At 42.3% G+C, this 133,650-nt stretch overlaps 1 protein-coding gene across 5 annotated transcripts; it reads left to right on the top strand.

Annotated features, from left to right (window-relative positions):
• Positions 1-23,229: 23,229 nt before the first annotated feature.
• Positions 23,230-133,357, top strand: Enpp2 (ectonucleotide pyrophosphatase/phosphodiesterase 2). Of its 5 annotated transcripts, none has more exons than XM_057791587.1 (26): positions 55,201-55,406; positions 55,638-55,737; positions 64,693-64,848; positions 68,210-68,335; positions 71,724-71,784; positions 73,821-73,918; positions 74,361-74,440; positions 76,165-76,284; positions 83,471-83,526; positions 88,404-88,469; positions 89,262-89,334; positions 93,856-94,011; positions 96,022-96,130; positions 102,116-102,241; positions 105,734-105,765; positions 106,476-106,603; positions 108,376-108,463; positions 108,611-108,698; positions 109,777-109,949; positions 111,901-111,952; positions 121,413-121,549; positions 123,560-123,695; positions 124,557-124,634; positions 126,000-126,132; positions 127,392-127,548; positions 132,021-133,357. In XM_057791587.1, exons 1-26 carry the CDS (start codon positions 55,374-55,376, stop codon positions 132,189-132,191), a joined length of 2,733 nt encoding a protein of 910 aa, XP_057647570.1. In that variant the 5' UTR covers positions 55,201-55,373; the 3' UTR covers positions 132,192-133,357. The 5 variants fall into 5 exon arrangements, with proteins under 5 accessions (XP_057647567.1, XP_057647570.1, XP_057647569.1 ...); XM_057791586.1 differs by having other exon boundaries at positions 109,777-109,961; XM_057791584.1 differs by lacking the exons at positions 55,201-55,406; positions 93,856-94,011 and adding an exon at positions 23,230-23,407 and having other exon boundaries at positions 109,777-109,961.
• Positions 133,358-133,650: the final 293 nt, after the last annotated feature.

Raw genomic sequence — 133,650 nt, 5'->3', positions numbered from 1 at the left:
GAGGGACGAATTCTCACTCTGTTTTTCAGGCGTGCAGTTTCAACAAGTCCTCTCAATATTTCCAAATCTGCTCAATGGTTGTGATCACTGGCTCGTCAGCTTCAAAGACCTCAATGTCTGGATTCAACAAGTGTTCGCAACAACTCCTGTTCTACGCTCTCTAATGCTACAATAAACAAGAGTAACAAACCACACTTGTGAACACTGCTCAGCAATGCAGGAGTTTGGTTCGGAAGGCACAATCTTCATGGATGTTTCTATAATACTGGAAGAGCTGGGATAAAACCTAGCAGGCAGCAGAGGATGTTACCTTTCTAACCACTGAGGGGTTTCCAGGCACCAGTATGACTCTCTGTTGAAAGAATGCAGAATGGGAACATACTGGAAAGGAATTGCTAACTGGTGATGCCAGAAAAGTCAGCCTTGGTCCACAGTGCTGCAAGGGAGAGTCAGGTGGGAGACAGCAGCAGCGGGGCTGAAATCCCTTAGGGAAATTATGTTGAGGATTAAGAAACAGGAGCTTAAGATATGCAGACATGCACCAGGGCCAGGGTAGCTGGGTAGGTTCTTCCCTAACTCCTGAGTTCAGGCTTGTGCTGGCCTCCTTTACCTGCTGAAAGTCATAATTGCCTCATCAACCACCTTCTCCGTGTGTGGGGGTTTTTCTAACCAAGCCACTTCTTTCCCCTTGGTTAAGATAAAGGCATTTCTGGTGGGGATGCAGGTTCTCTAGTTACTGCCTCCTTTATCTCATTTCTGCTTTCTGCTTCCTAGTAGAGGGTGACTTTTGAGTAGAGGACTGGTAAGCTCTGAAGGAAGAGGGGGCTGGCCCTTGACCTATTTCTCATGGGAAGTCTTTACATAAGTGTCATCCAAGCTGAGAGAGTGGTTCATCATAGGGCGCCTGCTTAGTATGCCCTTCCATCCATCTCATGCCCAGGGCCTCTGAAGCAAGAAGATCAGGGCACCTACAACACAATCCTAGCTGGGTCAGTCACTAGATATTCACGTTCCTGAGTATTACCCTTGCCTTGCCTAGCCAGTTCTTCAAAGATGCGAGGATGTCTGGGCATTTGCTCTTCTATTGATCATATGGGAGTAATCTTGAGATCTTTAGTGTGGGGGCTCAGGGGTGAGCTGTGGGTAGTTCAAGCCTTGGGCATATGATGCATGTGTTTGCATACTGGCTGCCTCTGAAGGCAAAGCGCATCGCTTCTACTTCCTTATTTCATCAGAGACATCCTGGTACCCCTTGCCACCACCTGGTAAGGAGCACCTGCACCTGCTACCTGAGAGGGAGAGGCAGAGCAAAGCTGGGGCGCCCTTTGCTAGTCCCTTTCCACTTCCTTTTCTACCCTCACAAAGGCAAGGACCGACAGAAACATGCATCTCCTTTAATCCCAGGAGTGTTCAGATCTCCACCGTGCACGCCTCCACACAGTTTCTTTGGCCTTCAAGGAGGAGCCAGGGAAGGCCGGGCGGTGGTGGCGCACGCCTTTAATCCCAGCACTTGGGAGGCAGAGGCAGGCGGATCTCTGTGAGTTCGAGACCAGCCTGGTCTATAAGAGCTAGTTCCAGGACAGGCTCCAAAATCACAGAGAAACCCTGTCTCGAAAAAAGCAAAAAAAAAAAAAAAAAAAAAGGAGGAGCCAGTAGAGGGCAATGGGACCTCCAGCTCAAGCATTGACACAAACACTCACTTAAACCTCCTTCCAGTTTTGGTTTCAGCCTTAAAGAACTAAGCCATCTCTCCAGCCCTCTTTCCAATTTTGTAAGCATGGTTTATGATTCTCTTAGTTCTGTAGCAACCTCCTGTTTTGTTTTGTTCTGCGTCGTTTGGGCAGAGCTGAAGGAAGCTACAATGGACGTAGTCTTTGGTACTTTTACCATGAAGTTTTAATTGCCCACCAGGAAAGAAAAAGAGCAGTACATTGAATGTTCTCTTCTGAGCAATAGATCCTACAGGAAGGGAATTCTCAAGTTCCTTGATGATGTTACTGGCCAAGGTCCTTAAATCAGGGATCACAAGAGTGCGGGATAGCTAGGAGAAACGGTGAGAGCAAAGGTTTGCAGAGGAATCCCAGCCCCGGAACAGAGGTGTTTTTATGTTTTGCTATGTTTCTATTTAGGATTTTATGCAAATCATGTACAAAGTCACACCCTCACCATCCATTTATCGCCTTTCCTTTGATGTGAGGCTCCTGGTCAAGATTTACACTTTCATATTTAACAGTATGCCCGCACTGATGGTGTACTTGATAGACAGTTGGTTGAATATACTTACTATAGTTTGAAACTGCTTGAATTGTTCATGAGAGAGAATACAGGGCATCTCTAGTTGAGTTCTTTGTAGATCAGGTACACATACAAAGATTAAAGTGATGTTGCTCGGTCTTTCCCTTACATTGCTGACTTGGTCCATTTACAAATATCTTAAATACAAAAGAAGAAGGATGCTTCGAGAAAAGTTTTAAACTGAGGCTCTGTCAAGCTGGAAGGGACTGGAAAAGAGTTCAAATAACCTTTCAACTCCATGGAAGGAAAATACAATGGACAAGTATAGTCTCCACGTGTCATGAGGGGTTGTTTAGGTGTTTATTTGGCACCACGTCTCCAGGCTCTTAGTGTGGATCAGTTTCCTTGAGCCTTAGATGTCTCTTAGTCTTCCCCATTGTTATAGTTTCCCATAAGGCTGTCTGAAATGAAATAAAATAAAATTTATGCCCTGGCAATGCTGAAGCATTCATGGATGTGCCATATATGGCAGTTCTGTTGAACTTCTCCAAAATCATTTCTTGACTTACGGGGGTAAAAGTTTGTCTAAGTTTGTGAGGTTGGAGAAATTAGTTCACAGCACAGATCTGACAACAGCTGCCTGAGATGGAAGTGGAAGAAAACTGCCCAGTGCTTTTTATTCCTGTTTATTACTTCACAGAGGACTAAGCATGGTAAAGTTTAGGTGTGATGGTTCCGATTTTAAGCTAGTGGATTTTCTCTCTCTCTCTCTTTCTCTCTCTACCTTCCTTCTTTCCCTTGTTTCTTTCTTTCTGGTTGACAAATATCAGTGAGGATCTTACAATATCTGATACACTATGCTGAGTTCTCAGATGCCTCAGAGACTCATTATTTATGTAAATCTAAGCAAGAATATGCGAAGTGTGCAAGTTTACTAGAGCCACCATAACTAAGTACCACCGACTGCACAGTTTAAACATGAGTGGCATATTCTTCACCATTCTTGCCACCTGCCTTCAGTATGCCACAGAGCTGTTTGCTTTTGAGACTTCTCTCTCTGGCTTGTTGCTTCACCTTCTCTGACTTTGATTTGTTGTTCAAGACAGGGTTTCTCTGTATATCCCTGGTTGTCCTGGAACTCTCTCTTTAGATGAGGCTGGCCTAGAACTTAGAGATCCACCTGCCCCTGTCTCTGGGAATTCTGGTATTAAAGATGTGTGCCATTACTACGGTTATGCCTTTGCATACATTTTCTCTGTCCTGATCTCTCTCTCTCTTGTGTGCATTGGTGTGTGCCTGTGTGAGGGTATCAGATCCTCTGGAGCTGGAGTTACAGAGAGTTGTGAGCTGCCGTGTGAGTACTAGGAACTGAACCCAGGTCCTCCAGAAGAGCAGTCAGTGCTCTCAACCGCTGAGCCATCTCTCCAGCCCCCGATCTCTTCTTGCACTTAAACTAGACCACATTCTTATGACCTTACTTCATCTTTGTTGCCTTTCCTTTTTTGAGATTTATTTTTATTTTATGTATGTAAGTGTTTTGTCTGCTTTTATGTAAGTGTACTACATGCCCGGTGCCTGCAGAAGCCAGAAGAGGGCGCTGGATCCCACTGCAGTTCTGGGGAGTTGTAAATCATCATTTGGGTGTAGGGACAAATCTGAGTCCTCTGCCAGAGCAGCAAGTTCTCTTATAGCACTGATCACTCTCTCAGTCCCCCTGATGGAGACAGGAGGATTCCCAGAGCTTGAAGGTAGTCCAGCGAATCAGAGCCCTGGGTTTAGTGAGAGAGCCTGTCTCAAAAAATCATGGGGAAGGTGGTAGAGCAAAGACATTCAGCATCAACCTGAGGCTTCCACACACATGCGCCTACATCTCATCCACAGTCCCAAAGAAATTCAGTATCTAAATCCTGTGAAGTGAGGAGGTGGATTTAGTCCATAATGGAAACCTTCATTCCCAAATAGGAGGTGCTTACAGGCACTTTCTAAAGCTATTCCCTCCTCCTCCATCTCGGTCTAATAGGTAAAGAAATGTGACAAATTGAAAATCAACTAAAAATCCAAAGCATTAATTTTTTAATTTTTTTTTATTCATTCAGGGTTTTGTTGTTTGATAAAGATGGTGACTTATTTTTTTTGGTTTTTTTGGCACGTTTATATGCTAACCAGTCTTGACTGTTTTGGTTACTAAACCCTTAGTTACAGCCTGCAGCTGACGTAGGATGTCTTGCTTTGGAAATGTGCACACATTGTACAAGCTCTTAAAGAAGAAAAAAACACAATATTTTACTGACCTTAGGCTGAGATTTATTATAGGGAGGATTTCAAGAGTATTAAAAAAGGGATGGATAATGCCGACCAATTTTCTTGTAATGAACATAGATGAATTGCTTGGACTTGAATAAAAGGAACCAGTGTAATTTGGGGTCAAGGGGAACCACATGACCTTAAAGGTTATTGACTGTGTTTATCAACAGGAAATGACAAGACTTTTAAAGACATTTAATATTTCCATAGAGGACATTTTCATTTCTGAAATGAAATATAAACCCTCGTGAAATGATGAAAGAGAATGCTATCTCCCGTGTATTTGCCAATTTTAGCGTTACCATGAAATGGTCTTTTTTTTTCCTTTTTTTTTTTTTTTTTGTTAAACAGCCTTGGTTGAAAGGGTTAGGGATGTAGCTCAGTGGTAAAGTACTTACCTCTTGTGCATGAAGCCCTGGGTAAGATTCCTGCACTGCAAAATAGTAATGATGACAGTGGTGGTGATAGCATATCTTTGGTTTGCCTGTGCAATACTGGATTGGGGTTATTTTAAGTGGCAAAACTCATATTTTAAATCTAATAATACTAACTCAATCTTTTCCACCCAAAATAATTTTTCATTGGACATTGTTGTGGTTTGAGTAAAAACAGCCCCCATAGGCTCATATATTTGGATGCTTACTTGACAGGGAGTGGCACTATTTGAGAAGGGATAGGAGGTGTGACCTTATTGGTGTAGGTGTGGCTTTGTGGCTTTGTTAGAGGAAGTGTACCACTGGAGGTAGTCTTTGAGGTTTCAGAAGCCCGTGCCAGCCCCCACCCCCCATCTCTCTTCTCTCTCACTCACTCCTCTCTCTTTCAGCCTATGGATCAGAATGTAGCTTACCTACTTCTCCACTGCACCTGCCTGTCACCATGGTCCCTGTCATGATGATAATGGGCTAAAACACTGAAGCTGTAAGCAAGCCCCCAATTAAATTCTTTTATTTATAATATTTTTCGTAGTCATACTGTCTCTTCACAGCAGTAGAACAGTGACTAAGACAGACATTGGTACCAGGAGTTGGGTGTTGCTGGGACAGGTGTGACCATGCTGCTTGTTGGTAGAATGTAAACTTTGGGACTTTGGATCAGGAAAGCATTTGGATGTAGACCATAGTAGTAGGAGCTTAGAAATGTGATGAGGGCAATAGGAACTGTGGGGGGAAGGGGTCCAAATCACAACGTTTCAGAGTAGAAGAATATTAGTAAGTGACCTAGAAACCATTCTGTGATATTTTGGCAAAGAAGGTAACTATGTTTTGCCTCTTTCCCAAAAATCTACCTGAGGGTAAATTGAAGAGTTTTGGATCAGTGGCATTGGCTGAGAGATTTCAAGATAGTCTAGTATTGACTCTGTCACGTGATTATTGCTTGTCACTCATATGCAGAGATAAAATGAAAAGGAACAAGCTGAACAAGGACAAACACAAAACAAGCTTTCTCATGCTTTTTTTTTTTTTAAAACAGAATTTCCCTTTGTAGCTTTGAAGCCTGTCTGGAACTCACTCTGTAGACCAGACTGGCCTTGAACTCACAGAGATCCACCTGCTTCTGCTTCCTGAGTGCTGGGATTAAAGGCATGCATCACCACTACCTGGCTCCTTTTCTCATTCTTAACTTCCCTATTGGAAAGTTTTTCTTTTCTTTTCTCTCTTTCTTACTTTCTCTCTCTCTCTCTCTCCCTCCCTCCCTCCCTCCATCCATCCCTCCCTCCCTCTTTTCTTTCTTTCCTGTACATTTTTTTTTGTACATTAGTGTGAGGGTTTCAGATCCCCAGAACTGAAGTTACAGACAATCATGAACTGCCATGTGGGTGCTGGGAATTGAACCTCAGGTATTCTGGAAGAGCAACCGATGCTCTCAACTGCTGAGCCATCTCTCCAGCACCCTGTTGGAAAGTTTTATGCCCACAAAATCATATCTGTGGAAAGATGAATTGTGCTGCAGGGCACATGCTTACAGGTTGCAGTCACTATGGAGCCCAAAGACTTAACTCTTTTCTTCTGGTCAAGCTGGTAGCCCTGATATTCCTTTTAACCAACATCGCTGAGTTGCAATCAGTTGCCCTGGTCTTGGTGTGATTTGGCAAATTACTTAGGAGCCACCTGCAGTGACTTTAGTCTGGAATAAACAAATACTTGCTGTACATCTGTGGTGGGCAAGCACCGAGCACAGGGGCGCACTGATAATTTGTGGGAAAGGGAAACACAGAAGAGTAATCCGAGGCTAGTATGTTGGCGCATGTCATCCCGGCATTCCAGAGGCAGGAGGTGCATAAGCCCAGGCCAGCCCAAGAAGCGTATATATTTATATCGCACCCACATAGTTCCAGATGAATAGGCAACGTAGCATGGGAATTTTCTACTAAACAACATACATTATGGGTCATAATGGAGCCCACTGTTATGTGTAATGAATGTGTGCTAATAAAAAAGCATCCAAAAAATAACATGCAAGGGAATTCTAAAATGATCTGCATGATTATTCCTTTGCCACTGACACTGTGATTTCTGTTAATTTAGTTGAGTGGTACATTTACTGAATGTCCCAGGAACATCAGCATACTGAGAAAGTTAGCTCTTTTCCTCTTTTGCTACAGAAAAAAAAAAATAAATAAAACAAACAAACCAACCAACCAACCAAAAAAGCAACCACTCAGTTAATGAATAGCGGTCTCTCAAGTTACTGCCTTCTTTTTTCTTTCAGTATCATCTTTTCAAATCAGCCACGAAGTTCACATTGCCATCTGGCTTTCCGCCATCTCCAAGCTTACTGTCATGAGGTTCCTTCCTGTCTGCCTTACCCTTGGTGCCAGTCAGGCCTCTTAGGACTGTTCTGCCTCCATCTTTCTCTTCTTCAGGCCTTTAGTCAAAGTCCTAGTTAATCAGTCCATTCTCGCCCGTTTAACTCCCTTAGATGGAGAAATTCTAGAAGAAATTCATTTCTACTTCAACTTTATTTTCCAAAACCTACAAAAAAAAGAAAATATATCTTTAAAAAGTTTAGAACTCATAGTGTCCCCAATCACTGAAGAATGTTTGCTAGTGTGGTAATACGTGGATCTAATTGGAGGAAAATACTGAGAGCAAATCTACACATTTCTAGAAGTCTCCAGTAGGAGGGAAAGCATCAGAGAAAATGGTGCTCATGCCAGCCAGCAATGGGCAAGGTGATCATCCATGGTCCTTGTCCACACTTCCCATGGGCATCATGAGAAGTGCAGTGGAAAGGTAACCCTGAACACCTGTGCTCTGTCTAGGAGTCGTCATTGTCCGCCAGGGTGAGGGGAGCCCATCAGAGTCTGCTGAGAAATGCGTGCTGGCGCTGCACATAAATGCTCAGCCATGAGCCTCCTGTGCCTCAGGTAGGCCTTTGCCTTTCACCTCACAGATCTCAATGAAAGAAACAGAGCAAGCAGACATATGGAAGGATATAAAAACTGATTATAAACCAGACAGTGGTGGTGCATGCCTTTAATTCCAGCACTTGGGAGGCAGAGAAAGGTGGATCTCTGAGTTTAGGTCAGCCTGGTTTGTAGAGTAAGGTCCAGGACTGCCAGGACTCAAAAACAAACAAATAAACAAACAAATAAAAACCAACACCAGCTAATCTGAAAAATGAGAAAATAAAGGAAGTTTTAAGGAAAATAAAAGTAGAAGAGAATTGAAGCAAACATTTTATCATGTTAGCAAATTTAAATGGGAATAAAATAATATGTCAAAAGAAAAAAGTAATCATAAATTAAAGTCTACATTGCATACATTACAGAAAAGGAAATTTTCTTTTAAAAATTCTCTTAAAAGCATGATAACAAAATGACGTGAAGGGTCTGTGGAAATGCATGCAGTCATGCTGGAGCTGGAATCCAAATAGACACCTTTTTAATGGGAAAACTGAAGATAACACTCGGGTCTTAAAAGCACATAGTCTTTGATCCGGCAAGTCTCAGTTTAGTAGTTTCTCCTACAGGGACACTTCAAAGTCAAAATAATAAACAAAAGAGAACAACCCCCAAAAATCTACCAGCCAGGGACTAGTAAAGCAGAAGATGAACAGTCTAATCTGTGAGAGGCCTTCAAACTATTTAAAACAGTGGGGTGGAATTATATCTAGAGAGATGGGAATATTTAATTAAGCATTGTAATGTGAGAAAGACATACAGCAAAGGGTATAAATGTATCCCATCATAGAAAGACAAAATTTATACTTGAGAAATCTGTGGAAGAGGAAAGAATTTATACTCATTACCTTTATAGGAAAACCACAGTCTGGGGATAAAGGGGGATTTTGCTGGGCTGTAGTGCACACACCTTTCATCCCAGCACTTGGGAGACAAAGGCAGGCAGATCTCTTAGTTTGAGACTAGTCTCATCTACAGAGTGAGTTCCAAGACAGCCAGGACTAAACAGAGAAACACTGCCTTCAAAAAAACAGAAAAAAGGGGGCTTTTAATTTTATTACACCCTCTTTTGTTGTCTGAGTGTTTTTTCTATTGTGTGTCTGCTTTCCATAATACAGGTAGGAAATACAGCAATCTCAGGTCCCTGGTCCATTGTATATTGCCACCCTTTGGGCACTCCTGGCATGGAGTCCTATGTTCAGGGACAGTTTGGCCTTCAATATACTGAGAGTGAGAATATCCCCATTCACAAGGAAGACAGAAAAGCTGCAAACACTTGTTACCACCCTTGACTTGTGCACGTTTCACATAACTGATCCGCTTAGTCAGTAACCGCTCTTCAAAGGAGGCCTTGAAACCTCATTGTGTTAATGAAGAAAACTGAAAGCTATGTGAATTCCTCATAATAAATGGTGGTTTGGTCTCCACTTTGTGACTTCCTGGTTCCAAAGCCTGGGTCTGTTCCATCTCTGGAAAGGAAGGAGGTTCAAGATGAAGCAAGAGATGAAGCGTTCTCTTTCCTTCTAATAATAGAGCTGGTGGGTACCGGTCTGCAGGTGGGGACATCCTGAAAGCAGGGAAGGAAGCCAAGGACAGCCATGAGGGGGCCATCCCCATTCGCCACGGAATTTGCATGTTCATTCTCTCTCTACAGAAGTCCTGGACTGGCACAGTGATTTCCTGAGCCTATCTCTGTCCCTCCAAGGGCCAGCTGGGGTGACTCTGTCTTCTGGAATATCACAGGGCAGACGATGATTAGTTTTTGGCACACATGGAAGTCAAATGTGAAACACGTGCCTGAGAGCCGTTCCTCACATGTTTCTAATCAACCAACCAGATTTCACTTGAATCTTTTATGGTTTCTCTGAATTATTAGTGAAATCGAAAGCCAAATGTAGCTTTGGACCACTCTGCAGTTGCTATAGTAGCCATCCCTTTTCCTAAGTCCCTTCATCCGCTCGGTGAAAATTATTATTGTAGTAAAACCTCTTAGTCATACTTTCCAGGGGGTTGGATTTCTTAGTTTGTCACATGGATAAATGCTATGTTAGAGCCGTATATTTGGGTGTGGCTGTGCCTTGGACTGTATAAATGAGAAATCACTAACTTTATAGGCCTGGGGAGAGTCTGGAGGTACCTACGGGAATTTCCAGGTTCTTGTGCAGGTATGCATGGGGAGTGATAGACATAATGACAATGTATTAGAAAAGAGAAAGGGGATCTGGGTTATGGCTCAGCCAGTAACATACCTGCCACATGTATGCATCGAGAGCCAAGAGAAAGAGAATTCCTTACTCTCCCTGGAGCATAAACATGAGGACCTGAGTTTGGGCTCCCAGCACCCAGGTAGAAAGCCAGGTGCAGGAGTGTGTTGTAACAAGAGCGGCAGGCCGGCCGCCCGCCCGCATGGCTAGCTTATGCCCCGAAATAATTACACGGAAACTGTATTCTTTTAAACACTGCCTGGCCCATTAGTTCCGGCCTCTTATTAGCTAGCTCTTACATATTGATCTAACCCATTTCTAATATTCTGTGTAGTCCCACGAGCTGGCTTACCAGGGAGAATCTTAACCTGCGTCTGTCTGGAGTGGGAGAATCATGGCGACTCCCTGATTCGGCTTCTTTCCCCCAGCATTCTGTTCTGTTTACTCCGCCTACCTAATTTTTGTCCTATTAAAGGGGCCAAGGCAGTTTCTTTATTACTTAACCAATGAAACAACAGATAGAAAGATGACCCACCTCCATCATTTCCCCTTTTTCTGTTTAAACAAAAAAGAAAGGCGTTCACTTTGACATAGTAAAATTACATATAACAGTTATCAAGCAAGAATTACAGTTACAATATTTATATCTATTTTATCTTTTATCATAACTAAGGAAAACTATAACTAACCATTCTTCAACTCCATCAAAGACTCCAGAAGGATATAATATTACCTAAGTAAACAAGAACTAAGAAACTCTAGAAATGACAGAGACATCTCACTGCTTGGACAGTCACCCAAAGTTCTTCTGCACTGTTGGGGCATCCATCTTCAGCCTTCAGGCCCATAGTATCCAGCAGACATTTTCATCAAGCAGGAAATTCCAAAGACAGTTCAGTCACTTTTTGCTGTGTCCTGCAGAATGTCTCGCAGACTCCTTTATGAATCAGGAACCCCGAAAAACCATCTCACCTTTAGGCAAGTTCAGCAGTCCTCTCTCTGTAGGTTCTTTGTGTCCAGTTTATGCAACAGTCCAGGCAAGAACAGTTTCCTGCCCAAATGGCTATCAAACTCCACAAGGAGCCTCTTCGATGCCCATCATCCTCTTGAAGTAGATTGGTGCTGCCAGGAGCAGACGTGTCTCATTGTCATGAAAAGCCCCAAATTATCAAAACATTAAATGCCATATTCTGCAGTCTTTGAAAGATATGAAGAATGCCTATCTACCTGAAATATATTTCTATATATCTAGAAAATCTAACTAACATGACTACAAGCTTGACTGTTATTGATGATTGTCCATTAACAACCTATATACATTACATTTTTAAATGAACTATACAATCACAATACCTTAATCAAGATTAGAAATATGCATATACGTATAACAAAATTGACCTTAAAATCCACACCAGTGCAAATATTTATATCTATATCATATCCCCCTTTAAATGTAAAAGAACATTTATAAACAATATTTGGGAATATGGGCGCAGTTTTTCTCTCCAAACTGCTTCCTGCTGAATGGGGGCGCTGTTATTCAGGTCTTTCACGGTATAACCTGTGTGCCAGGTTCATCTCAGTGGGCAGTTGAGTGAAGCAATTTTTTGAGGGTGTTCACAGCAACCTTTCAGGAGGGCGTGGTCTATCATACCATATTGGGATAGAAGCAATTAACAGGGTCTCGTCCTCTGTGAAAACAAAAGAAGACCCTCTCCAAAGCATCATATCCTTAGACCCATATTCTGCAATCATAATACCCTTATATCCATTGTGGTTTAGCTTGGCAGCCCATATAATGAAATATCTCTCTACACTTAGCTCCTTTACAGTCAAAAATTTTAAAGAAAACACAATAATACAAAGAATCCAGACTCTCTGTGAATTTTCCATTTTTACGTGGCTTATTTTTCTTTATTTCTTTTAATCTACAACTATCTGTACTCTGTCTCTTTAAAGACTTTACCCTTTTTTTAAGACATTAACTTTGTTCTTTATATATATATTTTTCTCTCTCTCAAGCCTACGTATATTCATCCAACAGTGTCTGAATCAGTTCTATTGTGAATCTGTAATTTTTTTAGTATCCAGGAGCACTTTGTTTTGTGCTTTTAAATCGCTAAGCGCTTAAGAATCTAAGCTGTGACATTCCTAGGTCAAAAACAGGTACTGCCTGCTTGCCCCGCCCAGTCCAACATGGCGGAGCCGCTCGTGCCTCTGATCCTTGCACATTGCACCAGTAGCGTGGTGGAGTTGCTTGTGCCTCTGAGCCACAGCATAAAATGACTTCCTTTTAGGCACACAGTGAGTCTAGTTGCCATCAAACAAATCGTAGCACTTTACTCCAAATGCTCCATTCAAAAGCTCTGTCTCCCGCAGGAGCCAGACAGAGATCGCAATGGCGGCACAGCCCAGAAAGCCGGCATTTTAAAACAGCCAGTTTTTTCCTGTTGCTGAGTCAGGACAATTTCTTTGCGGCACGCAACCCACAAACAGCAAAAAGCTGTCTTAAATTCTCTCTCTCTCCTTTTTAAGCCCTCTCAGGTTTTACGTGGAGTTAATTAGCACGTTGGGTGCCACTCTGTTGTAATAAGAGCGGCAGAGCTGCGTCCCCAGCACCCAGCCGCCCACATGGCTAGCTTATGCCCCGAAATAATTACACGGAAACTGTATTCTTTTAAACACTGCCTGGCCCATTAGTTCCGGCCTCTTATTAGCTAGCTCTTACATATTGATCTAACCCATTTCTAATATTCTGTGTAGTCCCACGAGCTGGCTTACCAGGGAGAATCTTAACCTGCGTCTGTCTGGAGTGGGAGAATCATGGCGACTCCCTGATTCGGCTTCTTTCCCCCAGCATTCTGTTCTGTTTACTCCGCCTACCTAATTTTTGTCCTATTAAAGGGGCCAAGGCAGTTTCTTTATTACTTAACCAATGAAACAACAGATAGAAAGATGACCCACCTCCATCAGGAGTGTACCTCTCTAACCTAGGTATGGGCTTGGGGGAGGGGTGTAGTAGTGAGAGGGGCAGATCCTGGAACTCATCAGCTGGACAGACTAATTGAAGTTAGGCTCCAGCTTCAGTGAAAGACCTTATCTCAAAGCTAAGGGGAAGCGCCAGGAAGAGGACTCAGTGGGTGTAGGGGCTTGCTGTATAACCCTAGCAGCTTGAGTTCAATCCCCAGAATCCATGTAGACGTGGAAGAAGAGAATGTTGTCTTTTGACCTCTACATACATACAATAGCTTGTGTACCTACATTATACGTCACGTGTACACAAATGATAGTAAATAAAATTCTTTAGGCTATTTCCATTGACTGATTGATTGATTTGAGACAGGGTTTCTCTGTGTTGCCCTGGCTGCCCTGGGACTCGCTCAGTAGACCAGGCTGGCCTCAAACTCAGAGATCCACCTGCCTCTGCCTCCCATGTGCTGGGATTGAAGTCATGTACAACCACTACTTGGCTAAACTATTTTTTCTTTCTTTCCTTTTTCTCTTTCAAGCCAGGGTGTCTCTATAACTAAACTATTTTTAAAAGGTGGAGAATTGAGCAAGACAGCTGATGTCATCCTCTACAAACATAGATTCACACAACCACAGAAGTGCACAGACCCCTGCATATTCTAATGATAATCAATAACAATAAAATAAAGATAGAAATAAAAAAGAAACAGAATGGTACTCTTGAGAATAGAAGTGGTCCAAAGATCTGGGAAACGCCAGAAGTTCAACTGTATTGGGTTATGAGAGTTGGTAAATCTTTATGGGTCATTTACATAACACTTTCTCCCATGTGTGTATATGATAAACTTTTCTCCTTACTTGTTGCCCTGGGAAGTATGGGTGTCGGAATGTACTATGCCAGAAACATATAAACATGTTTGTATCTTTTCATAGCCAGAATTTATAAAATAACAATAAATGCAATAAATTCACAAGGTTCAGTTGTTTCTATCACAGCAATTTGTCAGATAAACAGGCCTGCTTGGTGATGTGACTGAGGAAAATCTAGGTTTCTTTTTACAATCTTAGTTATTCATACTGGTTCTTCTACCACACATCCCACAGCAAATCTCTCTATGTGGGCATTTATGCGAATACAAAATAAATACAAGATAGAGGCTATGACAGAGTTCAAGAGGTCTCAGAAGTGGTCTCATAGAAGTGTGATAAAGTCTGTGTTGGTAAGAAAATAAACCCCAAACAGCTAACAAGAAAGAGACAATTTTGTTTGTTTGTTTGTTTTTGTCATGACAAATGGCCAGTTCCTAGAAATCTTTCTCTCCACCCCCGCCCCTCCACTTTTTTCGAGACAGGGTTTCTCTGTGTTACAGCCCTAGCAGTCCTGGAACTAGCTCTTGTAGACCAGGTTGGCCTCAAACTCAGAGATCTGCTTGCCTCTGCCTCCTGAGTGCTAGGATTAAAGGTGTGCGCCACCACCACCTGACTTTTTTTCCCCCTTTTTAAAACCTCTTTTAAATTTCATTTCACATCCCAACCACAGTCTCCTTCCCACTCCTCCTCCCATCCCTCCTCGCCTCCCCCCTCCCTCAGTCTACCCCACATCTACTCCTTCCATGGGTAAGGGTTCCCATGAGGAGTCAAAGTCTGGCACATTAAGTTGGGGCAGGACCATGCCCCTCCATACTGCATTGAGGCAGCACATGGTGTTCCGCCATAGGGAATGGGCTCCGCCAAGCTAGCTCATGCACCAGGGATAGATGCTGGTCTTACTGCTGAAATCTGGTTTTCAGTATATCTTAGGAAGGCAGATAAAATCTCCCTAAGAGAAGCACACAGCAGTAGGCAATCAAAAACATGGGTTTTACTTTTTTTTAAAAAGATATTTATTTGTCCCTCCATTTATTTCTTTTGTTCTTTGATCACCGGGTTATCTATTAAATATCTCGACAAAACGTTTACAAAGTAACTCAGTACCAGCCCTATTCTCAAAGAGCAGGCAGATAAGAGGCTACAATAAGACTCCAGAAGAGGAGTTCTGCTCTCAACAGCACTCCTTGGTTTTTGAACAAGTACTGGGAGGGCCTGAGACAACGGAAGAAGGTAAGGAAGGCCATGTTTGAGAAGAGTATAGACCTTACCTTCTAACTTACTTTGGCGAAAGGAAAGCAGAAGGAAGTGTGGGCAGCGCATCAGAATAGAGAAAGGAATTCTGTTAGGATAACATGGCAGATTGTGAGGCTGACTTTAATACCAGCCGTGGATAGGGTCACTAGATAGGAAATTCAGCAAGAGTTTGTGTTGGACGCTTGTGTTGGATGAGTCTAGCCCTCGCAGGGTCTTCTACAAAAGTGAGTGATGCCCTGAGCTTCCGGTTAGGCCCTTGAGCTACAGGCCCTTGTCTGTGCAGTCGTCTTGAGCAGGGTACTGCTAATCTCTTCTGAGAAACTGAGGCCTTATCTTCAGGACAATGAGACACCCTGCAGGGCAGGAAGCAGTAAACTGGGTGATGGGTTAGGATTTTGGGGAAGGTCTCTCTGAATCCAGCAAGGAAGGCTTGTCCAAGACTCAGAGGAGAGTGATTAGGAGACCTACTCAGTGGTTCAGATGAGAGAGAAAGTGGCCTGAGAAGAGGAGTTAGTGGATGCCCTGATGGATAATTGAGGGAAACTCATCAACAACCATTGAATTGCAAAGGAAGAGTTACAGTCTAGCTAAAAGTCTGCTTCCTGAGAGGCACTCAGCAGTGTGTTTAGCCGGTTGGGGTTGATTCAGTGAGGAAATAGCTGCTCTCTTATCCTGCTGGTTTACTGGTTTCACTGAGGTAAAAACCATCAGACAGAATCACACATAGTTCATGTACAGTTTGATGTCTCTGGAGATACGCAAATACCTGTGAAGCTACCGCTGCAGTCAAGAAGTCAAATGTCCCATCACCTCCAAAAGGGAAGCAAGGCTTTGAAGAACATAAATTTCACAAAGGACACCAGACACATAAGGAGATGTCTGTCCTGAAGCTGGCAAGGGTTAAGTGTCTCTTACTTCTTTGACTTCTGCAAACCTCACCTGAACCTGATGAGGACATTCCTGTTTGTGACAGCTTGTCCCACCTCCCTCCCTCCCACTGGAAACATCTTCATGAGGGGATTGAAGGCTTTCATTCATGACACCAAAGAGCAATTCAAACTTTCAAAGTTGTGCAATCCTATTGAGTTAATTTTTTACAAGCCCTTGGTCAGCCTGGCGTGGGTGAGACATGAGCAGGTCGGGTCGGGGGAGCGGTGTCGGGAGGGAGACACGTGGCGTTAGTCACTTTGCGAATGTGGATGGTGTGAGCATCTTCAACCACTAACTTGTGGGTGCTTCGTGGTTCGTCTTTGAGTTGATAAAACCCAAAATGAACACAACAATCATTTAGATTTTCTCTGATTTCATAGCCAAGTTTAAATTACTGTGGGTGATTTTTATTTGGTATTTCTTGTTTGCTTTTGAAAGAGGATCTCATGAAGACCAGGCTTTCCTTGAATCCACAGAGATCCACCTACCAGTCTACCTCCCCTACTGCTGGGCTGAAAGGTGTGTGACATCATACCCAGCTAAATCCATGTTATTTTTAGCTGGAAGAAATATCCTTGTCATAGTGAAACAAGATCTGTTACCAGAATGTTCCTTAGCCAGGCGCTGGGACTCTTGGTACACCTTTTTCCTTCTCTGAGACCCATTTTATTCTCTCAAAATTCCTTTCAGAGTTCAAATCCTAAGTCTTGGTGAAATGTTTGAATTTTAAAGTGTTGGTATACACTAGTGTCTTGATAAATACCTGTCACACAGACTAATGGGCAGTTCAATCCTGAATGCAGGCAAGAAGAGAAATGAGATAGGTTCATTTTCTGTAGTCGTTTGTGTTGCAGGATCAGAGATGACCATACGTGGGGCTGCTAACCAGAGCCCCTGCTTAGTGTTCCTCTCTGGGGGCTGCTGGTGAGGGGAAGACAAGAGGGGAAGGTAGCTGAACCTGGACAGTTACTTGCCATGCATAGAAAAGATGATCCAGCAGAAGCTAGGTGAAGGCCCACTAACTTAAATTACCTTCTGTAACTTGAAGCAGAAACCGAGGCTTACATGCAACAGTAGACACCAGCTACCCCCGCCCCAGATTTCTGGGTAATTGGCTGGTTCACTGGTGATAAAATCCATACGTCTTTGGCCTCTTGCCGTTGTGCTGGATGCGGAGAGATGGCTTTATCCTAACTTTGGGTTGCCTGGAGAGGGCTAGCCATACAAACATTGCTTTCTGACTTATTTAGCAGATGTTCCAGGAAGGCTAAGTAGAGGATGCTGTATTCAGGTCTGCTGCCTAGGAAGCGTAGCAGGAAAATAAAGAACTTGTGGGAGAGGGATGTGGGTGAACAGGTAAAAGTCCAGGAAGCTAATGTGCTCTTTCTGCTCATGGGATGGAGAAACACGGGGAGATTCAGCTCCCTCCATCGCATTTAGTACTGGAAACAGAGCGAACACATCTTGACTCCCACTTTCCATTAAGTTTGCTTGTTTGGTTTGCTTTGGTTTGGTGTTGAGACAAGGTCTCACTGTGTAGCCCTGCTTGGCCTGGAGCTGGTCTCAAATGGCTCTTTCTCCTGAGGGCTAGAATTAAAGGTATACATCACCTCACCCAGCTCGCAAGGCAATTTTAGGCTTTAGATAAATCAACTCAAGATTTATAGCATCTATTAAAATGTAGTGAAACCTTCTCAATAATAAAAATTGGCAATGCTGTTTTTAAATGCATCACTATCCCCTTTTCATATTGTTGGATTATACATAGGGCAATATGTAAAGAGCTGTGACCAATCAACAAGAAACACAAGTCCCCATACTAAGTGTTTGCAATGTTCCAGGTCTGAACTGTGCACTTCTCTGTGCAGCCTCTTATTTCATATAATGACTGTTCTTGGGTGGGGTGCCTAGAATGTAGGGATTATTTTTATTCTCTTTGTAGAGAGGGAGAGGCGACACAGGATGCGCATCAGCTACCACCTGGTGAAGTTCGAGTTTGACTCAGAAACTTTGTTTTCAGAGTGCGTCCTGGTGACCTAAGAGATCCTGCTCAAGAGCCCACCTACCACAGAGTGAGGCAGTGTACCTGAATTGGGTTCCACCCCTTCCTCCTCTTCTTCTGGCGTGACAGATACGGCTGACCCTCTCTCCTGCCCCATTTTCTCTGTCTTACCAGGGCTTGGGAATTTGGACAATTTCCCCGGCTGCAGTACATTATGTCTAAGGTGATCCTGCCTGCATTTGCCTTCCAGTATCTCTACCGGGGTCCATATTCTCTCATACGCATCCCATATTAAATGGAAGCCTGTGATCAAATGCATTGTCCCAGAAGATGAGCTATTGGATGACTGCATTTCATAGAAAATGGCAGAAGTAGGGAAATTCACAGAGATAGAGCAGTCTCTGTCAGTGGTCACCCAGGACTAGGAAGCGGGGTGACATGGGGAATGACAGCTAAGGTATGTGGGGTTCCTTTTCGGTGTGGTGAAATGGTTCCATCATCGATCATGATGTTGGTTGTGCACCTCTTTGAACACTCCCAAGACACTGGGTTGACAATTTAGATCAGTGACTTACACATCATGACTAACACCTGTTAACAGTACAGCTGTTAAAACAAGCAAATTAAAAACTCAAAAAATAAAGCACACCATCCCTCTGAGAATTCAGGTAGCATTTTGATTTATTAATTTATGAATTCCATTTTTGGCTAGGCAGTCTGCTAGCCATGAGATACGATGGGGAGAAAGCTGACCCAGGAACCATCACGACCTAGCAGGGAAAAAAGAAGCCAGCACTGTGCGCTGCATGCCCTAGGTGAGAAGAAGAGGCTGTTTGGAGCCCAAACTCATAAGGGAGTTGAGTGGGGAAAGGCCCTAGACCAGCATGGTTCTCAACCTGTGGATCACACAACCCCCGAACTGCCAGAAAACACAGATATTTATATTTACAATAGGATTCCTAACAGTAGCAAAATTACAGTTATAAAGTAGCAAAAAAAAAAAAACAAAAACAAAAACAAAAAAAAACTTTACGGTTGAGAGTCACCACAACAGCAGGAACTGTATTAGAGTTTGCAGAGCTGGGAAGTTTGAGAACCACTCCCTAGACAGTTGAGTCGGATATGAGTGTTGGCAGTGGGGATGACAGCCCATGAAAGCCTGGAAGAATGAGAAAGCAGGCCTCTGTTTGCAAGCTGGGAAGGTCGGTCATGTGTGGAAGAAGCAAGAAGAAAATAACGGATAGCCAAGCAGAGGTTAATGTCTCCATTCGCTCCTCTCTGGGCCTTACTCTGTGCCATGAAGAGGCGAGGTGAGTAGCTCCCAATGACGGCTTTTAGAAGCACCTGGACTTACCCCAGCGATAACTGTACTCAGTGCTTTGGGCATCGGGATTTATTTTTCTTTTCCTTTTTTAGAGTTACAGATGGTTGTTTTCAAATCTGAACTGCCAGGTTAGTGTTTCTTCCGATTCAGGGAGCAGAGACCTTCACAAGGTCTTGCTCAGATGCTGCCTTGGTGCGGGCTTCAGCAGCAGCCATTGCTTACCTTAGTTTCCTTTACTGGCAGCCATGTTAGCTTGGTCTCACTGCCCTCTTCTAAGTTACAGCTTGATTCCTCTTGACTATTCTCTTGGCAAGAGATGCTCCAGTGGAATTTGACTGCCTTTCTTTCAGATTTCTTCCCTCTGTCCTTGTGTGTCCGTCCCTGTAGAGGACAGTCCTGTTTATTGCTGAGGTGTCCTCTCAGAAAAAAGCAAAGGCTTCCATTTTCCACTTAGGAACAGATATGAAAGGATAAAGATGGTTCTAGACTCTCTGGGTACGCAATCAACAATGCTTTCCACACCAGCATGGCGCTGCACTCCTGTGAGCCCAGCAGCCAGGAGGTGGAGGTTAGAACTAGAAGCTCAAGAACATCCTTGACAACAGACTACGTTTGAGGTTAGCCTGGTTTACATGTGACCCGGACTCCAAGAAGCCTACCAGGACTATCCTGGGTACTGAAGATATGATACAGTACCAGCAAGGATGAGAGTTTCAGGGTTCATTAGGTTCAGACTAGAGAAAACAACAGAAAATGGGCAAGGACCAAGAAGAGTGAGATACTCATTATGGCACAGACCAGATGATCTGAAAGAAACAATAAAAGTGAACTAATATCCATCCAGTCCTGAAGCTCCTTAGACTGGCTGTGTACTCAAAGTCTCTTTGAGAAGGTGACAAGCCCTGAAGCTTGAATAAGAACTGGCCTTGGGAAGTCTATGAGAAGAATGTTGTGTGTGTGTGTGTGTACACATATATGCATATACACATGCATTGTTGTTGTTTCAAGGAAGAGATAGTGTAAACAATAGAAGAGAAATAAGAAGTCCCTTAGTAAGAATTGGAATCAATCTTATTATTGACACATTAAGAAAATGAGTTCATTATATAGGAAGTACTTTTTTTAAAAGATTTATTTATTTATTATGTATACAGTGTTCTGTTTGTCTGTATGCTTGCAGGCCAGAAGAAGGCACCAGATCTCATTACAGATGGCTGTGAGCCACCATGTGGTTGCTGGGAATTGAACTCAGGACCTCTGGAAGAGCAGTCAATGCTCTTAACCTCTGAGTCATCTATCTCTCCAGCCCCTATATAGGAAGTACTTGAAGGAGTTTTTGTGCAGTGATAATTTTATTTATCCTTGTATGTTCAGGACCAGGGATGCCGATTGGCATTTAGCACTTGTGTTATGAATAAATCAATAGAAGAGAGAGTGGAAGGAAGGGGTAGCTGAATGTTTCCAAGAAAATGAATAGCCAGGGAATCAGAATCCGCAGCACACAGAAGGAGAGGCACCACTGAGGTACAGAGAGTAGCTGGAAGAAGAGCCAAGTCTTCCTGAACAGGGACAAGAAGTAGAGTCCCCTCCTCATAGCTGGGGACTCTGCTGGGGAAGAGGAGGCCGTTTGATGAAAGAAGGTCAGGTGCACGTGGCTCAAGCTTGCAAGGACTGCCTGAGGTTTGAACACCCAGGCAAGATTGCATACCATGTAACCGTGGCAGTGCCAATAGCCACGCCTAGCGGGTTACATCCCACGTGGGTAGTTCATAGGTGATACATAATGGGGAGCCCAAGAAGCAAACTGATATGGAAGTTAAGAAGGAGCTTAGACAAGAAGACAAGGGAACAAGGCCACGAATCTCCAAAGAGCCTGGAGCCAGAAGACTGGGAAGCAGGGGAGAGAATGACAAGTGGGGGAGGGAGGATTTTCTAGTTCCCCTGTAGTTATGCACTTGTGCAAACCAGAGTACTTTACAATTTAACGGTAGCTACCTTTTATATTGTAGACACTCCTTGAAGCGACGCTAAGGGTTTTATTTACTCTGTTTCAACTAATGCTCGTGGCATCCCTGTCTTATTGATGAGAAACTTGAGGCTGACTGAGGTTAAACACACTGCTTACATTTCTTTCTAATTAGGAAAAAGAAACTGCATCTGGCCAATAAAGCTTAAGCCCCACACTGATATAAATATTATTCTGGTTGTACAACAACATTTGACTCCTGCATCCTTTTCTTGTGGGCTGATAACCCGGGGCTAGTTCTGTCAACTCATTGGGCATTGCAGGATGAAGTCCAAGTTTCCTATGGTGACTCACGAGGCGGGTCAGAGTCCAAAGCCACACTCGCCTCTGTGGACACAGGCTCCCACACCATGTGTTCCTGCTGGCCTCCACTGTTTTCGTTCTCTGAATGCAGCTGGCCAGCTTTTGTGCACCAGGCCGTCTGGGGGTGGCATGCCCTTTGACCCGACTCCTTCAAGTCCTTCAAAGCGGAGGGTCACTATCACCTGAGCCCTTCTCCGAGCCGAAGAAAATAAGAACGTGCGGACTCTCATCTTTGCGGACCTCTATGGTGTTTTATTGCACTGAACGTCAGGGAGCTGGGGACTGCTTGACCAGGGTTCCTTCTCCAAGCCTTGGTCACTTTGGTTCAGTGTTTCGCCACTTGGTTTCTTGTTTGTTTTTGAAACAAGGTCTCACTCTGTAACCCAGACTGGCCTCAAACTTGTGGCAATCTTCCATACCTAGCTAAATGAGGAATTGGGCTTTTTTTATTATTATTATTTTTATTTTTTTCTATTACTGGGAATTGAACCTTCTCAGTGTGATGCAAGTGAGCCTTCATTGAGCTACATCTCCAGCCCTTACCATCTGGAGGGATCTAGAAAAAAAAGAAAGAAAATGGTTTTGACTTTTGATAGTGTTGATGATGGAAATTGGTTTTACCCTGGCTTATATCTCTGAAGCCAGATCTTGTTCTCAGAGCATCTTTCCAGTCTCTGGTTAAGGGCAAAATGTCCACAAAGTTTTAAATGTGGTCAATAAATTCAAGATATCTGTGGCTAGCCGTGATGCAACTGCCATTCTATTAAAACGAATTCTATTGCTTTATAACTACCAAATTGAAGCAATTACACAGGTGCTTTATATTAGTTTTATCATTAAGCTAAGGTGAATCATTCAGAACAGAGGCCAAGATTTCACTCCTCTCGTTAGAAGACTGCGTGCATTTCTTCTGTTTCTTTGTAAAATAGCAGCAAGAGTCAGGCGCCCATACACTCCAGGAGGCCAAGTGACAGACGATTGTGAAAATCCCTTTAAAATTATGAAATGTTGAAGGGGTAGAAATATGGTGCTCATATTCCCCAGAGTGCTGCAGGAACTTTCTAGAATGCGTACCCCGCTGGGTTCACCCGGAAAGACTGGTTTAGGGATCTACCAACATCCCAGCAGGAAAGTCCTGCCTCAAGATCTTCAGGAAACAGGAACGAATCCTAGAGAATGAAGGGGAAATGCACACCAAACTTCACAGACTATGCTCGAAAGATGAAAAATTAACCCGGCGCCGTTGGGGGTGGAAGAGTGAATGGCGGTGCTGGACGCCGGGTCTTCAACGTCCGGACACTTTTCCTTCCCTAAAGCCATTTTAGTCAAAGGTCATGTGTGTGTCCTGTCAAAGGCCAGCTTCCAATGGAATCACTGTCCCCCGGGATAGCGGCCCCCTGACTCCATCTGCCTTGGAGACATCCCAAAAGCAAACGGCCCAGCGCAAACAAGCGCAGTCAGGAGCCGCGGTCCCGGGCTCAGCTCCCAGGTCCCCGGACCGCAGCCGAGGCCGTGTCCGCAGAGCCCTGGCTGGAGCGAGGCACCCGGACGCCGCAGCATGAGCCGCCACGCCACCGATCGGGTAGGGTAGGCGCCCCTGTCTGCGCGTGCTCCATGGCTGGGGCTCCCGGGTCACCGCGGCAGCACGGTGGCTGCACCGTGCAGCGAGGGCAAACCTTGCAAAGGGGCCTCCGCAGCAGCCGGAAAAATGTCCCGGGTTGGGCTGCCTTCCCGTGCCCTCAGCTGGACCGAGTTCCAGGCTCACAAACGCGGAGCTAATTTTGAGTTGTCGTTGCCAGAGTCTGTTTGGCTTTGCATATGCGTATCTCGTTTCTGGAAAACAAGCCAGTGGAAGTTGCAAAGAGGGGCTAGGGAACGAGTCTCAGCTCACCACGGCTCGCGCCTGTGGCAAGGCAGCGAGCCCCCTTTGGCCGGAGCCAGCCGCAGGGGGCTGTGAGCTCTGCCCTTCTGAGACAGCCAGCCTCCTGGCCTTCTTGTTTATGACTTGTTGGACAAGCGTTTGGCAACGTTGGGGAACATTAAAGCCGTCTATTTCAGTACCGTTCTCTGTGCGCCTTCCTACAATTGCCGCAAGGAGACAGACCATTTTCCGAGTGGGAAAGCCCCTTCCCTGAAGCCAGATCCCAGCATCCATACTGCCCTTTTGTACTTTTTTATTTAAACAAGCCCTTCGGATGGATCTGGCTGCTTTGGGTTAAGAATAGAGGGCCGGGTTCTCAACTGATTACGGGTGCTTTTGGTCTGGACTTGTATCCCAGGGCAGACAGAGCAGGTGGTTAAAGGGTTTAGAGATGGCTGTTTCGCTCTGGTTTCATCTCACCTGGTTAAGGAGGGAGCCTTTTCTCAATGACAAAGGAGATGAAAACAAAATGCTCAGCGCGGGACTCAGAAAGAGCCCTCTTCTGGGATTTGTTTATGTATTTAGCACACGCCCAAGCCCACCGATTTAGGAGGTTTTCTGCTCTTCTTTAGGTATTTTCTGAATTTATGGTCCTTTCCAGAGGTCACCTTCAGCGCTACCCAATTTTCTTCTTGAAAGAGTGGGCGACAAGACCTCACTGTCCTTAATTCTTACCTGTCCCTTCATACCTACTCAGGGACTTTGGTCCTCCACTCTGAAGACTGCCTTTTGTTGAGGTCACCAAAGGTCTATGTGCACCAAAGACTGTAGAGAATTTTAAAGTCCCTTCTCCAGGCTCTTGGGACTATTTTGAGTAGTCGGCCATTCGCTCTCTTATGTTTGGACTCTTAGATTCTGTAATACCCAACCGCCCTTGTTCTCTTCTGCCCTCTTGAAAGTCACTACTTCGTGCCTTAAAGGGCCGGTCTCACTTTAGATGCTTTAGTGTGTGCTCCTCTGGTCTCTTCTTGACTGTCTTCCGGTGCCATCCAGTAGGCTATGTCATCTCACCCACTGCAACAGCATCAACCACTGCAGACATGGATGACGGCAGTAGCAAGGCCTTTCTCCTAAGACTTCTTCCCTTAGATGGTCCACAAAGCATCTTGAAATCAACACGTTGAAAACTGAATCCGTCTTCTCGGTTCTTTCTCCCAGCTCATGCTAATGATGTCCCCCTCGTGCTCCACATAGAAGAATCACCTTAAGTGACTCGCTGTCTTCCCTGCCTTCCCTTCCTTTCTTCCCATTGGATGAAGATCCTACACGCACCTCTCTGTTCATCTATGCGCCATCATCTCTCCTTTCGTTGTTTTAGCTCAAGCATTCTGGTCACGGTTTTAGTCTTATTTAGGACCAGCATCACTCAATCTGTGTCTTTCCCTGCACTGGTACCTTTCCTCGCTGCTGACACAAAATACCTGGCAGCTTAAGAATGGAGGATTGATTTTGGCTCACCTGTTGAGGGGATAATGTCCATTATAATGGGAAGGCTGGTGATGGGTGGGTGGTCGCGTTGCATATTGTAGTTAGGAAGCCCGGTGGGGGTGGAGGTCCTGCTAAAGCTAAATACTAGCACTCAGCTAGATTTTTCTTCCCCCTCTTCAGTCTGGGATCACAGCCCATGGGCTAGTGCCACTCATATTCAGGGTGGGTGGTGGGTTTTCCTTCCTCTCTGGAGACACACTCGTAGACATCCATAGCTGTGTCGTTTAGATGATCCTAAACTCATCAACTTAATAGTACTGCCTTATCTCCATACTGTGTCAGGAAGTGTTCCTAAAATGCAATATGGTCATAGGCATACTTTTTGAGATGTCTGTAGTGAAGTTTTGTATTTGCCTTCTAAGAACAATTTTGGAATGTACCGGTTCTCCACAACTTCCTTTCACCTTCCTCCCTGCTCTCCTTCCTTATCACTCACACCCTATCCATATTTCACAAGCCATTTTGCACACAGTGTACACAAAATGGGCTTATTAGACTATCCTCTCCCAGGTCAGTATCTAGTTCAATTTTTTAAAAAAATGATTCATCTGATAGCCACCTTTTCTTGGAAATTTCCCAGACCATCTAACTGCTCCTCTTCCAGAATGGGTTAAGCAACCTTGCCATGTTCTCCCGACACTTCCTCTTCTCCCATTACTAACCTTTATCATTCTTTATTGCCGAGTTCTAGCCATCTGCCCCTCTGTAGGCAGTAAACACCTACAGGATACAGAACATCTGCCTCAGTCTCAGTACTACTTTTGTCCTAGGATCTTTAGAGCCTGGTGCCCAGTGTCTCAGTTGGGATTCTTCATGAATTCTTGTGATTGAATTTTCTTTCCTGCATGTCCTTTCTTTTCCCCTCCCCTCTCTTCTTCTCTCCTTCCTTCCCCCTCTCCTTTCCTCTCCTCTCTTCTTTTCCTTCCCTTCCCCCCTCCCTTCTCCTCTCCTTTTCTCCTTCTCCCCTCTCCTCCCCTCCTCTTCTACCCCTTTCTCCCCCTTTCTTCCCACTCCTCCTCTCCCCTATCCTGTCTTCTTCCCCTCTCCTTTCCTCCCCTTCCTTCTCCCTCCCCTCCCCTTCCTTTTCTCCCTTTACCCCTCTCTGGGTCTCTTGTATCCAAGACTGACTTCAAACTTGCAGTAAAGATGATGAACTTCTCATCGCCCAGTCTCTATGTCCTGACTGCTGGGGTCGCATATGTGCATGCATCATCACAGTTTTCTGTAATACTGGAGATGGAACCCAGGGCTTCATGCTTGCTAGGTAAGGACTTTGCCAGCTGAGCTGTATTCACTAGCCCCAGAATTCTTGTGATTTTCTTCTAGAAAAGAAAAAAGTAAAAGAAGTGTCTGTGTGTATGTGTGTCTGTGTCACACATGCCATGGTGTCTGTCTGTCTGTGTACATAGGTGGAGTCAGTTCTCTCCTTCCATTTTCACTTGGGTCCTGGGCCTTGAACTCCCAGCGTCAGGCTTGCATAGTAAGTGCCGTTATTCATGGATCCATCTTGCCAGCAGCTATTTTGGGAATTCTTATGCAGTGCTTAGGAATGGTATTCTGGTCAGGCACTGGATTAGGTGACAGAGATACAGCAGCTTATGCGAAGCTTTTCTAAGATACCATAGGGTAAAGAATAAAGACTCACAGCCCATTATTTTAACAAGAAGGGTTTAGAATTTCTGGACATCCAAGGTCTCTACTGTGTGATCCACATCTGAATTGGGAGGCTTTTCCTATCCAAATTCTATACTATCCATCTCTAGGCATGAAAGACTTTGGTAGTTTTGCCTCTGTTGACCGTGAAAGCAAAGACATTCTCCTTGGGCTGTAATCCAGCCGGTGACAAGGACATTGAAAGAGATGGTCCAGGCTCAGAATGGCCAGGGAGGAAGAATTCCAAGAGCGCTCTAGAGAGTGATGGAGACTTCGGGAGGCTGCAAGAGAGGAAATGTGGTTCTGATTTTCCAAAGAGAGAACTATGCATTTGGAAACTCTGAGAGGTGAGCGGTGATTGCATTCTATAGGGAGTTATTTAGACTTTAAGCTGTTCTTAAGCTCTCCGGGGCCATGGTTCTTTTGAGGTTTGGATGCACATTAGTCTTCTTAGAAAATAAATGCACAAAAGACTACACACAGCATTTTGCATAAACTTTTAGGGGGTTCATCCAAGTCTGTCCTTCAATACCCTTGAGTTGTTAAGGACTTCTGACTAGAATATATTTAATCAAAGGGCTAATTAATTCAGTGGATATTTGGGAGAAGGGAGGAGGTGGTGGTTAGGAGCCAGCATAATCAAATTATGCATGTTTTCTGTTTAGAGAGGATCCTGTGTAATGTGTGCTAATGACCATGAATTTGGAATCACAGGACCTGGGCTCACGTCTCTACTCTGGCAATCACTAGTTGTGTAACTTTCTGTCTGAATGGTCATTTCATTTAAAAGGATAGCTAGAATTTTAGCTAAAATGGAGCATTTGAAAACCATGTGGACTGTGCTCTACATAAAACTAAGACAGGGTGGTTGGAAGAAGAGGAGGATTAAGGAGGGAGGAAGATGAAGGGGTGCATATGTACAAGTGACAAGATGGAGAAAGGAACAGACATGAATAGTTCAGGAGAGAAGTGGTGCCTTCGTGTAGTTAGTGTTTAGGGATTTAATCTGGCTGCGAAATCAATAGCAAGGTGTTGCTTCTAAAATTAAAGTTAGGTTGTATGAAAAGAAGGCCAGAGTATCAAACATAGAAGATGAGAGTCATTGTTCTCTGTATCCTTCAACCTTTAGAACATTGCACCTCGATTTGAATGCTACCCATTAAGTTATTAGCGATTACTGTTTGAACACCCACCATGTATCATTCGCTGTGTTGTAAAAGCAGACCAGATCACATGGAGTTTGCAAAGTAAAGACGTTCTGGGCAAGGAACAAGTGGCTTTAATTTGATGTTATACTTTGACAGAGGAAACTGAAGTTTCCATGGAACTATATAAGAAGGAGATTTAATCCAGACTTAATGGGATAGGGTAAACTATAGAATTGATTGATATCTGTCTACAGATATCTGAGACTGAAAGGCTGAGTAGGACAAGCAAGGCGAAGGTGACAGAGGAAAGTCAGTTTCAAGCCAACGTACCCTCAACAGGCTGAGAGCCAGGGAGCAGTCAAGAAACAAAAAGAAAGGATTCAAAGAGGTAGAGGATGAGGACACTGGGCTAGGGGGGCAGCGTGGGGTGAAATGAATGGTTAGGAAAATGGGAGTCAGTGAAGGTTGTAAGCAAGGCAGCACCATGATCTGCTTTATGTCTTGGGAAGTCAGGAGAATGGACAATAGGCTGAAGGAAATAAGAGGAAGATGAGGGAGATGACGGTGATTATGGATGGCAGGGGCGGGCACATTGGAGGAGGAACAGTAGTATGTAATCAAGGAGAGATGTTGGCCCCAACCAAGAGGTGGGTCATTGAAAAGCTCATCTGGAGACAAAGTGAGGGAATGCAGACTGCAGAGATTCTGTCAGAAGCATGGATGAGGTCCAGTTAATGTGTTGAAAAGAAGATATAGAAGGTCACCACACCTGCTGTCTTTGTAGCTTTCATTTTGGTGAGGAAGGGAGATTAGCATTGCCTGCCTTTGGAACGACAGGACTGGGTCGCATGGTGGGAGATACAGGACACTAAAGTCAAAATATTTGGTAAATAATTTTCTGACAGGCTTTCTGAGGCAACAAGTTCTTTGCTGCTCAACTATTTGAGAAAAAGCGAGAGAATCAGGGGTAAGGCTAGGTAGACTGGAGGGCACTGATGCGTCTCTTCTTACTCAAGATTCCAAAATTATGTATGGAGTTCAAATGGCTGAGCTTGGCACTCACAGTCTGTTGTGATTCAGCCTGAGCTGGGCGCCCGCCGAGTGCGCTGGTTTCCTGCTGCAGTTCTAGAACGTGACCGACTGTTTCTACCTGGCAGCTGGCACGTACAAAAGAGTCCTCATGTCAACCATACATTCTGTGATCATCCATCTCCTTGACATGATGTGCAGGCTTAATTTCCTGATATATATTTTTAGAAAGCCCATGAGTTACTCCATGTTTACTATTTGTTACTCCCAGAGTAGACTGGCATTTCAGTGTCACTGTGTTTACCCACGTCACTTCCCAGACCAGGAATAAATAGCCTTCCTTCCTGAATCCTATGTCCTCACTGAAAACACACCATTTCCTCAAATCCTAACCTGGTTCACTCCACGCTCTCTATCAAGAAGCTCCTCTTCCCCCACCCCTTTACCCTCCCCCACTCCCGCTACTTCTCTTCTTCCTCCTCCTTCATCTCCTTGTCCTTCTCCTCTTCCTCCTCCTTCTTAAGCCTATTGAAACACGGTCAGTCACGTTATATTGCTGACAATTATTTTTATATTTACTTAAGCTACTTTTCTAATTATTCTCTTCTAGAGGTCCAGTACTACAATCTGAGATCAGTTTCACAACCCAGTGGAGTGCATAGTGATTTGTCTAAGGCAAGCCTTTTGCTGGGAAAGTTTGGCTTATTAAAAATTGCTATGTTCGGTTGGAGAGATGGCTCAGCAGTTAAGAGGACTGACTGTTCTTGTGGAGGACCTGAGTTGGGTTCCTAGCATCTGTATGGCAGATTTTGATCATCAGTAACTCAGGTTCCGGCATATTCAGTGCCCTTTTCTGACCTCCACAGACACCAGGCACACATGTGGTGCATGCGTGTGCGCGCGCACACACACACATATGTATACACACAAGAAAAAACACATACACATAAAATACAATAAGTGCATCTAAAAATAGTCATATTTTATTATCTAGGCAATACATGCATTGTCTAGAAAGAGCCGAGTGAAAGAAAATATAAAGAAGAAGCCAAGAAAACAGTCTAAAGTCATATTACCCAGAGATAAGCATCAGGATGCATGGGTGAATAGCCCATTCTTTACTGTCTCGTGCACCTTCTATCTTAAAGTTAGAGTCAGGCTTATCATGCTGTAACCTGTTTGGCCCTTAAGAACAAACCTGGGCCATTACGAGTTCCTCACAAATGTGATCTTTGACGAGTGAGATTGCCCCTCATTCTGTAGTTAGCTCACGATTTCCTTAGTGAATTTCCACAGCTGGGCATTAGACGCTGTGCAGGTTTTGTGTGTTTTCGATGGCCAGCTCCCGAAAACATGCTCTTCTGTAGCCATTCTGCATGAAACACCGACGGTCTCTAAGATGACAGAGCTAGCTAACGGCTGAAGAGGGCATGCTGAGTCGTTAAGGGAACACGAGGTTTTAAAAAAAGCCCCTCTAACTTATTTTTCTCATTTTTATTTTGGAAACTTTTTAAGCTTATTTATTTTGCTATATATTGTTACCTATAAGAGTTTCTGCACCTATATTTTTATACCCATGGCTTAATGAAGGCATCTAATCTGGAAATAGGTCAACAATCTGTGGGCTTTGGAAGGAAGGGATTGACAACTAATAAATTGTATGAGCAAATAATTGAATCTGAAGCCTAGACACTTTGGTGACCGAATAATGTGAGGTGAATTACTGCTTATGAGCTGAATATAAGAGGAAATGAAGACAGAGAGATGCAGCAGAACGAAGGTAATTCTCTGGAAAGTGGACACTGGCCAGTGTTTTGGTGTTTGGAAAAGGTGGAGAGCCATGAACTTGGATCCTTATTCTAAAGTAAATAATCAATCATTTTGGACACTCAATAAGCAAGAACATTTCTATCATGGAGGAGAAGGCTTTCATCAGAAAAGAAACAGGCCTTGTTTGGAAAGTACTGGGAATCTGTGTGGTCACTTCAACAGACTTAATGAAAGGCGTTATTACGGATTGAATTGTATCCCATTCTCCAAGTTTACGTGTTGGGTCATAAACCCTTAGAAAGGGAGGAAGACGATCTGAAGAGGCTCATGGGAAGGGAGGCTTGGTAAGGTGAGGGTGACCTCAGAAGAAACCAATCTTCTGATTGATACTTGGTTCTTACGCTGCCAGTTTTCAGGATGTCTGTCAACACAAATGCGTTGTTTCAGCCACTTTCTATTTAATTAATTAATAAGTAAGTAAAAAGGTATGATTTTTTAAAGGTCATTTTCATTCCCACTAGCCTTTTCCAGTTCTCCTTCTCTCTTACTCAGACTCTTCTTCTTCCTAACAAATACCCTCCTACCTTCAACTCCTCCCCACTTTTCTTGATGCACAGAGTTCAACTGTTATTGCTTGCATGAGCACAAATGGGACTTATTTCCTGGAGCAAGGACAACTTAGCAGTGGCTGTTCCACCAAAGAAAAATGACACGCTACCCCAGCACCCATTAACTGCTCCTTGTCCCTCAGTGAGGGGTGGCCGTCTGGAGACCCTCCCCCATGCACCATGAAGTAGTGGTGGGCACGGTCTGTGCAGGTTAGCACAGCTGCCGTGAGTTCAAGACTGTGACGTGTGTCATGTCTACCAGACACCTTTTTACAGCCCTCTTCCCCAACCTCTGGTTCCTGCACTTTCCACTCCCCCCTTTCCAGACATTATCCGAGCCTTGGGGGAGTGATAGAGATGCCCTGTTAGAGTCAGGCACTCGGAAGTTGCTGTCTTCTCAAGCTTGGTGTGATCTCTCTCTGTAGTAGTTTGCTATGGCACCTGTGGATGATCAATGCACACTTTATGATATCATCCCACCCTGAGTGTGTTTCATCTGCTAATACTCAACAACATTTGTGTTCGGTCCCCAGAGATCTTCCTGTTGCAAATGGGACCGTGTGATGACAGGGTTTTGTGGCTGGCAACCCCTAAAGATGCTTTATCTCCACAGTTGCTTTTGAACTTGACAGTGTTTGCAACGAGGCTTCTTTCTTCTCCACTCAAAGGCTTTGCTGCCTGACAGAATAGGGCTCTCTCAGTATACAGTTTGAGTACTGACAAAGCTAACTGTATAACTTTGGCTATATTGGATATAATCGAGTTTTTCCATCATTAATACTGTTTGCATATTAATTCAACTCAGTGACATGAGGTGCCTAACATTTTCCTGGAAGCTGTCTGACTTTAATCAACAGGAACAAATGCAAGATTATTGCCCTTTTTCCTTGGGTGACCTAAGCTTGTTCTTGGCACCCATGAGTGTGAAACGCTGGGTTGTCTCACAGTGTTTCAGTGGCTTCTACCCAGGGGAGTTATTAGTTCTGAACCTTGGGGTTAAGTCCGTAAGAATGCAATTCCTTTCCCTCCTGCGAGAGCAAAATGTTGTTCCTGTTGATTATCTCCATTGTGGGATAAAAACCAGAGTTTCCAAAGTGGTGTGCCATAGTGTGCTAGAGATAGCATATCAGATTTAGTGAAAACAAAATCTCAAAATGCTCCAGTTAATTTCAATATAAATCATGACTACTTTTATGTGATATTTTTCTAGTATTAAAAATACTAAAAACAAATAATGGCATCTTGAAATTTGCAGGCAAATGGATGGAGCTAGAAAACATCATTTTGAGCGAGGTAACCCAGACCCGGAAAGACAATTATCACATGTACTCACTCATAAGTGGTTTTTAAACATAAAGCAAAGAAAACCAGCCTACAAATCACAATTCCAGAGAACCTAGACAACAATGAGGACCGTAAGAGAGACATACATGAATCTAATCTATATGGGAAGTAGAAAAAGACAAGATCTCCTGAGCAAATTGGGAGCATGGGGACCTTGAGAAAGGGTTGAAGTGGGGAGGGGAGAGGCAGTGAGGGGAGCAGAGAAAAATATAGAGCTCAATAAAAATCAATAAAAAATATAAAATAATACTAAAAATATCTAGAAACTGTATCTGAAAGGAACTAGAGAGAATAGACATGTTTCAATATGTCAATATTTCATAAGTTTATACAAAAGTTATACATTTATTTTAATAACACTTCAGAGGCTATTGACAAGATTGAATGTCTTTGGTATTGGTCTGAGCTTTAATTTGCTATTTTTAAAACCCAGTTTGGAAGCACGAGAACTACACTTGAGATAGCTAATTTTGATGACTTGTCTTCTAGGGGTCATGCAAAACCCTTAGATCAGTTATCATATATGGCCTTCAAAGCCAAGGCTTGGCAGGGCTGGAGAGATGGGCTAATAGTGAGGAGGACTTGCCGCTCTTGCAGTCATTCAGGGTTCCATTTCTAGAACCCACACGGTGGTCCACACCTGTAGTCCTGAGCAGCGGGCAGGCCTGCTTTTCATCCCACCCGGCTCCCGCATGATTAGCTTTACACCTGAAATAACAACACACAAATTGTATTCATTTCAACACTGTTTGGTCCATTAGTTCTAGCCTCTTATTGGCTAGTTCTAACATCTTGATTAACTCATTTCTAATAATCTGTGTAGCACCACAAGGTGGTGGCTTACAGGGAAAGATTCAGCATGTCTGACCTGGTGGCTGGCTCCATCGCGTCTGACCTCACTTCCCTTCTTTCTGGCATTCTGTTCTGTCTACTCCACCCACCTATGTTCTGACCTATCAGGCCAAGCAGTTTCTTTATTAATTAATCAATGAAAGCAACAGATAGACAAATGACCTTCCCACATCACACACCCTCTTGTGATGCCAGATGCGAGTTCCAGGGGATCCTGTGCTTTCTTCTGATCTCCATTTACTTTCTAAATTGCCACTAATATATATTACACATAATACATAATAATATAATATATATTATGCATGCACACATGCATCTGTGCATGCATACACATAATACATACATATATATGTATTATGTGTATAATACATATACAAATCTAGTTTTACTTATTGACTTGTTTGCTTTTTTTTTTTAAGCACTGAATCAAAGTTTATTACACATATGAAAGACAGAAAATAAGAAAAAGAAGAAGCTCTCTCACAAAGTCAAGGGACTAGAGATGGGCAGTGTAGAATGGTCAGCCAGGAGCTAGGCAGTGATGGCGCACACCTTTAATCCCAGCACTCAGGAGGCAGAGGCAGGTGGATATCTGTGAATTTAAGGCCAGCCTGGTCTACAAGAGCTAGTACCAGGACAGGCTCCAAACCTACATAGAAACCTTGTCTTGAAAAACCAAAAAAAAAAAAAAAAAAAAAAAACCAAAAAAAACACCACCACCACCACCAACAAAAAAATGATGACCAGGAGTTCAAGATCATCCTCAGCAACATGAAGAGCTCAAGGCCAGCTTTGGACCCACCCTGTTTAGTTGGGAGGAGGAAAGAGATTATCAGAGATTATCGGAATATCCAGGAGACAAGAGAGGATAATGGGGTATAAATATGATTGAAATACATTATATATAGGTATGAGGATGCTGTTATGAAATATTATGAATAATTAACGTGCCAATAAAGACATTTAATGAAGTAATGTCAGTTATCATTCACAACTGTAATTCCATCTCTTGGAAGACTGAGGCCGTGGATTGTTATAGTCAGTCCGAGTTACAGAGAGAGACTCCTTCTCAAACAAGCAAACAAAAATACAAACGAGAAAACAAGGGGGCTGGGAAGGTGAGTCAACGGTTAAGAGCAATGGCTGCTCATCCCGAGGACCCAGGACCAATTCTGAGCACTTACATAACTGCTTATGCCCCAGTTTCGTGAGAACCCATGCCCTTTTCTGGCTTCCAGGCATCAGGCAAATACATAGCGCCCAGACATGCAAGCTGCCTTACAATAAAACACTAAAAATTTAAAATTTAGTGACAGTAACATCTAGAATGGTGAATCTAACGTATTGGCTGTGCCAGAGTTTCTGATTTAGAAATTCTGCTGCAGGGTTGAGTCTATATTTCTAGTTAATTCCTGCATAATAACTCCCATGCTGCTGATTCGGGGATCTAAACAAAGTTGTCTACCTGTCTATGTACCTATTTGTGTACGTTCTATTTTATGTGACAATATTGCTTTCCTTTAAAAATATTTTATTACATTTATTGAAGGTGTTGTTGTTGTTATTCTGATGTATAGATTGAACGAAATGGACACCTAAGAGGTTAGGTAACTTCGGAAAGATTCTCAGTAAACCTTAAAACCCACAGTGAAGTACACTGAATTCCAAAGTGTCTGCTCAGACTATATCATCCAGTAGAGTGTGCATTTAATTTGTCCTTCTTGGACTAAGCAATGAGGAAACTGATTCGTGATTTCTGATTAAACCTGCATCCATCCCAAGAATAAATCTGATGGAATGGAATAGTGGCTAAGTACTCAGGCTGTACAGCCACACTGCTTAATCATAGCTCTGTCACTGCATTTTTTCTGTATCTGCTTCCTTCCCCCCATAATTAGAGATGATGATAGTAGTACCTGTTTGCATGATTAAATGAGATCATATCTCAAAAGAAGTTCATGAGTACTGGACATAAAATACAGAAAACATGTGCTAAATTTATTTCAAATCACTGTTATTTTTAATTATCGTTTTAACTTTTTATATTTTTAATTTTATTTTATGTGCATGAATGTTTTGCGTGCATGTATGTATATGTATCACATGATCACATGTGGGCCTGGTGCCCATGGTGTTCAGGAGAGGGCAGCAGAATTCCCGGAACTACAGTTACAGATTGTAGCCAAAGCCACGAGACTAGGAATAGCCATCGGCTTGTTTTAATATTCCTCGCCCTCCTCTGCGCTGGGAATGGTAGTGGTTGTATGTTGTGTGTGCCACTCTTCTACCTTCCTTTCTGTGGCTGTGATGAAATATCCTGAATATCCTGACATAAAACAGCTTAGGGGAAGAAGGTGGTTTTTTTTTTTTTTTTTTTTTTTTTTTTTTTTTTTTTTTTTTGCTTACAATTTCAGATTGCAGTCCATTGTTATGGGGGAGTCATAGAGGCGGGAGCTTGGGACCTCTGGTCCCAACACAGGGAGAAATGAATGCACACATGTTGCCTGTTTGCTTACAGTCAGCTAGCTTTCTTCATTTAAAAAAAGATTTAGTTTGTTATATATGTGTGTGTGTGTTTATATGTATGCATATATGCTTATATATATATGAATATTTCTTCTGCACGTATTTGTGTGTCCCATGTGTGTGCCCACCCACAGAGGTCAGAAAAGAAGATCAAATCCCCTGGCTCTGGAGTTACTGATGGTTGTAAACGACCATGTGACTTACATGTGGGGGCCGGGAACTAACTCCAGTCTTCTGCTCCTACAGCAGGGCTCTTAAACATTAAATGTCGGATTATCTCTTAAGCTCCAGCTTCCTTATCTTTTATATGGATCAGGGCTCATCCTAAGGAATGGTGCCGCTCACAGTGGACTGAGTCAATTAACAAGCAGCATGATCCTGCCCACCCCAACCCCAGACTTGCCCACAGGCCAATATGATTTAGTTAATTCCTCGGTTGTGACTCTTTCCCCAGATGTTTCTAGGTTGTGCAAATTGACATGTAAAGCCAAAATCACGAAAGGAACATATTGGTTTTCTGAGATGATTGGGAGACATGGTTGTTCCCAAAGAAGGATGGGCACGGAAGCCTTGGGACATTGTGTAGGAACTGTCACAAGGATAATTAATAGAAAGTGACTTAAGTCCCAGTTGTGATGACTGGAGGTACTGCTGAAATGAAGCAGAAGCAGTGCGTTTGCATGGTTCAGATTCCTCAGAACAGGAATAAGAAAATAGCAGTATTTTCTGGGATTAGGCTCAGCATTCCTCTTGGATCTAGAAAATTCTTAAAAGCTGTGGGCTTAGTGCAGGGGTGAATAGGCTAGAGATGGGGGAGCAGTCTGTAGTGAGGCACAAGGACTATATTAGTGCAGGGGTGAATGGGTTAGAGACGGGGGAGCGGTCTGAAGTGAGGCACACAGGACTATATTAGTGCAGGGGTGAATGGGCTAGAGAGATGGGGGAGCAGTCTGCAGTGAGGCACAAGGACTATGTTAATGCAGGGATGAACGGGCTAGAGAGACGGGGGAACAGTCTACAGTGAGGCACAAGGACTATGTTAGTACAGGGCTGAATGGCCTAGAGAGACGGGGGAGCAGTCTGCAGTAAGACACAAGGACTAATGCTAGTTTTTTTGGTGTGATAAACACCAGGACCAAGAGTGACTTAGAGAAGAAAGAGTTCACCTTAGTGTATGGTTGCAGAAGGATGAATCTGTCGTGGTGGAGAGGCACAGCGACAAGTGGGAGACATGGTGTCTAAAACAGAAAGCTGAGGATGTCACATCCTCAACCATATCAGGAAGCAGAGAAAGAGAAAACTGAAGACAGCTCTCAAATCCTGAAGTCCCCAGTGTCACACTTCGTTCAGCAAGGCTGCATCTCCTAAACTTCTCCAAACAGTGCCACCAACTGGGGAGCAAATATTTCAATGCCAGAACCTATGGGAGACATTCTCATTTAAACTGGCACAGGGTGGAGGAGGATGGTTCCCTGATTCCTTTTCTTGTATGCCTCAACTCTCCAGATTACATCACTTTTCAGTCTCCTCCTTCAGCATTCTTTCTTCATTAATTTATTCAACAAATGTTTACTGTATGTCTCTGTGTACCAAGAATTGTGTAAGGGAAGATACAGCCTGACTCTCTCAAGTCCACTGGGGACACCACAATCAAGTCAGGAGGTAGGTAACTGTTGTAAGACAGGAACATGGGGGAGACAGAAGACATCAAAGACAAGATATGAGAGGGACAGGGTGGTTGATGAAGGCTTCTCTTGGCTCAGAACTGAGGCCTTGTCAAAAAGAAAGGTTAAGTAAGCCATGGCTTCAAAACTTAGACAATTAGTAAGCAAAGGTGTTTAAGCTGGGCCAAAGATTTACCTGATTTTTTTTTTATTAATTAACTTTTTGTATTTAATTTTTTTTATTGGGAACTGGAGAGATGACTCAGAGGTTAAGAGCATTGACTACTCTTCCAGAGGTCCTGTGTTCAATTCCCAGCAACCACATGGTGACTCACAACCATTTGTAGTGGGATCTGACATTCTTCTGCCAGGCAGGCATGCATTCAAACAGAATACTGTATACATAACAAACAAATAAATCTAAAAAACCTTTTTCATTCAATATATTTGATCCTAGCCTTTCCTCTCCCCACACTCTTCTCAGATCCTCATCACCTCCTTAACCACCCAGCTTCCAAGCAAACAAAAAACCCAAATGAAAAATCAAAACAAAGCCAGGTGTGGTGGCCCATGCCCTTAATTCCAGCACAGGAAGAAGGGCGGATCTCTATGAGTTTGAGATCAGCCTAGTCTACAAAGTGATTTCCAGGACAGTCAACACACACACACACACACACACACACACACACACACACACACACAGAGAGAGAGAGAGAGGGGGGGGGGGGGGAGAGAGAGAGAGAGAGAGAAGAAAAAAGGAAGAAAAAATCAAAACAAACAGAAAACAAAAACCTGTAAAACACAACCCACAAAAACAAAGCAAAAACCACACAAGAAAACAGGGGGTTTGTTGACCAACTACTCCGGGGCATGGAGTCTACCCTGGCATGTCTTGGTAAACTCAGTGACACTTCATGGGAGAATATTGATTGTTCTCTTTCCCAGTAGATATCAATTGCAAATAGTTTCTTGGTTAGGGGTGGAGCTTGGTTTCCACTTCTCTTCTCCATGCTGGGATTTCGTCTGGTTTTAACCTGTACACTACATCACAGTCTTTGTGTATTTGACCCTTGAGAACTGCCTGCCTGTCCTTACGTCTTTAAACACTTGAATCATCACCCTCCAATGTTTCTATTTAGCCATGCAGCAGCTTGAACAATGGGAAGAAACAGTCTGAGTTACACTCACCCACCCTGATGCCATGCCGTGCATGCAAATGCCCAATGCAAGGCCCTTTTCACAGCTGTGAGCACCAGGGCCCAGCCTCGTTGAGAAAAGCATTGTTAGGCTGGAGGGATAGTGTAAGAGTGGCCAAGGTCATCAAATCCATCACAATGCCCTCTTCACTCCACAGCAGGACAGCTATCAATTGACATGCAGGGCACACACACACCACTTGTTGATTGCTTGCCTTCTTAGACAAACATGAATCTAATAAATTAATTGCTTTTGTTCTTAGACCAATATAAGTCTAACAAACCGACAAATGTGTGCGTTTGCCCAGGTCCCAAGTTTGGTTGGGAGTCGAGGTTAGACTGATGTTAGCAAGTTGCCATTGTATTTGAGAGCAGTATCGGTGGCCAGTTTGCTCCTCTTCCCACTTCCTGAAGAAGATGAGAAGAGCTGAAAGGCAGAATTGGTGGCAATCTTCTTGTCTATTTGAATTTCTTTCTGGGGAATGAGGCCTGGGCAGCTCAGTTCTATCTGGTGCCAGACATTGTAGAACTTTTTGTAAACACTAGAGGTGCAGTCCTTGTCTTGAAGGAGCTTTTCAACATCTCCTTGTGGTGGAGAAAACATGGTGAGGAGGAGGGGTTGTGAACTTTGGAGCAGTCAGTCTGGGATCTGATCCTTACTCCACCACCCTCTAATTCACCAAATGATAGCATCTTTCTGATCATATTCTCACTGATAAAAAAATGTACACGACAATGCATAAAAACAGATAACTTACTGTGTGCATGCCGATATTATTGCCCCTCTTGCTGTATTTCTTACTGTTTTTAACACAACCCTGCAAAGTCCTGTTCTGTCGCTGGCTGGCTGTCTACGGGCAAATTCCTCAATTTTATAATCAGTCTGACTGGCTCGCCAGGGCAGCTCTCGCTCGAGTCCAGGCTGTCATCACTCTCAACGCCATCACTCTGGCTGCCTGTTGCTGTGCTCACTTATACAGCATTCTTTCTCAGTCCGCCAGAGTGTAAGCCCCGTGTTCAGGTATGTGGGTCTTTTGTGACTTGCTGATGTCACTTGAGCCTACAACAGTTCCAGGAACACTCATGTCCTAGGGTCACATTGAGCATGGTGCTGTCATTAAGGTTAAGTTATGAGATATGTCCGAGGTAGAGCCACACTGAGTGGCTGGCTTCTCAGTGTCTTAGCGCTGGCATCTCAACTGTGCTGTAGTTGAATCAAACAACAGGGATCCAATCAACAGTAGGATCATAAGAGATTGATGGCAAAAATTCGTGTGCCAGAGGTGTTTTATTTATTAATTTATTTATACCAATTTTCAGGAAGAAAAGTAAATACCTGTGGAAAAAGAGAGGGAACTAAGGATAGGAGAGAAATGACCTGTCACTTGAGATCATAGTCTGTGACACAGATTTCCCCAAGTCTAAGTCTTAGGAGGCATCCCAAAGTGGCTGTATTAGTCAGGAGACACAAAAAAATAGTGTGCCAAGAGAATGACCCCCCAAACTGCTATGGTGGCTAAATAAAGAATTGCCCTGGTTAGTATCAATTCTGTTTCCGAACTGTCTTTGAGTCCTCTCAAACAATTTCTCATGTTCCCCCCTAATGAAACCTGGGATAGATTCATTAAAGGCAAAACTAACTAATAACTAACTAACTAACTAACTAACTAACTAACTAACTAATTTCTGCAGCACAATATACTGTAGCAGAAACTTCTCAGAAGCTGGACTTGGCTTAGGAGACCTGAATCTTAATGTTGGCTTTGTCCCTTGCTAGTGTGTGAGCTTGGGCAAGGGGCTTAAGTTTCTCTATGCCTTTGAAAATAAACTGAATATGTAATGGATCTATAATGGACTTACAGTTCAACTATAAGTTGAATATATAATGGGATCTATATTATGCAGGGTCATTGAAAGTGTTAGTGAGATCATCCCTGTTCAATGTCTGATCCATTCTAGGGCTTCACTGAGAGTCGCCATTGTTATAAACAATCGACACGACACAGATCATTTGATGCAATCTCTCCACCAAAAGTATAAAGAAGGCATTGTGGCTGCTACCATTTTCACAGGAGGAACTGGAGGTTTAGTGAGGTTTCCCAACTCACCCCAGGCCACATGTCCGGTAAGCATCCAAGTCCTGATTCTGACCAAGGCTGACAGCCCAGGATTTTGGTAATTAGCAAGTTGTATAACATTTCTCCCAAGAGCAGCAGAAGCTTAACTGGAGAGAGTAAGGTCCAGAACTTCTGCACCCTCTTGCATAATACTCTGCTTGGCAACCCGAAGTTACTGGATTTAATAAATATACTGGCTGACTGTTTGCAAAGCATAGTGAAAACGCTATAAGGCTAGGACAGGCAATACTTGTTTTCTAGAGCAGTTCTGAAGGATATCGCTCCATCTTTCAAAGATTCGTGAAGGATGTTTCTTTCTCCTTTTTAAGTAAACCACATCCTTTCACTGACATAGGTAAATAGACCTTACCGGCGATCTAGAGATCCATCCACATTCTATTCTCTGTCTGGATTTCTTCCAGGAGATGGAATGGCAAGAACAAGAAGGTATAGGAGCGTTCCCCTTATTCGCCAAGAAAAAGAAACAGCTCTGTTTAGTGTGCTTTGACGACTCTCTTCTGGTTATTACAGCGACACATGTGGGCTCCTTGAGAGGGTTTTACGGAGAGAGGAAGCAGTAGGCACCTAGGGTTGGAAAGGACCTTAGATGCCTTAGAGTCCTCTCAATTGAGACATTGTGCAGGAATCCTTGAACAGTCACTGAGGCTTTCTGCTAAAAGAGGACTTCTCTCGCCGTTTACCAACTCTGTCTCCCATCACACCCAATGGGAAACGTGAAGCTCACAGTATAGCCTGCAAAGTCCTGCCCGAACCAGAGCCCGTGATGACAGTGGCCCTTACTGTTTCTCCTCTCTACTGTCCCAGCCATACTGGCTGCCCTGAACACACCAGCCTACTCCTACCATGGGGCCTCCGCACTTACCTTCCTCCTGAAGAAATACTTGGACCCTCCTTTATTTTTTTTCCAGGTTTCTGATCAAATGTCATTTTTGGGGAAAGACCTTTATAACTGTCTTATAGATGGTTGCTACTCCTCTGCTCTAGCTTCCTTAACAATTGCCAGCTACCCGATACTGTATTTCTTCTCTTATCAAAATGTGGGAAACTCTCGGCAGAGGCTATGTCCTCAGTACGTAACATATATTAGGCACTCGGTGAAAGTTTGTTGAATGAACACATGAAAGAGGACTTAGTGGAGTGTGCAATAGAGACACCCTTCATTCCATCCCACTGTGCCTCTCTCAGGGCTCCTGGTTTTCTAGTGAGATTGTAACACCTGATAACACCCAGTGGAGCCTGGGCAGCACCTTGTTTAGCAGAAACAAATGCTGCTAGCAGAGCCAGGGAGTGGTCTCCTAGATCAGGCAGGGTCACAGAGACCTATGGACAAACATGGGCACCTATGGGCCTTGCTTTTCACAGAACTCCTAGTTGCCTTTTTACAAAAGTTGTTAATGTTGGCCTCTCTTTGTGTGGATGTAAAAGCGATAATGTGTATATTTCAAGGTTATTCCAGATGGGTTAATCCCTGTCTCTGTCTCATTTTTAATGTCTTAATTTTACCCTGTCAAGATACATTTAAGTTTACCGTCATCATTATTGTTTGAGTCAGGGTGTCACCATGTACCCCTTGCTGGTTTGGAACGACCTATGGAGACCAATCTGCTTTGAAATCATAGAGACCTGCCTGCCTCTGCCTTCCAAGTGCTGTGATTAAAGACATGCGCCACCATACCTGGCTCAGATACATTCAAATTGAATTCAGTCCATGGCAGCTAGTCATTCACTGCCATGTTGGTTTTAAGAACATATTTTAAACTTGTGGTTCAGGAACCAGGAAACTACTACTTCTCCCCTAGAGAAGTTCCCAGATAGACTTATGGTGACAGATTTTTCTCTGGACTGCCAGCTCACAAATCGTGACACAGAAACGTATTATTTTAAAAAAGATTTATTTAATTATTATGTATAAAGTGTTTTGCCTGCACATCAGAAGAGGGCACCAGATCTCATGTCAGATGGTTGTGAGCCACCATGTGGCTGCTGGGAATTGAACTCAGGACCTCTGGAAGAGCAGCCAGTGTTCTTAACCTCTGAGCCATCTCTCCAGCTCCCAGAGACTTATAATTATGAATGCTCAGCCTATATAGCTTAGGTTTGTACCACTAGCTCTTATGACTTAAATTAGCCCATTTCCGTTCATCTGCTTATTGACACATTACTTGTGGCTTTTGCCTCTCCTCCTGTGTTTTTTGCTTCCTCTGAGTCTAGCTGGTGACCCTCCTTTCTTCTTTGCCAAGATTTCTCTGTCCCTAGAGATCCCACCTAACCTCTTCCTGCCTAGCTATTGGCCATTCAGCTCTCTATTAAATCAGTCACAGTAACATGTCTTAACACAGTATAAAGGAATGTTCTATAACAGATTTACTCTTCCTCTTATGTGCAGCCATTGGAAGAAGACACTCTTTTATAGGACCTGGGCTTCCCAGATGCTGTGTACTAGGATATGAATCCTGGACCTTCAGCCTCTTCTGAACAGTAAATTTCTTGTATGCACAGACAAATCCGTTACTGGTGTTTTGTTACTTTGCCCCAAAGAGGCCAGTACATTTCATCTCCCAATTAAAGCATGTGGGTTTTTTTGTTTGTTTGCTTGCTTGCTTTTTATCTTGGTATTCCTAATACTAAGGAATCCTGGTACCAAGTAAGGTTTTATAAGCCCTAGCTAACCTTGTGAAGGTTTCTATGTCTGTGTTGAACCAGTATATTATGACTTTGTCAAACTTTGGTTTTCCCGAGTTTAGGAAATTGCCTAACAATGGCAAGAATTATTTTCTGATGGCATAGGAATTTTGAAATGACACGCCAAGGTCCTTGTCACTCTCTCATGGCTGGTGCTACTGTTTTGGGGTCACAACAAGGCCAGCCTAGATCAGAGGTTTCTCTGTGGTTTCTGTTATGTACACCACCCACTTGTCAGTTCCTCTGCTTTGCGGGGACTGGGGTCCTTCTCCATGTAGCTGAGAGTCACAATTTTATGAGAGTTTGCTAGTTTTCTTCTAATCTTCATTGGGGATCTGAGAGAAAAGATGATTTTCCCACTAAAGAGGGACCGGATCTTAGGAATATTGTCAGGTATATTTGATGTTGTTTTCACACTTGTTAACAATGATAATATCATAAAAGCTTTAAGAACATCAAGTGAGATGATCTGTGTAAATTGTCTGGGAAAGTACAGGCCTTTCTGAAGGCCTGCTACCACATACGAGGTTTTCTGCAAGCCGGTGATAGTACCTTGTCTACTCCTTGTCTGAAATTTCTCATTCTTTGCTTCTGGTTCATTTGCACCCAATGTTTTTCATCTGTTTTTCCACTTAAGAAAACATCCGTCTTTAGCTCACTGTATTAGATCTCTCTCTGCTGCCTGAACTGCCTTCGTCTTGCAGTCAAGGGTGCTTTAGAGCTGAAGGCTGGGCACAACCCACCACTCCATTCATTGCAGAATGTCAGAAAGTGAATAAATTTTCACTGTCTCAGAGGGCTGGGTTTTTTTTTTTTATTTTACTGTTTGTCCTTGAAATGCAAAGTATCATTGCTCTTAAATCCCCACAGCTGCCCCTCATATTATTCATAGTTCGTTGCCACTAAGGTTCAAGTTTTACAGGCAAGACCTGGATTCTCTTATAGGCTGTGTTCCTTGACAGTAACATGGAACATGAAGAGTGATGAAAGGTCTGTATAGGCCGGCAGAGTCTCGGGAAGTCATCTTCTCAGGGATATGGAGAGATTGTTCACAGGCAGAGGTACACACCACAGCTGAAATGCTTTGTCCCTCCTGTGCGGTGTTAGGTACATAGGGGGAGTGGTGTGACCCTGGAGACAACTTGGAACGTGCAACTTTCAGAACTAAGATCAAAGTTAATGCTGTTTTTCTGTGGATTGAGTACTTTGGAATTTTCTTTTCTGAAGCTAGAATCTCGCTAGTTTTCATGTGTGTTTGAGTCACTAGCTTGCATGCGTGTTTGAGTGTATGTGTGTGTGTGTGCCCGTGTGTGTGTCTATCTAATGTACCCTGTGTTGACTTGGTACTTGAGATTCTACTACCTCAGCCTCCCAAATGCTGGGATCATAGGTGCTCACTTCTACACCAGGCTGCTAGCTTTTTTTTTTTTTTTTTTTTGTGTGTGTTTTAAAGGTTTATTTATTTATGCATAAATAATGTTTGCCTGCATGCCAGAAGAGGGGATCTGATCTTATTATAGATGGTTGTAAGCCACGATGAGGTTTACTGGGAACTGAACTCAGGACCTGTGGAAGAGCAGAGCTCTTAACCTTTGAGTCATTTCTCCAGCCCCTTTTCATGTGTTTAAAATATAACTCTTGTCGACCGGGCAGTGGTGGTGGTGCATGCACTTGGGAAGCATGGGCAGGCAGATCTCTGAGAGTTCGAGGCCAGCCTGAACTACAGAGCGAGTTCCAGGACAGGCTCCAAAGCTACACAGAGAAACCCTGTCTCTATAAAACAAAAGACAAAAAACAAGACGAAACAAAAAAGATAACATACTGTGAAGACATCCAGACAACAAATATATCCTTTCTAATGTGAAATAGTCAAATATCACATTACCTAATTTTAGAGAATTTCATCATATGTGAGCTCAAGCTCTTATCAGAGCGGCATCCCTGTCACGTGGTCCGAGAGCCCCGAATCCCCATTCTCTCAGTTCTTTCCCACTGGGGATGTTTCTTCTCAATGAGACAGCACAGAAGGTGGCTTTGTACAAAGCTTCTTTCACTCAGTATAGAAGCATCTGCACTGCTTATATGTTCTGAAGCCCTGAGGTCTTCCTCTCCTTGTCCTGCTCCAGGACCTAGGAGCTCCGTGTGGATCCAGGGGCATCCACACTGGTAGGGGCTTGCTCACTTGTTTTGGCAGCAGAATGACAGTAGACCAGAAATTCTAAGAGAGCAAGCCTATCCATGCTTTGCTCCTAATCTTGGGGAAAAGCTGTCTTTCACCATTAGTTATGGTGGCGCCAGGTCTCTCTCTCTCTCTCTCTCTCTCTCTCTCTCTCTCTCTCTCTCTCTCTCTCCATTCTGCTCTGCTCTGACTTTGCTGAGTCTCAGTAGCTCTTGTTTGCTTGAAGGGGGAAGCAGAGGCACAACAGTTGTGTTTTCTCTCCAGAGAGGCCATTGTTCTGGGAACGCTTGCCTCGACATTCCGGGAACAAGTGCAAACTTCCTTCTAGACTGGAGTTCAAACACAGTTCTTCAGTAGAAACCTAAGTCAGCACTTTCTACGTGGGTGTTAACTATTGTGTTTGGGTGGCATGTCTTCTAAGCCGTGTCTAGAATCACTCCAGCTTTGCCAAACAGCATCTCTTGAGATCCGAGAGAAAGTGGAAATGGGAGGTTTGCAACATTAGACATTGATCTATTGTTTCCCTAAGTTAAATGAGTTTCCTTGAACCTGTATTACTAAGAACAGGCATTGAGACTGTGAGGGCAGGTGATGGAGATCTTACTCTTCTGAACTGAGGAATTGGTAATGTCTGTATAATGTCTGTGTTTGTGTGTGTGTGCTCACATGCACATGCATGGTTTATGTTTCAAGTGCTTGGTTACTTGCTTAACTTATTATATAATTTGTTCTTCCCATTAATCTTGTGTGATAAGAACTATTTCTCTTTATAGAAATGAGTCATTTAGAGAAGCTGAGTTGGGGTGGAGAGCTGGCTCAGTGGTTAAGGGCTGTTCTTCCAGAGGTCCTGAGTTCAAGTCCCAGCTACCACATGGTGGTTCACAACCTTCTATAGTAGAATCTGATGCCCTCTTCTGGCATAAAGGCATACATGCAGATAGAGCACTCATATATATATATATATATATGAGAGAGAGAGAGAGAGAGAGAGAGAGAGAGAGAGAGAGAGAGAGAGAGAGGCTGAGTCTCATCTTGAAGGTTTGCATTCTGTTGGAATCCAGAATCCAAACTCTTAGCCTGTTTACCATGCTGTTTATTTCTCCTTCTCCTGTTCTCTGAGAAGTTATACTTTTACTAACGAAAGAAGAGATAGTAAAACAAGCAAACAGACAGAGAACACAAACAGATAGGACACTCTGAATGGCAGATAGCTTAATCCTGGGTAAATTCTCTGGGTTCTTGACAGTGGCACAACTCCAATTGTGAGATGCGCTTTTGCAGTTGCTGAGGCTTGGAGAAAGTTATGGATCCAGATTTGGAGGAGAGGAAGAAGACCTCAGAGCTACAAAATCATATAAGTAGACATGAACTTGACCTCCTTCTAGAAGCTGTTGTCTGGGGACTGTCTGCCAGTCATCCACAAAAGGTCTGCCATCGAGGGTCAAATTTGGGTTGGGTTTGAGAATCAGAACACCTCAGATAAGGGATTATTGGCAATGACATTTGAATAACGGAGAAAATGTATTGATTTTATTAGTTTGTTTTTATAACTTAAACTCCTCACTTGTTCAGAAATCTGAGGAGGTACCCCAGGGTGAGGGAGCTGGCTGGTGAGATGGTTCCACGTTCCTACCTCAAGTCAGCGTCTCCAAATTTAGTTCTCACAATTTGTTTTAAGGTTCCATTTGGGAAAAAAAAATCTAATTGCTTTTTAAAGGGCTAAAATCCACCACAGTAGTCCATCAACCCTGTTGTACAGTTGAAAAGGTAAGGGCTTAAAGTCACAGAGCAAGAACCGTAATTCAAGGTTCTTGGTGCCCAGTGGTTCATCTGTCAAAGCTTTGTCATTTGAATATGACATCCCAGGCAGGTTGCAGTGCTCTGTGGACTTTGGGATACCTGACCTCTGCATTTGAAGGGTTCCAAGGGCTAGAGTCGTGTAAGAAGTTCCAGAAAAATCTGAGAACAGAGCAAGGGGAGCCCATAGCTTCTCCACTGGATGAACAGGTCAGGGGAGGCCATACTGGACAGTGTCATGTGACTCAAGTTTTCATAAATGTATTGGGATTTGTCAGGGAGATTAAGTGAAGAGGTCGTTCCAGGCCGAAGTAGCACCCTGTACTGAGAAACAGAGGTGCGCAAGAACACAGCTTTAATCAAGAAATAACAAACATTTTTCTGATTAAGAAAACTACCCTTTATGAAGCATTATCCTGGGCCAGGCATTGTGTTTGGTGATTTGCATGGATTACTTCTGGTAATGCTCTGAAGAATCCTGAAATGGATACACATGGGAAAATCAAGTCTTAGGGTAGAGAAATAAGGAGGTCGCGTAAGGTCTCACAGTCAAACAGGGATAGAGCTTGAGACTGAATTCGAAGACCGTAGTTTTGATGGGGTTTGGGGCTCTATGTGCCTGGTGAGCAGTTGGCTTTCAACCTCTAGATCAGTGGTTTCCTCTCTTCCATCAGTGTAGCCAGGTGTGCTTGCCACCACTGGGTTCCCTGATACCCTTGGGTGAGAGGTAGGCTCCAAGGATGTGTAACGCTCAATAGCTTCCAGGCCATTCTGATACAGTTGGTCCAGAGATGGCATTTTAAGTCCAGCTATTGAGGCGAGGCGGTGGACAGCCTTTACATGACAAAGGAAACATCAGATTCATAGCCTACCTTGGGGTTTTAGAGTTTGTAGAGATGAGTCACAGCCTGAGTCCACTAGTCTTCAATGAAACGGTGTGTGGTGGAGGCAGAATGCAAAAGGAGAAGAAGGAATGAAAGGACCTTCCAGGGTATGCTTCAAAGAAGATGAGCGATGCAAAGAAAAGTCTCCACCCAGTAAGAGAACTCAGCTGCCAGCAGCACCCAGAGAGCTCTGAGCAGCAACAGAAATGGCTCTACTTAGTAATTGGAGTTTCTGGATGTGCTATCTGGTCTGGAGCAAGAAAAAGAAGCATCGCAATAGAACACGTGTTTCACCATTTCCAGGAGAGGGAAGCCTACTGTTTAGATAGCTGCACTTTGGCTGTGTTGAGTTGAGGCCCTCATGTGGCGGGGCAGAGAGATGTAGGCTCCAATGGATAGAGGACTAGGATGGTTTGGATGACCTAGTGTTTACCTTGGCTTAGCCACTTGGCCGTTTCAGAGACGTCACGTACTCTTTGTGCCTCTTTATTTTTTTCCCTCTTTTTCATCTTCAGGAAGAGGAGGTAATAGTATTTCTTCCTGTTTACAGACACTGGAAGGAAATAGTCAATCCTATGTCTTAAAAACAATTACTTTGGGCTAACAAGATGGCTCAGTAGTAAAGGAGCTTACTGTTAAGTCTGTCTGATGACCTGAGTTTGATACCCGGGACCCATGTGATACAAGGCAAGAACTGATTTTTTCAAGTTGTCCTGTAACCTCTATATATGTGTTGTGGTGCACGCACACACACACACACACAAACGAAAAAAAAAATGTTCCCTGGCATGGTGGTGGTGGTAGTGCACACCTTTAATCCCAGCACACAGGAGGAGGTAGAGACAGGCAGATCTCTGTGATCCTAGAACTCAGCCCAGCCTGATTTACATAGTGAGTTCTAGGATAGCCAGAGCTGCATGGTGAAACCCTATCTCAAAAAAAGAAAGAAAGAAAGAAAGAAAAAAAGAAAGAGAAAAAATACTAATATTAAAACACATGTAAGAGAGAGAGAGAGAGAGAGAGAGAGAGAGAGAGAATTTTTCATAGTCATCTTCACAGCCACCCATGCATATGTGGTACAAGCATTACAAAGTCACTTCCAAGATAGCAGCTTTTCTGAGGGTCTGCTGATGGATGCAGTTTCTCTGTTTGCTGGACTCTTGAACATACAGTTGAAACTAAACAGTTAAATAATGTTTTTGACTTTTAAAGTGTTTTATTATCAACCAGATTTAGGAACAAAGCCAACTTATTTCCTGGGGGCTAATTCTTTCAAAACCTCTTTTGTTATGAATTTATTATGTCCAAGGTCTCAGGTCATATTGTTCTACATCAACTGCCTTAGATGGTTTTGAAAATTCTAGACAAATGTATTGAAACTACCGTCAGCGTCCTTTATTTTGACCTATCCTAAGGCATGAACAAATAGATACGTGTATCTTTCTTGTGTGTGTGCGCACGTGTTCATGGGTGTGAGTATGGGTAGACATTTGTCAAGGTCTATGTGTGGAGGTCAGAGGACAACCTTAGGTGTTGAGGCAGGGTTTCTTTTTTGTTCCCTGCTGTGTACACAAGGACAGCCCTTGAGTTTCTGGGGAATTTCCTTTCTCTCCTCTTATCCCAGGAGGAACCACTGCAATTGCAGAAACATCGCTAAGTCCAGCTTTTTATGTAGGTTCTGGGGCTCCTGACTCTGTTCCTCACATGTAAGGCACAATATTTCCCACGGAGCCATTTCCTAGACATATGTGTGTATCTATGCGTGTCTGTATGTATCTCATTTAAATATATCTACACATTCAATTAAGATACAAGAAGTGACTTTCCTGAGATTATAGGTGGTCATGGTAATTGAGAAGTATTCATTAGCTCAAAAGTCACACTCCACACCCACTTGCTCTTCAGTTCTTGTACCTGGTTGATTAACAGATCTTTCCCATAACTCTTAGCCTTTTCTTTCTGTCTGTAATAACCTGAGCCTCCCTGGGGCAAGCTGAGCGCCATCCTTTTTAAGCACAACTGTGTCCATTCTTGATTCCTTGCATATTGTAGCCACACTACAAAGAGATTAGCCTTAAAATCTGATTAAACCTCTACTTTCTTAAGCCTTCTAAAGGCTTTCCATTGCTTTAAGGATAAAGATAATGCCATTAAGGTTACCTTTGAAAAAAATCACATGATTGACCTCCCTTAACCTCTGCAGTCTCCCCTCCCTCCCTGCCCACTCTTGTTCTTCCAAACTTAACTCAAGCTGTCTTGATATTTTTGGTCATTGTGAATTTCACTTTATAACTACAGAAAATGTTTGCACATTCTGGTCTCTCTGTTTAGAGTCCTTTCTCCTGTCTGAATCCAGTTATTCTCCCCTACCCTTCAAATCACAGTCCAATGGACTCTACCAAGTCTTCTGCAAGCCCTCCCAATGAGGTCAAACCTGAATTCTGTGTTCTCCAAACACCGCTGACTTCTACATGTCTTCCTGCACTTACCACAGTTTCAACTTTCCCGTTACCTTTGAGTCTCATTGAATGTGGATGCATGGATGATGTCTAGTTCAGCTTCCTATTATCCAGAACAATGCTTAGCTAATGAATATCTGAATCTGTGGTTATTCACAGAATATTTTGGTGTAGGATTCTTGTTGGATTCTATGGGTAGCAAATGTAATACACAGACATAAGTTAAACCCACGGGAAAACATGGCAATATTGATTTCAGCTTTCAATTTTGTGATAATTAAGAGAACAAGCCCTCTTGGCATTTGAACTGCAATTTGTAATTTCTCAACTGGCTAACTCCTGGGAACATACATTACCCATGAAACCTTGCTTTTGTGGGTTAGCATCTTAAGTCCCATCTGCAGTCCAGAATTGTGGAAGCTATGAGCCAGTTTGTTGTCAAAACATTCAAGCCATTAGGTTGGGAAACAAAGACTGTTGTTCATTTTGTAAATGCTGTGTTTTTCAGTAGTCCCCAGCCAAAACAGAACTTAAAGACAAGACAGAATGACTTTTCAACTAGATTAGGAGAAATACACTTGAGTACCATTTTCTAATGTTCATGGTGGTTTTTTTGCGGTTACAATTGAAATAATACTAAGTCAAGTCAAGAATCATGAGAAACAGGATTTAGACAAAGTTTTAGTGAGTTTCTGACGGCTTCAAACTTGGGAGCAAGAATGGCAAGTGTCGGTCACACAGCTTTCAAATCTCATGGGTCACCTCAAGCCTTCTTCTCCTGATCAGGGCTGGAGAACAAGGACCCATAGACTGCTTTCCTGAAAAGACGGACTATGCATGTATATAAATGCAACTGCTATGTTGCAACCAAGCAACACATTGCTGCTTTGTGCAAACAGCAAAGGAAATCGATCACTGCTCTGCAGCTCACAGCATCAAGATGATCCACCCCTTGCCCGAGCACCCCAGCTTGCTCTGCAGCTCACAGCGTCAAGATGATCCACCCCTTGCCCGAGCACCCCAGCTTGCTCTGCAGCTCACAGCATCAAGATGATCCATCCCTTGCCTGAGTGCCCCAGCTTGCTATAAAGAGACTGAAACTTCAAGTCCAATGAACATTAGGCACTATCACTAACAGGTTAAAATTACATTATGAATTAGGCCAAGCCATTCAACATGGGCAGCATTGGTAAATCAAGTCACTGTCAATTATTTTTAATGTTGTTGTTTGCAGTGTGGTCCTTGTGTGACTTGCAACAGAATGACTGATGGTGTCCTTCTTGTCTGTCTCCTAAATCCCCCTTTCTTCTCTGTACCCCCTAGATTCTAGTGGAATAGAATCTCTGGGGGTAAGGTATAAATATCACATTTTAATACCTTCCCCTCAGGGGATCCTTTTGGGCCATAAAGTTGGAGAATCAGAGTGATTTTTGAGACTGAGATGGTTAAAAGATGTTTGCAGTATTAGGTTTATCTTTGCCACGGGGCAGGGGCCTCTGAAATATGGCTGGGTTAATAAACCACACTGAAAGTTGAGTTTAAAAGTCCCCTTTCTGTACTCACTGTGCTGTATCGAGTCAGCTAGCCATGTATGTCTTTCTACCAAAACGTTAAACATCATAGCAGGTGAACTTTCTTTCTTATGAAAGATTTTGTACTGCAGTCCAGTTATTCTAGGTGAATTTTTTGACCTATTGTATACACGACCAGGTGTTTGGGTTTTCTCTGTTTGAGATAATGAAGGGTAATTGCATTTTACTGTTGATTCAATGCCAAAGTAGGGGCTTTGACTCTGCCCCTGACAGCTAATCTATAATGATTACCTTGCAGGAAAAATCTGCTTGCCTTGTGTCTTGCCCTTCAAGCCCTGTTGGGAGTGGAGACATGAGGATTGCTGGATTTCTGGCTGCCAGCCTGGCCCTAGCTTCAATGAGATATCCTATCTCAAGGAAAGAGAAGGCAGAGAAATAGAGCAGGATGCTCAAAACCCTCCTCTGGCCTCCACACGGCTACGCATGAAGAATATATGTACCCTCATAGACATATGAACATATAAAACACATACAATTTGCTTAACTATAGTTACACAATGTGTATATTTGTGTGTGTTTATGCATGTGTGCATGTCCTTATATGTGTACGTATGTGAGCACATGTGTATATGTGTTTGTGTGTGCATGCATGTGTTTGTGTGCGTATATGTGTGTATGTCTGTATCTGTGTATATGCATGTATATGTAGGTATGTGTGGCGTATGTATTAACAAGTCTATGGACACACAATGACCTGGATGCAGAAGATGCAGTTCTTTGGCAGACTGGTTAAAAGATCCTTTTGGATACATGGGTAATCCAGTTCCATACAGAATCACACACGTACGTGGATCAACATGCTAGCACACTTTGTGGCCTCTTTCTCCTGCACAGCTAGTTTGCGTGTTGTAAAATAAAACAATAAAGTAAAAACTGACATTCAGTTTCTGAGCTGCATCCCTCCCCCTCAAGGAGAGCCTGCATTGTCCCAGGGATGGGTTTCTATGATCAAATGTCAGAGAAAGTCTCAAGTTGCTGGGATCTGGGGAGACTAGAAAGAAAAGGAGGCTGTTCTTTAGATCCTTTGTAGCATGCAGATCCCCCCACCCCCCCAAAACCCCAGCAGGTTTGCATCTTGAGACTGAATATAAACGCCGAAAAATCGTACATGGGGTTAACATCTTTTAGAAGCCTTGCTAAATAATCAACTCCAGATCAGTTTAGCTTGGCATACAGACTAAAGCCAGAGGCTTGTAGATAAATCCATAGCCCGCCCCCTCTGCGAGAGCGCAAAGCTGAGAGGATCGGCGAGGAGCAACCGAATGTCTGGCAGTGTCTTTCCTCCTTTTCAATGAGCTGTTTACTGAATTCTGGAGTTTATAATGAAACCCAGGCTTACTCCGCGACCCACGTAAACAAGCTCTTGACTCTTGTGCTATCGGGTTTTATGCGAGCAGAGCCGTGGGGGCTCCTTCAGCGGTTGCTGCTTGGAAGGTTCCTGTTTGTTTACGTATGCACATATGGGCTCTGCAAGGATGAGAGTCACGGGATGGGCCTGGCAGGGGAGAGCCAGAAAACAGCTACCCTGCCCTCCCCTGAATCCTAAAAGCATGTAATATGTAAACGGCTTTCCGATTTAGAGACTTCTAAATTTGGTGTGATTGCCAAGTTACTAAATTACTTAGGATAGAAGCTTCAGGGCGCATAACAGCCTCTCAGGGCACACAGTCTCTTCAAACTGGACGAGCCTTTAACAGGGGTTCTTGCAGGCATTGCCACTTCCAAGAGAAATTCAAGGCTGATCAAGCTCCCCCCTACTGTCTCTTATGCGGGCTTCTTACCCCCACCCCCTCCCTACCCCACAAACAAGTTAACCTTTGTCAGGAATGGGTAGAGAGACTGGGGTGATGTTGTCTTTCCTCACACGAAGAAGGACTTTTATGCAGCTTAGCTGGCAGTCCCAGTATTGTGATAAAAGTTACTTCTGTAAAATTTGACAACATGGAGGGGAATAATGCTATCTCTTGTGTGAGTTGCAATTTTGGAAGATTCCATTGTGAGAAGCTCCCGAGGAATCAGGAGTAGCTGCTGCCAGTGTAGTTATAGACAGGGTCCTTCCAACTGCTGGAAGAATAAACAAACGGGAAAAACAGAAATATTTATCTGGTTTATGAATTACGAGGTTTTTTTTTTATTCTTGTTTAAAAAGAAACTTGTGGGATTGAAGACATGGAATAATTGCATAGCAAAAGCTTCGAGCTGATGGGAAGTTAGAAGCAGTTCTGTTTCATTTTTATCGGATAAAATACATTTGGTTTCTCTTTTGACAAACCATGTATTTGTGAGGGAAGAAAAACGAGCATGCACTGTTACTGGCCACGGCTACATAAGAAATCCCCCTGTTGCCAAAGGATACCACATGAAAGTGTCTGTGTCAGGGGAGGGGCCGGCCGGGGGGTGGGGCCAAGAAGGATGTTGCCTTAAGCTTTCTATGCTCCGGGTTGCAATTTGTGAACCAACTGTGATGAAATCGAGCCCTGGACGAATCAGATGCGCCTGTCAACTTCCCAGGTGGGATTGCTTGGAGTTAATAGACTGAACTCAGAGCCCCAAACGAACGCAGTGCATTCCGGGCACGCAGCGAACACCCTGCAGAGGCTTTCCAAGAATCCCTCGGCATGGCGAGAAAAGGCTCTTTCGGGTCACACCAGGTAGGCGGAGGATGCAGTGACTCGCGAACTGCTCGATCTTCCTAGTCACTTCCATTTGAATTCGATTTTTTTTTCCTTTCTCCTTGCTCAAATCCAGACATCATCTGAGAAAGCCTTTCGGAACTGGCAGGAGTGGGGTTGCTGGACTCATCTGAACTGCTTCCATGAATTTAGAAGTCCATCTAATCTAATCTAGCTGTGTTTGACGATCTGATCTCTTTATTCCCTTAGGTGATATCCTTGTTCACTTTTGCCATCGGTGTCAACATCTGCTTGGGATTCACAGCAAGTCGGATCAAGAGGGCAGAATGGGACGAAGGACCTGTCACAGGTAAGAGTAGCAGTTATTCGCAGATTTGATTCTTGAACAGTATTGTGCGTTTAGGCAATCCACGTCATCGTCTTCTTTCAGAGGACCTCAAAGAGCAATGAATTTAGCCTACGTGTATGGGTATTTTGACTGCATGCCAATGCATAGCCCCTGGAACTGGAGTCGCAGACAGTTGTGAACTGCCATGTGGGTGCTGGGAATTGAACTCCGGTCCTCTAGAGGAACAGCCAGTGCTCTTAACCACTGAGCCGTCTCTCCAGCCTCTAAGAATGCTGTTTTCATCAGAGGACTTTATTGTCACTTCTTAATAACTGACTTTAAATTTTTGCACCCAGAAATTTATGAATATTGAAAAAGGTAAGACCCTTTGTTCATAAATAAAGCCAGACTAACGGCAGTGAAAACCTCTTCTGGTTTAATGATGGGGCGGGATGAGAATGACATTCAGAGGGGTGAGACAGAGGGGTGTTGCCCTCCTCCCTAAAGCAAAGCTATGTCCTGGGAATGAGAAAGAAAGGAAGTTGGTTTTTCTTTCTTTTCTTTAAGAGATAAACTTTTTTTTTAAAAAAATAAAACTTTAGAAATTAAAAACGTTGGGACTAAGATTTACTGAGAATAAGGGAGTCCTCCCAGTGGGCTCTTTAGAGGGCTTCAAGAGTCGATCTGCACTCACTGTGTTCTCTTGGACTAAAGCAAGGTGAGTTTCCCTGAGCCTTCCCGACCTCACTAGCGCAGGAGGAGTGAAAGAGGCTCCTTTGCAGCCCACGGGCAGAGTGGGGCTTCATAAAGGGCTGCTTGTGCAGACAGCCGGGCTCCGCTGACCTGGTCTGAAGCAACGACTTGGTTAATTTCCTGGAAATTGGAGCTGCTGATGGTTTCAGAATTAAAAATTGCATTTGAAATGACAGGCACTCTAGGGGGCAATATTTTCTTCCCTTTCTCTGACATCACAGTACATCCTCTGTCTTCCTGGGAATTTTGGGTTTTCTCTGGATTGGAGCACCGTGAAACACCACCTGTCTCTGCAACACCATAAAATGTGTATTATTAAGCAAGCTCTGATGGGATAGTGAGTCTTCCACACAGAACTTTACTTGGATTAGGCTTGAAAGGTGGGAGGAATAGGTTTGAAACGTTGGGGGAGGGAGCTGAGGTGAGGTGCAGTTTGAAGGAAGAATGAGAAAACAGATCTTAAAAAATTGGGGCCCCAGGGAGCCAAATGGACAAAACTTCATTGTGTTTCGTTGGGGAGGGAAGAGAGGGGTCACTGGGCCAGAAGAGAATGCTGTTTTTATTGGAGGCAAATGCTGTCTTCAAAGCCCTCTTTTTCACTCCTGCTAAGGCTGATTGTGACTAACAGACAGGGCCCTTGGTGTGGGCATGTGGCTCTGACAGCCCACTGCCGGCTCTTTCCAATGAGGCTAAAAGGAGTCTTTCTTCTGTTTCTCTAAGTGTTATTGACAGGAGTCAATGCTGTTTCTCTAATCACTGTGTTATTTTCAAACTTGACTTTTGTGGGGCCTGGATCATGATGCTCCTGGCCTGGTCCCCTGGGTCCATATTAGTAAGTGTTATGGCCACAGGTAGGTCACTTGTAAAGTTTCAGCCCTCAGCAGTGAGGATCAGCCTCTAGGTCTCTAGTTTATATTAAAAAAAAAAAAAAATCCCCAGGTCCCCCCATCCTGTGTCAGTCTCTCTGAAATGTGTGAGATCGCTACCAGAAAACTTGAAAAGTATAGAGTAAATGCATTACCCCTGAAAACATTGCTCATACAAGAAATTATTTCCATATGCCGTGGGAAATAGTTACAAGGACGAAGGTGTCAATATAACTTCTGGGAAACTAGTCTAGTCTGTAGTATAACTCGTCAGTTAGATGACGTTAACTATAGTGAAGCATAGTCTTAGGACGTCATACAATTGGCACTCGAGTTTCAGGGTTTAGATATATACTTCTGTGGTTTTTATTCTTAAACTACTTTTTAATGCAGCTCACCTGCTGTCTACATACTGGGGTTCATTTCTGCTGAAATATGAAAGACCAAAGATGCCTTTTAGAAAGTGGGGGAAAGCGGTGTGTAGCCGGGTTTTATATCTTTTTAAATGCTAACTACACTGGGAAGGGGGAAAGCTCCCAAATAACAAGTGACAGGCTATCCTGGCTATTAGCAAAATGTTTGCATCAGAAAACATTGGCTTCGTTTGTTTTCCCTACATCTATTAAAATAAGAGTTAAGAGAGAAAGCACCCCAATTTTTTTTCCTTTAAACAACACTCTCAGGCTCCCAGGAAATCCTGCAAACTCAGTGGCACCAGGTGTTTCACCAGCAGGAGAGACACAAAGAGGTTTTTTTTTTTCTTTTTCAAAGCATGCAGCTTCTGATTGAGTCCTCAGGGCTCCAGAATAACGACAGAGAATGTTTTGTATGCATGAATACTCTCACTGCTGCCTTGTGAACCGAGGTGTCTGTTCCAAGGCTGTGACCATGCGAAGAAACTTAGCATTGATTAACTAGCACACTTGTTAGCTGGATTTGCTGTTAGGACCTGGTCTTCTGTTAGAAGCAGGGGGACATAAGAGTTCTCCCGGATCCTGAGGTGTGTAGGAGTGCTTTGGCTGCTCCTTCTGCAAAGGAGGTGTAAAATGACCAGAGTGAGTTATAATATTCCGGAAAAGGGACGCTGTGGTAAATGGGCAGCAGAAATCAAATTTCCAAGGAAATCTCAGTGCTGAAAGTTCAGCTGGATTTCTTTGTTTCGAAAGGCGATGTAGGTACTCCATTTATCTTATAAGATGGAGAGAAAGTCTATGTGCAGGCTGCTGTCTGCACACTGGCGTATGTTGTGGATGTAGTCCCTGGAGTCGTGGGGGAGAATGTATTACAGAAGTACCCAGGGGGACAGGGGTCCTCTTTGAACTAGAAGCAATGTGACCTTGGAGAGATCTGTGGCTTGACTAATAAATATCTGATAACCCAGTCCAATTTATCATCATTTTTATTGGTTTAAAAGGAGTGATTAAAAGCACACGAGTGATGGATTTTTTTTTAGTATAAATATTAAATGAAAAACATAACTGAAAATTTTATGAGAAAACAGAAAATCTTACTAGGGATGAGAAGGCTCAGGTTCTTTGATGATTTGAGGAGTCTCACTGTACACTTGAGAGCAGTTTAAATAACAACCTGGGGAATGCAGGAAGATACAAAATGATGGGTATAATGTGCATTGTGCCTTCCGGTTAGACTGAACATAGAAACCAGGGAGCGTGAATCAATGGGATGAAATCAGCCGAGTTAGAATTCAGGGTGTCATAGATCTTGCAGTTCTCTATTGAGTGGGGCTCGGTGCAGTGATTTTCCCATTTACACACACACACACACACACACACACACACACACACACACATATATATATCAAAGAACTCTCTATATCTGACATTTCAGTGTGCTTTGTTCAACATAGATTTTTTTTGTTTTTTCTTCAATTTTTCTTTTATTGAAAATAGATTTTTTTTATACAGTATATTCCAACTATGGTTTCCTCTCCCCTAACTCCTTCCAGATCTCCCAGCATCCCCTCCCATCTGAATCCACACCCTTTCTGTCTCTTCTTAGAAAGCAAACAGACATCTAAAGAATAATAATACAATAAGAGAAAACAAACGATCTAGCATAGAACACTCAAAATTTGGAGCTTGCTTATCAAGTTTGAAAAACTCCTTAGCTAATGAAAAGTGGGGTATGATACTGAATTCTGTAATCCCAGTAGTTGGGAGGCTGAGATAGGAAGGTTCAAGTTTGAGGCTCTTTGGGGGGCTGCAGTAAGAGACCCCGTATGAGTCAATCAAATCAAACAAAATATCTGCCTTTCCTTTGTTCGTCAAATACATCTTGTGGCTGTGCTGTGATAATCTGAGACTTTAGCGGAGCAGCTGCTTGCTGACATGAGAGTCACTGGCTTGATTCTTCAATTAGAAGAAAAGATTTGAAAGCAAAACGGCCTAAGATGGATGTATGCCGGAAAGGGTATATGGCGAAACTTTTACATTCTCTTTAGTTGTAAGGCCAGCCATCACTGTCTACATTTGTAGTTGATGGGATTGGCAGTGTCTAGTTGGAAGTGATGGCAGGTTCTTGTTCGCTGGCAGATTTGCTACTCAGATTTATGCAATTTATTACATTGAGTACCATTTAAGTGGCCTAGAGCAGTGGTTCTCAATCTTCCTGTAGTACAGTTCTTCAGGCTTCCTCTCTGAAGTGAAATAGCATCGTTTGAAGATGCAGATTACAGGCACTTTATAATCTCGGTGTCATAGGAGTACCGGCAAACGCCTCATCACACGTTCTTGTTCTCACTCAGTACTTGTGAATGCTTTTCGTTGACTTGCTTTGGTGTCTTCCATGTTTGGTGATTTTTCTGGCTTCCTCAGTGACGATGGAAATTTTGGGATGGCAGCAGTTCGTTGCCATGCCATTTTTCTCCTCTCAGTGAGTTACAGAACGGAAGCGTTATGCTGCTCTCCTGAATAAAGGAGGGTCTACACTGCAAAACTCTGGCACGTTATTGAGGACAGTTTCCATATTTAGCATCATACAGTTGCAATGAAAAGACAAATCTTCAAAAGGTCTAGGGCTAGTGCGATGCCTCAGAGGGGAAGAGTGCTTGCTACTTAAACCCAAATGACCAACATCCATGGAAACCATGTAAAGGTGCAGGGAAAGAGTTTCGTCTGACTCCCACATGTGGGCTGCAGCGTGTGTGCCGTACACATACACATTGTTTATCCACTTGGACACATACAGCTCCCTCCAGACAAAACAAAACAAAACATCTATTCTTAGATACTGGATGTAAGGAAAAACAAAGACCCTCGGCAAACTTTTTTTTTTTTCTTGCTGATTTTTTTATTAATTAATTAATTTAATTATTAAAGATTTCTGCCTCTTCCCCGCCACCACCTCCCATTCCCTCCCCCTCCCCCAATCAAGTCTTCCTTCCTCCTCAGCCCAAAGAGCAAGCAGGTTTCTCTGCCCTGTGGGAGGTCCAAGGACCACCCACCTCCATCCAGGTCTATTAAGGTGAGCATCCAAACTACCTGGGCTCCCACAAAGCCATTACATGCAATAGGATCAAGAACCCATTGCCATTGTTCTTCAGTTCTCAGTAGTCCTCATTGTCCATTATGTTCAGCGAGACCGGTTTTGTCCCATGCTTTTTCAGTCCCCGGCCAGGTGGCCTTGGTGAGTTCCCGATAGATCATCCCCATTGCCTCAGTGTGTGGGTGCACCCCTCGCCGTCCTGAGTTCCTTGCTCGTGCTCACTCTCCTTCTGCTCCTCCTTTGGATCGTGAGACTTCAGTCTAGTGCTCCAATGTTGGTCTCTGTCTCTGTCTTCTTTCATCGCCTGATGAAGGTTAATATTCAGGGGGATGCTTATATGTTTTTCTTTGGTATTTTTTTTTTTTTAAAGCTGGTGTATAGAGGTGACTTGTAGAATGAACAGGTCCATGCTTGTTCTGGCAGTGGGAGACGGGATGGGATAGTCCTGGAAAGGCCAAGTGGATTTTTAATTCAAGCCCCAGTTTGTTTTTATTTATTGATTTATTTTATTTTTGAGATAGAGTCTTACTATGTTGCTCTGGCTGTCCTAGAATTCTCGATGCCGATCAGATTGGCCTTGAACTCACAGAGATGCCCCTGCCTCTGCTTCCTAAGTGCTGGGATCAAAGGTGTGCACCACCATTTCTCTCTCTCTCTCTCTTGAAGCTGGAACATTTCAAGTTTCTTGGGATCATTGAATTAGAAAGGTTCTTTCATGACTCAGACTAACTTTTCCTTTCTCTTCCTGTCATTGTTGGTTGAATTCGCCATTGTCACCCACGAATGAATGGTGGGGCATTTCCTCTGATTCCCACAGGAGCTCACTCCAAACTGAAGCTGCAGACAGCCTGATCTTGCGCATCTCCACTAAGATGCGCCTCTGCAGTAAAGATGCAGCTTTGACGGCCATCCTCAGTGGCAATCAGCAAACTTGTCCATAGTTGATAAGGCAAGCTGTTGGGTGGGATGCGACCCTCTGCAAAGATGGCAAGGGGAAAGTTGGGAGAATGGCTCTTGTCATAAGAAATATTTACAAAATCACCTTGTTGGACTGGACAAGGAATGATCACAACCCAGCTTAGGATCTGTATAGGTATTTTCAAGTCAAGACAGATGTAGGAATGAGCTTTTGATGATGAATACAAACATGGAGCAGAGACAACATTATTGGCTGGGACCCCACCAAGAAGGCAATAGGTTGAGCAACACCTTCAGACTTCTCATTATCTCGCCTGTTAGAATAGCTGAGCGTGTTTACAGACACAGCTCATGGGGCGATTGCTACTTCGGATTGATCAAACAGCTGCTGGAAGGATTCTATCCACACATTAACCTTAAACAAAGAGCATTCCGTGGCAAGTTTTTTACTCTTTCCCCTTTTGCTATGGGATTTTTTTTTCTCCTCTAGTTTTCCTTCTTGCCTGCCATAGTTTCTTATGGCTCAGTATGCACTGGCCAAAACCAACAGAAAAATGTGGTTTGTGGAGCAGAGGTAAGACACTGCATCGCAAACAGACATGATTTTCTCAGCTGAATTGATGTGGTTTGTCTTTATTTCAACGTCCCATAATCAACTGTGAGAAAGCATTTCCCATCTCATGGTCTAGTGACTCTGGCTTCTTAAGATCAACTGATCTGATGCCATAAAGTCTAGGACTGGGTGCTTCTGCCTCTGAAGTGGACGGATGACTAAGGGATGAGCTAACTCTTCAGATAAATGGCATAGGCGCAACTAGAATGCCATTTAATATCTGTTCTCCTACATCTTGCTTTCTCAGGATTTTAAAAGTGATACATACATTCATACATACATACATACATGTATGTATCTATTACAAAAATGGTAATTTTCTAAATATAGAAATTACAAATAGCATGTCATAAAAATTACATTTGCCAAGACCTGTTATGTTTGTGATATGTATTTCATCCACCTACACACATGGACAATAGGAGACAATGAACAAAAAGGACAATTACTTGTGAATTTGTAAAATGTTGCAAATTTTAAACTAGGAGACTGTTTTTATTTTGAAGTGCTATTTTTAAACAACAGAAACTCTTATGCATTTGGCTTTATTTTGGGCTTCATCCACAATATTGATGAATGTGTTTTCTAGTACCAACCTTAATTATTTACCTTCAGAATATATTTTTCTATCTTGTCACTGAATTGTTTTGATCCTTGAACACTTTATTTATTTATTTATCCATTCATTTATTTGTTTACTCATTTGTCTATCTATCTATCTATCTATCTATCTATCTATCTATCTATCTATCTATCTATCTATCTATCTATCATCTATCTGAAATTTGGTTTCTCTGTGTATCCCTGGCTGTTCTAGAACTTGTTCTGTAGATTAAGCTGGCCTCAAACTCAGAGATTCATCTACTTCTGCCTCCCAAGTGTGGGGATTAAAGGTGTGCACCACCACCACCCAGTTCAGTTAGCTCTTTCTATTCTCTCAACTTTCTAGAATTCTGGATATCTTTCTCTATGAATGTATTGAATATTTTAGTTTAGGATGAACTAGGATTTTTATAGTATTGATGTTTTTATCTTTAAAATTGTGTGCCTCTGGTTTAACTAGATTTTTCTAGAGTGGTCCTTTTCATAAAATTTTAGTATATTCTTTTAGAAAAGGATTTTATTTATTTATTTTTGGTTTTTCGAGACGGGGTTTCTCTGTGGCTTTGGAGCCTGTCCTGGAACTAGCTCTGTAGACCAGGCTGGTCTCGAACTCACAGAGATCCGCCTGCCTCTGCCTCCCAAGTGCTGGGATTAAAGGCGTGCGCCACCATCGCCCGGCCAAGGATTTTATTTTTAATTGTGTGTGTGTGTGTGTGTGTGTACATATGAGTGCAGTGCCCATGGAGGCCAGAGAGGAAGTCAGATCCCCTGACACTGGAGTTATAGTCAGTTATGAGCCATCCAGTATGGATACTGGAAACCAAACTTAAGTCCTTTGTAAGAACAGTATGTGCTATTAATCATTGAGTCATTTCTTCATATGTCTTATAAAATTCATATCTTGAATTTTTTTCATTTAGATGCTATTATGGGTAGACCTTCCAGTTAATTTCCAATCATACATTACCCACACAGGAGGACTTTTTCCAATTTTCATCTTATCACATTCTTTCACTTATCAAACTTTGGTTAATTTTTGAGAATTTTAGACTATATCACATGCAGACAATGTACTAGGCTTTGTTTCTGCTGTGTGGCATTTATTCCAGTCATACTAGATTGACATGGATTTTATGAGTAGAAGAGACTGCAAAAGTGCTCTGCTCTTATCGAATGTGTTCAGACTGGTTTTGGGACACTTTCACTCAAATTTCCTTATAGTGTTGTTGTTGGTGACAACTTTTCACACAAAACCTTGCTATGTAGCCCAGGCTGGCCTTGAACCCTTGCGTCTCTGCATAATGCTTGGTCATGCTCGGCTAGCAGGATGGGTTTATTAGATAAGAAATGAAATCTTATTTCAAGAAGGGCACTAGCTGTTACGTGGGTATAGTACTAACAATTGAAATCATGAGGCGAGTCAACGTTTGTCACTGTTTATACTTGCTGCTCTGATATGCATATCACAGGTTCCTTCATTTAGTACTCATTTCAGTCTGAAATTACTGTTATGTGCCTCTCACTTTACGGATAAGGAAGCTGTGCTTTAGGTAAGTCAGGCAACATGCTTGAGGGACCCAGGTAGCAGATGCTGCAGACAGGCTTCTCATCCAGAGTCTGATTGCATTTCCACACCAACTGCTTCCAAGTGCCACTCCTCCCCTGGTGTGCCATGGCAGCCCCCTAAGCTGTTGTCCTTGCCTCTTGTTTGAATGGCAGCATTATCTGACTCTCCGTGGACCAACACATCTGGATCCTGCAAGGGCAGATGCTTCGAGCTCCAAGAGGTGGGACCTCCTGACTGTCGCTGTGACAACCTATGTAAGAGCTACAGCAGCTGCTGCCATGACTTTGATGAGCTCTGCTTGAAAACAGGTATGTGACTTCTGGAGGCCTCTCACCCCCAGCAGAAGGCTTAGTGACTCCCAGCTGTTGGCGCACCTCTGCTTCAGCCTATTCGCGTAGTGGGCTTTAGTTTGTTTCTTGAAGGACTGGTGGTTGTATGGAGGATGTACTTTGTATGAATAACTTGACTCAGCCGAAGATGGCACTTTCCAACTGCAGGCAGTGAGGATGGCTTTTCAAAGCATTTGAGGCCAGGTCTTTGTCCATTTTCCTCAGTTCCACCTCCTTTTTGCCACCTCATGCTCACTGCTAGGGTATGTAGGCTCCGGGTGTGCCCATTTAAAAGTACTAGGTTTAAAGTTTTAATTTCCTGCTATCTGTGCACATGGAAAACATTTATGGAATCGATGTGGGGTCTTGTGCTCTGGGCAGTTCTGAAATCTTCCAAAATTTTCCCAATTTTATTTATCCGGAAGCGGAGTGGTCATTGGAACATAGGAGCTGTTGGATGAATGCACACCAGTCAAGGGAAGCGTATCCTTGGAGACTTCTGTCTTCATGTTTACTCTGTTTTCAAAGCCAAATGTTTTTAGATAAGACTTTTGGGGTACTTTGCGTGTTCACCACCATGCCCCTGCCCCTGGGCAAAACCTCATTCAATCTACCTAAGAAAAATGGCAAGGACCCTGCTTTGGACACTGGAGACTGATTTCTCAATTCCCCTGACAAATTATGACTTTCACGCATGGGTGGTATTTTGGAGGGTCCAACTTACCATTGCTATTTGTCTGATCTTTTTAATGATATTATTGGCAATGATACATTATTGCCTTTATTTAAACTTTAGTTCTGTATTTATTTGAAAAGTCGACATAAATTCCCTTACTAATTAGGACTTATTTCCCCCACAGCCTGAAAACTATAAGGGCTTTATTAGTTTTTTTTTGTAATATATTTTTGAAGCGTTCAGATACATTTTGCTTGTGCATTTCCTGTGGAACTCTACCAGGTTCTTCAGCTGTGGCTTCAGAAGCTTAAGAACGGAGGCTCTTGTAAATTGAGTGCACGGGGGGAACAGATGTCCCATGGAGCTCTCGGACTCTAGGACATAACTGCAAACCAGCAATCTGTCTGCTTAGCACCAAGAAATCTAGAACATTTACATTTCAGCCGTGCTCTGACAATCTTGTGGCTAAGTTCTGTCGGCCTTCCACCATGGTCTTCAGATCCCTTGCAAAGTTTGCGCCCCTGATTCTAGCTTCGTTCTCTTTGAATGTAGCTCAGGCTTTTCTTCCTAGTTTAATAAGACCATAGCATCACTTTATAAAACACTTTATTCTCTGGTGTCTAACGTCAACATGTATTGAATGCGAAAGAATCCAATGTCAAATAGCAATGAAAAGTCGAGAGGAGGAAAGCTTTAGAGGTTCTGCTGTGCCATCCAGAAACAAGCCTAGGATTTCAGTATAAACTCTCTCTGGCTCTCTCTCTCCCCGTCTAGTGCATCTGGATAGTGTATGTATAATTATGTTTGTATTTATGTATACAATCATGTGGGAGGCAGTGTCTGTATCTTTAAGGCTTTTTAAACACCACCCTTTCAAATGGCAGCAAACGCTCTGTAAACAGTTGGAACATAATTCACTGACTATCCCACCTCTCTCTGTTGAATTACCTAGCAAGGGCTCTTCTTGGTAGAATGTCATGAAGGATCAGCCTTGCTTTAGAGCAGTGGTTCTCAAACTTCCCAATGCTGCGACTCTTTAATACAGTTCCTCATGTCGTCGTCGTGACTCCCAACTAAAAAATTATTTTGTTGCCACTTCATCATTGTAATTTTGCTACTGTTATGTATCATAACATAAATATCTGTATTTTAAGGCAATATCTGTGTTTTTAGGGAAATATCTGATAGTCTTAGGCAACCCCTGTGAAAAGATCGTTCATCCTACAAAGGGGTCGTGACCCTCAGGTCAACAACCTCTGGTTTAGACGACCATTGTTTCTTTCTACTGACTACACAGCTTGAAAAATGAAGGCTTGGCATGTCCACGTGTACTGAAATTCCAAGACACTCCCCTTGATTGTTCTGTCAGTAGCTCTTTTACTGCCTCGCTCATGCCTTTCCAAGGTTGAATGACAGTGTCTGATGCTTGCATGAATATCTCTCTTGAATGAGAGCTCCAGGAAGATGGAGCTCTTGTCTTTTGTTTTGTTTTGTTTTTTTAAGACAGGGTTTCTCTGTTGCTTTGGAGCCTGTTTTGGAACTAGCCCTAGGTAGACCAGGCTGGCCTCGAAATCACCGAGATCCACCTGCCTCTGCCTCCCGAGAGCTGGGATTAAAGGTGTGCGCCATCACTGCCCAGTGGTGCTCTTATCTTTTGCTCTTCTCTAAGCCCTCAGCACCCGGAGCATGGAAAACAACGAGACAGACAGATTATGGGAAAAACTAACTCTGTGAATTAGCTGTGGAAGCTCTTTATGTTACTACAGCCCTCAGGTTCAAGAATCGTAGTTTATTTTCAACACCATTCTAAGGATGTTTAATAAGGGTTCATTGAACAGCTAGAATGTGCCAGTTAATCTCATAGTCTTATATCTGAGATGAAATAGAAATGTTTCTTTTTAAAGTTTCCATAAGACCTGTGGTTTATTGGCTAGAAAAAAAGATGAATTAAAAATATAACAATAAGCTGGGTGGTGGTGGCAAACATCTTTAATCGCAACACATGGGAGGCAGAGGTGAGCAGATCTCTGTGAGTTTGAGGCCAGCCTGGTCTACAGAGCGAGTTCCAGGAGAGCTAGGACTGTTACACAGAGAAACCCTGTCTCGAAAAACAAACAAGCAAACAAAAAAAGGAAACAAAAACCAAAAAACCACACACACACCCAATGACAATAACGCTGGGATTAAAATGAAAAGGTTACTTTTTTTGATGTTTCCTTGAAGAATTGAATCCTGAGTTATCGCTCAGGCAGGACTATAGCTCATTTACTGGCTTCCTGAGAGGCAGGGAGCTGCCTTCTGTAGGCCACCACATTTTGGTCAGTTAGGATTTTGAGGGCATTAACGCTTCTTTGTACTCTTTCTCTTTTTGTGGTACTTAGCGCAGTTCTGGAGGGGCGGGGACTCTTTGACTTTCTGGGTTTTGTTTTTCTATGAGAGCTCAGTTGCGCTGTGACTTTGCCCTCTGCTTTGAAAAATTAGAAATTCATTCTATCTGTATGTTCTCCAAATGTCTTCTTGGCCTCTGGCTGACTCAAGTTTCGCAAACAGATTAAATGATGTGGGCTTCTGGCTCTTTTTGTTGGAACCCTCTGTAAGCAACTGTGGCCTCTTTCATTTGGTCTGCGTGCAGCAGCGAGAGTGTTTCCTCTCTGATGATTTCAGCTCGCGGCTGGGAGTGCACCAAAGACAGATGTGGGGAAGTACGAAACGAGGAGAATGCCTGTCACTGCTCAGAAGACTGTCTGTCCCGGGGAGACTGCTGTACCAATTACCAGGTGGTCTGCAAAGGTACATGCCTTTAGACTCTCTCGAGAGATGAAACACAGGGCGTGCCCCAAGATACCTTGAATTGTCTGGATAGAACATCTTACATGCAGGGCTTGGAGATGGGAAAGAACTTCATTTTTTTTTTTTTTTTTTTGATTTAGTTGTTTTATGTGTATGAGTGTTTTGCCTGCATGAACATAGACGCAAGCACCATGTGTGTGCAGTGTCTGTGGATGTCCGAAGAGGTTGTCAGATTCGAGTTTACGAATGGTTATGAAACCACCATGTAGGTGTTGGGAACTAAACTTGACTCCTCTGAAAGAGCAGCGAGTGTTCTTAACCACCGAGCCTTTTCTTCAGCCTCAGAACTATCATTTTATGTATGTGAGTGTTTTGCCTGCATGAATGTCTGTGAGCCACATGCAAGCCTGGAGGTCAGCAGAAGGTGTCAGATCCCTTGGGACTGGAGTTATAGATGGTTGTAAGTTATCATGTAGATGCTAGAAATTAAGCCCCAGTCCTCTGCAAAAATAGTATGCACTCTTAACCGTTGAGCAGTCTCTTCAGTTCCCAAGACATATATGTTTAAAATAAATTGATAGAATTTGTTCTTCAATAATTTTCATGCATTGTATCTAGAACTTTCTGTTTACTGTAGTCCTCCACCTGTTTTCACCTTCCTTCCACTCCTCTTCTCCCCCTCTCCATAAGTCCATTTCCTACATTTATGTCATTTTATTTTGTTTTGAGTTCCACTGAACTGAACCATGTCCAACTATGTGACCTTAGGTTTAATTGCCCCTTCCCCTAGAACTCAGCAATCAGTGGGTCACTGTGGTTCCCTCTTAGACTGATGCATAGCTACTGGCAGCCTTCTTGTGCAGACCTGTTACGGGCGGGTCCATTCCCTAGGCAGGGGCTCCTGGGCTGTATACCATGGCCTGAGCTCTATCGTACAGTCTTTGCTCTGGGCTTTCTAATGGTGAGCAAGGCGGGACAGGCTGCTTCAGATCCCTTCTGCCTTACGTCTCCCTTCCATGGTGCTCCGTCACTTGATGCCCGGGCTGAAATAAACCCTTTCTCTTTAGAGTTATTATTTTCAGAGTATTTTATCATAGCAACAAGAAAAAGAGACTCTGCAGCAAAGAGTAAATCACAGAGTGGCTTGAAGCATTGGAACATGACCTCTGTTCCCGGTGGATGTAAGACATTTGCCAAGGCCCTAGCAACAGCTTAGGGCTGGGGGTGCTTGCTGGTGAAGTCAGTAAAACATCAACAGAGCTGGTTACACACAAAGCCTTATTTGTATAATATGTATGTGCATGGTAGAATATGATACTTTTATGATCTTAATGGTCAGTGACCCACAGAAAACATAAAAGATACAGCTCCAGATAGTAAAACATTTTAGGGACCACGCAGTCACATAGAGATGTTTAAGCAAAAACAAACAAACAAACAAACAAACAAAAAAAAAACAAACCATGATTATTATTATTATTATTTTTTTATCTATAGGTTCCATCACCTCTTATTTCCTAATTTAAGTCCTTGTCCTATGTCTGGCACAAAATATTTATGAAATGTCTCTGCTAAATGACTTCAGGGAAGGGCTAACTAGGGGTATAGCATATGCAAGGCCCTGGAATAAATCCCTACTTAAGAAAGAAAAAAGAAGGGGCTGGAGAGATGGCTCAGTGGTTAAGAGCATTGCCTGCTCTTCCCAAGGTCCTGAGTTCAATTCCCAGCAACCACATGGCGGCTCACAACAATCTGTAATGGGGTCTGGTGCCCTCCTCTGGCCTGCAGGCATACACATAGACAGACTATTGTATATATAATAAATAAATAAATTTAAAAAAAAAAAGAAAGAAAAAAGAAGATTCAGGACAAAGAGGAAGTTGTTCCTGTGAGGTGTGAGTGGATCCGGAACCCTCCCTCAACCGCTGTGGCATTGTGCAGTTTCCCTGACTCTAGCAGCTGGGCTTTTATTTTGAAATATAGCATCCGTCAAGAATTTATTCCCTTTGAATCTTCATGTAGTAAATATAAGAAGCAGACACAGGGCTATTAAGAGAAGGGAAAATAACAAGGAGGAAGGTCTTGGATGCCGTTAGTCACTGGATCATGACAGGTGAAGGCCATTTTTGGCGGTCTGAATTCTGATTTCAATACTCTAGTGAATCTCACCTGTCTGCCTTGAGTTACTCGTGCTTGGGAAAAATAATTCAGCTTACTTACTAGCCTACCTGGTCAGCCAATAGCCAGATGGATCCGGGTTGTGGGAGATTTTCAAGTGCTCTCTATATGGGAGAAGTTTCTGTAAGATCCTAGGCACAAGATTTATGTTAGTTCAAGGTAAGTAATATTTTGCCTGTCTTAGAGAGCGTAAGGTAAATTCTTAATGATATTTTTTTCTTCCCGAAGAATGCTGTCTTCATATCTCTCGTGTTGCTAGGCCTTTTTATGAATGAGATAGCTCACAGTTTAGAAGCTGAAAGTCCCCTATTGGGAAGTCCCATCTGTTTGACCTTGATGATGATTGTTGTGGGAATGAATGAAGTCCTAAGAGACACGCAGGTGTTAATCTCTTGTGGGCATGGTCCTCCCACAACCTAGTTTCTTTCCATAGGCGTCACTTCTTAAATACTCCACGTCAGCATTGCCACACTGGAGATGGATACTGTAGTGTATGACCTCCTGGGTATGCAAAGAGGTAGATGCAGACAGCAAGATTCTGGGGGCTCATTGGTCAGCAAGCCTAGCCAATCCATGAACTTCTGGTTCATTGAGAAATCTTGTCTCAGAAAATCAGATGGATAGTGGCAGAGACCCGTGGCCTCCACACACACGGGACTCAGGTTCTCAGATCTTGGTGCAAGGGAAGAGAGAGAGGCAGCTTGGGTTTTCCTTTATTCAGTGCTCCCCACACTGAATAAAAGCTCTCGCAATTGTCCACATTATCCTTGTAATATGATTAGAAACAGAAACTTTTTCTCTATGTGAAGGGAAGTTGTGTCTTTCTTTCTATGGCTTTGAGATCTAGAGTGGCCGAGGAGGGAGAGAATGTTCCATCTAATGACCAAACAGTTTATTTTTGGAAGGAAACAAACATGAAATCTTGTCCACTGACGCCACTTTTTTTTTTTTTTTTAAATCTACAAACCATTTAGCCTCTGAAAGCTGAAATAAACACCATTTGAGGTTATTAAATCTTAGCTTTCCCACCATGTATGGGTGTACTTTAAAAGCCAGAGCAGACGCTAGGCTTTATTTCAGAACTTCTTTTTAGATGGTGTCCCAGTAACAACTACGAAACAGGACACACAGATTCTGGCATTGTGCTTCTAGGCTCTAGATGGCTTCTATAAATAGACTTTGCAATAAATGTCCCCATTTTTCCTTGTAGGAGAATCACATTGGGTAGATGATGACTGTGAAGAAATAAAAGTCCCTGAATGCCCTGCAGGGTGAGTGTGTTTTGTCTTATAGATATTATGAATACTTCTACATTCCTTGATGAACCCTAATGAAGACTAGATAGGTGAACAGCTACAAACATTTTAAGGACATCCACATCTACACATAAACTTGTGTTGCCAGTCAAGTTATCTTGATGCTTTTAAAAAAATAAAACAAAACACTCTTAGGTATTATTATTTTTGTGTGTGCGTGCACATGTGTATGTATGCAGGATGTATATGTAAGCATTTGTGCCAAAGTGCTTGGAGGTAAGACAAACATTTTGTGGAGCTGATTCTCCCTTTCTGCTTTTGCATGTCTTCTGGGGATGAAGTCAGATCAGCAGGCAGCCGCGGAGCCTGTCGCCAGTCCTGTGCTGAAGCTTTGATGTTCTTTTCTCCCTTCAGCTTTCTCCTATCACTGCTGTGCATTCTGGAGTCTCGGGGTCTGCTGTGGTCCACCAAAGTGCATCTTACTGATCTCTAAGGGATGCGCTTCCTGCAGCGATTCCCCGCCCTCCTACCTTGCTTACCCCCACAGTAGCTTTCCTTGAGTCCTGTTTTTGCCTTTGTTAGTGTGTGAGGGAGGTGAAAAAAAGATTGGAGAGCCTAGAACTTCTAAAAGTTGTCGTGCAAGAAGGTAACTCCAACCAGATTTGGCAGAAACCCTCTTCTCTGCTGACAGATAGTCAAACTGAGTGATACCTTTCGGCTCAAGTGTGACCCAGACTGGGTACTTTTACCTTCTAGGAAACTGTGTAGACTTCATGGGTCTTACAATGTTTGGCAAACAATACATTTTCAACAAATGTGGTTTTATAATTTAGTCTTTAAATATATGTATGTATGTATGTATTCATGCATGCATGTATGTGTATGTATGTATGTATGTATGTATGTATGTATGTATGTATGTATTCATGCATGCATGTATGTATTATAGCCTGGGATGCAGAATTTGTTTAGATATCTTTATTTTTTCTTCCTTAAAAAAATCTTAATTATTAATAAAAGAAAGGAAAAATAAAGACATCTAAACACTTTGGATGTGTGGAATGGGATGAAGCATTTATGACTTTCTACCTGGCTGCCTTAAAAAGTCTTATTTCTCACACGACTTCTAATAGTCTCAAGTTAAGAGTTGCTCGTCAGATTAAAATTCTTAGAAAGAATCCTGCACATAGTTCAGTCTTCTATGACTGACCAACTACACCCTTAGAATAATACAGTATCATGTCATCCGTTCTTGGCTTGGGTCAATGAGTCCTTTGCTAATAGGCATTTTAAATTCTCTGCAATTTAAATCACCTTGGAAACAATTTTCTAATAAACTTGAAGGAATGTTTCTATGATGCTGATATCCAGTGGAAAGGGTGTTACTGTGGTTAATTTTACCTCACTCATGGAGTCAGTAATTCGCTAATGTATCTGATAAGTATTTATTGGAATCACACATGGCAACAGATGCCTGTGAGCCACTGAGGCTAACACAGGAGGTTTGTGAACTTGAAGCCGACCTAGTCAACATAGCAAGTTCTAGGCCAGCATGGAACTCTAGAGGGGCAGCCTTTTAACAGATGACGATAGTAAGATACAGAACAATGTATATGTTAGGGCAAAGGAGGTATGTCTTAACATCATGAAGGAATTTGGAAGCATGAGCAGCTAAAATCATAGAAGAGGAAACTTTGGGCTGGGTTTTAGAGAATGGGTCGGAACTTTCCAGGTTACAAATGGGAGAAAATACATAATACATATATATGTATCTACGTACATACATAGATGCATGCATAATATATCCATATATTTAACTATTGCATAAGGTTCTTGTTTGTAGGGTAGGAAACAACAGTAGCACCAACTACTTTCTCCTGGCCATGGTGATTTTGCCAATTTAACTGAATTCAGTTGCCTCAAACGTTATGTGGTTGGGAGTCCAAGCTTTCTATATTCCTTCCTTTTTGAGTTTTCCTGGTGCTGACTGGTCCCACTGTGGAGTGTGTGTGGCAGCGGTCTCCCTGAGATTTATTGTGTTACTGTTTAAGGTTTGTCCGCCCTCCATTGATCATCTTCTCTGTGGACGGGTTCCGTGCATCGTACATGAAGAAAGGTAGCAAGGTCATGCCCAACATCGAGAAGCTACGTAAGTCATTCTCCACTCCATGTTCTTGTCTGTCCTCCAGGACAGCCACTGCTCTGTTATAGGTGTCTAGAGCCATAGGGCCACTGTGTGTCTTTCCTTCCTTCCTTCCTTCCTTCCTTCCTTCCTTCCTTCCTTCCTTCCTTCCTTCCTTCCTTCCTCCCTCCCTCCCTCCCTCCCTCCCTCCCTCCCTCCCTTCCCTCCCTCCCTTCCCTCCCTCCCTCCCTCCCTCCCTCCCTCCCTCCTTCCTCCCTCCTTCCTTCCTTCTTTCCTTCCTTCCTTCCTTCCCTCTCTCTCTTTTTCTTTCTTTTTTTTAAAAATAAATTTAATTGTTGAAAATACAACAGAAAAAGGCATGTGTTTTTCATAGTTGAGAAAATGAATTTTATACTTGAAGTGGTTCTGGGTGGTTTTCTTGCCCTGATTAGTTATTTTCTACTTCCAGGGTCCTGTGGCACACATGCTCCCTACATGAGGCCTGTGTACCCCACAAAAACCTTCCCTAACTTATATACTTTGGCCACTGTAAGTATTTGTTTTCAAGTACTGTATATTCAAAGGTCTGATTTAACTGTGGAATCACTTGAAGGGAAATTTATTTTTTTAAGATATAGAGCATATTTTAATTTTAAAAAAGATTTGATTTGTAAAATATATTACTTGAGAATTTCACACAGCATATTTTTATTGTATTCTTTCTTATCTCCTGACTCTTCCTCTCTTTCTAGACCATTACCCCTTCCCTACTCATCCAACTTCATGTTCTCTCTCTTTCTCCCTTTTGGTTTTTTTGAGACAGGGTTTCTCTATGTAACACAGTCCTGGCTGTACTGGAACTTGCTTTGTAGAACAAGCTGGCTTCAAACTCACTGAGATCTGCCTGCCTCTGCCTCACGAGAGCTGGGATTAGAGGTGTGTGCTACCACTGCCTGGATTCTTTCTCTCTCTTAATGAAAGCAAACATAGAAAAAGAAACAAAGAAAAAAGTCACTTAAAAAAGTAAAGTCTTACTTATATTGGCCAAATCTATTCATTTGGTGTGTATGTATGTATGTGTACGTGCATGCATGTGTGTGCATGTGTGTGCATGCGTGTGTGCATGCGTGCAAGTCAGGGAACAACTTTAGAGAGTCAGTTTTATCCTTGGATCTCTGAGTTTAGGATCAGCAGAGTGAGTTCCAGGACACCCAGGGCTACATAGAGAAACCCTGTCTTGAAAAATCAAATAAACAAAAAGAAAACCAAAATGATGAAAAACTGCTTCTTGGGTGTGGTGTTGCAAGCATTTAATCCCAGGTAGAGGCAGGTGGATCTCTGAGTTTGAGGCCAGCCTGGTCTACAAAGCAAGTTCCAGGACAGCCAGAGATACACAAAGAAATCCTGTCTTAAAGAACCAAAACCAAAAAATAAAAATAAAAAAGCAAAACAAAAACTGACCAACCAACCAACCACCACCAACAAAAACCCCAAACCATATTCTTCAGTATTCAAAGAAAACCTTATCCTTCCATTTGCCTCCATTGCTTACTGTGACTCTCATGGCTTTGTGGGTGACGAAATTGCATTTCAGAATTAAAACTGCAGCCTTTTCAAGCGCTCTTCTTGCCAAACTTCCCATTAAACTCTCAACTTCAGAGATGTCTATCATTTATTCTGAATTTTCAAGTATAAGAATGTTGATTTCAGGGCTTCTATGTTTGGATTTTTAAACATTCCAAATGCTACCCTCTTTTCTTGTTTCAAACACAATGTTCTATTAATCATTATTGTTTTATAAGTTAATTATTTGAAGAACAAATAGAATCATACATTAAATCTTTTTTGGAGACATGTACCCATTTCAAATAAAATAGTAAAAATGTCTATTTTGTTAAGTCTCAGCAGTAAAATAAACAAATATTATATTTCTCACCATCATTTGCATTTCTAAAATGACTTAAAATTAGCTATGACTCATTTGTGCAAAGACATACTCAAAGTAAAGGCTATATGTATCTATTTGATTTGGGTAATTCAATATTATTATAAAACCATCTATGATAAGAAAATTGATAATAGAACTAACATATATAGATTATTACATTGCTATCTTAATAATAAAATCAAAATAAAGGTTATATATCTTCTACTTGAGTTGGGTAATTCAATATTATTATAAAACTTGCTATAGTAAGAAAATTGATATTAGAACTAACATGTATAGATTATAATACTGCTATTTTAACAATAAAAATCACTCTTATGCAAAGGGTTTATATCCAGAATCCCATGGAATTGTTGGCAATTCAATGTATGATCCTGTATTCGATGCTACTTTCCATCTTCGAGGGCGAGAGAAGTTTAATCATCGATGGTGGGGAGGTCAACCTGTAAGTCTTAAATTCTGTGTGTCTGTTTGCATTGAAATATTTTTCCAAAATAGGGCATTTTCACCTTTTGATATTACATGTGTGTGTTTGTATATGTGTACATTTTATATATGTATATGTGAATCTATGTAGTATATTTGTATGGAATGTGTATACTTACATGCATGTAGGTATATATAATGCACACATATACACACACATGCATCTATGAATGTATACGTGCCAACATAAGTTAGGATGACAAGAATATGAGATGATAAATTTCTTCTCTGGGATGATAGTGGTGGAATTATACTGTGGGTTGAATGTCAGAGTGCCTAGATGAAGGAATAATCAAAGGTTTCCTATTTATCAAATTTGGAGATACAATGTAAAAGAAAAAGCACTATGATTTTTCAAATATTTCAACCCAGATGACATCATAAGCAGGAATAAGAGTGGTTGATGGAGAAAAGGAGTGGATTAAAACTCGCAGGAAATTTGTAGATTATTTTATTTAATCCACTTGTTCATAGAAGGTAGATGGAAGAAGTGGAGTCCTACCTTGGTGCTGAGGCAGAGATGAACACTTGGAAGGAGATCCTGCCCGGGACCTCAGACACTTGGGCAGAAAATCAAAAGGCTTCAAGGAGCTTCCCAGGGTGTTTTTCCTGAGACTGTGTATGGTTAGGTAACCTGCTTTGGTCAAACGTGAGAAAAGCAATGACATAAAGCCATGGTTGTTGACTGTGTAGAATTGGGCTGTTGAGTACATGCTCTGGCCCAAGAGGCTCAGAATCACCACAGGAACACAGGCCAGGGCACAGTCAGTCAAGATGCATAGAGAGTGAATGGAAAACGGGTCCATCTCGGGCTGTCTGGGGCACTGGTGAGGGAGGAGGCTTGTCAGACCTCTGTGCAGTCTGCCTAGGAGTGGGAGGAAGGCACTGTCCTTACTCACCTGTACAACTACCATGCCTTGAATCTGAGCATTCACTGCTGCAGACAGGCAGAATAAGGAGTAGAAGCAAGAGATGTTTTCATAAGGTATCTTTTTCTGAGAGAAGGTCTTCTGTGATTAAAATATTCATCTTGCTTAATAGGTAAATCACTATGCAAGAATAAATGCGGGCTTCTTATTTCTTTTTTTAAAAAATAAACACTGACAGACTTCCTGTATACCCGTAGAAAAGGCTCTTTATAATAGACATTCTGATTTTACTGCTCTCATTCAGGCTGAATTCCCAGAGTCTATGATGACTTCGTTTGTGATCCCAGTGAAATTTGTTGGCAGGGTGGATTTCACAAGTTTATGACAGGGGAATATTTTGTGAGTAAATAAAGTGATGGCAACGCCAGCTCTATCGGCCTCTTGCTGGTTGTTCTTCGGTATTAATTTGATTATGGAAACCAACTTGCCTGAGGAACCGCAAGGGATCTATGGAGATAAATGGTAATCTGACCTAATTGGATCACTTTACACTTGGTGTTGACATTAAGTTTCCTCTGGGCTAGCATGACTCAGCAGCAGAAAAGCCCACAAATTCACAACCTTCTGCAGACACCGAGTAGAGAATCTGTTGACCTGCCGTAGTGTAAGTTCTCTGTTCCACTTTGTTGGCCTGCTTCCTCACTAGCTCTCAGAGTTGACACGTTTGACCAAGTCTCCTAATGCTCCCCAAGATTTGTGGTGAAACTGACTTGTGTTTCTGTCTATTGTCTTGATCAAGGCAGACACCATAACGATACTAAGGACCATCATAGTTATATTCTAAAAACTCATTGTATTGAAATCTGACCTAGCCAAAGAGCATACATATAAAAACTAGAAGTAACTATAGGCTAAGTATACCATCATTCAGTGCAGTAAGCACTATATGAAATGAATTCTATATATTTCTAAAGCATGTATATAAACCTCTTAGAGACTCATAGATTTTTATGAGGTCCCCAGTGAAAAAAAATAATTTGAGTAGAAAAATTATTTATAAAAAATCTTAGGCTGGTAATTTGATTTAGTTCCATTCATATTTTCCTGAATGATGAAACTATGTAGGACATTTGGCTAAATAGCCCAGGGACCAGATGAAACAATGAATAAAAACCACTTCTTGTCCCTGTTTAAAACCTAGCAGATGGGATGAAGATTTGGGGTATGTTCATGGGCAATTTTGACTCTACATAGTAAGTTTTCAAAAAATAATTTCTATAACTTAATTTTATCTTTAAGAGTGTCTTAGCTTGGGTTTTTGTTGCTACAAAGAAACACCATGATTGTGGCAGCTCTTGTAAGGAAAACATTTAATTGAGAGGGCTGGCTTACAGTTTCAGAGGTTCAGTCCATTATCATCATGATGGGGTGCATGGCAGCATGCAGGCAGATGTGATGCTGAAGGAATAGCTCAGAATGCTACATCCTGCAGGCAACAGGAAGTTGACTGTCACACTGAGGGAAGCTTGAGCAAAAGAGACCTCAAAGCCCGACCCCACTGTGACACACTTTCTTCAACAAGGCTACACCTCCTCATAGTGTCACTCCCTTTGGGGGCCATTTTCTTTTAAACCATCACAGAAAGCATTTGGATATGATCACTCTCATCATAGAAGTTTTTTGTTTGTGTATTTGTTTGTTTTTTGACTTGCTAATCTTTGGAAAGGGTTATGCATGGAAGTTGCCATGCACTTGCTTATGACTCTGTATGCTCATGTGTATTTTAATGGAGTCCCTTAGGGTGCTTACTTCTTTGCAAATATGGTACAGTCCTGTAACCTCTGAGGAAGCGGTTGATGGAGTACTTCTGTGTTTAGTTTAGATCTGGACTCTCAGACGTGTGTGCATGGGACTCCGGGCACTAACTTAATTTGCAGATTGGAGAGACAAGTCAAGTCCACTTCCTGATTCAAGTTCCCTGAAGTCAGCAAGTGTTTTTAAGGGAACAGATGTGCTCCTGCTCTTCTCAAGCTGCCTGGCCTTGAGTTGCTTACCACCCCATTGGCTGGGCAGGGCCCATCCTTGTGAATGAATTACAGTCTAAAATGAGGGACGCAGGCATATTCCAAAAGAGATGACAACAGTGCTCTAATGAATTTCTGGGCGAGATGGGAAGTCCAAGTCATTGTCTGCTTTTCTTACATCCTTGCCTCTGCCTCCTTCCCATACACTCTTACACAACCTACAGGATCCCTCACCCTCCAATTGTGTTCATTTTGGTTCTTGCTGCTGAATATTGAACCAAGGGCCGTGTGCATGTGCAGCTGAGCACACCCCTAGCTGCTCTCTGTCCGAGCTCCTGAGGCAGAGTTTCTCAGCCTGTGGGCTGCAATCTCTTTGTGGGAATTGCAGATCAGATATCCTGCATATCAGATATTCACATTACAATTCATACCAGCAGCATACCTATATACTTCATTTAATTACAGAAAGCGTTGAGTTTCACATTTAACACCCTGGTTCCAGTGGGGAAGCTTTATTGATTCTTAGCATTCCTGGAAACACAGCAAGAAGATACAGTCATATTTCTATTTGCTTGGTTTTCAAAATGCTGTATCTAGGGCACCGATACAAGAATTGGGCTTTTGCAACAGCATTCTGAGGATTTAAGGGTAGGAGGTCCACACTCAGTAAATTTCTTCTCAGTTTATTTGCTTAAATTTCTTTTAACAGAATCTAAGGAAATATATGTTTGCATTCAAGTTCAGAAAAAAATCCTGAATTAACATGGAGCTGGGAGCTTTTCTGTCTCCTCTACTTAAAAAAAAAATATAGTACTAGAGGGGTTGTTTTTGATTTTCTTCTTTGGGTCAGCATTTTGGTACCTCCAATTTTGATAATTCCCACACTTCTGACCCCTGAAATATAAGCTATACATACAGCCTCTACAGAAGCTCTCCTGGCAGCTTAGGATTCAACTTAAGAAACCCTCTCATGTTTCAGTCTCCCAGAATTTGCTAACTTTGACCATACTATGAGATTATTAAATGTTTTTAACCATTTAATTTATAATATCTAAAAATTTTTTGGAATGTGTTATCATGCGAAACGTGTTCTGTAGTTGTACTCTTTTGTGGGAACTGTTCCCCAATAATGACACGGAGACTTATTATTAATTATGGAAGCTGGGCCGATAGCTTAGGTTTGTTTCTAACTAGCTCTTATAATTTACATTAACCTCATGGCTTTATTACCTCATCTACATGGTGCCCATTCTGCTTTCCCAGTGGCTCCTGGTGTCTCCCCTTCTTCTTCCCAGCATCCTCGTGCCCAGAAATCCTGTCTAGCTATTGGCTGTTCAGCTTTTTATTAAAACCAATCAAAGTGACACCTCTTCACAGTGTACAAAAAGATTATTCCACAATGTGTTCAACAAAGCTTGTTCAGATATGCAATACTTTCTCAATAAAATGTAGGCATATACACTATAAACAATAAGAAAAAATTATGTTTGATATGGACAATATTATATATCATCTTTGATAAAGTATTTTAGCCCATGTATTTTTTTCCACAATTCCATACACAAATATATGGTAGATTTTTCTTGACAATTTCACGCATATATCCAAGGTATGTTGGTCAGATTCTCCTCCACTGCTCTCTTGTCCTCCGCTACTCATTAATTTTTTTATTTTTCAACTAATCTCCTCCTCTTTTTATGTCTTTTGTTTGTTTTTTCAACTATATTTGATTAGTATTTCATAATGAGTAAGTATACATTTGATTTCATATATTCTCTGTGATTCATTTTTTGTTCTTTTGATGAGGCCCCTCATTTTCTTTTTCTTTTTTAAAAATCGTTTATTTAACTTTATATGCATTGGTGTGAAGGTGTCAGATCCCCTGGAACTGGAGTTACAGCCAGTCATGAGCTGCTGTATGCGTTCTGCTAATTGATCCTGGGTCCTCTGGAAGAGAAGTCGCTGCTCTTTAACCTCTGAGCCATCTCTCCAGCCCCTCATATTCTTTTATAAATATAGTCAGTGGTGGCTACTATGAAGGAGAGATCATGTTCTTGCTTCTTTTTTCAGAAGAAGGGCGCATTTTTGTTTTTATATTTGGCCTTGAATTTGTAATCCTCCCGCTTCCATGCTGGGCTAGAAACACACTTCTTGTCCTTAAAATTGTTCAACAGAAAATGTACGGAAAATACCCAGAAAGCTGATTTTGACGGCTGAACAATGTGCTTGTGCTGGAGAGGTAGGAGTCAGGAGGACCAAGCTCTTCAGTTCTGTAATGAGCCTGAGACCAGCCTTGTCTATAAATGATTAGAGGCTGATGCCAGGTGGTTGTGGTACACACTTTTAATTCCAGCACTCAGGAGGCAGAGGCAGGCAGATCTCTGTGAGTTCGAGACCATCCTGATCTACAAGAGAGTTCCAGGACAGCCAGGACAGTTATTTAATGAAACGCTGTCTCAAAAAACCAAATCAACAAACAAACACAAATTAGATGCTGATTTTTGTCTTCAGCATAAGAGACTTATTGTCAACCCTTTAGCATCATACATATTAACAAAATGGAGCTGCGCCAGGCCAGGTACCTGAGTAGGTCCTTTGAGTAGTCCACACCCAGATTCCAGGCAACCCTCCCGCATCTTCCTTCTTGATCTTCCTATGGGCCATCAGTTGTTGCCATGGTTACCTGTCATCTTCACACCATGTTTGCAGCCTTCTATCAGTGTGAATCTTTCTGCTGGTGATCTTGTACATGAGCTAAACACTATCCCTAGGACTTCCCATTGTCCGGATAACGCCAGCATCAGCATGAGTTCTATGCTAGAATTTTGAACAATGTAAGCCATCATTTGAGAAGTTCATGTTATGATATTTTTCCTTTAGCAAGCCCCAGGTTGACCTTATATATCAAATACTGCCTGGTACAGTTTCCTTGGAGCTAGCAAGGCAGTAGCTTTTGCAGGAGGTCGTTTGGATATGAATGCAGCGAGCCTGTGTCACTGGAACACAGATTTCAATCAGAGTCATACCCATAAAATACTCCCAAAGTCTGGATACAATGAAACGGGAGAAGGATCCCGTTTGCCTTGGTCTCAGACCACATTCCCCCGTCATCTACTGCCCTTCTCTTCCTTTGTGAGGATTTCTTCCCACCGCCTTCTAGTGGGACACTTGCCACCGTAAGCTGTTTTTAATGCTCCTGGGGTAAATGGATTCCATTGATTTCCGTGATTGTGTAGTAATGAAAGACTGGACCAGACTGTTTATCCAATGCTAAAACACTGGTTTATGGATTTTAAGTGAATTAACTCATTAAAATGTAGCATCATCCCATCTGCTAGGGAAGTCCATCTGCACTGTGAAGGAAACCAAAGCCCAAAACGTTGAAGTGACTTTCTCGAGGACCACGCTGTTGTTAAGTGACAGAAGCAGGGACCAAGGTCTAGGGTGCCAAGTTGCAAAACCTGGGCTCTGAACTCCTTCGTCTTTTACTTCTTATCAGCATGATCTAGAATTAAAACAGACAGACAGACAAACAAGCAAATCTCATAATTTTTCCTAGGCTTGTCCCCTTGCCTCAGACTCCTTAGTATCGGGATTGCATCAGTGGCTGGTTTACAGAGAATGTTTGAGAATATTCTTCATGGAATACTTCATTCACCCCACTTATTCTATAAACTTTCCCCTAGCGATACATTTTCCAAAACAAAAGAAAAAACAAACTAGATGAACAATGTTTTAAAAATGATATTAAAACGTAGTCTTTTTAGTTCCTCCGCACCCCCCCCCCCAATCATTCATCTAGTCAAATGTGACAAGCTAGATTTAAAGATTTTGACATCTGGGTACCAAATTGGGACTCCACTCCACAAGGCCATCAGCAGTAAAAGGAACATATGGTCTATCCCTGCATCCTTTAATGAGCAGAATTCCACCACACAAGTAATGCTTAAAACAGTTATCAGAAAAGACAGGTATAGAAAAGAGAGACTTTGGCGATGAAATAAAAGTTTGAAAAGTCAGTGGCATCTCAAGCAAAGCCTTTGAGAACTTTTGCAGAATATGTATTGAATAACACTTACGGAAACAATGATTCTAACTTCCAGATGTGTAGACACAAGCGGTTGGAAATCTTGTGAAGTTTATGGTGGGCACGAATGGAGTATGGCGTATCAGGTCTAATGTGTTTTAGTCTTTTTTCTTCTCTAACCAGAACTCAGAATGTATTATAAGCCTCTTATATTTTCCTCATTAGCTATGGATTACAGCCACCAAGCAAGGGGTGAGAGCTGGAACATTCTTTTGGTCTGTGTAAGTTACCTTTATTTTGTCAATGTTTATAAAATTACAGTTATGGTTCGATTTATGAAACATCAAATTTGATCAACTTCATTTCAGCTAAATGTAAACATGTCAAGTTAATGAGAGTTTATTAATTCAAAAATAACTTTTCAGGTATTTTTTTTTTCCTCAAAGGTTCTTTCTCTGTCCTTTTTCTTCCTCCTTTTCACTCTCTCTTCCTCTTCTCTCTCCTTTCTTGTCCCATCCTTTAGTTAAGGATGGTTTTCTCTTAGACCTACTCTTTAGATCTTTTATCTTGCTAACCTTTCTTTAGTTTGGCAGCTTTTCACCCGGGAGTGTATATTTCTCTCAGACTATTGCTGTAGTTTCTGCCATCACTCTATAAACATACTGAAAACTACTGTGTTTATTTTGTTTATATTTATTTATTTTGCTTCCCAACTTTAAACACATTGTGTAGGCTCAGGCAGTTGGAAAGCTGATGGAATGGTCTAGAGTCTGGAAGTTCTCCACAGCAGACCTGGGTAGGGGAAGCCTCCATTTTTACCCTGTTTCCCACCAAAATTTTCAAATTTCCCCAGTAAGAAAATGGGACTGCTTATCACTGCTGAAGTAACTGGGAATTAATAATTGATGTCTTCAGGCTTTCCAATGAAATTTACCTGATAAAACTGTCAGTTTGTTGATTATTTTCAAGGCTCCTTGAATGATAAAAGGGGTCTGGTTTGACGTTTATGGGGATTTTATTCCTGGTGTGTTCTTTCCACTGGTTTGTTTTTTTCTAACCACCTGAGGCTGTTTCCATGGCTGCTTTTTTTACGCTTTCTCGAAAACTCTGGACTGTTCTGCTAGCAGCGGTGTGCGAGGGAGATCAATCATGGTTAAGATGGATCCAGAGCGATGCTTTCTGTAGACTCCAAATTCAGAGGTCAGATTCAGATTCAGAGGGTTCAGTTAAAATTGTTTTGGGCGGCCTGAAGCTAAGACGGTGTCAATTTAGAGAGGTGTTTTTATCTCTTCTCTTTTAAAGAGGTCTCTGAGTCCAGGGATAAGTACAGCCATGATAGAATTGATACAGTTTAATGTAAGTGACTTGTCACTTACCAAGTTAGTCTTCCACGGCTCAGGTTTTAACCCTTGGCTCTCACCGATGTATGTGGGAATTCTGCTGTGCAACTCCTTCGCCTAGCAGAGCGGAGAGGACCCAACAACATAATTAATACTTAGTCCACACCCTTACCCCCCTGGGATTGTTGCAAAGCTTCCTTGAAAAGGCCCAGTGTTGTGGCTTTGAATGACGGTTTTCTCCACCCATTTTGAAACCACTTATAATAAGGTGGCTTTTGTGTACTCCCGAGATGCCTTGGCTTCTCGAACTATCCTTTTATCTCTGTGTCCTGGAAGTGAGTGGGCTCATTTACTTCCATTCCTCACCCCTTTGAAGCTTTTTATGGCTTTGTAAAATATGATCGGGCTTCCCATTTTTACAGGGAATATATATCAAGGGTATCTGCATAGAGTCCATTTTGAAAATTTTTAAATTTAAATAGAACCAGATTCAAACTGTAGGTTTAGACTTTAAAGGTCACCCTTTAAGTGTGGTTCTTCATTGCAGTCTAGAATTTTATTCCCGCTTCTTAGATGATAGTATTTCATTTCAAAATCATCCCCAGCCGATACTGTATTTCATTCCTTTGTTTCAATTCATTTTCAGAGGCAGTAATTCCCATTGTATACTAGTGCTTAGACTGAATACAATTTGGGTTGGCTACTTATGAGGCTACTGACCTTGGGCACATGACTGAGCATCTCAGCAAATCAATGTTCTCATCTTTAAGTAGGAATTATCAAAGGGCACTGTGGGGACAAATCAAGTTATCTTTTTTAGAGAGCTTTATTGGTACAGAGAGAATAGTTAATAACCAGCATTTTTTTTTTAAATTCTCGTTTCTTTAAACACTGACTAAACAATGTAGCCCCTTACCACTAACTCTCTCATTTAGTCTTTCATTTTCTGGTTTTCAGTTTTCTTTTTTGTCACTCTGTCTTATGCACTTAGACTCCAGATTAATTCTTTTTCAATCAGTGGTACTGAAGTCAATGACACATGCCCTATTTTATGCTGCTTAGATGCTTACTGCTCTTGATCAACTTATTCACAATTCTTTGCCCTGTATATGAAACACTAATAGCTAAGGACTAAAGGACCATTTTTTTTTTTTTTTATCTGTGAGGTTATTTCCAAAACACATAGACTACTTTAGAGACCGCCTTGCCCAATTCCTTGTTTACAACATTAGGACTTAGAATTGTTAAATGCTGTGCTGAAGGACATACTAAAGACAGACACTGGGACCTCCCAAGTCTTTGCTGTAGCATACACAACACTGGGCAAGGACAGGGGGAACGGTTCCTCAAGGAATGATAAAATGATCCTCTGCTTTTCCATCCCAAGCAGAGGGAGATGACGCCTCTACCATCATTCTTTAGGTGGGAGAATCTTGCATCTTCGCTTTTATATACAGGCCTTAATCACAATGTACCTTTTTTTTTTTTTTTTTTTTTAAAAATAGACATTTCATGAATGGACGTATCCTCTCTATAGACCTAGAAGTCCAGTACATGATTATGTAAACTAGAATTTTTCTTTTTTAATATAACATTTTATTAACTTTTAACTCTTTGATAATTTCATATATTGGATGGTACTAACTCCCCACCCTCTCTCCAGCTTCTCCCAGATCCACCTCTCTCTTCCCCCACCTGCCCAACTTCATGTCTTTTTAAAAAAAACCTACCTACCAGGTCTCCTTGATGCTGTTATGCTGCCCTTGTTCTCATAGATGTGGGGCTCTCCAGCCTGGCTGACCTACCAGAGGCCACAACCTCAAAGAGAACTGACTAGCTCCCTCAGTTCTCAGCAGCCCCTCAGTGAAGAGTGGAGACTCTTTCCCCTCCATACTAGAGCATTGATTGGCTTGATCTTGTAAAATTAGCATTTTCCTAAACTCTTTCTATGAGCCAGGAACTGTTTTAAACTGTTTTTCATATATTATCTCTTGGAAACCTTCCAATAACCTTATAAACAGGTACTGCTACCAGCATTTTGCAGAGGCATCAAAAGACAGGTACCTTGCCAAAATCTCATCACCAATGCTTACGGGAATTAGGATTCAAACCCAGGCATTCTGCCCTCCAGGCTGGTGTCTTTGATTCTCTAGAGCTGGTCATGCGCCCCATGCAGCAAGGGTGTTCAAGGGCAGGCATTCCTAGTTTCACACGTGTTCTGTCTCCTTGCATTTCTCCATTGACATCAGGAGTGGGTTCATCAGAGTCCCTATGTGCGCTGTGATACCACACACAAAAAAGCAAGCGGCTTTCAGGTAACACGAATGGGCTGAGGCATTGGTTCTTTCTGTATATAGTTAGGAAAAAATTCAAAACCTGCCATTAAAATTGTTTTGTTCAGATACAACAGATTCCTAAGGTTAAACGATTAAATTCCTTAAGTGATTAACCTAACTTTGCTTCGTCTATTTCTGTTTCACTCATAGGACATAATAAGCAAGGCCACACTTACTCAACGTCATTGGGATATGTTTTCGGCAGGACTTACTTTACAGTCAGCATGGTTTTCTCGTCCTGGAGGACATCTCTCGATAGAGAGGTGGTGTCAGATGTTGAGAGGAGAACCAAGTGGAGCTTTTGGGATGGGTAGCAGTGGCAGGCATAGTCATTGACCCTGTTTGTGGGGACTTATCTTTCTCCCAGCCCTCTCGCTGATGTTGCCCAGAGTAGAGGTCTAAATGGTCCACCCAATAATTTTCCTTACCACGATGAAACTAGTGTTACTTTGGATTCATCTTGAATTTGCCTCCATGGCCTGATCTTAGAGCAGAAGAACATTTTGTATTATTTGTTGGGAAAAAAAAAAAACAACAACAAGTGATTCTTTCTCAAGTCAAAATATTGCTTAGCTTGCGAACCTTGTAACGGCACTCAGCCCAGGATGCCATCCTCTTATCCAAGAGCCCCTTATGCTATTGCCAGGCCTAGGGTAATTTTGTTCAACAGAGGAATGGTAACTTAGACACAAAAGCCTTTGTGGATGAAGATTATACCCCTTTTGTCAGTCTTGTAATTATATGTGCCTGCTCTTGACAGCAGAGCTAGAAGCTAGAAGAAAATGTCAAGAGTCCCTTCACTAACCCATTATTTTATAGAGGAGGAACTTGAAGTTTGGGGTTAGATAATGCTTTCAAAGTTATAGCTATTTGGTGGTGGATGGATATCTAACTGTGATCATTGATAAAATAAGATTTTATTTTTAGTTTTGAATTTTTTTAAACATTTGCTATATGTTAGGTACTTTGTGTGTGCTCTGTCCTTGCTTTATTTCGCTCCACTCTACAACTGGTGTGCAATATTCTTTGTTCTTATCGTTATCATTCTGATGGGCAAACAGAGGCTCAGACAGGTCTGGAGGCTTTGACGTCCACAGAAGTCAGATTGCCAGCAAGAGGCAGATGCTGGATGCCTTCTGCCACAGCAAAGGGCTTGACCCATCAAACAACACTGGGTTTAAAGCCATGGTCCTTTTAGCTTGTAGCACAGTTTCTGATCAGCAAGATAGGTCCTTCGCTTTGGTCATGAATCAGAGTTTCCAGTCCAGTCATTCATAGAAGGGGTTGAGCAATAAAGTAGGTTAGGGGTGGAAATGAAAGTTTAAACACTAATTCCAAAGAGGGCCCTTCGTTGTAATGAAGTGGAAACAGATGGTGGGGAAGAGAGAGCGCGCTGGCCTGGGCGTTAAGAGCAACCACTTTGGGGGCTTGGGTTTGTGGAAATGCAACCTAAGGATTTGCTTTATTTTTATGCCCTTACAGGACCATCCCTCATGAAAGGAGAATCTTAACCATCCTGCAATGGCTTTCACTGCCAGACAATGAGAGGTATCTGTCTGTTCTCGTCTGTCCTTTTCTTTCTTCGGTTAAATTTCCATCTTGGGCTCAACACTAGAATGAACCGTGACATAGAAGCACAGCCAAGGACTGATGTTATTAAAAGTCTTGTGGTTATTAAGCTTTATGTCTTTAAGAAGTTTTGAGTTACTGGGGGCCATTTCAATAAACGGCTAACTCCAGCTGTTAATCTTGGTGGCTTCAGTGGACCTGAGGCTTTGATAAAGGAATCCAGCAGCAGCAGCTCGAGGATTGAAAGGCATGAAGACTGAGTATCCCCTGAACACAGTCAGTTCTCTCAGTCTGCAGATTGTGTGGCCTGTGGCGATGATCACCAAATTCTACTGTCAAAGGATCAGAGTCCCCAGTGATGCTCAATCTTTTTTTTTCATTGTGCCTTTTAATCCTTTGAAGTGGAACCTGCAGTTCCCCCAGTGGGGAGCAGTGTAGGGGGCATAGGGTGGTGGGTGAGGAAGTAATAAAGGTAAGATTTTCCATGGTGATACTAATAGTGGGCGGGAGGCTAGCTAAACTTGAAGGATTTTGCTTTTAAATTAATTTTTTAGACCAGCATTCAAAGTGATGGGCTTCATCATGGCTTTTGCATGTGTGTTATCATGTGCTATCATGTTTTGCCTCCTTTATTTCCATCCCACTGCCTTCCTGTGCCCTCGACCTTCTTGTGCCCTTGAAGGCTTATTTTATTTATTTATTTTTAATGTGTGTGCACTATAGGTTGCTCTATGTAGCCTGGTTTTGACTCTGGTTCTGATTTTCCCACAGGCCCTCAGTTTATGCCTTCTATTCTGAGCAGCCTGATTTCTCTGGACACAAATATGGTCCTTTTGGCCCTGAGGTTAGTAGTTTATCATTTGCCTGAGGAGAACCCATGTTCCTAGGCCACCGAATTTTCAAAACCTTACTTTAGGATTTGCGCAAAGTCTGGGAGTTTTCAAACCTACAAGGCATAAATAATGTCAAATCATTTCAGGACCAGAAACTTAAAAACAAAACAAATCAAAACACCAAAAACTTAAATATACTTGTTTCTTTTACAGGAACTTCCTTTCAGATTGCTTGGTATAGAAACATATCCTAAACATGGTATAATGGGGAACGGGGGGGGGGGGGGAACTTTCAGTCGTGAAGGTATTAGTGGAACCGCGTGAAGGGTTTGGCCACCCGTGGGATAGGACAGAGGGATCTATGAAACCTCTGGGATGCAAGACATCACAACTGGAGTTTAACAGCTTTAACATGCTTACACAGTTCTTTGAGGGGAAGTTATTTTACCTGCCTCAATAACCTGAGCGTATGTGATTAACCTGACATGCGGCATAGCATAGAAACATTTTGTGGGGTATTTGGACATATGTGTTCGTAGTGTGGAACCATATGCACTCCCGAAGGTAAACTGAGTTCTTAAATGAGAGAGATGCTCCATTGGAGGCCTGTGACTAGTGGAGCTGGTGGCACCCTGGTCACACTTAGCCATCCCAGTAGAAGACAATCTGTAAGGCACAGATCACTGTGATGTCACGTGCAGGAAATGGTTGCCTATTACTGTTTTTCATTCATCTGCAATGGAATTCTTCCTAACATTTAGGATAGATCACTTGAAACATGATCAAAGTCTACAAGTCAAAATCTTAATATATTTTAGATTTTTTCTATTTTTTCCCCCATGGGTCACAGAGGTTACCACACAATGGGAAGCTTGATTTGAGCTGAGGAAATTATTTTAGAAAGCCTTTGTTGGTGGGTGCTGTGTACCTGGAAGCCCGTGAAGGCACAGCAGCTCTAACCAAATTCACTGTGTTCAGCACACGGATGTGTCAGAGATGCAACAAATGTGTCTTGATTTAAGCAGTTTTAAACAAATTGCTCTATGTCTAAACAAAGGCAGGGAATATGAAGAAGTCATAAGGATTTTTGAATGCTTTAACATCAATTCAGTGTTGGGTCATTTTTTTTTTAAGCACTAGAAACTAGTAACTATGTGAACCCATTCATAGTTGGTCTTGAATCACGGAAGTTGTTTAAATCCTGGGCTCTTTTATACTTTTGATGTTCAAGCATTATTGCGTTATTATGAAACACAAATGATAAAACAAGATAAAGATCTGCACACATGAGACACAAAAAGTAAGGATGGCAGTTTTATCTTTGGGAAGATTTTTTTAAAGTTAATCTAAAATGAACTAAAGGAACCAGATTTTATTAAAATGAAAAAAAAATCCCTCCCACTAAACACCTAACTAGTTCCATGTGCTCTATTAAAAAGTCAACTTTGTCTGAATAATATCTTTTAAAAGAAAAAAAAAACAGGAATTGATATTGATATGGCCACTCTTTTGAAAGTTGAAACCGGTGCTTAAAGATGTTTGGGGCTGTTTCGGTTCCTTGGCAAATAAAGGATTTGTGTTAGATTCCAAGACCATGAACCTTCTTCCCACAGAACCACCTAAGCTTCCCACAGAAGAGGGGATGAGTGAAGCCACCTATCAATAACTATGCTCAAATTACAGGAAGCATCATCTATGTGGCAAGATCTGGCTCTTAACAATACACATGAATTATCACACATTTGATACCTTAAATCATATGGCTTAGCAGGAAGTGTTCTTTCCCAGGGACATCTCTGGGTTGGTGGGGTGTGTGGTTTCGTTACAGCTACCTTGCGAAAGCAGGTATATTTTGAGTAAGAAACAACCCAGTTGTTCTGAAGTGCTGAGCAATGGCTAAGTGAAGCAAGGTGTAGAATGCTTTAATTTGGTATAATGATGGTTTCTATGTCCATAATTGCTTATAAACATACAAGCCTTTTCTCCCCATAGTATTTTTGCACTAAGAGTTGTAAGTATTCTCATTGTGTTCTTTTCAGTATTAATACTGCTTGCAACTGGCATTTTCTTCCCTATCTGTTGGGTAAACATTATTAATTGCATATCTTAGAATATATGATAGCCTGCTCACATTTTTCTCATAAAGAAAAGGACATTTTCAGATTTTTAACTATCTTTTGTTTTGTTTTGAGACAGGGGTTCTCTGTGTAACAGCCCTGACTGTCCCGAAACTCACTTTGTAGACCAGGGTGACCTTGAACTCACAGAGATCTGCCTGCCTCTATCTTCCAAGTGCTGGGCTTAAAGGTGTGAGCCACCACCACCCGGCTCTACTATTTTTCATATGGTTCTAGTTACTTCTAGTGAAATCAAGACAAAATGGTTTTGTGCTTTTAAAATAAAACCAAAGCAAGCCAGTCAAACCTTTCTTGAGTCATAAGTGTGAATGGCTTATATACATGTTTATCATAAACATATAAATGTACATTTAAATATATATATATGTACATATACACAGTCATGTGTCCTCATAGATCTTAACTATGCATGAGAGCACTATACACTAGGGGAAAGATTAATTTTTTAAAATGCATACCATTTTATAAATAATAAGAAAACACTTGCACTTGAAATTTAATTGGAATAATTCTAACTAGAAAAAAAGCTATATGGCACAGTAAGAGAAATTCAACTGAAGTTTGTGGTTTGTTTGCTTAATAGTTGGGTACACTTGTTTTTCGGGGTGAGTCTCAAAAGCTGTTAACTGAGACGGCCAAACACGGGGCTAACAGTTTCGAGAAATGGCGTGCTGCTCCTGGTTTCCTAGTGTAATGGTGAATGTTCAAAAATATGCTTGCTTTTGATTATTGGCACAATCTTTTTTCTCTTTGACCTCTGCTTCCTCTGTGACCTCTTGTTCCTCTGTGACCTCTTGTTCGGCTGCTCTTCTGGGCCTAGAGGCAGAGCTTTGGCTGGCTGGTCCCTACCTTCAGATGGGAAAGAATCCTTCTGAAAAGCAGGGACGATCGCACCCCCTTCCCCCATCCTCTGAATAACCTCAGGCTAAAACTTCTAAATTCAGGCTGAAGTATGGCTGGTCAGTGAAAAAACTTAGCTTTCGTCTACCTCTAACATTTGAAGAAAGAGGAACATGCCTTTGTAATGACTGGATGAAAACTCAGTTGGCTTAAACTCCGTTCCGTTCCTTCTGCTCTTCTAACCTGCTGCAATTGGAAGGGTTCTCTCTGGGCATCTTTGGAATGTTGGAGTCTTTTGCAAATGGCCTAGAGTTTGATGGGCAGATTTGAGTGCTCGCGGAATGTACTCGGTGACCATGACATGGAAAAAAAAAACTCTTCCTTTTCCTGCTCTTCTCATGGAGATTTGCCTAAACTAGAAGCATTAAAAGCAAAGCAAAGCAAACCAAAGTCTACGGGGCTGTGACTTTCGACTGTTCTGCCGGAGAGAGAGGGTAAGACAGAAGAGAGGTGCTCTTGCAGTCGCTCGCTTGCCCTGGGAATGGAGCAACCGCATGGCAGTTGTTCCCCTTGGTGACACTAACGCTGTTCGTCTTACTGCCCCGCCTGCATCCCCAATGGCTCTTGGAACAGTCCTGCCAAGAGATAAGGTAGCTAGGTAGACGTCAGGGTCTGCTGCTTTGATTCACCTTTGCACCATCAGCAAATCAGGGGCTGGTTTTCTCCAGCACCGGGGTCTCTTCCTTCAGTTGGTGGTTAGATGTCACCTCTCTGGATTTCCAGACAATACTTAGGGAATCATTGTTGCCTCAGACAGGGAGCCAGCTTCCCATAGCAAGACTCTGAGTGGAGCCTTTCTTCATCTCTCTACTGTGATGAAGAAATCTCAGTCACTTTTCCTAGTTCGAATTTTCAAAGAGGATTTCTAAACACGCAGTCCTGTGCTCCTCTTTCCTGCTGAAAGTCCTAATGTGTACGAGTTCATTCAGGACCCGTGGGGACTGTTTATTATTTCTGTTTTATTTTGTCCTTGGTTGAACATGCAAGCTGAGAGCCCTCTGATATATTTGATCATGTGATCAGATAGATGTCCATCAGTCACTGAATTGGAACCACCTACACAAACCTCATTGTCATCTTGAGGTGACCAAGTGACTTTGACTCTGGTTACAAGCTAGTATTTTATGCACAGAGAGCTTTCTGTAACCAAGGGACAGTCTGTTTATAGCCCAAGAGTCATCCAGCTTGCCTAATGTCACTTGCAGATGTATCCAAACACGGACTTTTCAGCCCAAAGCACCTACATGACTAGATCCTCTGAAATCATATCCTGTGGTCAGCAATGAAGCTGGGACCACACCGAGACCCAGGTCAGAGGCTTCTCTCTATAGAGGGCCCTGAATCCCATCCCATCTCAATGTGTTCTCCCGTAAGGAGAACTTAGTGTTTCTATCTCAGACTCTGCTGACCCCAGATGGGAAAGGGTGAGCTTTACTACCTGGCCCAAGGGGACAGACGACTTCTGAGTGCAGACATCTCTATCCGCCAGCACAGGAGTGTAGTTATGGCTCACCTCTTACTCCGGCTAAGAGACCTAAGAGGAAAGTTGCCCCTAAGAGGAGACAGGAAAGACCAGTTTCTCCTCCAAAGAAAAGAAGAAGGAAATTGCATAGGACGGATCATTATGCGGCCGAAGCTCGTCAGGACAAAGTAAGTTTATCTGCTGTTCCAAACCTCTGTGGCGGGCAGGTCTGCCTTTGGTACCTTGGTTTGAAAACAGTCTGGGTAAGGTTTCAGAAAACTGGTGCGGTCCTTGGCTTTGAGTCCAGGGCCATCTGGTCCATCAGGGGTTAACGGCGATGTGAAGACATCTTGAACTTTCCTTACAACAGGAAAAAAAAAAGGAGTCTTTTATCCTCTTTAAAGTTAGTTGACTCCACATGGATGTTGCCATTTAAGCTGGAGGAACAGCTTGGAGGGCTGTTGTTTCTGCTTGAAAAAAAAAACTCACTGTGGCTTGTGGTACTGCCTCTTGAGAAGATTCTCAGAAGGTAGTGGGGTGTGGTTTTCTTTTTCTACAAGAATGTAGATTAGAAGTCGACAGAATGCTGACTTACTTGAGTGGTGTCTACTTTCTGAGACCAGCAGATGTCTTTGTGGCCAGGAGAATAGTTGAGACAGCAGGAAAGAGAAAATGATGGGCAGACAGGGCGTCATGTTTTTCTCAGAGTGATAGTAACGAGATTTACTTTTAACAGTTACATTCAAAAGAACCTTCTGTTTATTCATTTGAAGGTTTCCCTAAAACCTTCAAATTCCTCTGAGGCATATTCTTCTTTATGAAGCTGATTGCTAAGAAGTAGGTTCTGGATTTTACCTGACTTGTCCCATTGAATAAGGGAAAAAAGCTTCGAGCCAAGGAGAGACATGTGTTATGTATTTCATGTTTCCATGTCTAGACACCGATCTTGGAGGACAGTGTGTGTTTCTCAGACAAATACAGCTTAGACTCACATCTGTTAGTCCCTTCAGGTTTTGCGTGCCATCTCATTCTGCAGCTCTCAGTTGTGATTTGGAATGCTGACGCCTGTCATGAAGAGAAAAGGCTGTCGTCTCGTTTCATGAATGAAACGATACAAGGAAAGGTCTCAAATCACCTGAGAAGATTCAAATGGCAGAGGCCATAATGTAGCAGATTGGAGGTGATGCTCAGGTCTCTTGTTTTCGTCTTGGTTATCTTGGATGTATGTGTGTGTTTGTTATCTAAGTTTTAAAAGTCACCTAAACTATGAGGTTTCATAAAAATCCGTTTCGTCGTCAGATGAATCTAGGGTGGCGATCCGATGTACACGTGGGTGCTCAGTACTCCTGTTGAAGATACAGTGGGAGATGGTGGATTAAGTTTCTTGGGCTTTGGAAATGTTCCTCGGAGAAGAATCGGGAGTTTGTATTTCATTAGTCTAAACAGAACAAATTCTGTGCTTCGTTTTTGTTTGTTAGGATTCTTGTTGATTCTTGTTTAATCTGTTTGTAAAGAGGAGGTTGAGAAGCAGTAACCTTTCCCTAGGATAGCTTCCTTTGCAGGCGGTTGGTTGCTCTTTAAGGTCGGCATTTAGGGTCTTTGGAACAAGGGATGAATCCTATTTTATTAATGATGTCCTAATTCGTTTTCCAGGAGGAGATGATGGTTTTAATCTCTAATTTAGTGCTTTGTGAATCCTTCAGCCACTCTCTCTCTCTCTTTTTTTTTTTTGACATAGTTCAAAGTTGGGTGATTTTACACAGGGAACAAGGGTTCCCATCTCTGTCTGACTGTCTGTTCAGTCCTTTCCTCCCTCCCTCCCTCCCTCCCTCCCTCCCTCCCTCCCTCCCTTCCTTCCTTCCTTCCTTTTCCTATTCACTCTTAAAACTGTTGGACTTGAAGACTGCGTTTACATTTTAGAAAAGCCATTTTGCGCCTCAAAAAGGATTTGCCTCAGCAATTTGTGATATTATCACATCAAAACTTTTCCAAGGGATGGGATCAGGAAAGTTTTTAAAATTTTTTTTTCCATTAAAAAAAAAGGTGTGGGAAATAGTGGGGAAATATTCCCTAGACAAAACTCTGCCTCTGGGCCGGAAGTTTTCTTTCTAGAATGTTCTAAGGGTAGAAAAATCTATGGAAATCGAAAGTTAAAAAATACATAAATAAGTTTGTGAGGACTAACTTGCATTTTACAGATGACAAATCCCCTGAGGGAGATTGACAAAACCGTGGGGCAGTTAATGGATGGACTGAAACAGCTCAAACTGCATCGGTGTGTGAATGTTATCTTTGTTGGAGACCATGGTAAGGCTTCATTTCTATTCTTTGTTATTAAGATAGAAGTTTTGCAGGGTGGTGGTAGCATAGCCCTTTAGTCCCAACACTCTGGAGGCAGAGGTAGGTGGATCTCTGTGATTTGAGACCACCGTGGTCTACAGAATAAATTCTAGGACAGCCAGGGCTACACAGAGTAACCCTGTCTCAAACAAACAAACAAACAAACAAACAAACAAACAAAACAACAAACAAAACAAATAATAGAAGTTTCCTAGGGTGCTGAGAAAAGGAATCGTTGCTCTCAGAATCCAAGGTTCTGTTCTTCTTTCTTTCTTTCTTTCTTTCTTTCTTTCTTTCTTTCTTTCTTTCTTTCTTTCTTTCTTTCTTTCATCTTTCTTTCTTTCTATTACTTCAGGATAGGGAAAGAAGTTAGGTCATGATACAACAGTTAGAGAGACCCAGATATTTCTGCATTCTCATGTTCTTTGTAGGAGAGGCCTTTCTGCAAAACTCTGTCTCCTATTGCCATGTTGCAGACATCTGATACATGATATTAATGACTTCCTCTGGGACTTCTGCATAGCAGGTGATAGTCTCTTGCCTCTGTGAAGTCAAATGGTTTCCTGGCGTTCTCAGGGGGAGTTCAAAGCCTTAAGACAGAACACCATTAAGAGAAAGAAGTAGTGTAGGAAGTGGCCTGCTCTCCCTCCCTTCTTTCTTTACACACACACACACACACACACACACACACACACACACACACACTCAACCCTCTGCCTAACTCCTTCCAGATCCAATTCAATCTTCCTCAACTACTCCCATTCTTATAGCCTCTTTTTTTTTTTTTTTTTTTTTTTTTTTTTTTTTTTTTTTAATAAGCCACTAAAGTGCAGTTTAAGCTACCCATATATTTATGACTCTGGGGCCATCTGTTGGAACATGTTAGACTTACCAGGGCACACATCCTTAAAGAACACCAACTTTCTCTCCCCTAGGACTCATCCACTGTCAATAGCTCTTCAGTTAGAATGGAGGCTCATGATTCCTTTTCCATTCCACCATGGGTGTTGACTGTCTTCATCTGGTCCAGGCCATCACAGGTGCTGTGAGTTCATCAGTGCAGTGGTGCTGTCATGTCCAGAAGACACTGTTTCTCTCTTGCCCCAGCTCCAGCCTCTAGCTTTCATGTTCTTTTCACCCTGCAATGGTCGCTGAGCCTCGGGGAGAGAGACGGGATAGAGATGTTCCGTTTATGGCTGAGCACGCCACAGATACTTTGTTGCATTTTGACAGGTTGTGAGTTTCTGCATTAACTGTTGTCCATTGCACAAAGGAAATACCCTGATGAGATCCAAAAGCTGGATTACCCTATGGCTATAGAAACACAACTTTAGAGGGCAGTTGGATACTATGTCCTCTTAGCTGAATAATAAGCGTAGGCTTACCCCCGGGGCTTGTAAGTTCATCAGCCATGTATTCTTGGCCACATTTACACTACCAGACATGTACTTCCTCTTATAAAGTGGGCCTGAAACCCAAGCAGAGAGTGATTGGTTACCCACATCACATTTATGCCACGAATACACCCATGGGGCGCCTCACCACACTGGTCATGGCCGTTCATTGGGTTCACAGCTGAGCAAGACTGTTTGACTCTTTATCTCAGCAGCCTATATAGCACCTTCCAATACTATGCCATCTAGCTAGCTGCATATTCACTACTACTAACTTGATTTTCAGAAATCAGTTCTTTTCATAGACATGCAGACTCAGTTCTAGAGTGTGCTACCTATGTTCTGAAACTATCAAACTGTGAACTATAATAATTCCATCTTGGAATTTGGGGCTGTTCCATCTAGTAAGTCTAGTAAAGCATTTAAAAAAAAATCCAAATTGATTGACTTCTTCACAGTTCTGTTATTACTAGTTAGTTACTAACTAAGTGAGTCTCCTTAGTCATTTTTTGGTCCTTGAAATTTTATATCCAGAGCATTCTAGAAAATCTGAGAAACTGGGCAAGGGGTGGGGGTTTGCGGGCGCTAACTTGCTTCCCTGAGTGGATTAAATGATATCCTCTGTAAGATCATTCTCTACTAGTCTGGCTTAGTGGAAAGCTGCAGACAGGGTGGAAATTGGGAGCTTGTGACACACTAATTCAATTTAAGTTGCCCAGAAGTGTGGAGAGCATTTACTCACAAGCTGGAGGCAGACATCTAAGAAGCGGATGGTCCTAGTGAGTCACATGTCGGAGCACCATAAAGGTCACACGCAGAGTAAAACCCTCTCTCAATGTAAAGATTGCCAGAAAGAATAGACCCATTGGTTCTGGGAAGCCAGGGTACCTCTTTTTCGGAAGGCATCTTGCCTAGCATTTCAGGCAGGCCCTAGGCTTTGACAGATGGTTTTCTGTGGAGCTCAGGTTGCACCATTACTCTTGCACAATCTGTCTCTGTAAATCTCAGTTCCCTCATCTGCAGAGTGAAAACACGGACTCCACATTCCACACAGGGGACATCAGTCTGGAGGGATGGGAAGGAGGCAGATTCTAGAAATATCCTGGGCACATTTGCCCGATGCTCTCTGCAACCTAGGGAGATTGCTCAGTGTTGGAACTACAGAAGATGTAATGGAGGAATAGAAGATTCTTTATATCTTCTATTCATCTGGGTGTGGAGATTTTTCCCTTTCTGGAGTAACGTTTTACTAGAACTCGCAGCTGTTCATTATTTTAATGTTTTCATGTTGAAAGTTTCAGTGTTAAAAGAAAACACATGCTGGGTGGTGACGGTGCAGGCCTTTAATCCCAGCACTCAGGAGGCAGAGGCAGGAGGATCTCTTTGAGCTTGAGGCCAGCCTGGTCTACAGAGAGAGTTCCAGGACAGCTAAAACTACACAGAGAAACCCTGTCTTGGAAAAAAACAAAACAAAACAAAGAAAAGACTTTTTAAAAACTTCAATATGATTGTGTTATATTAAAATATGTTTTACTCCTTTGTGCTAGTTGATATTAAAAACTAAAAGAGAGTCAGTGAGATTGTTCAGTGAGGAAAAGTGTGTGCCGGCTGACTTGAGTTAGTCCATGGGACCTGTGAAAAGCTGCAAAGAGGACCGGCTCCATTGAGCTGTGCTCTGACCTCCCCATGTGTGCTGCAGAGCCGCCCATGATGACTGCCCAACAGCAGTGAAAAAAATCTAGACAGAGAAGAGACAGAACTGGGATCGCCAGAAATGATAACTGGAATTTTACCAGATCTGGACCACTCTGGATTACATTTCTTGAAACCCTTAAGACCCTCTATAGAATCACTTATTTTCCCTCTTAGAGGATATTACTGTAGTAGATTGTGGAAGGTGGTTCAGTGGTCTCCCTTGATCCCAGGAGGATCTCTTCTGACTCTTAGTACATGTCTGCCATGGCAGTTGGCACTCTTCTGATACACCTGTCTACCTTTTCTGATACACTTGTAATTATAAGATATAATTTAAGAAATTAGCAACAATCAGAAATTAGCAACAATCATTAGTGATAAAATACATCAATTAGGAGAGCATGCTGTGAAAAGCTATATGAATGTGATCTCTCTTAACTACTGCGCAGATACACTGGCTAAAAGTATGACTTACATCTTGAGCAGAATGAAACAGGGTAGCAATCAGTTTCATTATACAATTTAGAATGGCAGTTTCAAGTTTGTAAGTCATTGGTTTTTGGAATCTCCCATTGATATGTTTTGGGTTGTTGCTAACCAGATAACTAGAACTTCAGAGAGTTAAACTGTAGGTGTAGCTGGGTGACACCAGCTACACCATCAACTTCCGCTGTCCTGGGTCAACATGGGAATTCTTTTTTTTTTTTTAATTTATTTATTTATTATGTATACAATATTCTGTCTGTGTATATGCCTGCAGGCCAGAAGAGGGCAACAGACCCCATTACAGATGGTTGTGAGCCACCATGTGGTTGCTGGGAATTGAACTCAGGACCTTGGGAAGAGCAGGCAATGCTCTTAACCTCTGAGCCATCTCTCCAGCCCCTCAACATGGGAATTCTAAAAAAATGTTAATAAAGATTTCCATGAGATTTAGCTCTCTAGAGTGGCTAGAGTTTATAATCTAAAGATTTAAATTAGTTTTCAAAATGTTGAAAATCTCCCTAGAAGGCAGAAAACAAATTTGAGGGTGGGAAAGAATATTGGTTGGTTAAAAAAAAAAATCCCTCACTCAATCTTTTCTGTGCGGTAGATGCTAACTTCCGGTTCTAATTATGTTGTCTACAACCTGTTTTTGTGTATTATTTTGTTTTCCAGTTTGGGCGGTCATTTGAACTGACTTTGTTTTTCTGTCCCTCGTTTCTTGCTGTTAGTATTGTCAGCTACACCCAAGGCCAACAGTGAAGATAGAGTGAGGAGCTGTGGCTCTAGCCTTAAGAATGGGGATGTACTAGACAGAAGAAGAACAGAAAGTGGCATCATTTAAATATGTGTGTACTTGCACGTGTGCGCTTGTATATGTGCGCATGCGTGTGTGTGTGTATGTGAGCATATGTTTCTGTGCAGGCAGAGACCAGAGGTGTCAGATCCCCGTAGGGCTGAAGTTAACAGGCACTTATAATCTCCTTGACAAGAAGTCTAAGAATTGACCTCTGGTCCCCTGCAAGAACGCTATGCACTTTTAAGCACAGAGCCATCTTCCCAGCCCTAGAAATGACATTTTGTAAAGGAGAAGTAGAAGCGCTTATAATTCCAGTCATTTATGCTACTCTCTCCCTAATCCTGAAGCAATAGGGCCTACTGTTTGTTTGTTTGTTTTTATGATGAGTGATAAATAACTTGTCGGTATTAGTAGTTTCCCATGTTTTGATTTCTAGAAATGTTTAACATCTTTCCTGTTTAGTATTGCTGGAAAGTTATAAATAAATACTTTCTGGTATAAAAATTGCTCATTGTTTACTGAGGAGAACAGCTTAAATGTGGTCATAAAGAACTTTCCAGGTGTGACATGACCTCCGGCGACCTGAGGACCACCTTGCTGCCTTCCACACCTTACCTGTGTCCCTGTGGCCATACAGGGACCTCAGATCCACAGTTACACCTTTCCCTGACACAGCTATGGGCCTCCATATTTAGGTGGGAAAATAGACTTTACTGTTCATTCTGCCCATCCTTGTGATCTAAGACCAACCTTACTAAGACAGAGGCCATAAACACATGCTGAAAACTCCACCTACCCGTGACCTGCCTGAGGACTGTGCTCCCTTCCAGTCTCCCGTCTGCCCCCTCCATTGGGTAGAGATCCTAGGCTTCCACAAGCTCAATAGGACCTATTTTTTTTTTAAAGAATAAATAGTTTTCTTTTTAAGATTTTTTTATTTTTATTTATTTATTTTTTTAACTAAATTTTATTTTACATACCAACCACAGCTTCCCCTCCCTCCTCTCCTTCTCTTCCCTCTCCCCAAGAAATGAATATTGTTTATAATGACTGTCAATAGCTTGTGTTTTTCAAACGCTCTTATGTTTATTTATGTATTTATTTATTGTGTGCCTATGAGATGAGAGAGAGAGAGTAGCACTCATCAGGAGGTCAGAATGTAATTTGTGGTAGTCTGTCATTTCCCTGTGCCATAATAGGCTTCAAGGTTCAAACTCAGGTAGTCAGGTTCCGGGACAAGCATGCTCACCCACTGAGTCATCTCCCTGGCCCTCAAACATGACTTTTTGTCTTGCTGTTCTTGCTGAATAACTCAAAATAATAATTGAGGTGACATATTTTCAACCTGTATGTGAGATAGTATGGTTAGATGAAAATATCTGGAGGAAGATAATAAAGATACATCTTTAAAATGTCATTTCTAAACAACCTCAAAGGTGAAGTTCCCTCTGATTAAGTTGCTATGATCTAATTAGAGCAATGTTCGAATGTCACCTCCAGTGTCTGTCTGGGTGTTTTAGGATTTCAACTTTAATACTGTTTGACAGCACTGTGTATATGTGTGTTTTTCTGTCCCCGTAGGAATGGAAGACGTGACATGTGACAGAACCGAGTTCTTGAGCAACTATCTGACTAACGTGGATGATATTACTTTAGTTCCTGGAACGCTAGGAAGAATTCGATCCAAATTTAGCAATAATCCTAAGTGTAAGTTGGTTCTTCAAATATTAAGTAGTTCAACTAATAATCAACGGAAAAGGTAAAGGCTTGTACTCTGAAGCTAGAGAAATTCTAGTTGGGCTTCAGTTTTTCTCATCTGATGATAAAGACTTGTAATCTATGAAGACTCTTGCGAACATTAACCAATGTGTATTTGGTTAACTAGACAGGAACCAAGAGTGGTTCCGGGCATAGAGCAGCAATGACCGAACATTTGGTTTTATTTTTATCATATGGAAATTGCACTTAATTTGAAGCATGTTTACAACATAAATATCTCTTTATAGGGGTGAGTTTTCTGGCATCAGGGACAGACTGGTCCCTCTGGTGAAGATAGAGTTTCACGGTTGACAGAACAAACATGCGTACCTTCAAGTTCTCTAGTACCTCCAGGCTCTTTCCTTTTCTCAAAGTGATCTTCAGAGCACACGAGAGGAAAAATACTACGTTCTTAGAGTGTTAACTATTCTGAAAAATTGGAAATTCAAAAAACCTAGAAGTATGAGCCTTTGTTTGAACTTGTTTTGCGTGTTGAGGGTGTGATATGCCGCTAACACAAACTTTCAGTCTGTCTCACTACCATCTAGATTTTGAAAACCATGTGGATCCTCTTTTAAATTCTTAAAAAAGTTTTTTTCATTGTATATATTAACGGTGCATGGCATTATGTCACATAGGGCATTTTCATATGAGCCTATATTTTATGTTTCTAAATATATATATAGCTTTACTTCAGACATGCTACGTTAAAATAGAACGTTCAGAATAATAAACCACTGACATCAAGCCCAAAGCTTTGGAAACTTAAATTTTTCCTAAGCTATGTTCCTAAGTCAACACAAATGGGATGTATTCCAGGGTCAACGTTGTGAAATCAACAAAATATTAGTGTTTCTTACTTTTTTTCCATGTCCTTTTCTGTCCTTTGTAGCCCCAGCACCTTTGCTCCCTTGGACTAGATACGAGCCTTTGCCTCGTTATTTGAGCCCTTGGGTTTGGAGGCGTATGCACGGATTTGTTCATTTCTTTATTTCAAAAAGCATTTCTGACATCAGTAAATGTAACGGGGAGACTGTGTAGACGAGCTTATTGGGGACCTTTGGGATTACACTACCAATAATGAAATATTTGTGCTCTCCATTCATTTGGGGAGAGACAGTGAGGTGGGAAACGAAGAATATAGTGGTGGCCTTATGCTGCTGTTCACTTTGCAGCTCTTCCATGTTCTCATTGAGACACTGGACAAGCCTCTTCAGCACTGTGGCTCAGCTTCCTCATGCATAGACTAAGGCTTGTGGGATGATTGGATGAGAGAGTGTGTAAATGTAATTACATTGTATTTAATCTGTAGTCAAAGCTCTGTGTTGAATACAAAGATGCGGTCTTGGCTTTATCATTATCTCAGATGAATACGAACACAATTTTATTAAGTCCCTCCAGTATCCTTGTGTGATATATATTGCCATTCTATTTATGGGCAGTAGAAGTCAAGAGCAGAGAAAGGGTTGAAGGAGCTGGCTCAGAGGTGGCCATAAATGGCAGAGAGAGCTAGGGTTAGAACCTGGATTTGCTGATTCTTTTAAAAACTTCAATTACATCTATTTATTGTGTTTATAAGTATGTAGGTAGATATACAACAATGCCATTTGCCATCGCCTCTGTGTGGAGATCAGAGGACAGAAAACTTGTGGGAATTAGTTTTTCCCTCCAACATTTTGGTCCTGGGAATGAAACTCAGGTTGTCAGGCATGGTGAGAAGTATTTTACTGGCTGAACCATCTGGCCAACCCCACTTGTTGATCCTTAATCTCCACCCTTCTCTCATTCAAAATGGGCTGGGTAGCATGAAATGCTGATCAGTAAAGGTAGAAGGACTGGTATTTCTTAAGAATTTTCTGGGATGTGTCTAAGGATGAGATTGTCCCATGTCATTAATTTCTCTAAACCAGCAGTTCTCGACCCGTGGGTCACAACCCTCTCTGCAAACCTCGATCTCCAAAAATACATTGCGATTCATAACAGTAGTAAAATTACAGTTATGAAGAAGCAACAAAAATAAGTTTATGAGTTGCACCAACATGAAGAACTGTATTAAAGGGTTGCAGCATTAGGAGAGTTGAGACCCATGGCTCTCACCTATCAAAGGACATGGGTTTATTCTGTTTAGTTTCTGGAAAGACTGTGATTCACAAGGACAATGAGTGCAGAAGTACGGGGCATGGCTGGCTCACTGGGACCGCATGCTGTGCTCCATAGTGCAAGATCCTTCACCTTCTAAAACCACTTGGCTGAGTGAGACCTCTAATAGCCCCTGTATCCTGGCATCCTTACGGATGATCAGACAGAAAGGCCCCAAAGCTCTCAGAGAGAAATAGATGCACAGCATGGACTCAGTTATTATTACCGTGATTGCTTGCTTTCTGTGAAATGTGACTCTTAAAACCTAAGTAGAATGGAATCAATGCTTTTACCTTTGGATTTCAGAGCTTTAGGACTAAGTTTCTGAAGACAGTATTTAGCGTGTGCATGTGTATACTTTGAGGGAACCTGTATTTTCCTCAAATATGAACAATTGTTTTATTGTTTATTGAGTGCTTACTAGGCACCAAGCCCTGGGGATTATAGCAGCGAAGGATATGCACAAGCCTAGCTCCGCTGATGTTTCTGTCCCTGGGAGGCCTGCCCTGGGAAAGCCGGATCTCTCCTGAGTACTGCTCCTCTTCTCCTGATTCTATAATGACAGATTGAGGCAAACCTCTTCTTTTAAAAAACAAAACAAAACCCAAACAGCCTACAATCTCTTTTTCCGCACAGTCCGTACCGAGGGGCACCCCGACAATAAGATCCGGTACACACACACACACCCATCATTTACATAGTTGTACTTTAAGCTAGTTTGAGTGTAGGCTGAAATAGTCTTTGTCTCCTGGTTGTGAAAAAAAAAAAAAAAAAAAAAGAAAGGCAGCACACATTTGAGCCTGCAGCTGGAAAGGAGTGCTCACCTATGTAATTAGACCTCTGATGTCACCACAGAAACAGCTCGCTAGCTGCCTTAGGAAACTCATCTTGCAGCAAAGGGTTGCTTGTTCCAAAACCTTGCAGAGAAACAGGAAATGACGATAATAAAAGACCCCTGAAAATGACCAGCTCAGTTCCTGACCTGTAATTGCACACAAACTCAAGTGGGTGCTGCCCAGGACTCGGCTGGGAAAGGTTGATGCAGGTTACCTGGCAGTCCTGTGCTGCGGGAGGAGGACTGACTTCCCTTCTAGGTGAGGAGCCCTGCATCTTGCAGGGCAGATTGCTGCAGGATGCGTGCCACTTGTTGCTTGCCCTGTCGCTGAAATATTAAACACCTGCATTCAATTATGCATTTGTTCAAAACGACACTGAATGGGGTGGAAGCATTTAGTCTCTCGCTGTAAAAATCAACTCTCTTCGTGACTACGTTTTGATACCTTTCTCCCTTTCTTTGCACAGATGACCCTAAAGCCATTATTGCTAACCTTACGGTAAGTGTTGCAAACCGCTAGGCCTCTGCCCTTGGAGCAGCTGCAACATGCTCACCTTCCCATGTTTGCCTTCCCTGTGGGTGGGTAGGAACATTTTCCTCACTGACCTGCGGTCCTGTGTATTTGTTTCCCCTAAGCTTTCAAAACTTCTGGCCCGTGGTCAACTGTAGACTCCCCAATGGTCTTGGCGATGATACAAACCGAGGCTTTGTTCTTCCTATTAAGCTCAGAAGTATTTGCTCATGATTAATCAGCTCTTCATTCACTCTGAAACAGATCTGCCCCCATCTTATAGGCTCCCCCATCCCGCAGGTGGAGACTTCAAAGCGCTTGAACACCCCATCAGATAGGCCTGTATGCCTCTTCTGCTCTCTTCCCACTCTTTCTCCCTCTCCTTGACTTGAGGCAAGTGGGAAAAGCCTTGAGTTTGGAACCACCCACAGTTTTGGGCTCAAGAGTCAGGAATTTATCTCAAAAATACCTCAGGTTCTCTGATAACCTCTAATCTCTTTCCAAAACTGTCTTCCTCCCTTGGAACCTATTTGCTTGTAGCATAAATTATTTAATAGGGGATATCAAATTCCATTTATTCACTGTCTTCTTGTTGGATTAACACTGCCTTCAACTCTCAGGACACAGACTAGCTAAGCATTTTTTTTTTTTTGGTAGAAAACATCCCTCTGTAACACCAATATTCACTTGTATTTCAGTGTAAAAAACCCGATCAGCACTTTAAGCCTTACATGAAACAGCACCTTCCCAAGCGTTTGCATTATGCCAACAACAGGAGAATCGAGGATATCCATCTGCTGGTGGATCGTAGATGGCACATTGCAAGGTAAAATGGGGAGCCTGTGTCTGTTTTTTCAAGCACTTTCCTGTCATCTGGAAACCCTTTGGTTCTTGGTCTTTATTAACCAAAATCTGGATTAGAAATAATCTCATTTGGAAAGTTTTGTATAGTAGATAATCTATGAGAAGGGAAACGATACATCTCAAGTTGCTGGGTCTTTTCTCATAGATCTCTGGGCCCAAGTTTTATGGAGACACTCTGGATTTTTTTTCCCCTTGAACAACTTGAAATACAACTAAGGCCTCGCTGATGTGGTCTTGGTGGACAGGATTGCCTATAGCTGTGTTTGTAGAAAGTCCCTGGAAATGTTAGTTTTGGAACCTCTGTTGCTGTGGACATGTTTTACATTGCTTAAAACACTATTAATGTCTGCCTCCTTCTGAATTCCAGAAGGCTCTCCCAGATCAAGGAGAACCACCCTTTGCTTTGGGATCTGATACAGAGCCGGGAGCTCTGCCACTTCTAAAGAGTCAATGACTGCAGATTTAGTCATTTTTAGGTACTAGTAATAGGGTATTCTCATGCATTTTTTGCTTTAACTTTGACCTTAAGACAAGCCTATGAATATGCTTGTAGTACTAATTGAATGACTATGATGGATACTTGAGCTGGGCAGTAGTTTCTAATAGTTAATGGCTAAGCATGAGATGATAATGAAAAACGTTGATCTTCTAGGAGCTTTGTCTCCACATGAAACACTTGGACATTTAATCTACTATAGCTGTAAAAGACCAAATAGTTAAATATGTGGAATTATGCAAAGACAGATATGAAACTCATATTCTACATTGGAACCATGTAGAACGGATGGGATTTCACATAAAAATGTTATAGAGATGTGGCCAAAATATCTTGGCTGACTATGTCCTCTGTTGTGGCACCTAGGGAGAGAAAAAACGATGCAGTTGTCTAGATTATATGAAAAACCTGTGTCTTGGAGCAGAAATTAAGTGAAAGATGACACTAGATGAGCAAGCAAGACAGGTGCTAACACTTCTGAAGTTCACTCTTGCGTTGTTGAGTTATTACACACATGTACCACTATTCTAAATCCAAGTCACTCTTGGGTGGAAACCTATTCATTAGATTTCTTTGTTTTCCCAAGCGTTAGTCTTTGCTGATATGTACCCTGCCTGTAGTTAGGCAATACTTGAATTATTGGTAGAAGAGTTCACAAAACAGTTCTGTAAAAGGTGTCTTTGTGTCACAAAAGGTAAATTTAAGCAATTGTAATATCTTGCAGGCAATATTTTCATTACTTCTAAATACATGTTCTAGGTGAGGCCATACTTTTGTTAGCTATGCCTTGGTTAGTGTTAAACTGGCCGCTTCATGAACTCTGGTCTTACTATCCTGCTAGGTAAGTTTACATACAAATATTTTTATAGAACACAGATCTCCATGAATTGATTCTCCATGAATTGATTCAACATCACATGTTGAAAAATGCCTTCTGTGTCTTGAGACTGAGCCTGGTGAACACATAGCAGGGAGAGCTCTTCAGTCCAAGCAGGAGTCATGGAGAGTACATGGACTTCTTTTCAAAATTTCCCCTTCAACCTGGGGTGATATGCAAGGCAATAACACCAAAGGAATGAACAGAAGTAGCTGTCATTGCTATTGGAATGCTGCAATTAAGACAGAGACAACTGGGCTTCAGACAGGTCTTTTCAGGGATCCTATGTACCTCAGATTTGCTTTTTATCAGCATGATTTGGGACAGAATCCTAACTGATCATAAAATTGTTTCAATGTAGGAAACCTTTGGATGTTTATAAGAAGCCATCCGGAAAATGTTTTTTCCAGGGTGACCATGGCTTTGATAACAAGGTCAACAGCATGCAGGTATGACCCCAAGACTGAATTGAAACTGAGTTCTCGGCAGGGGTGGGTGGGGGAGAAGGGAATCGCAGGCTAATTCAGACAATAGAAGAGACCTTGCTCATGATAGCAGGGATGGTTAACTATGTTTCTCTCTTTTGTTGGGGGAAGACTGTTTTTGTAGGTTATGGCCCAACTTTTAAGTACAGGACGAAAGTGCCTCCATTCGAAAACATCGAGCTTTACAATGTTATGTGCGGTAAGTCACTTGTTCAATCAAACTCGCTGAAACAATCTTTGGCCAGTGAATTTCCTTACTACTAGAAAAAGAAATGAGGAGTCTATTTTCTACAACCTCCTCTCTCACACACACACAAAATTGTAACTTGCCCATTGGTTCAAAGGACAGAATGTCACCCCCTTCTAAGGCTTCTTTGTGTCCCTTCAACAGTTGACTAATGGGGAGTTTTCATAGTGTTGCTGTTGGCAGCCGTTGGCTGATCCAACATAGCATTACAGTTCGACACCGTTGGTCAGAGACCCGATGAAGCAAGAGTTCCATGCCGGCAGAGCGTTCCCCCACCTCCCTCTCTCACATTGCAGCCCAGTGAAAGCTTGGCCAGCTTGCATCCCAGCCAGCTATTTATGTGCTCCTAATTATTTTTCTTCTTTGAGCTTCTCGTTGCTGAATGAGGACAGCTTTTCCTATTTAGTAAGGGAGTGCCAGTCTGGTGGTTAGAGGGGGAGACTGAAAGTCGGGTCTCCTGGGTTCTTTCCCTAGGTTGGCTGCTTGCTCACCACTGTCCTGCCTCTCAGCTTAGGCAAGTCACTGTATGCCCACTTGGCAACCATTCACTTGCTGTGAAATCAGCCCGTTCATCCCTTGGTAGCCCAATCAAGGCACATGGCCAAAAGCTACTCATGTCCTCACACTTTTGTGGAGTGTGTTAGAGGGTAGTCTGTGAGTATTTATTGATTATGTCTTATTTCAAAATTTGGGTCTAAAAAGTCCAGAAAAGTGCACAGGAGGGTGACGATACCAATATTGTCATACATACGGGCAATGGCTGAGTAAACTACTTCTCCTTTCAGGGTTTTTGGGAATGTCTGTATTCATGCTCTAGCAATGAACAGAGCTATTTCAAGAAGTGTTAACAAGGCATCGTGAGGTCAGAATGGTTCAGAAGGTGTGTTAGGAGTGGCAGATATGCTAACTTAGTCCAGTTGTGGTTTGTGTTCAATATTTATAGACTCCTGGAAGGCAAAAGGCTTTGGCTCTTACCATAGTTCATCCGAGAACAAATAACCACCTGTATCTCTTCCTTTCTTTTCTTCAGATCTCCTAGGATTGAAGCCGGCTCCCAATAACGGGACCCACGGAAGTTTGAATCACTTATTAAGGACAAATACCTTTAGGCCAACCATCCCGGAGGAAGTTACTAGACCCAATTACCCAGGGATTATGTACCTCCAGTCTGATTTTGACCTGGGCTGCACTTGTGATGATAAGGTAGAGCCAAAGGTAGAAATGATCTTTGTGCTTTACCATGGAGATATTTATTTGGTGTATAAAGCATTGTCTAGGGGAGCTTTCTGTGATAAGAGCATTGATTACTGTCCCTGCTGTCCAGAATGGAGCCAGTGACTGGTTATGATGGAGGGATGAAGTGCTATTAAAAGCTGAATATGGCTCACGGCTACCATCTCAGACAGCACAGGTCTGGAGGTTGCCCAGGTGAGGTACAGGTCCACTCTCGGGATGCTGCAGCTGGCGAGGGGCAAGGAAAGCTCTCCTGCTCTGCTGTTATGACCTCTGGTCCAGCCCTTGCTCCTGCCACAGGTGACTAAGGGATAGCATGGTATCTCTCCCAGGCTCACACCACTATATGGGGGTAGGGCTGGGCCAGATTTCCCACACTCATTCTCAGAGATGCCTCCCTTCCTCCCCACCACAGCTGACTGTGCTGCCCATGCAAGGAGCAGCGGGAGTGCATCCCCACCAGTGATTCTATTAGCAGAAATGAACCAATGCTTCCACAGGGTTGAGAAGATGCTTGCATAAAGCAAGGACGTTATTCCACTTTTATAAGCTGTTTAATTATAGATTTAATTATGTGGTTTTTTTTTTATTAGCCTCAGAAAAATGAACGGTAACTCTATTGTGCAATCTCTTTCCCTTACCATCGGTTCCCTCTCAGGATTCCCAGGGGCATAGGAGCCACAGTTTTGTAGGCTCTAGAATAAGAGGAATTCAGTTAGCCCTTCCTTCCCATCCCCACATTTATTTCCTTCCTACCTTTGCTCTTGATAGGAATCTGGGAGGCTAAGGAATAAAGGGGAGGCAAGGTCCAGAAGCTGGAGGTGTGAAGCTGCCAAAATTAATAAAATCAATAGGAACCAACTTACCAAGAGGATCACAAATAGACATTTTGAGGAGTCTATTCTTCCTTCCTTCCTTCCTTCCTTCCTTCCTTCCTTCCTTCCTTCCTTCCTTCCTTCCTTCCTTCCTTCCTTTCCTTCCTTCCTCCCTTTCTCCCTTCCTGTTCTCTCTCTCTCTTTCTTTTGTTTCTTTCTATCAAGGCGTCTTCTCCAACACAGCATTAACTGGGACCCTGAAAGTCATGTTTAATTCTCATACTTGACTCTGTACTTTTACTTTGCTTATATATAGCTCTTAAATAGTAAGCGAAGTGTCTTAACACGTCTCAAAATAACCTATGGTATAGTTTTGCATATGGGAAATTTTTATGTGGCTGCTGTTGTAGGCTCTGAAGCCTGCGATTGTTTGATACATCATTATTTCTGGGCTACATTCATGTGAATTTGCATTTGAACTTTTAGCTCACTTATTTTTCATGTTAATTAGTTACATTTGATATATTAATAGATCACACTGTTTTTGTCAACTTTCCTCTCAAGAGCATTTGGTAATGTTCAAATATCAGCTTTACAGTTACTCAGAGGGCATCATTGTAAACAAGGTTTTATGGTGAGTGCTCGAGGGCCTCAGGGATCTGTGTCAGGTGCAATGTTGAGCAGCTATTTTTCAGGGTGGTTCCGTCATTCTCCAGAAGTGCGGAGTCATTATTGTTTGGATTTGAAAAGAGCCATTTTATATATTGGTTTGGTGGATTATTTTAGTGCAGACAGGAAGGCACTACTGTGCCTGCTTAACATGTATGTGTCCCAGTACCCATCCTTCTCCGCCTGGGAAGCTACCATGATTGCACACTGTGTGAAGGGAAAGAAACTGAGCCACAGGGTGGTTAACAAAGATGCTCACAGACACAGGGGGGCAAGCTCGGGATGCAATCGGGAGATAAAGCAGCAGCTGCTCAGGAGGGTTTGACCGCAGTGACCGACATGGAGTTGAGCAAGGCGCTGAATTGGAAGAAGGGGAAGGGAGAAAGAACCCCTCTGACGTGCCTTCTTTTCTCCTTTTCTGGTTTTCACATGGGAAGAACAAACTGGAAGAGCTCAATAAACGGCTCCACACCAAAGGGTCTACAGAAGGTAAGGGCGGCTTCAAAAACCAACAAAATAAGTTTAACGTCTAGTTTTTACAAATGGAAGACTGGAGCTGGAGAGACGGCTTGCTGCTCTTCCAGAGGACCAGGCTCGCGACAGCACACAGAACTGTGCCCTAGACATCAGCCCTTTTGCTTTTATCTAGTGGTGTCACCTCTACCCACAGCTCACCAGTGCAAGGGAGACTCACGATGCTGTTGGCGTCGAGTCTGTTCATCCCACTGGGGTGCTGTCCTGCAAGTTGCACGGCTGCAGGTTAGGACAGAAAATAATTAGGAACAATAAGACAATCTATCAGGCAAATCCTTCCTTTAAATTTATTTTGTTTGTTTGTTTTGAGACAGGGTCTTACTATGTGGCTCTGGCTGTCCTGGAACTCACTATGTAGACCAGGCTGGCCTCCAATTTAAAAAGATCCGCCTGCCTCTGCCTCCCAAGTGCTGGGATTAAAGGCATAAGCCACCATATCTAGCTCTTCCTCTTGACTTTGAAGTTCTGGAAAATTAGAAGCTAGAGTAGGAACTTCTCTGAAGGTTTCTTGCAGTAGATGGGATGCTTTTCTGAGACAAAAGGGGGCTGGATTGAGGAAGCAGATAGAACAGCATGGTAGCCCTACATCGAGTGCTAACGCACACAGATTCTCCCGGAGCCATCTCTCCAGCCATCAATTTCCATGTGGTCTTGTTTAATCTATTGAGTATTGTTCCCTGTCTGAATAAGCAGAGGTCGAGGAAGGCAGCAGCAGGTTTTATTTACTTGCCTTACTTCCTTTCTATAAAACATCTTCATCTTCCTTTTCTGCATCCCCACCCTCCCCCTTTGCCCTTTGATCAGCAAACACACAGGCTTTCTGGCGTGTAATTGGATAACACAGTACCACAGGCAGGACTTTGCTGGCGAAGGCTTTGCTTATCCCCCACAAACTCTACAAATGACTCGAAAGTTTGGCGCCTAAATTTTAGTACTGCAGTGCCATGATAAAGGAACGACAGCAACAACAAAAAATGCAAGTTGCCAGGGGAATGGGATAGGGAGTGTCATGATTTCCAAATGGTTAATTACCAACAAAGCAGCACCAAGGTACTCTTTACAAAAGCCCGCTGGTTGGTTCATTCCGACGGCTTTCCATGGACTCTCGTATTCGCGTGGATGGAAATCCCACCTGTTCTTGGTCATAAACATTTCCACCTGACTGACAATGTCTGCCTCTAGTCTGTTGCTGAGACGGCATTGTGTTCATGTGACACAATCACTCCCTTAACCTAGCACTTCCTGCAAGCATGTAAGAGGCCTTGGGGCTGGTGAACTTGGGGCTGCCAGGGATAGAAGGAGCTGTGGTCGATGAGGTTCCTTCTATGCGATTTTGCTCAGAGTTGATCCTAAGTGTCTTACATGTGTCACTGTTGAGTCTTACCTGTCTGTCTGTCTGTCTGTCTGTCTGTCTGTCTGTCATGCAGCACATGGCAACCACAGCCCCCCCCCTTCCTGCACTCCTCTCAGCCCCTTCCCCACTTTCTTCCCAGATTCCCTGCCCCTTCATTTCCCTTCAGAAAAGAACAGGACTCCCAGTGTTATCAACCAAACACGGGCTAACAAGATGCAATAAGACTAGGCCCAAACCCTCTCATCAAGTCTGGAAGAGGCAACCCAGCAGGAGGAAAACGGTCCCAAGAAAAGGCAAAAAAGTCAGAGATACCCCTACTCTCACTGTTAGGAGTCCCACAAGAACACCAAGCTACATAATTATAACGTATTTGCAGATGACCTAACAGAGACCTGTGTGAAGTCTGTGGGGGCAAGCCATATGTCCTCACTCGGTATGGCTGGGCTCTTAGCTGGGGTGGACTCTGTTTAGTCTGAAAGATTGGCACCACTGACAGTTTTTAGCCCTTGGCTTCAAAAGAACAGCAGAAACTCCTAGGGGAAAATCACGACAGCCAGACCAGGTAGTGACCTTTGCGTCACTGCAGAGGATTCCTGTCAGCTCCAGTCTGAGGCAGGAAAGAGTTATTTCGGCTCATGGTTTCAGTGTATTGTGAAGGAAAAGACATAACGGAACAGCTCGGTCCATGGTAGTGGCTGGAGCTTGTGACAGACAGGAAGTGTTGAGCGAGGCATTGAACCAGGGCCCTGGCTATCACCTTCAAAGGCCTGTCCCTAGCAACATACTTCTGCCAGCCAGAGGCACCCTCTTCAGATTCCTTATCCTCCCAGTACAGCACCACGAGCTGGGGAAGGCATTCAAATGCCAGCCTGTGAGGACATTTCAGGCTCAATTCATGGCAGTAGCATATACACCTTTGGTCTCTTGATGCCCTACGGGAAACAACCTTTAAGGATATGAGAGACCCGAAATAAAACCAGCTGTCTACCGTGTGAAAACCACTTCTTTGGCTAAATTCTGCACTTTGTGTAAATCTCTGTGGTCCCTCTTCTATGTCCCTTGAGTTCCATCTTCATCACCCTATTCGCTCTGTCTTATTTGTTTCTCTACAACACTAAGGGGGCATCTTCGTGTCTGTCTCATGTATCACACATCCAGACTCCCATTCAAAATATCCAGTGTCTGCTACAGCAGAACCTTATGAATACAAATCACATGTGTGTATGTGTGTGCATGCAAGTGTGTATGTATGTATGTGTGAGTGTGTATGCACGCTCATGCCTGCATATGCATTGACTTTCTGACTTCAGAGATGTATTGAGCCTTATAAAGCAGTTTATAAATCTAATATTCTATGTACAAATGTAACATAGTCCTGGTTTTGCTTATTGGTTTAAAGTAGAAATGCAGATGGCTGATATTTTATGGAATAAGTCATGTATAAGACTACAGCATCTCCGTCTTGCTGTTGTAATGTCATATACTATGAAATAAGTCAGACGTCTATGGAGAGCACATGTGAAAGCTGCCAATGCCAGTCGTGAAACAGCTGGCGTCTATTTGAGGGCAGAAAGTCTTAGATTAGTCTTAGGTGCTGGTTTGCTGTTAATTTGTAGATTGCTAGGCAACCAAAGCCTTTGTAAAACAAAGAGGAAGCAAACTGTCATCTTCATGACCGGTTTGCTGAAGTCAGACTATTTCTAGGTAGGTGGTAAATTCCAAGTCTGGGTTGCATAATGGCCGTTGTTTTCCGGTCACACATAGTGGCAGGTTTGCTGTGCAATGAGAACTCATTTCCTTGTGATACTGAGTCAGCGAAGGAAGGAATGGATTTCAGGGAAAATGTCGACTCTCTTTACAGGCAATCCTGGCATTATAGCCAGAAGAGGAAAGAACTACAACCAGCAATTATTGCCGTAGGCTCTTCTCCATTGCTAGAAAACCCTTTGCATTTTCTTAAGCAAGGAGACGCTATCATCTTTGTATGAAAAGGAACTCGAATCATTTTAATGTCTATTATGTTTGGAACTTCACACACCATATGAAGTTAATTTATATATATATAAAATGATTTAGTAGTTATTGCTTAATGGGTAGAAGAATTTTGACTATTGTTCAGCGATCTCTGAGACCTTTTCGAATCCTGAAATACTTCCTGTTCCTGTTGGCTTTTTTTTTTTTTTTTTTTTTTTTTTTTTTAAGATTCAGTTGTTAAAGAAGGGAGGTGGCATTCTTGTTTTCTGCAGTATGGGCGTGTCTGTGCACGTGTTATAGAAAGCATTTGGAAAGTAACTAGCTCCACAATCGCTTGTGATTTATCGTAGGACTCAAGGTCTTGATGGTAGGCACTCCATTTAGATAACTCTTACCACCAGAGTACTTTGCTGCTGTTGAAGTTGAGTTTGGACCCTTTACTGACCAGCTAGAGCTATAACCATGGCTGCTCTGGGTGAGGACAGAACTTGGCACTTTCTAGTCTCTGCTTCTCAGTGATGCAACAGTTCCAAGCGATACAGAGTATTGGGAAGTCAAGAGTTGAGAGCAAGGGAGAGCTGAGCTGAGATTCGACTCAAGCCCGTGCTGTCTTCTGAGAATGCTCCTAGGAGATCGATCATCAGGAGTGAGCGTCTCAGGCTACCGTGGTTGCTGGCCTGCTGACAGATGCGAACACTTGTTCTCATTGCAGAGTCCTAATGCCACCTTGGCAGGCGCTGCTCGGGCAGAGTTTGTGCTCAGGAAGAATCGCTCCTTCCTTCTAATAGAATAATGCAGCAGACAGCACCTGACTGGAGATCACCCAAAAGACTAGGGGGACGAAGTCTAACTAGCTGGAAGTGAGGGCCTAGAGTTTGCGTGGGCCATACACCTGAATTATCATGTGTAAATTTACATCATCACTAGAGGTGACCCAGATGAGCCCAGGCTATCTCAAAATTCTATTAGGCAGGCTCCATGTAGACACCCAGATCTATATTTTTTAATTTGTTTGTCAACTGGTTACTAAGTACACATGTGATTGTTATTATGGGAGACAGGCTTTATAACACAGATTTAGCCCCTGTCTTCAGAAAGTGATTGTTCTGTTGCAAGATTTAGCAAGCAGATGAATTACAACAGAGTGTTTCTTCTTTGTGTTTTTTTTTTTTGTTTTGTTTGTTTTTTTTTTTTTTTTTGGTTTTCGACACAGGGATTCTCTGTAGCCCTGGCTGTCCCAGAAGTCACTCTGTGGACCAGGCTGGCCTTGAACTCACAAAGATGTCTGCCTCTGTCTCCCAAGTGCTGGGATTAAGGAGTGTGCCACTACCCTCCGGCTTACAAGAGAATGCTTTAATGATGGGATTGGAAAGCAGAACGTGTGGCTAGAAGCGTTGAATCTGGACGACAATAGGTGCTTGGAAGGCAAAGGAGGAGGAAGGACAGAGGAAAAGGAAAGCTTTTTTTTTTGTTTTTTTGTAGAGATTTTGTGGTAAATTTTAAGCATATGTTACTGTGGGAGTGAATGTTTAAGAAAGCAGAAAGGGAGAAGGGTTTTCATGTGGCTCCAAGTCCATCTGCTGGAGCCTGAATCAGGAAGCAGAGGCGGGAGAAGAAACACAAACTCCAGCCTGCATGACTAAACTTTGGAAGACAAAAAGAGTGAATTCTGGGGAAGTCCACACCACTTAAAAAGAATCGTCTCACGATCTTTTGCCAAATGTGGTATCTGGAGGGGAGCGCTGGCATAGGCTAAAATGCCGGGCCGCTACTGTAAACAGGGAACTTGGGTGTGGAAAAAAGGCAGTGCCTGGAACTCTGCAGTAAGAACTCAGCCCGGGAAGACTGGGACTCCACTAGATCCACATCAGGGCATCCCAAGAGGCTTGGCTCTAGGGAGGTGGCTCATTTGTAAAGTGCCTGCTGTAGAAACATGAGGATCTATGTTTGGATGCCTAGGAGCCATGTAGAAAAACCAGGCCTGGCATGCTTCTGTAACCCCGGCACTGGGGAGGAGGAGACAGCGCCTCTCTACACCTTCCTACCCAGTCTAGTTATTCAGTGAGCTCCATGTTCTGTGAGAGACTATATCTCAAAGAACAAGGAGAGAGAGAGAGAGAGAGAGAGAGAGAGAGAGACGAGAGAGAGAGAAAGAGAGAGAGAGAACTAATATCAATTCCTGGCCTTCATGTGCACATAATCATTAGCATGCATGTATGTTATACATATGTGTGCACAAACACACAGTATGAATTATGGGAAAGAAGCTGGTTAAAGGGTGCTAACGTGCTGTTGGACAGGAAGAAGTACTTTGAAAGTTCTATGACATAGTAAGGCAGCTATAGTAGGCCACATTCAATTAACTGTGTATTTCAGTACTACTCATAGAGAAAAATTTCAGTGTTCCAACATAAAGAAATCACACATATTTAAGCTGATTACTCTTCCTATTCAATTAATCTGACCATTGCAAGTTTTTGCTAGAATCAGGTCTCATAAATACACACAACAATCATGGCCGTTAAAAGTTTCAAAAAATTTTCAGAATCAAATCTTCAAAATGTCAATACTCTACATAGATTAGAAATCAAATCTATGTTAATTTTAAATTAAAAATGAAACCTGGAGACTATGCTGCAGACACAGAGCTTGGGGGCTGACCTTGTGACAGACATTTTAGCGTGTGAAGACTGAGAGTGAAGTCCGTTTTGTGGTCTGAGTAGGAGCATTTTGTTGAAGAGAAATGCAGTGTGCGTTGAAGAGAGACGCAATGTGTGCTTCTTTGGAGAGGTCCAAGGCTAACCGCTGGGCCATGCTGGGACCTGTGATTCGCGGTCAATGGCAAAGTCAAACCTAAATCTTGATTCTGAAACTCAAAATGTATTTTTCTTGCAAAGATGATTTCTCTTCTTCCTCACATGAATTATTAAGCTACAAAAAGAGTTGGCTAGATTTTTGGAGATCCGGGTGGGGATTTTGGTTGGATTTTTGGGAGGTTGTTGATGTCATTGTACTTTTTTCTTTTTCTCATAAGTTCGATGGGAATTGACAAAAAAGCAAATGAGATGATGATATGTTTGTCTTCTGGCTGTGTTCAAAAAGCAGCAGCTGTGTCAATAGCTCGAAGCTGTGGGATTGATTTCTGAAGCAAACCCAATCTTTGTGTGTTGGGCTCAAGAGAGGGTAGAGATAGAGAGGCCTCTTGGGGAGGCTCCTCAGCTTGCCCTGCCAATCTTGCGTCTTATCTCCCCTTTTCCTTGCATTTTTTTTCCGTTTTAAACTTTGGGGCTGTAGTGTTTGTCAGGCACTGTTGGTTGTTAACAGTTACGCAAGGGCAACAGAAGTGAAACGGTGAGTAGGTCACCCTGGTTTGAATATCATGGCAGCTTATGCCTGTTTGTAATATGTCTCATCTGCATTACCTCACCCTGTGTGTGTACCAGAGACAGTGCAGCCTGTGCTACATGTTGGTTATAGACAGCAGGATTGTCACTGGACTGTGAGCTCCTTGAGGGTAAGAGCTCTAAGCCTTTGTTCGATATCTCCACTCTCCAGGCCAAGCCCTGGTACAAAGAAAGAGCTTAGTAAATGTTCAAGGAAGGGATGTGCAAGGAACTGAGGGATAGGATTGGAGCTGGGGAAATAGCTCAATTAGCAATATGTCTGCCACAAGTAACATAAGAGTTGGCATCCCTATCACACATGTAAAAAGTGAACATGGCAGAGCATGCATGCAATTGAAGACCTGGGGCAGCAGAGACAGGATGATCCTTAGGGCTCGCTGGTCAGCTATTCTAGTTAAATCAGTGAGTTCTAGATTTAGTGAGAGACCCTGTACTAAAAACCAAGCTGGAGATAAAAAGGAATATTTGGTGTTGACCTCTGTCCTCCATATGCGTGAACAAACACACACCCATAGCATGAATGTACACACACACTCACACACATACACACACACATCTACCACAAATGCATACTCTAAGTGACAAGAGTGATGAGGGATAATATATATTATCACCAGTAGAAAGGAAAGAATCATATGTGTCATATAGAATTGTTTATAACAGTTACGAGTGGGATGCTGTGAGCAAACCAGCCCCCGTGAAAGAAGTTATTCTTGAAAATGTCAAGAAATGAGGAGGTCTGGAGGAAGGAAGAGCTGAAGACTGTAGCTCATCTAAACTGTTGTTTGGTGGGTACTCTAAGGAGGGGTGCCGCACGTGGACACTTAGCTAGCTGCTCATTTGTCTCTTCACGGAACAGATGAGGGAGTAGGCTTCAGCACGAGTCCTGGGGAATAGGCTAGCATCTTAGTCACTCTTCCATTGCTGTGAAGAGAACTAGTGTAAAGGAAACATTTAATACCAACGTGGCAGGAAGTGTGGCAGCCGGCATGACAGGTGTGTGTTGGAGAAGGAAGTAGTTGAGAGCTTCATCTCTTGATCCACAGGTAGCAGGAGAGAGATAGAGATAGATAGATAGATAGATAGATAGATAGATAGATAGATAGATAGATAGATAGATAGAACCTGAGCCTGAATGGGCCTTCTGAAATCTCAAAGCCCCCCCTCCCCCCCCAGTCACAGACTTTCTCCAACAAGGCCACACCTCCCAATCCTTCTAATTCTTTCAAGTAGTTCCACTCCCTGGTGACTAAGCATTCAAATATATGAGCTTTTGGAGGCCATTCTTACTCCAACCCGCTCCCTTGGTAAGCGTTAAAACTTAACCGATAGAGAACAGCTTCTCAAAGAATTCTGATACTTCTGCTTCCAGCTGCAACCAGGAAATTCAGAGGCAGCCAAAATGAAAACAAGAAAAACCTTAATGGAAATTTTGAACCTAGAAAAGGTTTGGTCTGAGTTTGAAAAGAAGATCTGGGTCGGTTTATGGCCCCCAAGTACTATTGCTGGATTTGCTGGCTTTTAATTTGTTTATTAGATTTTATTTATTTAATAGCACTATGGTACATTCTGATTCTTAGGGGTGGGCCCCCAAGTTTGGCAGCTCCAGCAAGGCTTCTTCATTAATTTCAAAGCTCAGGAAGCCAGACTTCCCTGGAGTTGCTTACGTTGGGATAGCATTGGCCACTCTGCTGCCAATCAGCAATTCTACTTGGGAGGGTTTCGCCGAGTGTTGTCTTAACATTTTTTTTTCTCTAGTACTTGCATAGAAGGGTAGCAATTTAATTAAAGCAACATGTATACATAATATTTAATGAGTGCTTGCCAGATTTTCTTTAATAAAAATTACAGTAAAAGCAGGTTTCATTCTAAATCACTTAGGAATTGTGAGTTCTGTAACTAGGCTCTGACCTCTAAGTATGTGGGTGTGCAGGGACCCTAGTTTCCATAAATTTAGGAGAGTTTAGTCTCTCCCAAGTGGACAAGTTAAGCTCCAGGCCTCTCTGTGGGTTGCAGTACTGAATGCTTATCTTTTACCTCAAAGAGTAAATAAGGCTTCCATGACCATCTTCCTTATAGGAGCCCAACTCTGTTTTCAGGGGTCTTAAGAGAGGGAGTTCTTTGGTACTAGATGGGCTTCTCGTCTATATTTGAGGGACCCTTTTGAACGCCTGCTTCTGTTATCTATACATGTTCCTTTAAGTCCACGCCCGACAACAGGGCTGCTAACTACTCTCTCTTTATGCTGGAATAATGCACATTTCTGTTGCGGTTGGCAAATAATGGGAAGAAAGAGCCTTGCTCTTAACGGAGTCCTTGACTAACCCGATAAACTTCTTCAGGGGTCAAATCATTTAATGATGTAAAATCCAATCTTATTGGCTCCCCATCTCTGACTCACCGTAGAATTTACTGTATGTTTCCTTCTATACAGACCTTTAAATCTGACAATTTCAAAAAGTGTCTTCTAGTTATAGCATTTACATTGTCGTTTTGACCCTTGGTAAGGTGAGCAGATAAACCACGGAAGTGTTAGGAACACTAACTTGATTGCTGTCTTATTAATAAATAAGCTGGTAAACTGTATTCTGTGGGCAATGTGATTCTCTTCTGTTATTTCATAGTTGGAATAAAGTTGACTATGCATTGAATACAGCTTTTTTTTTCGTTCTTTCTTTCTCAGAGAGACATCTCCTGTATGGACGACCTGCAGTGCTTTACCGGACTAGATACGATATCTTATACCACACGGATTTTGAAAGTGGCTATAGTGAAATATTCTTGATGCCTCTCTGGACGTCATATACGGTTTCTAAGCAGGTTATTGAGAAAATTGGGCCTTTTACTCTTTATTTGATAGAATGAGTGTTTTTGATGAATAGATTTGGCCTTAATTGTTTTTCTGATTGAAGAAACCTTCTGCTGTGTCTACTGTGATATTATTTATTTCTTTTCGTGTACGCATGCATGCATGTTCACATGTGCCATGGCGTGCCCTTGGAGGTGAAAGGGCAGCTTATGGAGTTGATTCTCTCCATCCACTCTGTGGGTCCTGTGATTGAACTCAAGCATCAGTCTTGGAAAAAACACTTTTACCTGCTTCGTTGCAAGACATTTTAAAATTAGTCTTCATTCACTGTTCTGTCTGACCTACTATATTATGTAAGTGTTGAAAGAAATATAATAATGTTTTTAGATTCTTTTTTCCCATGTTACATTTTGCCCAATAGTTACAGAAGCCATCAAGTTTTGTTCTTTTTGATTGTTTTTTTTTCTCTCTCTCTCTTTTTTTCTTTTGGTATAGTAGAAGTTATATCTTGTTTTAATAGATATTAATTTTTAGGGCAATTCTCTGTTAGCAGTCAGATTTAGTGAGAAGTAGCAAGTCCCCAGATATAACCATGCTCAGCCAGACCTTGCTGTCAATGTTTTCTTTGTATTTTATCTTATGTTTTAAACGTTGCCAAGAATTTAAAAGGCTCAATTTCCTTATTTTAGTTTCTGTGTGAGTATTTTTGCCTGCATGTACGTATGTGCACCTTATGTCTCAGAAATCAGAGGGCATAGGATCCCTTGGAACTGGATTTATGCATGGTTGTGAATCACCATGTTGGTGATGGGACCAGAATTCAAGTCCTCTGCAATAGCACCAAGTGCTCTAAACTGCTGAGCGATCTCTCTATCCCCCTGTTTGTATTTTCATAAAAAACATTTTTAATTGGAGTTTGAACTTCATAAAGATGTGATACAAAGCTATAGATCAGAAGTTAGAATAGCTTATTTTGTAGTTGAAACACACATCTATTAGATATATCAAGTATATATACTTAGAAGTATATTTTTAACTTGTAGATGTAAATAACAAGATTACTACTTCCCCAACAATCTTATTAATTTCTACTATGTGTGCATACATGCAAGTAGATACAGACAGAGAGAGAGAGAGAGAGAGACAGACAGACAGACACACAGACAGACACAGAGAGAGATACAGAAAGATAGGTATGTATAGAAAGATAAGTATGTATGCTTTTAAAAGAAGATATGTGTGTGTGTGTATGCATATGTATTTGTAAGTGTGTGTGTTTCATCATGGATGCCATCTACCTCATTTTTTTTTTTTGAGATAGAGGCTCACACTAGTTTGGTGCTTACCAAGTCGGCTAGGCTGGGTGACCGACAAACAGCTAGGCTCAACTCAGCCTGTCTGCTTCCTCAGCACTGGGCTCGCACCTGTGATCCTCTGTGCCTAACTTTTTACTTGGGTTCTGAGGATCCAACTCAGGTTCTCATAGGCTTGCAAGCCAAGTGCTTTACTGATTGAGCTGTCTTCCCAGCACTTGTCTATTACTTTAAAGAGCATTTGCTTGGCTTTTGTTGCTTGGCTTTTGAGGCAGAGTCTTGGTATATAACCCTAGCTAATCTGGAACTTGCTATACAGACCTGGCTGGCCGTGATTTTGTGAGCAGCTTTCTTGACTCTGCCTCTTGAAGGGTGGGATTTTACTTGTGTACCACCAGGCCTAGCTGGGGGTTTTAGATCTTCAGTGACCTTTGCAGCTGTGGAATTTCCACTTTATAAATTGTTCGACTTCAGACTTTGATAAGAAAGATTATACTGCAGACAACCAAGAGATTGAGAATTATAGGCTTATTGTATTTTTTTAAAGAATGACTTTTTAAAGGGACTTAAAATATCAGATTATGAACTATGATAAGCTTGCAAGTTTGGGTTTGAGCTGTTCATAAGAGAAACTCTAGCTTTATCCATGCTGTTTGGTCTCATCTCTGTAAAGCATCAATCCATGAGTGTCTCTGACTCCACCTGCAGGCTGAGGTCTCCAGCATCCCGGAGCATCTGACCAACTGTGTTCGCCCTGACGTTCGTGTGTCTCCAGGATTCAGTCAGAACTGTTTGGCCTATAAAAATGATAAACAGATGTCATATGGGTTCCTTTTTCCTCCCTGTAAGTTACAGCGTTAGGGTCTGGTCACTGTGTGTGTGTGCGTGCACTCACATGTGGGCACGTGTGTGTGTGCATGTCAGGTTGGGATGTATAATCCAGAGTTTTAAGCTCGCTAGTTAGGATTTCAGTGGTCCAGGGTTTATTCATGGGGAGCATTTGGGAGGCTGTGAAATTCTCCCAAAATTGAGCCTGAAAATGACCAGCTTATAAACATCCTGCTCTTCTGGAAAAAATCGAAAGGATAGGGGAAACGTGTTCTCCTTCACACTGTTAAAAGGCATGTGGAAGAAATAGTAAGTTAGGAGGACATTAATTCTTTCTTAAGGAAGGGTTTTCATTTGACAGTTCCATATGTTTATATGATGTGTTTTTTTCGTTTTTATCCCCCATTGTTCTTGGTCACCCTGCCTCCTGCTTGGAGCTACCTTCTCACCAAGTCTCCCTCCCATTTCCACGCCCCCTTTTTGTGTGTGGTCCATTGAGTTTAATAAGAGTCATTTGCCTGAGCGTGGGTGGGAGGCTATTTAGTGGCACAGTCCTGCAGAGGTGATTTCCTAAAAACAATTACATCTTATTATCTTAATGACATTTTTTAAGAGTCTAAGTCACAGTAATGGGATCAGAGAACTATAGACTTAAAAACTCTGTAGGAAGAAAAGGGCTGTAAATACTTTCAGAGAGCGTGGAGGGTGGTGAAGCGACCGAGTGGGCGTGAAGTCGGAAGTGTCTAATAGAGGAGATAAGTGGAAATAAAAGTTCAGGTCTGCTGGTTTCGAGCTGTTTGGGTTGGTCTAAAGACTGTTTTTCTGTTGATGTCAGCCTTGGTAAGCAATGTATTCTGTTTGCTCTCCTGATGTTTAGATCTGAGCTCTTCCCCAGAAGCTAAATATGATGCATTTCTTGTAACCAACATGGTTCCAATGTATCCCGCTTTCAAGCGTAAGTATATTTGCCTAATAAACTATTACTTAGAAAATAAATATTTTAAATTTACCCTTTACTTTCCCCCCCCTCCCATACTGGTTTTAATAATACCTCGCAATGGTTCATCTTTTATGCCCTTTGAAGACCTTTTATATAAACTGCCTCCAGTTGACCTGCATGGGAGGGAAGCTGGCCAGTGATCTAGTCCTTGCTTATAATTCGGAAATTGACAGCATAGAGAGTGACCCAGGCCATGAGCAGTAAAGCTGAATTAAGCCATGTTCTAACCTGCAGTCCTTTCTGTTTTTATGAATCTTACTGAACTTTAGAGGTCACTTGCACCCTTCCCAACATCTGTATTTATGTAGTGAATACCCTTTTCCTTTAGGGTGCTAATGTTGTTCTGAATGTTGACCCTAAAACCCAGGAGAAGATTATGAATATTCTGGTTTATCAGAATACGAAATCAAATGATTTTATGCAAGTTATTATTTTAGCTTCTTTGACTATATAGTTCACAAGACTATATAGCTTCTTTGACTATATAGTTCACTATTGTTCACAAGATGAATATTTGTGAATGATAGTGATTCTGTAAACTGAGTAAGCACCGTATACTCTGGCCCACAAAGCCAACTGTTGGTCCCTACAGTGTGAGCATTGGTTATGCCATTATTTTTTAATAGTATGTATTGAACTCAGAGCCTCATACACATTAGACACATCCCTAACCACGAAGCCATCTCTTTCAACTCTTATCCCCTTTGGAGATGGCATCCCATGCAGTCCATGCTGCGTTTTAACTAGCTGCGAAGCTGAGGATGATCTCCTTCTTTCCTTCCCTCCTGGATACTGGGCACAATCATTCGCTACCACACGTAGTCTATACAGTGCTGAGAGTGAAGCCCGAACTTGGTGTATGCTAGAAAAACACTACCAACTGAGCCCATTCCCTAGTCCTAGAGCTTCAGAAATCCTATTGTCTGATCTCTAAAGATTTATGTGCCCAATGGCTAAAATACTTCCTCTTCTGCTAACACTGTAACTCTCTCTATCTGGCATGCTCTGCCCCCCACTGCCTTGCCTGAGATATATGAACTCATTCAGCTTTCAGATCTCTGCTTCTTCGCCTCTGCTGGGAACTTTCCCTGACCTACTGGGCCAGGCTTACTGCCTCCCTGGCATTGTCAACTTCCTCTTATCTTTCCTTTCACAAGTTTTAGTGAAAAACAAAGATAAAACTGGAGAACAGGTTTTGTTGGTCATAGCTGCTCTTGGCTCCTGACATTGCACTTGAAGAAAGCCTCCTACAGAGAGTTTGTCTGAAACAAGTGTTTTTATGCACAAAGGACTGACTGATTGATCTGTGTCTTCGTACAGGTATCTGGACTTATTTCCAAAGGGTTTTGGTGAAGAAATATGCCTCAGAAAGGAATGGAGTCAATGTAATAAGTGGACCAGTTTTTGACTACAATTACGATGGCTTACGTGACACTGAGGATGAAATCAAACAGTGAGCTTCTCTTTTCTGTTCTGTGTGAGATGCCTAAATTCAAGGATATTCCTATGCTAGAGAAGAGTTCATGCCCTTAAATATTTTGTCTTTGAATCTCATTATTAAGATCTTTAGTGGTCTTCAATCTTTGATTAAGTGTGGCTTTAGTAGCTAGAATAAAATTTTGATTTTTGTGATGGAAAAGTATATCAATATTTTTGAAATTATCATTTATTCCTCAGGAACTCTTCAGTAGCAGAATTGCGATTTTAATTGATTTTTTATGATTTTTGGAGAGTTTTGGAATCTTTTCTATCTTCTGAGTCAGTATGGCTTATTAAAAAGTTGCATAAAGACCTTGGTTGAATCCAATTATCTCTCTCCTATTGGTACTATTGGGATATAAAAAGGTAAGGTAAACACTGTGCTTATAAGAGTATGTAGTCTAGTGCATTTATACATGCACAAGTACTCAGAAATCAGCACAGAGTGTATAAATAAAATAGATACTTAGCAAACAAAATACTATTTTGAAATACAGATAATTAATAGTACAGACATTAACTTCCTTTTCAGCAATTGAAAAGAGAAATTTCGTCTTAATTACATATATTTATTGTTGGTCATTTTGATAGTTTTAAACAAAATTAAGTTCACTCAATTTCAAGATTTAGAAAATGATTAAAATTATAGCATCAAGTTGGGTGAGGAATTTAAATGTGTACACTTTGCTCTACTGGAGAAATCCCATTTAATAGCATGAGGCTCCTCTCCTACTCTTGATGTTAGTGCTTCCTTTGTACCAAGTTCAGGCTCTCAGTGTAGGCTAAAAGTGCTGTGATTTCTCTACATCCAGTGTTTTGGGATTCTGGACCATTTTCTGTACCTATGAAAGTTATCTTTCTGAAACACAAATCTAATATTGGCACTTCGTATCTGCCAGACCTCCAGTGGAGTATTGCAGCCTAAACCACAGCTCCTAAATGCTGGATCCCGGCTCTCAGAAACCATCACAATTGGTCTTTTATAGACTTTTCCAGCTCCTTGCTCTTCGCCATTATTCTAGTCACCGTTGATTGCCTCCAGCTCTTCAATGCAGCCAGTTTATTTTCTTGGAATACTTTTCTGTTTCCACCAGGTAGAGACAGAGAGACAATTCCAGGCAGAGAGAACATCATGTTTGTTTAACGTAGGCTAGTAGGGTGTTGTCATGGGTAAGCAAGTTTTAAGAGAACATTCTGATGTGGCTTGTAATTTTACTGACTTTCCTGGTTCAGGTATGTGGAAGGCAGCTCTATTCCTGTCCCAACTCACTACTATAGCATCATCACCAGCTGCCTGGACTTCACTCAGCCTGCAGACAAGTGCGATGGTCCCCTCTCTGTGTCCTCTTTCATCCTTCCTCACCGGCCCGACAATGACGAAAGTTGCAATGTGAGTTCAGAGGCAGAGTCCTCCAGGCTGAGCTCTCAGACTAACTTGTACTCCCACTATTGAACTAGAATGAAGCACGTGGATCACCCAGTCAAATGGAAAGGGAGAACGACTCAAGAAGAACTGTACTGCATATATAGGGACCTGGTATTCCATAATAATAATTTTGTATTGTTTTCTTAGTGTGTGTGTAGATGTGTGTGCATGTGCACATGTATATATATGTAACATAGTTCTATTTATGTTTTCTATGTTGAACTTTTTTTTCTTCACAAAAGGATGTACCAAAAGGGAAAATAGTAACATTTTGATAATAGTAGAGATAGAATAAGAGTTCAAAAACATTTACCACGCCGGGCGGTGGTGGCGCACGCCTTTAATCCCAGCACTCGGGAGGCAGAGGCAGGCGGATCTCTGTGAGTTCGAGGCCAGCCTGGTCTACAAGAGCTAGTTCCAGGACAGGAACCAAAAGCTATGGAGAAACCCTGTCTCAAAAAATCAAAAAAAAAAAAAAAAAAAAAAAAAACCCAGAAAACATTTACCATATTGATCTTTTCTTTTGTGGATGCTTAGAAACATCCATAATAAAAGTTTTTAAAACACATGCGCACATGCACTTATTAGTCAGGTTATCGTTTGTTGCTAGCTATGGGAAAATACAGCAGCCATCTCGCAGCACACAGGACTCCTGTATTGTTTATTTTCACATGGAGAGAGCTAGGAAGCAGAATGTTCTAACGAAAAGGCCCCTAGCAGAGGCTGGAGAGATGGTTCAGTGGTTATGAGCATTGGCTGCTCTTTGAGAGGACCAGAGTTCAATTCCCAGCACTGATATAATGGCTCATAACCACCTGGACCTCCAATCACATGATTCCAGTGCCCTCTTCTGGCCTCTATGGACACACCAGGCATATGCCTGTTGCTCAAACATCCAAGTAAACAAATTACCCATACTCATAAAATAAATAAGATATATTAAATTTAAAAAAAGGAACAGCCCTCAGCAGGAAGACAGACCAGGCTGTGTGTACAGATTTAAGACTCGGGGACAAGTCATATATTCTCTTCACATATGTTTATTGTGTTGGAAACTCTTTGCTGAAGGTTTGATTCTAGAAGTAATAGCCAATATGCTTTAATTTCACCAATAGAAGAAACAAGAATAGACTCTCTCGAATGGGATTGTTAGTCAATAAATTACACTCAAATTCCTAAATTGTGTAAAGTGTTTTCGAAGAAAAAGTACTGTTAGCCACAGCCATAAACTTCTAGGCAGCCTACCACATAGGGCTGAAAACAAAACCTGAGCAGAAATACTTACACTAAGAAGTTAAAGGCCAGCTGGGTGTAGTGGTGCACGCCTTTAATCCCAGCACTTGGGAGGCAGAGGCAGGAGTATCTCTGTGAGTTTGAGGTCTACAAAGTGAGTTCCAGGACAGCTGTTACACAGAGAAACCCTGTCTCAAAAAAAAAGTAAAAATAAAATAAAATGCCATAACGGTTGGTCCAATGAAGATCATCATCTTCATGCTTCTTGGACAGTATGGCTCCTGGACAAAGGCTTCTATTATGGATGAAGAATTCAGGCCATGACTGTTCAAAGCAAAATAAAGACTTTAAGAAATAATAGAAATGTGAACTATGGTATAAGCAGCTAGTTACATTTTTCTCAAATATCGAATTTGATGAGAGATAATATTTTACACTTGATAGTAGCCAAAAGGCCAAGAAGTGATGGGTGATGTTTATAAAAATGGCCTGTTATCAAAAATTTAAAATTGTAGTGGTTGTTGTATTAGCTGTCGAAGTTGTTCCCATTTGCCAAGGGTGTGTTACGATCCAAGTATTGTGTAGGTCCTCTTCATATATTGTTCTTGTCATCTAATCACCCTGGAAGGTCTCTCTTTCTTCTTTCTGCCTGTGTGTTGATTTCTAAGGAACTTACATTTACTAAAAGATGATGGTGAGCTGGTAGGAGAGGGAACTTTAAATTCCAAAGATAATTAGCAGATATCTGCAGAAGAACTTGGGGAGTTTTTCTTATTGTGCAATTATATAAACAAGAAAAAGTCTTTCATCAGAAGGGCAACATTTTAGGTTTTGCTCTAAGGAGTTTAAGCTGGTGGAGGTTGAACACGGTGTTCAAAAGGTATTGGCAGGTTTCATAAGAATGAGGTCACAGAACTGAACCTGGGGTGTGGTCTTAGACACTTAAAGAGAAGGCTGGAAGGCAGAAGTACTGTAGCCAGAGGAATTCTGGGGCCCCATGTGTGCTTGGGAAGGGGGAAGAAGAGGGGAAACGGAAAGTGACAGATCCCTGTCATCAGTTCATCAGCTCGATGGTTCAGTCTCAGTTGTTCATAGCGGAACATAATTCCTCTTGGAACATCACTGTACTTCCCTTGAGAAAGCCTCAGTTCTCCTGAAAACCCACATGGGGAGGTAAACCAAACACATATAAAATGAAATTCAAAATTGCTCCGAAATTTAAAGATGGAGTACATGTCACATAGACATTTATACGTAGGATAGGCTGTTTACAGTATATCTTGGGGTTCTTTGGGAATTCTTCAATCACTGCAGGATGGCCATGGGAGAGTTTGGATCCCAGCTTGGCCATTTCTTCTGCATTCCGTGGGCATTGCAGACAGGTGGTGCTGAGACATACATGAACATACACTCATACACATGAACGTAAAAAATAATAAATCAAATTTAAAAAGAATGATTATCAATAGTGCAGAAATTAATCATGATTGTTTGTGATTGCATTAATATTCTGTTTTTTTTTGAAATTTTTTGTTGTTTTTCCTATTTCCTTGAATCCTTACCATTCTAGCTGGCTATGATTTTGAATTAGGAAAAACTCTTTCAAGCCTGCTCACACACCCACAGATCTCCATTTTGAAAGGAAACATTGGACTCACTGACCATTGAGAAATCCAACAAAAGAGCAAAATATGAAAATTCTCCCAAAATAACAATCTCATGCTTCCCCTGAGGGGGTCTTGACCCATCAGGAGACCTCCTACTTTGTTAATTATACGGTGATGCTGAGGACTGGTCAGTAGCCTTGCGGGTAGGGCTAAATTTAGGTTTGACTTTATTGGGAGTTGCAAAAATCTTGGTTAGCTTAGGCAGGGGGCAGGTTATGAAAGGTCCGAATCCTAGCTTCTGCCTGCAAAGCCATTTCTACACGTTGCCTGGAATGGCCAGGCATTGGTTTCCTGAACCAACAAGCTCACGGTACATTTTTAGACTTGGCCTGAGCTACCGTCACTCTTGGTCCAGGTCTGTGTGGGTTGAAGCTTTCTGAGAAAACCTTTGCAGGTCCCTGGGACTCGGTGGCTGGTTCACTGAGATCGCCAGTGGTCAAGAGTTAGGTGAGGGCATGCCTGAACATTCTTGGCCCTGGGCTGTGCAGCACCCTGTAGACTTCTCTAAAGACTCTCGCTAGACATTTCAGACCCGAGGTTTGAGGTAGTGGTATAATTTGTGAAGTCCTTCCTGCACCCGGCTACTAACGAAGAGTAATAGCTTAATTCATAGAACACTCACGTGATCTTATTACGCCCCTCCACCATGTTTCCTCCAAATTGAAATATTTTTGAGACGCGAGGGTCTCTTTATCTGAAGTATCTTTAAGTTTCAAGTTAGACATTGAATACATTGCTCTGTCATTTTGCATGGTTTTAGCCTGGAGTTTTGCCAATGAGGTTATTACATGAGGAGCTAAGGCAGAAGGAGACTTCCTTCCCTTCTTTGGTGGTGTTACTATTGACTCCTCTTCCTTCTTCCTCTGCCTTTGAATTTTTTCTACCTACCAGCGAGCTGGTGAAGACAGCATTAGTGGCCTTGTGAATCAATGAAGCTGGGGCTGGAGGTTGGGAGGGTGTTCAGTAGCTTTACCAAGTCACTGAAGCAAGGAAACAGTAGAGCCGCATTTCCAAATCAGAATTTTTGGGCCCTAAAGTGCCAGATACATCAACCGACCTGTTTCAAGCTGAACTCATTATCAGATAGTAACTCACTGCTGTTGGCTAGGTGGTTGATGAATCTGAGCAGCCTTGGGATGCTTGCTAGCTTCCTATGCTAGGCACCAGCTCTCTGTTTATTTTGTGAGACAGAAGAGCATCGCAGGTTAGGTGTGTGGTGCTTTCAACCCTACCCTACGTTCGATGGCTGAGAAGAAAATCAAATGGTTGGATTCCTCACAATATTCCTCATTTTGTCTTGTGTTTTGAGAACCCAGTGAGAGCTACACCTCTTCACGCCGCGTTTCTCATTTGTCTGGCACAGCTTTTTACCAAAGAAAATGGAATTGTGAGGGCATTTCTGACAGGGATTCAGTAGAGACAGGAAGGTCAGGCTGGTACAACAAGCTTTGGGTCTGAGTGCAGAAGTGTGGAAAATAACCATTTAGATAATCTCTTCTAGGAAAAAAAAATCTGACTGTTTCATTTCCCCTGCAGAGCTCGGAGGATGAGTCCAAGTGGGTAGAGGATCTCATGAAGATGCACACAGCTCGGGTGCGAGACATTGAGCACCTCACTGGTTTGGACTTCTACCGGAAGACGAGCCGGGGCTATTCAGAAATTCTGGCCCTCAAGACATACCTGCATACATACGAGAGCGAGATTTAACTTTCTGGGCATGTGCAGTGTGTTCTCAGCAACTGGTGTATATTTTTATATTGTGTTTGTATTTATTAATTTGAAGCAGGACGTAAAAAAAAAACACTTAGTATTTTAATCCTATACCAAATCTGACATAGTAAACCTGTTACTTCTCCTCTAATGCTTGACTTAGACTGAGCTGTGTTTTGAGTAGAGAGCTAGCGGACACTGCAGCTCATGATCTAAGCAGAAGCTTCCACATGGTGCTGCAGACCGAACATTTGCAGCGAGGAAATACTAATTTTCCAGTGCACAGTCACCACATGTAGTCCTGTTCTGTGTTGAGATACTGATTTTGTAAAGCTACATTCATCTGCTGTTAACGCTGACCGACATATTTAAGCCTTATAGACCAATCTTAACGATAATAAATCACACGTTCAGATTTCCCCTGGTTCTGTCTGGCCTTTGTTTCGTTTGTGAACCTGCGGGCTTACGTCACGTGTTGGCATGCTCATGAGAAACACATTTCTTGCATTGAGTCCTCTTCCCATCTGTATTTTTGATAATTAACTGTATGATGGTATAGGCACGCACATATGGGGACTCAGAAGAGCAGAGAAAAAAAAATGAATTAGAACAGGGAAAAATTGTTTTGTAAGGCATTCCAGACTTTGGAAGAATAGTCTCTTTTGATTGGTTCAGTTCAAAACTCTCAATAGTAGCGTCAACCTTAGCTGTTTTATGGGGCTAAAGATATAGATAACATTAGTTGACTGAATACGTGCAAGACACTGTGTTCAATTCCCTGCCCTACAAAAACAAAAACGACATTAATCATGCATTCTATATAAAACATCCACCTAAGAACCATAAAGAAAGTAAAGAGAAGTAAGTCTAGTTCATAAATATACAAGCAGCCAACCAAGTTAGAGCAGAAGAATTGCCAAAGGCAAGGTGTTAGTCACAGTACAATGACAGAGGGTATGGTATGAATGGGATTTCAAAGCACATAGTTATGACTTCAAATAATATTGATGTATAGAGAAAAGAGGTCATTAAAGTTTTTAATCACATTACGAAAAGAGATGTAATTGCCTTATTAATGTTGTCAATAATATTGTCACATTTCCAATAATTGCCAGTATTATCATTTTTAAAAATTAAATAGAAGCATATGGCTTTATTTCCACTGTGGTGGTGATCATGATTGGTGCTTTGATAGATAAAATGGGTTTTTAAAGTTTTACAAATAATCCTTTAAAATGTATTAGTTTAAGAGAGAAGAAACAGTGCCGAGTGTAAAGAAAACAACATGACATCAAAAGATGGTCCCAAGAGTATTTGAAAATTTACGGGTGACACTTGAAACAGGGCCACAAGTCTACTTTAGTGATTATTGTCTTGCTAAGTTTAGTTACATTTATTGGGCACCAACTGTTGCAGGCATGTCTCTGCTACTTTGTATGCCTTGTGTTTAAACCCT

The sequence above is a fragment of the Chionomys nivalis genome, chromosome 17, assembly GCF_950005125.1.
Source record: "Chionomys nivalis chromosome 17, mChiNiv1.1, whole genome shotgun sequence".
Lineage (NCBI taxonomy): Eukaryota > Metazoa > Chordata > Mammalia > Rodentia > Cricetidae > Chionomys > Chionomys nivalis.
Note: the sequence above shows the minus strand (reverse complement) of the source record. Positions and strands in the feature narration are given on the sequence as shown.

Bases quoted from the DNA above. Each gene is read 5' to 3' on its own strand.
- Enpp2 (XM_057791586.1), top strand. From the start codon at position 55,374: ATGGCGAGAAAAGGCTCTTTCGGGTCACACCAG. The intron at 71,785-73,820 runs GTGAGTGTGTTT...TTACTGTTTAAG, and splicing joins GTCCCTGAATGCCCTGCAGG to GTTTGTCCGCCCTCCATTGA. The intron at 96,131-102,115 runs GTAAGGCTTCAT...CTGTCCCCGTAG, and splicing joins TATCTTTGTTGGAGACCATG to GAATGGAAGACGTGACATGT.